This window comes from Tamandua tetradactyla, chromosome 5 (genome assembly GCF_023851605.1).
Source record: "Tamandua tetradactyla isolate mTamTet1 chromosome 5, mTamTet1.pri, whole genome shotgun sequence".
In the NCBI taxonomy this organism is placed as follows: Eukaryota; Metazoa; Chordata; class Mammalia; order Pilosa; family Myrmecophagidae; genus Tamandua; species Tamandua tetradactyla.
The window spans coordinates 162454801-162598979 of record NC_135331.1 but is presented as its reverse complement, the minus strand read 5'-3'; the positions used below and the strand labels follow the sequence as shown (position 1 = coordinate 162598979).

The window sequence follows — 144179 nt, the reverse complement described above, 5'->3', positions numbered from 1 at the left end:
TTAGCTTATCTCTTTTTTGGTGTTTATGCTTCTGCCCCACTTCACAATTTCCACCAGCCAAAATTCTAGGATTTAAGGTCTGGGTTTGAAAACTTATCCTTACTAACTGGTGTTCTAAGATGAGCCTAAACTGAATAATTAGCTGTAGGAACTTGAAAAAGTCCCTTAACCTCCCGAAGCCCAGCTTGTCATATGCAAAGTGAAAGGACTTTGAGTGGCAAAGTTTCCCCGAGGACTGACATGTTAAGTTTGTACAAAAAAATTGGCAGTTGCACTGTTCAAGATGCCCTCACTTCATCTTAGAACATGGGCTGCCTGGCGGGGTTGCTCTTGTTAAATGCCTCTCAGAAACTGTGCCTGCTGCCGGCTGCATCCAGTGTGCCTAGTGAGAGAGACTAGTAAGTGAGTAAGTATAGTAAGGGCGTCAGAACAGCAGCCAAGAGCTGATCTTGAGGCTTCTCTGAGATAAGGGTTAAGGTGGGGGCATGGACAGCTCCGATGGCATCTCAGAAGAGAGGCCACATTCAAACAACAGGAGCTAGGGAAGATGATGGCAAGGAGGGGATGGGAATAACATTTAGTAGGGCAAAAAAGCGTTAGCCAGGAGGGCATTTCTGGCAGCTGAAACTGCATTTTCCGGGGTACTAAGCTATGAAAGACTAGACTCTGTTCAGGAAAGCAGTAGTAATTTTGTCCCTTTGGGGACCAGAGGTGGTGGGAGGTGAGCCTGGAGAGTCAGTAGAAACTGGTTATTGAAGGGTTTTATATGCTCTGCTGAGACATTTGGACCTGATTCTACAGATCACAGCATTTCACTGAAGGATTTTAAATGAGGTGGAGAGAGGTGAGCAGACTCTGAAATCCAGAAAGAGGCCCCTCTAAGAACTGTGGATAGATTCTAGGGGTTAGCTGAAAACTTGGGACAATTTTTCTTTTAACCTATACGAGGGTGCATATATTAGGAGCAGAGTTACTAAGATTTCTGATCTGATTGAATTGGTGGGTAATGGCAGTGCCATCGCCATGAAAGAGAATGCAGAAGAAGGAGCAAGCTCAAAGAAGGAAATGAAGCTTCTGTTTTAGACATGTTGAGTTTGAAGGGCTATTGGGGTACTTATGTTGAGATAATCCAGGCGGTTTGATATAATAATGATAATAATAACAACAGCAATGCAAACTAATCTTTATTGAATATGTACCAAATGCTGGTTGCTTTATATGCATTTTCTCATTTAATCCTTGGAACAACCCTGTGAGGTACTCATATTATCCCATTTACAGATGAAAAAATTGAAGCTTGGAAATATTAAGTACCTTGTCCAACGTTATATAGCTGGTAAGTCAGGGAACAAGCATTTGAACCCAAATCATCAGACTCTAGGTCTCCCTTTTTAGCTACAACCGTGTATTAACTTGAGCTTAGTAGAGAGGCCTAGGCTGGATATATGCATTTGGCATATCATATTGGTTGATGACATGGGTAAAGATGGAAGCATGGGAAAAACCAACATTGTGGGGTTCTGCAGAGGGAGAGGTACCTGAGAAGGAGCCCAAGAAGTAGAGGAAACAGAGGAAGGAAGTAAATCAAAGGAGACAGATTCATAGAGGGTTTAGGGACACAGGTGCCACCAGCCATTAGCAGTGTCATTATGGCAATCTATTTATCCTTTCTGAGCCTCATTGTTTTCCTCTGTAAAATGGGCATAATATTACTTCAAAACTTCTTTCAAGTATTAGTTGAGATAATATTTATCAAGCACTTAATCTACTGTGTGCTACATGGTAAGTGCTCAATAAATTTTGCTGGTTTTACTTCAAAGTAGAAGGCAAGGGAAAGCACGGGTTTTAAGAAAGAGTACAGGCACGGCTTTCAAATGCTGCAGGGAATTAGACTGGCAAGAGGGAACAGATAGCATGTGGAATAGAAACGCAAAGAGCACAGTCCAACAATTTTGACAAATATGAAAACAGCAGGAAAAAATTCCCTTTGGTTCTGCATCTGCTATTAATTTTACATTACAGAGAACAAATGTCCCTGGTATCAGTTTTCTTCAAAATCAATCACAGTGAATTCTATGAATTATGAATGCCAATACAAATGAAATGAAATGTTAATCACTTATAATTACTTGAAAATACCATTCCATGGAAAAAATTTTAAAGCAGTTTTGTCATGTAAAGCCTTAAAGCCTGCTGCACATTGATGATAGATGGAAGTTTTGGCAAATGACAAAGGGGTGTATAGTCCAAGGAGACTTTCCTTTGTTAGACAGCTCTTTCCTCTGACCCCCTCTTCTTAGTGTCCTTTCACAGAAGCAATGCAATTCAGGAAAGCAAAATTCAAAAGAGTCACTCAGATTTGAATGACCATTTGACTCTTGATGGAGATCTTGACATTGGATATATCCTTTACCTCCTCACTACAAATTTTATCAACTATGAACTCTATGCATTTTGGATTTGTAATCTCCAAGTTTTAAAAGCAACTAGTTTAAAAAATTTACTGTGGACCAAATAAATCATGTTTGTGAGTAGAACTTGGTCCCCAGACCACCAATTTACAAACTCTGGTGCACCTAAATTTTCAATATAATTCTGAGATTTTAGTTAGAAAGGACTTAGCTCTCATTCTGTGTTTAGCCTGCAGAACTGTGCCAAGCATATTGGAGATAGGGAATAGTTTCAGGCAAAGCTTTTGGCCATAAAGAAGTTATAATCCTCCTGGAAAGACAAGATTTACCAATGAGAAAATTAGAATATTGAGTTCTGAAAGAGTTGGGTTGTAAAAAGTTTAGGAGCTTAGTTAGTGTAACTATCCCTTTTTATAAATAAAAATCTGAGCCACAGAAAGACTCGAATTCCCAGGGCTAGTGAGAAGCAGAGCTGGTTCTTGCACGAGGCTTTCTAAACTTGAGGAAAGAAAGGGCTCTTTGTATCCATCGTGTTATTTTTCACAAGATGGTGTATCTTCTTGTGATAATGGTACTGTTGGAATTCAGAAGGGTTACAGAACAGTTCGGGAAGAAGCTTTCATCAAGGATGCATTATTAGAGTTGGGCTCTGGAGGATGAGAGAAGGGGTAACCAAATAAATAATTTGCTTTGAGGGGGAAATGTGAAATAAAAGCAAAAGCGAAACAAATCACGAGTTAAGGGTAAATGTATCACATTAGGGTCTATCCATCAGGGTCAAGTTAGCAGAGGGAATTTAATATATAGAATTACTCATCTGCTCTTTGCAAACTAGAAAGGCAAAAGGAGACCAAGGAGCTGTCATAGAGGTCGTAACTGCAGGAAGCAGTGATCATTCCTAGGGTTGGGGTAACGAAGGGAAGAGGTTGGGATTAGTGGGACTTAGAAGTTTGTAGACAACTTCCCACGAAAGTGGGACTCTGAGCTTGGAAGAGCACAATAAGGCTGGTTCTGGGAGTCTGCGAAAAATGCAAACCAGAACTGCTACTGTTAACTAGAACCAACCAAATGTCCCTTCCAGGGTCAAGGACGCTTCCTGATTGTCGGAGTTTCCTAGGGCTGCCATAATGGAGGGTCATAGACTGGGTGGCTTAAAACAACGGAAACTTATTGTCTCGTGGTTCTGGAGGCGGGAAGTCTGAATGCAGGTGTCTGCAGGGCCCTGCTTCCTCTGAAGTCTGAGGGTGGTGGGGATGGTCTGTTGGCAATCCATGGTGCTTTGGCTCGTGGCATGGCTCAGTCTCTGTCTCCATCACATGCCCGTCTTCTCTGTCTTCAAATTTCCTCTCCTTATGATGACACCATTGCTATTGAACTAGGGCCCACCTCAGTCCAGTTTGGCCTCCTCTTAACTGATAACATCTTTGAAGATCTTATTTCCAAATAGCACATTCAGGGGACCAGGGGTTGGGGCTTGAGCACAACTTTCCTTGAGGACACAGCTGAATCTGTCACACTGATGCTGACAGAGACAGGAACCAGTCCCTCCCCCTATTGCCCCTCTTGGTAGAGTCCAGCTGGCAAAACAGGCAGGGGATTTGTGGAGCCAGTCCCAGCACCGCAAAGCCAAGTCTAGAAGGGTGGGTGTGAAGCTGAGAGACTAAAGCCTAATAAACAGCACCGTCAGCACAGCGGGCAGGAGTGAGGCGCTTGTCTGACGTGGGTGCTCATGGCGGGGTGGGGTGTGGAGGTGTACAAGGCGGTGCAGGTTTCTGGGACACGTGATAGACAATTTTGAATGCTGGGATGAGCCCTTAGGCTTGACTTTTGTAGGGAATTTGTAGATTAGGAGGGAAGATGGAAATCTCAGTCATGACTGCATTACACTAACACAGTGGTATTATTTAAGGAGAGGGATCTTTCCAAGAAGCCAAGAGAAGGGAATAGTAACAAGTGAGTTCTTGAGGATGGGAGGAAGTCTGGCTGGCAGAGAGGCATGGCCAGAACGGATGAATTTAGAATTCAAGTCCCGCCACTCTGCACACCAACAGGTACTGTTTTCCTCACTATTGTATTGGCTTCCAAAGGCAGAAAAATAGCACAGACATCTGTATCTAAATACTAAATCCTAAATAAATATTACATAGTTTTACTTATATGATGTTCTGTAAAATATAAAATCTCTCTGGCAGAAGCCATATTGTGTATTGTTCTAGTTTGCTAGCTGCTGGAATGCAACACACCAGAGATGGATTGGCTTTTAATAAAAGGGGATTTACTTAGTTCTTCAGAGGAAAGGCAGCTAACTTTCATCTGAGGTTCTTTCTTATGTGGGAAGGCACAGGGTGACCTCTGCTGGCCTTCTCTTCAGACCTCTGGGTTCCAACATCTTTCCCAGGTGTGATTTCTTTCTGCATCTCCAAAGGCCTGGGCTGAGCTGCGAGTGCTGAGATGAGGTGTGCTGAGATGAGGTGTGCTGAGCTGCTTGGGCTGTGCTACGTTGTGCTCTCTCTCCTTTAAGCACCAGCCAATTGAGTCAAACATCATTCATTGCAGCAGGCACGCCTCCTAACTGACAGCAGATGTTATCAGCAACAGATGAGGTTCACGTACCATTGGCTCATGTCCACAGCAACAGAACTAGGTGCCTTCACCTGGCCAAGTTGACAACTGAATCTAACTACCACATGTATCTATCCAGGGAAGACTCCATTTCACCACAGCAATGTGTATTTATCATTAGTAGGATATGTGGTTTGGATACAATACCACTTAGTGCCAAAATGTGGCATTCTTCACAGATGTTTATTATATTAGTCAGGTTTTGCTAGTAATCATTCTGTGTAACAAGCAGTCCTTGAATCTCAGGGACTTGCTTAGTAAGTATTTACTTTTCACCCATGTCACATGCCAGTAGCTGTGGGTCAGTGACTGTGCCTTTGTCCCATGTGCTGCTCTACAAGTTGTCTTAATTGTGGGGTCGAAAATAAAGGAGAAGCTCCTATGGGGGACAAGTCCATTCTTGTGGCAGAGGGGAACAGTCAAAGACAGCCAGACCAAACCACCACATCACACTGAAAGATGTGTGGTATACGTTGAATTTGCCAAAGCTGATGTCACATCTGCCAAAGCAATTTATGTAATGAGATAATTGTTCAAGAACATATATTCCTCCCAGTGGGGGTAGGGCAGAAGGAATATTTGTAGACAATAATACCATCTATCAGAGGACTATTGTTCTTGTGCTATTTTTTTTTTCTGTCTGTTTCTTTGCCCAGTTTAAAGCAGAGGGAAAATATAATCAAGACTATTTCTCTGGTATTAAGAGCACTCACTCTTAGAGAGTAATATGCTTGCTATTGATGAAGTCAGGGATAGAGAAACTAGGACAGCTCTTGAACAGGCTCTCACAGTGACAGCAGAGTGAAGGGCAGGATGTCTTAAGAATGGGTCAGCAGAGGAGAGAATCTGGCAATGGCACAGATTCTGAGTTACGATTGTTAATAGAAACACTTCACAAACCTCAAAATCAAATGAGTTTGGGGGGGTGCAAGGGTAGTTTAGTGGTAGGATTCTCACCTGCCATGTGGGAGACCCAGGTTCAATTCCTGGCCCATGCACTTCCCGAAAAACAAACAAGCAATACAAACAAAAATTCAACAAATGGTGCTGCAATAACAGGATACTCACATGGAAAAATAATGGAATGGGACCCAGCCATACAGCACACACACACACACACACACACACATTAAATAGCTAAGTATGGGAATAATATTCTGATTACACCATAATGGTAGGTCTCCGTTAAACCAAATCCACATTTAGTGAAATAATTTTGGGGTCACTTCAAGAAGATGGCAGACCTTGTTCATCTCTTCTTAGAGTCTGGCACAATGCCTGTGAGTGGGATTTTTATTTATATATGCATTCACATTTATTCTTTTAATAAATTAATATTTATGTCATTGTTATGTGTAAGGCACTGTCCCAAGGCTGGAGGTAAATGGTGCCTAAAAGGCACACGGTTCCCTCCCTCACGGAGCTTACGTTCTAGTTAGGAGAGTTAGATGTGAGACGATCACACATACACAAATCAAATATTTAGTTACAAACGTGACAAGGGCTTAAAGAAGTAGCGTGTGCTCTGATGGGGTGGAAGAGGACTGCCTGATACAGCCGGGGGGAGCGATGTTTGTGTTGGGATCTGAAGAGCGCATGGGAGCGGGTGGGGCTGGAGAGCTGCGCTGGGCAGGAGGGCTGTATGGGAAGCACCTGGGACAAGGACAGGATGGGCTGGAAAGAAGGCAGGTATTCTCTGAAGCTGCAGTTTAGGGAATCCGAGTGAAGGGGTGAGGCCTGAGGCTGCGGGGGTGGGCGGGAGCTTTGCCATGCTCTGTGGGCACAGCAGGGACTGTTTGTATCATCTGGCAACTGGGAAGCCATTGCCAGGTGGGAAGCAACGATATAAAATGATTGTTGAAGGAATGAATTAATTAGTGTGTAGGGGGCCACTTGAGTCCTAGATGTGGTAATTATGCCGAACAATACAGGGAGGCTGGAATTTTGATGATCGTATGAAATAGTCTTAATTCTGGAGAACAGTTTCTTTCCTGGTAGAGTATAACATATGCATACACATACACGCAATGGAAACATGTAACATACATATGCTATATGTAGGCACATATATGATATATACATATATAATTATTTGTTGTTTTGTGTCCATTGCCTATAATCAGAGAGTCTTAAATGAATAAAAACAGACATCAAATTTATGAGTTGTAAAAAATGAAAAATAGTACCACTAATAGAAAAAATGAGAATTGTTTATTTTAAAAAACTGTTTAAAAAGTTTAGGAAAGTATGGCAAATGAAAGAATTTTTTTCAAAGCCATGATACAGACTTAATTCTTGAAAATTTGTGGTATGTGTAAGGATTCCTAAAAAAAAGTTCTCCAAGCCTGCCACTTTTATTATAAATATTGGAAACCAACATAATATCTTCACACTGTTCATAATGGATGGTTGGCTCATATGTAGTTACAGCTAATCAAAAACCATTACAGATGTGTTACTCTCTTTAAACACTTTCATATTTCATAACAAATGGCCAAATGAACATCTGTTACAGCATTATATTTCTATTCGATTTGCTATTAAGATTTCTTGATCAGCTATAGTGTAATAGTAGCTATTGTGCATTATAAACATTTCATCACCTCTCTATGGTAATCTATTTCTCATTTGCTTGCTAAAACTCATGAAGTGCTTGTTAAACATTGATAAATAATATTACAGTACATGAAATGAAATATTGTTGTCTTGCAAATCCGCTTATTGGCAAACCTTGAAGTTGGTGATGCTTTAATCTGTATGATCCAGTCTTCATAATTAATTTTGCATCAACGAAGATCGCTATGTCATTGGATTGGGGGAAAATGGATCATTTCCAGGTTAATCTTCAACTTGAACAATTTTCTTGTCACATGGAGCTAATTAGGTGTTTGCTTGTTACTCGGTGAGGGGTAGTGAGTAGGAGCAACAGTGTTCTTTTCCATCCAGAAACTTCTCAGAATCACAGGGCGTCTTTAGGCTCATTGTGCAGAGGTTACCCAATTTGCAATCTATATTTTCTTTAAATCTCTATTTTGCCAAGTTAGGTATCAACCTGTTCAATGTTTCCAAAGTTAGTGGCTTGGATCACTCTGTTAAGTGTTGAGATAGACATTTAAACTTTTGTAGCAAGCAAAAATCCTGGAAAGGAAGAATCTCTCTCTCATGTTAATAGTTAATAAAGTCACAGAGTGTTAGAGTTGAAGGAGAGTTGTAGAAATCTTTAATCTGGTGATGGCAAATTTGCGTTTCAAATACTCTCACCTTCCCATTTCACTGCAGATTTTACTAATTGAACACAAGGCTCTTTCCTGCTGAGCCTGAGTTCAATTTGAGAATTGAAACAGTTGCACCAGATTGCCACGATTAATGGGACTTCAGGTGAAATCTATTTGCAATTCCCAATCACATCTAGCATTTCACTTTACAGACAGGAAAATGAAGCGCCACAGGGGTGAAAGGACCTGGGCGAAGTCCCTCTTCTGGCTAGGACAGAGGTAAAGACCAAGCTTACATGTCCTGACTCCAAATCCAGCACTCATTCAATCTTCTCTAACACAACTTTTATTCTCCTATACTTTTTCCCTCTAAAGGTCCTTCCAAATGACAATCTTTATTTTCTCATGCAATTTCAATGATGGAAATCATTCTTAGTTTCCTGAATTATTTGAGTTGTGCTGTCATTTGCACCTGTCGTTTTTTTCCTCCCCAGTTTGGTGCTTTCCAGAGGCTATGATATGAAGCATGGATATTCAGTGATACAAATGGTAGGGATTAACGGGGCCATACATTATTCCCTGAGAAAAATTTGAAATTTGGGGGAAAAGATATTACCTTTCCTCGTGAGGATGATGATGATGAAGGAACTGCTCTGATTATGTTTAAGTGGATGCCCGATGTGGTACCAACTTTATGGGCTCTGAGAATTTTAATGGGCCTTCTATTAAAAATCACATTACCCCTCCATTGACTCTAATGGCTTCTGTCTTTTGGGGGTCAGATTTCTTTCTTTATTCCATATGGGACTTATTATCCAGAGGGAAAGTTAATAAGATCTCTTCCAGACCTGCTTTGCCATGAAGCCTCGTTAAATTCCAAGACTAATAGGAAATGAATTGAGCTAATCAAAAGATACCTTAACAGCTAAAAGATCTTGGGAAAAAATTGGAAAAGGCAATTGTCAATAACATTAAAGAGTAATCTTAAACTTTAGCTACAGAACTCATAATGATTTGGTTTTTTAAAATAATTTCTTTGTCCTGAAGGTGCATGCATACTTCCACCTTATCTTTATTAGCATCACGATTAACTATTTGGGATGGCATTGGTGGTAACTGGGAGCTAAGAAGTTGCTTGACAGGTTGCACAAAGTCCTGGTAATTAACTTCCTAAGACTCTTCTACTGTTGGGCAAAAATAGCCTCGATAAATTTATACTGTGTCACGCTGTATGACAGAAGCTCATCTATCCTTGAATTTCAAACAAGGTATTAGAAACCGGTTGAGTTTTTTTTGACAAGTATAACCCAGAATTGACATTTATATAAGACCAATTCATTTTATAACAATGATGACTCATTTTAAGCAGGATGGATAGCAACAAACTTAACAGATATTGGGAGCTGACTAAGAGTGCGAATTCTTGTAATTTGACATGGTTTCCAGGGACTGTTGGGAAAGTGAAGTCTAAGTTACAGAATGCTCAGGGACTTTCAGTTACTATTTGTGGATGCCTGGAGAGCTCAGATGAGGGAGGAATGTCATTTCTACAATTTGTAACAGGTTGGTTGGCACAAACAGCATAATAGGAATCTAAGGAAAATGAGAAAAAAAGAGTTTCCTCTCCTTTGAACTAAAAAGAAGAAAATCTGATGCTGAAATGCTTTTAAATGGAAAGTCAGAGAAAGTAAACACAGACAATTCCACTCATATCTCTTCTCAGGGTATTCTTTAAATAGCAAGTCAAGGTTAATGTTATTCTTTAAAAAGTAGACTTTAAGGGAGCGTGGGTGGTTCAGTGGTAGAATGCTCTCCTTCCATGAGGGACACCCAGGTTTGATCACCAGACCATGCACCCCCCACCCCCAAAAGGGTAGCCTTTAGCGATCCATTTCTATGGATACTAAGGCTGTCTTGAACCACTGCGTTTTCTTCTGAATTGAGATGGCAAGAGTTTTAAGTTGTTAAGTGTTCAGCACTGACATGAAGGTGTGAAGGAATATACTGCATATAGGGTAGAATGAACGTGGTTCAAACTCCAAATCTGCCACTTATTAGTTATATAAGTTGGGACATGTCACATAACCTCCCCCATCCTCAGTAGTTCTCATCTTTACATGGGGTCAATAATATCTGCCCTAGTTATTCCACTGGGTTGATGTAGCACCTAAATCAAGATCTGTAAAAGGAATTGATGATCAGTAAAGAACCAGACAATTTTAACCAGACAAAAAATTCTGGCTTAGCTTTATTTTTTATTTCAGGAAATTTGGTGAATTACTTTGTACATTTTCCTTTATCTAACCCATGTTTGTATGCCTTGCTGGGCTTCTTGAAATATTGCCTTGAAGAAGGATCCAAGAACCTAAGTGAGCCTGCTGTCTACTCCCATTTGATTTTACACATTCCTCCTTGGCTCTCTGGCATTTCTTTTTTATTTATGTCTCATTATAAACCATACTTTAGATGGACCCTCAAACATAGAAAATTAATAATTCAAATTCTCTGTCGAAGTGAAGAAGTTGATATGACATTTGTTGCAATGAAGAAGTTATGTGTTAGGTATATTCTAATTTTGAGGTCAATTACATGACAAGCTTGCCATCAGTACCAAGAACAAAAATCTGAAAGAAAAGATAGGTCCATCTCCAAAGCCCAACATTCTAAAATGGAGTCTTTGTGACACCAAAGTTATTGCTGTAGAGGAAAGGGAGCTGACAGATTCTCACCTTTCCTTCATTTACATGGTGAGTAATCACTGATGACTTTGGTGACAGCAGCAAGGAGCTCCCCGGCTTGCAAAGTGCAATGACACTAGCTGTCAAGGGCGTCCTTGGTGCCAGGCACAGTGCTAGATACTTACACCCACTGCATATTTACCCCCTTCTAGTAATCTGCCAGGCATTCTTTACTGTGTTTTACAAACAAGGAAGTGAGGCTTGGTGAGGTTAAATAACTCACCAACGTTGGCATAGTTGGCAAGTACAGATGATAAGGTATGAAGCCAGGTTGGTTTGATTCCAAACTCCAAGCAATTCAGAGCTCTACACTGCATTGCCACCGCACACAAAGCTGTGAAGACCTTTTCATTTATATTCCAAGATGCTATCTTCTTGTTAAACTCACTGGAATCTGCATCCCCTGCATCATTCCAGATTTATTTTTCCTTTCTTTTCTTTATTGGAATAGCAAAAAAAGAAAAGAAAGGAAGTGAGAAAGAAAGAAAGATAGAAAGAAAGAAAAAGAAAGAAAGAAAAGCTCACTTAGGTTAAATCAGTTTTTGAGAGTTTTAGTTATTTCTTGACAGGATGATATACTTCTGATTTAAAAAATTATCTGTTCTCCTTCTGTAACCAATTTGTTAATCATGTTGTGGTGACTGACTTTTGGGCACATTTCCCAGAAACTTTAAGGCAACCCTTAATAAACACTAATAAGTCTGCATGCAGAAGTAGACTATTATTATTCATAGGCAGTTTTACATAGAATTAAACTTTTGGAAACTGCTCCAAACACATTCAGCTAGACATGAAAGTAAGCTGAATTTCCATTTGGTTTGCTTCTTGCTGAGCCTTCAAATTATAAAGTGAAGCAAAGCCAAAAGATTAATACAATGAAAACAAAGATTGGGAAATTAAATGACACGATGCAATTTTCTGCCTCATCGGGCTGGCACCAATAATATGCAAAGGAAAGTCTGCTTAGCGTTGGTTAGCTGCTGTATAAATGCAGGACAATCAGTCTCCTTCTCGAGGGAGGCTATTTTCCTGAATCGTATAGCCATTGACTCTTCCAATTACTAGAGCCCCCCACGCAGTTCGACTTTTATCTATTTTTTTTAACTCACTTCCCTATTGTGTCATTATTCTGTCATGGTATTATTATTATTATAGTTTACATAGGTGCATGCTTTTACATTATCTCAAATATTTTAGCGATAGCTTCAGGGTAGACATATAAACCTGGGACCTGCTGCCACACTCATAATTAAATAATAATATTTTAGAAAAATAGATCTTCATAGGTGGTTGAAGACTATAATGGACTACCTCTAAATCACACCTATCAGAGGACCATTAGCTCGTGGTCAATGTCTCACTTTTGGGCTTCCTTTGGCATGCCACCCTTAATGTATCATTGCTGATCATTGCCAAGAGTCTTTCCAAAGTGATTTGGGTGATAAGAAATGGCTCTAAGATGCCCCTAATGTTATTTGAAATTACTTTGATCGCAGTTGTGTTCAAAGGCTGTCATGTCTATACAACCAAAAATTCTCCAGATGATTCAGACATTCTCCAGAGAATTAAATTGTGCATTAACTTTCAGATTACCCTTTAATTCTGCCAGACAAGATAGGCCAGTCAACAGTAATCAATCTCCTGCAAAATGCAGGGCACCATATATGATCTGAGGAAAGTAAAATAAAGAACAGACTGTTGCAGGCCTCCAGCACCTTGGAGAGAGATTGGGCTCTCGTACCTCTTCTCAGTCCTCTTGCAGAGTCCAAAGAAAGTGTTTCATGACCCACCTACTTGCCTCATGATGCAAGACCTCCAATAGGATTCTTGCTTTTTTCCCCAAGGAAAATCCTTTAAAAGGGGAATGAGTGTATGGGTGGGTGCATGCACATATGTTTTCATTTTTATTTTTTGAAGTAATGGAGAACAAAATATGCAAAGGGAATATTTACTGCAGGGGATAATCGAATCTGCTTCTTTAGCCATTTCCACTCTGGGAGTTCCTATAAATACCCATTTTAGAAATAGATTTTGGGTCATTTTTATTTTCAGATTTCTCAAGTGTCTCTGGAAATATTGGGTTCAAGTTACCCATTTAAGCAATCAAAATGCTTAAAAGATGAGTAAAGTCCTTTTAGATAATGACGAATAAAACCCAAAGGTACCAACTGGTCAAGCATCCAGAAATGAGAGAGAAAAGTTTGGGATGAATCATATTGAGTTGAGCAGAGTTAAGAGAAAGGTTCTATATTATCATCAGATTTTCTTTTCTGTTTCCTTTCAGTGTTTACTGTTTTTATATTTTTAAGGTAGACCTTTGAATTTTAAAACGATTAGCTTGGGATTCACTCAATTTCTTTTACAAAAGAACATGCCTTGCTTTTCTTTTTGGGTTTCCTTCTAATTTGTTGCTTGCCTACCTCCCAAATATGACTGGAGATAGTGGAAGCAGGCTTTGAGGGCATCTGTATATGAAACTCCCTGATAACGTGGTGGCTCTGAAACATGAAACCAAGCCTTGAAAATAACGAAGCTGAAAGATTTCCCTTCTCATCCCGGCTCTTCTCATTATTATTTTTCTTCTTTTTAATGGAAATAAACCACCTTTACCCTAGAAAGAGAATAGTCTACATTTTATACAAAATTCTGAAATGAATTTAGGACTGACATTATTTCACTTCAGAGAGATGCACTGAAATGTGTAATCTCACCTTTTGGAGACTATAGTACACAGAGGCTGAAGAATTTCATTTTTGTTTATTATTAAAACAAAAGTTTCGCGTTTTCTTCATTGCTTTTCTGGTGAGTGTACCATGGATAGATGCGCAGGGTTTGGAGGAAGACTGCTTCTATTTGAATCTGGTCTCTACCACTTAGAGCTGTTGACCTGGGATAAACTACTTCACCTCTCTGTGCCTCCGTTTCCTCAGATGAAGAATGGGGGTAATAATAGGACTTATGTCATAAAGCAGCTGTGAGGACAAGTTGAGTTAATAGATGTAAAGTACTTACAACAGCACGTGTCTCTCTTCTGAGATATTATGCCTGGGCTGAAACTTCTTAAATAATAAAGTAGTCCAAGACAAAACAAAGGTGACTGAGAACATGGTGGCAAAACCCTAATGATCAGTTTCCTGGTCTGTGAATGCTGTTTTTGATTTTCTGTATCCAATATATCTGGGACACTTGATGCTGTCAGTACCTTGGTGGAAACAAAAGAAAGACTGAAATGCAAAATCACAATGGGTAGATTTTAAAAGAGTGTCTTTCCATCCAAAGGAGCATTACAAGTGTTTCAGCCTTTAATGCAATCTATGGTTGGTAAGCTTAACAATAAATGCATTTTGGCATCACCAGTTTTTTTTTGGTCCAGATGTAGAGAAACACAATCCATCATGTATCATCAAGAAAAAAAAACTTGATGAATTCTCAAGGAACCCAAATGTTTCTACACTGGTATAAATTTGTTCTCATAAAAAATGATTGTTATCCTGAAAAGATAAAGAATAAGGAAAGAGTTTGAGAACTTAACTTCCAAGAACATATCTATGTTTTCGGACAATAGTAAGAAGGTTTTGTCTGGGCTAATAGTAGAAATTACTATGATTTCCTTGACTTTAGCTGAGTTTTTGCTAAATTATTTATCTCCAATGGTTATAAATTGATGTTGATGACCCTTTCCTCAACCTTTCATGATTCACTCTTATTGAAACATTACCCTGTAATGTATTGATTTTTCTGCTTTGATGGAAACGATGGGATTAGCAGATTTTTTAAAAATGTAAAGTTATGTACAGAACCTAAAATCTCAGAAATAATTTTTATTCAAATATATTTTGGCAATGACCTTGTAAATGACACTAGAAAAACAAGTGTCTGCTTTTTGCACGTGGAAACCTACTTTGAACTACACTTACAGGAGGCCAGTGGTGATGCAGGGAAAGAATGGCTCTTTTCATTTAATTTATACAACATTGAGTTACAGAAACAGAAGTTAACTCTGCACCACAGTAATTTTCAGGTGAGTGTCCCCAGGAACCCCCAGGTCAGATTATCTGAAGTTTGTTTAGTAATGGTTTATAAAGTTTAGACTTTTACTTCCATTAGTCCATCAGTTAATGAAGGGTTAAAGATGGGCTTGGTAAAAGGAAGAGGGGGGATTGGAGGCCATTTCCTCAAGCTTTTAGCATTCGTGGCAGGTTAAGTCACACCAGTCTTTATTAAATGATGCATAATTCAGTGATAAATTGGTTTAGCTCTGCCTGTTACAAGTCAGGCCTGGGGTTTTACAGGGGTCAGTGTAGAGGCACCGAGGCTGTTTCATGTCATTAGTTTTCATTCAGATGCAATGTGTAACCACTCTAGCACATGTCTTTCATTAGTGGGTACAATGCGTGCTTTGTGTGTGAACATCCTTAGATGGTAAAAGCCAATTTAGAGCTTTCTCACCTTCCTTTCATGCCAGTGCATTCCATCAGACCCACATGTGTGTGGAGCTAAGGGCTTTTGTGGAGGGGGTCAGGCTCATTTCCCATTGGCATTGCATCCTGCCCAGCTGATTCAGGCAGCCCTCTCTGAAGTTAATGGGTATTGAGCAACTGAATAAGATCACAGTGTCAACTTGCCAACTTCCTCCTCTCTGGAGTTCAGAAAGCTCTTCTAATCCCACTTCCTTTGTAAAGCTTTCTTTGGCTAAGTGGAAGACAGAGAATGAATTATTTTCTTCCATTAAGGCCAATATAAAACCCAGATTTCTGTATTCTTACCACACATCTATCCCTTGCCCGCCCCCTACTGGTTGAAGTGCTACTAGCAATGCAATTCGTTGCTTTTGGAAAGGTGTGTGCAAGTGGTACCTGCATGTTAATTAGTCCCTCATGGTCATTTACATCAGCAATTACTACAAAGGTAGGACTTTTAAACTTGTGTTGTAAAGTGTCTACGGTCACAGTGAACACGCGCATTTTATAAAATGGATGATGATCATGGTTGCTGAGTCTCATCAATTCTTCCACGTCTTTCCTAGAATTGTCTTACAGTTGAGGTTAGGTTTGCTTGGGAAGATAGTAGTGGAACTGCAGTAAGGGAGGCTCTGGGGAGAGTCAGCTGATTATCCTTTACGTGCTAAGTGCTGGTTCCCGAATATCTTGTACAGGGAAAGAGTGTGGCTTTAGGTTCTTAGGCCAACAGAAGTTCACCCTGGGCTCTACACCTTCTTACAGATGTGATATTCTCATGTGCTTATCTGAGTCTCTGCTTCCTCAATTGCAAAACATATATAGTAATACTTCTCTCTCGAGGTGGCTGTAAGTATTAAAAGAGATCATTTATGTGCCCAGGGAGAATTTCTGTATGCCTGGTATACTGTTGGCCTCACTCATTCAACAAGTGATTTGAGAACATATTATGTATCAGGCACTTTTTTTTTAAAACTTTTTAAATTGGAAAATATAACATATATACAAAGCAAAGAAAAAAAAGCAATAATTTTCAAAGCATATTTCAACAAGTAGTTACAGAATAGATCCCAGACTTTGTCATGGGCTACTAGTCCACCATCTCAGATTTTTCTTTCTAGCTGCTCCAAAACACTGGAGGCTAGAAGGAATATTAACATAGTGATTCAGCAGTCATACTCGTTTGTTAAATACTGTTTTCTCTGTTATAGCTCCTCCTTCTCCTTTAATCCTTCTCTCAATCTATAAGAATCTTTGGGCAATGCCCCTTCTGACGTTTTCATGTTGAGAAGGGGTGTCAACACTAAAGGTTAGGGGGATGTAATTAATTGATAATCTTGGAGAGGCTGGTCCCTTTGAGTTTCAGGATTTATCTAACCCTGGGAACGTTCCAGGAATTAAATGTTCCAGGAAGGCAAACCAGATGTATAAAACCTTTTTGAGAATCTCGGTTTGAGTTCTAGGTGTTCTTTTTTTTTTTTTTTAAATATTTTTATTGACAAATCTTCACACACATAGAGTCCATACATGGTGTACAATCAATGACACAATAATCACATAGTTGTGTATTCATCACCATGATAATTTTTAGAATATCTGCATCACTCTAGAAAGAAAAATAAAAAGAAAAAAGCAAAAACTCACATATGCTACCCCTTACCGCTCTCTCCCATTGATCACTAGTGTTTCCATCTACTCAATTTATTTTGCCCCATGCCCCCTTATTGTTTATTTATCCATTTTTTCCCTCCATCTTTGCTCTTCTACACCCCATGTGTCATATCCTTTTTTAAGTTTTTGTGCTCATCTGTCCATACCCTGGATAAAAGGTACATCAGACACAAGGTTTTCACAATCACAGTCATATCGTGTGGTAGTTAGGTTCAGGTGTCAACTTGGCCAGGTGAAGGTGCCTAGTTCTATTGCTGTGGACATGAGCCAATGGCACGTGAACCTCATCTGTTCCTGATTACATCTGCGGTCAGGTAGGAGGTAATGCCTGCTGCAATGAATGATGTTTGATTTAATTGGCTGGCACTTAAATGAGAGAGCTCAACATAGCACAGCCCAAAGAGCTCAGCATACCTCATCTCAGCACTTGCAGCTCAGCCCAGGCCTTTGGAGATGCAGAAAGGAATAACCCCGGGGAAAGTTGTTGGAACCCAGAGGCCTGGAGAGAAGGCCAGCAGAGATCGCCCTGTGCCTTCCCCTGTAAGAAAGAACCTCAGTTGAAAGTTAGCTGCCTTTCCTCTGAGGAACTATATGTTAACTAAATAAATCCCCCTTTATTGAAAGCCAATCCATCTCTGGTGTGTTGCATTCTGGCAGCTAACAAACTAGAACACATTGTAAAAGTTATATCTTTATACAATCATCTTCAAGAATCAAGGCTACTGGAACACAGCTCAATAGTCTCATGTACTTCCCTCCAGCCACTTCAATACACCATAAAATAAAAAGGAATATCTATATAATGCATAAGAATAACCTCCAGGATAACCTATCGACTCAGCTTGAAGTCTCTCAGAAGGTTTTTTTCAATCCCTTGATGCTGGGTCCTGGCTCATCCCAAGAACTCTGTCCCATACTGCCAGGGAGATTTACACCCCTGGGCGTCACGTCATGTAAGGGGGAGGACTGTGAGTTCACCTGTCGAGTTGGCTTAGAGAGAGGCCACATTTGAGTAACAAAAAGAGGATCTCTGCAGGTGACTCTTAGACCTAATTTGAAGCAATTAGCCTATTTTCTGCAGAAATAAGTTTCATAGGGGCAAACCCCAAGACTGAGGGCTTGGCTACTGATTTGGTTGTCTCCACTGCTTGCAGGAGTATCAGAAAGTCTCCAAATGGGGAAGTTGAATGTTTCCTCCTTTCTCTCCAGTGCCCCCAGGGGACTTTGCAAATACTTCTTTATTTGCTGCCCAAATTACTCTGGGATATATTAGGGCATCACACTAACCTGGACAAAACCAACAAGATCTCATGCCTTATTCAAGATTCCATATATTTACGGTGTTCAACTAAACCAACCATACAAATTAAATTAGGTGATGTGCTACCCAAAAAATAAATTTTGCACCAAATTAACATTTCTCCTTTTGGTCTCACACAGAAGTTGAAGTTTTAAAATATGGATGATATCATCCTTTACCCTGTATTCTGATCTACCCCAGTGCTATCCAGATCAGCTTCATTCATATCTCTACTCAAAGTCAGATCCCTTTTTCAACTTTTTAAACATTTGTTCCCATATGACCTACTTTGACTTTCATAGCTTCAGAGTTCTAATTCTGAATCTCAGGTGTCACAAATACTCGAAGTTTCTGGGAATGACCAGGTTATAAACAAACAACTCAGTATTTCAGAATTTAGAAATAACAGTTACAATTCATGAATATATGTGACTGTTGTAAGAACTTACAATCCAGGACCCTTCACAACAGGCCCCGATTCACCCATGCCCTTGACTTCAGTTCACTGAGTTTTTATACTATAGTTAGTCCATACGAGTGAGGCATGATGACATTTGTCTTTTTGTTTCTGACATATCATTCAACATACTGTCCTTAAGATTCAGTCACCTAGTTGCATGCCTCACAACTTCATTCCTTCTTGTGGCTACTCAGTAGTCCATTGTATAAATGCACAATAGTTGTCAGGCACTGTTTTTTAAGCAGGGAGTATACAACTGTGAATGAAAGAGATGAAACAATAATTCTTAAAGTGAGAAGAGAAAGAGACTAAGCATGGTCAATTAGTGTATTATATTATATGGTAGACAGGGCACTATGGAGAAAGTGAAGTAGGACAAGAGGTACGAGGGTGCAGAGCCATTCTCGTGCCATAGGATCTTCAGGAAAGTTTTCTCTGGGAAGGTGACCTCTGAGTAAAGGTGTGAAGGAGGTGAGTGAGTGAGCTGTGCGGACATATTGGGGAAGAGCATTTGAGAAAGAAAGAACAGCCGGGGAAGGACTTGGGGCAGCAGTGTGCTTGGCACAGAGGAGCAGGAGCAGGGAACAGCGGTGAAAAGCAGCAGGTGGTGAGGTAACAAGGGCCAAATCACTTAGGATGTTTAGGCCATGATGACATGATAAGACTTTGGCTTTTATGTGAAATGGAGAGTCATTGGAAAGTTTCGTCTGGGAGATTGACGTGATCTGACTTAGGGCCATAAGTTAGGCTCTCCTGGAAACAGACTCTGAGATGGATGGTGGCCTGCAGCAGTTTATTTGGGAATATTCTCAGGAGCGACACCTCTGAGAGAGTGAGAGAGCAGGACCGGGCAAAGGAAGAAGCAGAAATGTGATGCGGTTGCAACAGAGGTCCCCACTGATGCACAGGTTTTCCTAGAGTTGGCCTGACTCTTAAGAGTTGTCCCAAATGTTGAACTTTTGCATCGCCAACTACACCAGTGATTGCTTATGCATCAGCGGATGGGCAGGACTGCAGCAGGCAGTTCCCTTTGGCTGAGGGCAATTCCCAGAGCAGGTTTAAATGCAAGCCCTTATCAGCCAGCATTCCCAGCTGCTGGGTGGTGAGTGCCTCAGTCCTGCAGGCGCGATCTCAGCGATGCCCAACTGCATTTAACAAAACCATGTTGGTCTATGTTAAGAAAAGGCTGTAGGAGAAAGGGTGGAAGGAAGGAGACCAGTTAGCAGGCTACTGCAAAAATCCAGGAGAGAAATGATGATGGCTTGGACCATGGTGACGGCATTGGAGAGGAAAAGATACAGGATTCTGGACATGTTTTGAAGAGAACGCTGCCAGGATTTGTGGATGATTTGGATGAAATTACGGAAGAAGTCAAGGCTAATTCCGAAGTTTTTGTCTTGAACAATTAGAAGGATAGAGTTGCCATTAAGGAAAGTGGGGAGGACTGAGAGAAGCAGGTTTGGGAGGGGGGTGGGAATCAGAGCTCAGTTTTGGACATGTTGAGTTAGGGACGCTTATTAGACAGCTGAGTGGATGGATCTATGAGTCTGGTCTGGAGGGGTATTTTTGGAAGTTCTTGGCATGTGTATGGTATTTGAAACCACGAAATTGGATGAGATTACCGAAGGTAATCAAAGGATCGCAACAAGAAAAGGAAATTGCAGGGAGGCGCCCTGAGGTTTAGCTTCTTTTCCCTCACTGAATGACCGCCTTTATGAGTAGTAATAAATTACCTCCTCCAAAAAAAGATGATTTTCTTCCCTTCTTTATCCCACTAAGCTGTGGTGGCTGTCCTACAAGGAGATAAGTACAGTCTGCTTTGTCCTGCAGGGGCAGAGATTTTTAAGTTTCTAAAAAAACTGGCCTTTTGAGTCTAAATTAAAAATTCCTTTTAAATTATCTGTCTACCTATCTATCCATCTATCCATCTATCTATCCATCCATCCATCCATCCATCCATCCATCTCTCATCTATCCTCTCTCTCTGTGTGTGTATATGTACTAGTTGTTACTTTAAATACAAAGAAGTTACATAACTGTTCTAAATTTTCCCTGTTCTCTAGAGTAATTCTAACACTTTGTGCATATTAAACCTAAACCATATTAGCTAAAGGGCACAAATTTCCATTTAAATAATCTCTCTATTTCACAATGAAGGATGCATGGAGCCTCAAGCTGTTGGATAAATATAATATCTACAAACTTATTTTGTGTTGCCATTAGGTGTGTTTGGTGTGCAGTTTCTTTACATTGTCTGCATTTGTATGGAGGCCTGCTCTGAAAGCTACCCAGTCAACCCCTGCTTGCCAATGCTAATGATGCCGAAAGCGGAGTCTTTAATTCACAAAGATTATTTTGCTTTGAATTTTAGTTTAAATTACTAGGATTTACTTCAGTGGATGCATTATTTGCTACTGGGTACTTTAAAAAAAAATGGAACCGTGTGCCTCCCGGTTAGGAATTTGAAGTTTTGCCTCGACTTTTTGTGTTTTTTTTTTTGTTTTAGAAAACATCTATATTGGCAATTGCAATTCCCTGCCTCCTGAAGGAATTAGAATTTCTGTATTCCATGATAGTCTGAAAACAGAAAGTTAAATGTTTGACTCAGTGGAGCAGAGTGGTTAGGAGTGTGGCTTTGAGACTAATTTTAGTTCTTGTGTTTGGCCATGTACCAGCAATATGAGTTTTGGCAAGTTACTTTGCCTCTTGAAGTCTCAATATTCTTGTCCATACTAGGATTAAGTAAGGGGATGTGTGTAAGCCCAGTGCTTGGAGCCTAGTATGTACTCAAGAAATGGCGGTGCTAAGAAGAGTTATCATGATAGCTCCATCATAGCTGAGTTAGCGATTAGAAGCCTCAACACCTATCCAAAGAATCTTCCTCATTTACACCACTTTACACTCTTTTATTTTAACGTTGTTTATCAATGTTTATCAGTATTCTGTTGCCAACACAATTTATATGCCAGTTACTCCAGGTGGCTGGACACCGCCAGCAGCATGGCATTGTCATACGTGTCACAGCAAAGGAAAGGAATAATGCATAGCCTCGAGAGCCAGCTTACTCACCGGCCCCTCTGCCGTAAAATGTGCTATGTCTGTGAAGCAACCCTTGGAAATATTTTTATTTTACAGCACCCTGCATTGACCATTTTGCAAAGTAACTTTGCTCCCCTTATCAGCCCTTCTTCTGCCAGTCAAAATTTTTTCTGAATGGGTTCTTTCAGCATTAACATACAGTGCAGATCCACGGAGCTGTATGCTGTGATAATAGTGGACCATGGCGCAGCAGACAGGATTTAAAGTGCCCAACCCTTGTCCCACCAAAATGGATGTAACCAGAATTTGCTATTTTCTGGATAGGAAAACATCCAGAACTATGTACAAATTGCTCCCAGAAGAAAACGCAATTTGAATTTATGTTAAAATCTGAATGCTGGTGTTCTTTTGGAAAGGCTGGCTAGTATACATACTTAATCCTGTGCTTTTTGCTTGTTTTATGGCTTGGAAGTGGTGTTTTATGGAAAAGGAACCTGGTACAATAATGAGGGATTTTAGTAAACTGTAATCCTTCCCTATAACCATTTTTTTTCATACAGAGAGAAGTAATTACTATTTAGAAGATTTCTTCAAGGAATAGTGTAATTTCATCTGCTGACTCTGAACCCCCCTCCAATATAAAATGAATTTTAAAGTCCTTTAGGATGACCAAACACTTAAGTAACCATCTGTATGTCCGGTGATGAATGTTTAGAGTAAGAGCAAAGCAAATATGGCTCACTTTATTAAAGAAACTATAGCACCCACTGTTCTTGGGATGGCGCAATAAAAATGATATATAGAGAATGAGAGCATTTTGTTATTGGGGCACAAGGAGTGTCCCCAAATTACTACAGAAGATAGTTTGAAAACCTCAATTGTAGATGATGAAGCCCCCTTTTTATCCACCTAAGGTTAAAAATATGAGAACCCCTTATGCCAACTTTGATGTTACGAGGCCAGGGTGGCCATTGCCATAACCGATGGTAAGCATTTGATTTCTGTTTCCATGACAGAACTTTTCAATGTTATATGTAGAAGTTTAAAATTTAAAAGTTTAAGTACCTTTCAACTTTTCAGTTATATTAATAACTTTAAAATTTATCCTTAAGTCAATTTCAATGATTAATTTTAACTTTCCACTATTACTAATTTCTTCCCCCACCTCTCTCCCAGCCCTGCCTTTCCTCCAGGCTTCCTAACATACAGACTCAGAAATACTCAATCAAACATGTTACTTGTATCTTGGTTTTCTTTAAAGAATTGATCGGTTCTTCTGTATCACTGTCTATGGTTGCCCTTTGTTCTCTTTTGGCTCTGAGATCATGTTTAATAGAGCAGTGGAATTCATGAATTATGATTGCGAGATTTAAAGAACTCTCACCATCAAAACAAAGGATAGTGACTTAGAGCATTAGCCAGTGTTTGGTCATGAGTTACACCACAACACACGTACACTTGGAGGGCTGCAGTGCAACTGCTGTGAGTAATGAAGCTGTCTTTCCCAAGGGACAATGTATCATGGCTGTATTTACCCGTTGAATGGATGGAGTTTTCTGCTGTACAAGGAGACTCGCCTTACTTCTGAAGACCCATTGCATGATTCTGATGGTGAAAACAAAAATTCTAGAAATGGGAGTCTGGGGAAATAATAATTCTTTCTTTATGCTGCAGAGACTTGGGTGTGCATTCAGAAGTCTTTGTTTAAATGATAACTTGTGAAGCAACTTTTTTTTCAGTTGTGAATATAATTATGCATTCAATTAGCAATTGAGGTATAAATAATTTACTTTTGAACATCTTGTAATTAGCTGGGGCATCAATACTGGATCAAGGGTTTTACTAAGAGAGTTGCCATTGAGTTTCATGCTTTTTTTTTATTATTGTTTTCCTCTGACTCAATTAAAACACTCTTAAATATACTTAAGCACATGTGCAAGCCCCACAAAGCTCACATGGATAGGGGTACCATATGCTATGTTCAGCCTCAAAAAAGGCTAAAAAATTAATGAACAGGGCAACTCTGTCACAAATCCTGTTTTCTGATGTGATAAACAATGACTCTTAATTAGAAGCTAAAATTTTCAATTAAGATGACTCTGCAGTAATTACCTCAGTTGTCTGCTTCGCTGGATTTTAATGAAAAAGATTGATTAGGTATAAAACTAGTAGCATAATTAAACATTCAGGGTTACACTGGCTCCTGAGGTGAAAATAATGTGATTAAACCCTAAAGTATATTCTTTAAGGAAGTATTTTAGACAGTGAAGTCTGACCTAGTGCCAGTAAACTTAATTTTTTTAGAAGTAGCTTCAAAATCAGAAGATTAGAAACAGGTTCAGCCACAGCTGGCTCACTTACACAGAAATGTTTATTGAGCACCTACTATGTGGCTTCTCTGTGCCCTGGCTTGAAGCATGGAATGCAATACACTCCCCCCCACCGCTCCCGCAGGACGCATGCACTCTTTAATAGGCACCCCCTGCACCCAGCATTCGCCGCTTGGAGGCCAGAAACGCAGGACTCAAGACCCGGGACTCAGGGGGTCCCCGGGGCTAACTTTTGGCCCCACTACACCCAGCAACCCAGAACTGACACAGCAAACCCGAGGCGGCGAATGCAGGTAGAGAAACCCGATCAGAAGTGAAGCGCACGCACCCTTTCCCCAGGTCAGCAAACCGCAAAATTACAACTTCTATGAGGACGTCGATGGAAAAGCCCTTGCGAAGGAAAACCATTACAGAAGACGAAATGAGTGCTGCTGAAATCGACATGTGGTAAATAGAGGCTTAAAATGCCAAGTAAAAATATTGCATTTTAAAAGCCTTAATAAAAAAACGGGTGAACTTCCCGGAGCCCTCGCGAGGCATGGCTGGTAGCCCTTTGTCTCCCTCACCCCCCGGGCCACACAGGCTGAAATGAGCTGACGGCAGATTTGCACTCCCCACCCCACCCTCCATCGGTTTTGGCAGTGGCACCCACAGGCGTGGCCAGGGGCAAGGACACACGCTGTCTTCCTGGGTAGTCGGCCAGGGAGGACCGCTCACATCGGGCTTAGCCTGCAACATCCCTGAGGACAAACAGCCCCACTCACCTCCCTGTACCCCTGGGGGCCCCCCTCTACCCCCTCCACCAGCCAAAAGGCCGGGCAGTCCCTAAGTCTCCGTTCCTTTAGTTTGCAGACTTGGGATATTAGGAAAGCTCTGAAAGCTCTTGGAGTGTCAGTTGCTCCAACTGTGAAATGGGATAAATGCAACTTCTTTTGTGGTGGTTATGAGCTCGTTAATGACTCCACATGTTCATCACCTACTGCTGTGCTTGGCACTGAGGAGTTGTGCTATAAACAGTTGCTATTAATACTATTGCTTTTATCTTCAAAATGCTTTGTGAATTTTTTTGCATCAGTGAGTAAATGCAGTCTTTACACTCCCACCAGTTTACAGAAAACTTGAGAGAAAGAAAAGTACCGATGGATGGTATTGGGGGTTTAGCAACATGATGATATTATTGACTTAGTTCCCAGAGTAACAAGCAGATGTCAGAAGTTCAAGAAGTGAGTATTTTCAAAATCTGGGGGAAAATTTTTTTTTCTTTTCCTGGAAATGCAGGGTAATTAGCATCTAGAATTGCTTTGCTTTCTTATTTGTTTTAGAATGCAGGGCATGATAAACTAATTTCTTGATCTGCGAGGATCTATCCACATTATCTCAAATGGTGTTGATTGACAAGGATATTTTCTTGTCAGGAGGTGGGTTAAAGTAAGAAAGTATGTGCAGGATGGTTGGATGGATTAAGCCAAGCTAGCTACACAGCTGCAGTCTAACCTCATCACCTCCTTGATTTGCACCATCAGAGACTAACAACCTACATGTGTTGACTCTAAGCATGAGCGCAGAAAAAATTGAGAATAACTCAGGCAGGCTGAAGTTAATCACCAAGTATTTCATGGAGGAAATATGGGCCATGAGGTGGTTTGATTTCTGTGCTGATGAAGTGCTAAGGCGTCCATGAATTTTGAGATCCTGAGCACTACATTTGAAGCCAGAGAGACCTGGATTTGAAATCCAGATCCTTGATTTACGTGGTGTGCGATTTTGTGAGAGTTACTCATCTTAGGAAAGATAAGTCTGTGTTCTCATTAGCATAAAAGGGACTCTTATAGCTATACATCTAATTTCAGGAGCTGAAATGAGAATCAAATGGAACTGTAGAGGTGAAAATGACAAATCATGCAAAGCCTGATTCATTCCTACATTTATTTGCTAATTTATTGGGCATTCAATATATCCATATAGTATAAGGCAGAGGAATTCAAGTGAGTAGGACACATCCATGCCACCAAGGAGCTTTCAGTCCAATGGGAAAGATGTATAGTCAACAGAAAATTACCTTTCAGTGTGATGAATGCTGGGCTAACAGTATGCCTGGAATGTTTTAGAAGCCCAGAGAAGCATCTAATCCAGACTGAAGAGTTAGGACATGCTTCCTGGAGAGAGTGACACTTACTTTGAATTATGAAGAATGAAGACATTAGCTCAGGGAATCAAGGTAGCAAGGGCATTCTGGGCAGAGGGAACTGCTTGAATGAAGACTTGGAGGTGTGTGTGAAAGAACATGGTGTGTAGGGAACTGCGTAGGTAGGAATGGAGCATAATAAGATTTCCTCAGGACAGGGAGAGTAGCAGAAGACAAAACAGACATGGTAATCATGAATGCTTGAACATTATCCTGAAGGCTTTTAGGTATCATAAAGGATTTTAGCTAGCTGCATGCTATGATCAGATTTATGTTTTAGGAAGATTATGTTGCTGGCATTGTAGGGGCTAAATTAGCAGACAGAAACTGTGGACAAGGCAGGAAAGCTTGGATATTGTTCATTCTACAAAAAAATATCTTGACCATCTAGTATGTGCCAGTCAGCTTATTGTGTGCGTGGTGCTTTTATGTGTAACCCATGTGAGAAGTGATGAAGAGTTGAATTAAGGCTGCGCCAGTGGAGGTGGATAGGGAGTGATGGATTTGAAAGACAGTGAGAGGTATAATTGGCAGGGCTTGCTCATAAGTGGATGAGTAATCATAAAACTAGTTAGTTGTATGAGACTAGACCAGAGAATGACAAAGAGGAAGCTTTTCTTCCTAGGCATCTTGGACCACCCAGCTCAGGTGTACAGTGTGAACCCCACCCGAATTTTATAATGGTTCCTCTAAACTTGAAGCTGAGGAAGTCACCTGGGTGTCTGGGGCAGGAGAGGGGCTGCTCCTTGTACCATTAAGGAAATACTTAGAAATAAAGTCTGTGTTTATTTAATCTTACCAAGAAAAAAGTACCACAACCTTAAATAAACCTGTATTAGCTAGGGTTCTCTAGAGAAACAGAATCAGCAGGAGATGTCTGTGAATATAAAATCGATAAAAGTGTCTCACACAATTGTGGGGATATCGAGTCCAAGGTCTCTAGGGCAGGTTGCAAGCTGGCAGCCCCAATGAAGGTCCTCAACGAACTCTCAGGAGAGGCTGGCTGCCTGAAGCAGGAAGAGTGATTGTCTCTTTTGAATCCTCCTTAAAAGCTTTCTGGTGATTAGATTAAGTGTTACTCGTTGCAGAAGACACAGCGATCAGCTGTGGATGCAGCCAATGTGGTCATGATTTAAGTCCATGGAATGTCCTTATAGCAGCAGACAGGCCAGTGCTTGCCCCACCAGCCAACTGGGCACTACCATCTGGCCAAATTGATACATGAACCTGACCATCACAAAGCCCCTGAAGGATTCGCTCCATTGGGAAGGAAGATTTGATTATCCTCCATGCCCTAATGTCCTGAGGTGCTGGCTGAAGTTGGGAGGAATACAGGGCAGGACATAGAAGAGGAAAGACCTAAGTTCTAGCTCCAGCCTTGTGTTTAAGTGCAGAATGAAAGCAATAGCTTCTGTGGACCTTCTGTTTCTTTTCTTTTTTTCCTGTGTGGATGTATGGAAATTAAAAAAGAAAAAATTACCACTTCCCCCCTCCTGCTCTCTCCTGATCCCTCTCTGCCTTTTCTTCATTAGTTTTCTAATAGAAATTGCTGTGGCCAGCTCATCGATATTCCTTCCCTTATATTATGTGTGATGATGGTGGATGAGGTGACCATTCATACCACAGGTTATAGAATGACAAGAAGTATGTGTGGATGATTTCATAAGAGACCCAGGAAAGTGGACATCACCCAAAGATGGAGATTTCTTGAGATTGTCAGGCAACTTCTGAAGCAAGCTGGAAAAGTTGTCTTTGGATATTTCTAACTTTGACAGGGGTTGCCATCCTGGTGGAGAACTTGCAATTGTGCATAGTTGGATTGGATTTGAGGGGAAATGCTTTTAATCTTTGATGAAAGATGAAGGCTGGTAGTGTTAGGTATATTGTATGCACAACACACAGGAAATCAAGCCAAACCTAATAAGCTAGGAGAGTCCTGAGGAGATGAGGCTATGAGGAGGGCAGACCAGTTGCCTTGAGCTCTGTTACCGGGATGGCAGAGAGCTGTGCGGCAAAGCTCTGCTCAGCCTTTCTCTTGTGTGGCAGTGGCATCTGGGCACAGGCGAGTGCTGCCTGTTGCAGTCTTCACTCTCATAATCTGATGTAGGTGTCCTTGGGGGGAGACCTTGGGACACACTTCTGTTCTACTTATGAGGATGTGAATTAATGCTGCCTGCATAGCAAGATAGCGGTAGGCAGTACTTTCACTAACTTACATGAACTTTTTTGAGTGGGTGATGATATATGATTCATTATTTAAATTTCTGCAACATGGGAGACTTAATTTAGGAGATCTGCTTGGGATGGAAAATACCGGCACCAGAAAATTCTATTTTGCCAGTTGTGTAGCCAATTAATTTTTGTTATGTTAATATGAAAAAAATGATGGTTCATAGTCTGGTCATTTTTTCCTTACCAAAATATTTTATAAACATTTCACATCATTTATCCCTCCAAATAGAATATTCTAGTTTGTGTCACGCAACGATGAATTGTCCTTCTTCTGTGCATTAGCAAGTGGGATAGCAGATGCAGAGTGAGCGACTGTTTTCCATTAGTGCCTAATTGGAATGGATATCTTTATTTATTAGTTTAAAAAGATTATTTGTTTGTAATTATAAATTGCAGAAACACTTGAGACTTTTATTAATGTGCGGGAGTAAGGATTTACCCATAAAAATGTATCTACCATTAATTTGGCTCTTGAAACAATATTACTGCAAGGCAGTGGGTGGGGATGTGTCTTTATGTTTCATTAGACTGAGTTTTTGAGGGCATAGACTCGTGTCTTTTTCACTGTGCACACAGTAGGTGCATCATCAGATTTCTTCAAAGAAATGGAATCGTATCTATAAAGAGACTTACAAAGAATTGACTCATGCAATTATGGGGACTGGCAAGTCTGGATACGCAGGGCAGTTAGAAGCTGGAAATTCTAGAGAGAGTGATGTTGAATTCCTGTGTCTGAATTTCTTTCTGAGTTTCTTGGGGAAACTCAGGAAGAAGTGGAGGGAATAGTCTTGAGGTGAATTCTTTCTGATCCCTGGAACCTTCGGTTCTTGCTGTTAGATCTCCAACTAATTGAATGAGGTCCGCTTCATTTACTTAAGGTCAACTGATTATAGATGCTAAGCCCACTTACACAATACTCCACAGTAACAAGTGTTTGACCAAACAAATGGGACATTGTGACCTCATCAAGTTGACTCATAATATTAACCATCACTCTTGGTGTCCTATAATGTTTGTAGAAATGAATTACTTTAAATTATAATGAAGTGTTTATCACCATTGTATCACACATAGGATTCTATGAATTGACATTCAAATTCTTAACATAGTTTGAGTGAATATGCTGTGACCTGGGCTGTTGAATAATATTATGAGAGATGAATTTGTTTTTTTTCATACCGAGCTCTTCTACTTTTCTCTCCTTTCAGTATTTTAACATTATTCTTTACCTAATATACTTTATTTCTGATATTCTTTAGTTCTGAATTTTGAAAGTTTCCTGAACCTTGGTTGTGTTAAACAGTATTATCTTTGTCTTCAGTGTATTTTTTTGTGATTGCACTGCATATGGACTTTAGTGACTTCCCATATACTAATGCATTAAACATTAGCTTCTCAAAGAAGTTAGTAAGTGTACTTACATTCTTTTCCTGATTGCAGTTTTCTCCTATCTTACACAGTAAGACTGCATAAGCCACTCTCGACATGCAATGGAGGAGGAACCGTTCTAAAATGGTGTAGTATCTGGGAGAAATACTGGCTGTAGTATTTGCTGTGAACTTTATATGTATAACTAAGAGAGCAGAAATATATTAAATTTAGCAAAATAATTATTCAGAGGAAAGAAATTCAAAATTTTCTCCATTGAGTAAACAAAAATAGAAATAAGGTAAAATATTTTCACAGCTATAATGGATGCTGTGATGGGTAGGTTCTGGTGTCAACTTGGCCAAGTGATGATGCCCGGTTGTCTGGTCAGGCAAGCACTGGCCTGACTGTTGCTGCAAGGATCTTTTGTGGCTAGTTGATAAACCAGAAGGCTGGTGTGTTAAATCATCAGTCAGTTGATTGCATCTGTGACTGATGACATCTGCGATCAACCAAGGCATGCCTCCCACAATGAGATAATCCAAGTAGTTGAAAACTTGTAAGGAAGAAGAGAGACTCTTCCACTGCTTCTTTAGTCAGTGAGCCTCTCTGAGACATCCTGAATGACATCAGTCAGTCTGACTGATGCAGGTGCACATAGATTTTATGGCCTATTAGTAGATAGTGTTCGTATGCTTGTTCTGAAGGATTTTAAAAAGTTTAAGTGAAGGCTATTGTCTTCATTAAAGAAGCCTACTTTGATAATTTTAAAAAACAATTTTAATAATATTGGTATAAAATTAGTTTTAATCCTGACAAAACAGAACAAAAGAAAATCAACACAAACAAATTTCCCTTGGGTGAGAAGGAAATATGGATGTTTTATTTGTCATGAGAGTAATTACCTAAGGTCTTGAAAATGAAACCATATATCTATATCTATATCCATCTATTTGTATATATATGGATGTATGCATATTAATAATTAGATTACGTTGTAAACATCAAGAGACAGTGTTCTGTGTTCTTACAAACTATCTCAATAGAATCTTCTGTAATTTATAGGGGTATAGTGAAACTATGTACTCCTAAATAGCCATTTGTGAGATGTTCTAACTGATTCTAGGATTTCCAGTAGTAATGACAGGAAGTGAGTATGTTGATAACACTTCCATCAGTATTTTGACAGTCCAGTAATGACTTGGAGCTAATTTTATTTGGTTTCTGTTCTGAAAGAAATGAAAAAGATCTTTGGATAGAATGAAGCCCCTCAGCTTTAGAAATCAAAGAAGGAGTTATAATAAATAGAAAAAAGTTTAATCTACGATATTTATGGTAATTACACCAATGGAGCAGAATGCAGAATATGAGATGTCATCCCCTTCATCCTGCCAAGTTTCACCCAGTAGATCCACTCTGAGTTATGTGCCAGTAAATCAGAAGGAAAGAAGTAATGATTGGATTGGAAGTCAAGTGCTTACTAAATCACTATTAAGACATAAGCATCTGTCACCTAGTAAAGTCATGAACTTTATAGCTTTAAAATTAACCACATGGGTCCTGAGACTCTAGTACAACGGCCATACTATCAGCCACACTATGCAGTGATGCAAACATTTCTTTCTTTGACTAAATAACAATTTAATGAGTGTTACTGTCTTCTAGGAATTTCCCTCAGTGCTGGGTTAAATGACATTGATCTAGATGTCCGGGGTCCTTGCCCTTCTGCCACATACAGTCTTTCTAGTGTGGAGTGGGGGGAACGGGTGGAGAAATCAACTGTAAATAGCAATTATAGTATTCTAAGAGGAAGAGCATGAAACTGGCACCTAGTCTGGATTTGGGAATCCCAAAAGGATCTCTGAAGGAAGTGTGCCATGTGTCAGTATCTCACATGGAAGTAACTGTCTTAAGAATAAATGGTTCTGTGTTGACTCCCTGGAAGCAATTGCAGCTCAGCCGAGTAGAAATGCAGAAATGAGCGTAGAAGGAAGAATGGAAAATGAAATTGAAACAGTACCTTCTGCTAAAAATTAGTCTGTGAACCAAAATTCCAGAACTCATGGGAAAGAAATCTGGTGCCAAGGAAGATGGCCAAAATAAATATGACTAAAAACCAACAGTCTGCACATGAATTCATCCTGGTTGAAAATTTTAGAGAAGTCTGAAAAGAAAATGACTTTTAAATAAGTATTTCTGATATATTTAAATAGATAAATGAAGGCCTGTGTGGTAGTTAGTCAGTTGTCAACTTGGCCAGGTGAAGGCACCTAGTTGTATTTCTGTGGACATGAGCCAATGGTACTTGAACCTCATCTGCTGCTCATTACATCTGCAATCAGCTAAGAGGCATGCCTGCTCTAATGAATGATATTTGATTTAGTTGGCTGGTGCTTAAATGAGAGAGTCAACATAGCACAGCCCAAGCAGCTTAGCATACCTCATCTCAGCACTCGCAGCTCAGCCCAGGCCTTTACAGATGCAGAAAGAAATCACCCTGGGGAAGTTGTTGGAACCCAGAGGCCTAGAGAGAAGGCCAGCAGAGATCACCCTGTGCCTTCCAACGTAAGAACCTCAGTTGAAAGTTAGCTGCCTTTCCTCTGAAGAACTAAGGAAACAAATCCCCTTTTATTAAAAGCCAATCCGTCTCTGGTGTGTTGCATTCCAGCAGCTAGCAAACTAGAACAGCCTGATTATTAAAATAACAGAAAAGTATCAGGCAGGAATTGAAAGATATACTGGTAAATGTAACAATGATGCATTCAAAGTCTTAGAAATAAAAAGGCAGCCAGTGTAATAAATATCAATATACTGGGCAAACTCTAGAATCAGCATGGTAGATAAGAGAATAATAAACTTGAAAATAGTACTGAAATCCTAATGTGTCATTTAGCACAAGAGATAAAGAGAAAAAAATATGGAAAAGCAGCTAAGAACCATGAAGAATAAATTGAGAGGCTCCAGTATTCAACTAATATGAATTATAAGAGAATTGAGGAGATATTAAGGAATTAATATGTGCAAGATAATTGTTATTAAAATTTACAGAATTTAAGATTATCACCCACAGATTAGAAGAATCCTCTGACTATGAAACAACATAAAAAAAAATTACATTCATACTTAGGCATATTGTAGCATAATGAGGTCATTAAAAATAAATGAAAATTTAAAAATTTACCAGAGAACAAACACAAATTATCTTCAAATTAACCACAATTATGCCAATAAGAGATTTTTACTGTCTAATAATTAATGCCAGAGAAAATGGAGTAGTAGCTTCTCAGAATTGTACATGCAACCAGTTTTTCAAGAATGAGAGCAGGGGTGGGCCACGGTGGCTCAGCAGACAGAGTTTTCACCTGCCATGCCAGAGACCTGGGTTCGATTCCTGGTGCCTGCTCATGCAAAAAAAAAAAGAGGGCAAAATACAGACAATTTGACACGCATAAAGACTATGAGAATTTATTATTTACATTCACTAAAATAATTTTTCTGTAGCCAGAAAATAAGTGAACCCAGAGGGAAGATGTGGGACATGAGAAACAACAGTGAATACAGAAATTAATTAAATATGTGGGTAATTTTAATTAACTATTGATTGTAAAAAAATGCCTTTTTTGGTCAAAAGAATTAAAAGTGAAATTTAATATAGAAATAACAATATAGGGAGCTGCTTACAGGCTCAGAGTGTAGTATACCCAACATTTTAATTATGAATTGGGTAGAAGTACTACATAACTGTGAATTTTGTTTAAATCTTAATATACTAAATTGAATCACCAAAATAATAGCAATAGAATCTATAGCTTTTAAATTGACAGAAAGAAAAATAAAGAATGGGAAAAAATCATTAGAACAGTAGGCAGGGAAGAAAAGAAAGAACTTTGAAACACTACAATAAAAAGAAAGCACAAAATCAGTTGGTGGAAGGGAGTGCAAGTGTAGTTTAGTGGTAGAATTCCTGCCCTCCATGCAGGAGACCCAGGTTCAATTCCTGGTGCATGCACTTCCCAAACTAATAAACAAACAAACAAACAAAAACCTGAACAAATAAAAATTCAACAAATGGTGCTGCAATAAGGGAATACTCACATGGAAAAAGAATGAAATGTGAGCCCCACCATACAGCATACCAAAAAAAGAATCAGATGGTGGAAATAATTCCAAATACAGCAGTATTGCAGTAATCACAACAAATGTACATTGATTCAACTCACTAAAGCTTGTTTTGCCTGACAGTGATAGAGCTACCCCTCTTCGCTTTTGGTTGCTATTTGAATGGACTATCTTTTTTCATCCTCCTGCTTTCAACTTCTATATGTTTTCTGAGATCTAAAGTGAGTTGTAGACAGCATATGGATGAAGCCTGTTGTTTTTTTTTTTTTTCTTTTTTTAGTTCAATCTGCCAATCTCTGACATTTTATACGAGAATTTAAGCTATTTGTATTTAATGTGACTACTGTTAAAGAAGGACTTACTTCTGCCATCTAGCTATTTGTTTTTGGTATGTTTTATTTTTTTTGGTTTTCAGCGTCCCCCCCCCCCCCCCATTTCTGCCTTTTTTGGCATTTAGTTTATTTTTCTTGTAGATTAACATTTTGACTCTCTTCTTTTTTTCTATATATATTTTATGAGTTATTTTCTTACTGGTCACCTTGGGGTCACAAATAACATCTTCATTTATACTTAATAACTTGTAATAATCTAATTTGGGTGACACCAACTTATTTTTCCTGGGATACCTATCATGCACTTCTATACATGTCCATTTCTCCCCCTTATATTGTTATTTTCACAAATTACTTCTTTATAAATATTACGCCCTTAAGCAAGGATTTATCATTATTGTTTAAGTATTTGCCTTTTAAATCATACAGGAAAAAGAGAAAAGTTATGTTATCTTAGCTTGGCAGGGGTGATAAAACAAATACCACAGTCTGGTTGGCTTAAGCAACAGGAATTTATTATCTCAGTTTTGGAGTTTTAAAAATGCAAACTCATGGTCTTGGCAGGTCATAATTTCTCTGAAGCCAGTAGTGTTGTATTGGTGGCTTGCTGGCAAGCATAACTCCATTCCTGCCTCTGTCACGTGGCTGTCTGTCTCCTTCTGCTGTGTCCAAACTTCCTCTTCTTAGAAGGATTCTAGCCACATTGGTTTAAAGCCCACCCCAATTCGGTTTGGCCTCAAGTTAATAGGACCTTTGAAGATCTTGATTATAAATAAGTTCACACCACAGGACTGGGGGTTAGGATATGACTTTGTGAGGGATATGATTCAGACCACAGTATTATGAATCAAATCAAAGGTGCAATAATACTGGCTTTTATAATTACTCACGGAGTTACCTTTACTAGTGTTTTTTTTTTTGTGTGTGTGTGACTTCAAGTTACCATCGACTGTCCTTTCATTTCAGCCTGAAGAATTCCCTTTAGCATTTCTTGTAAGACAATTCTACTGATAATGAATGCCCTCATCTTTTGTTTATATGGAAATGTCTTAATTTATCTTTTATTCTTGAAGGATGATTTTGCCAGAGAATTCTTGGTTGACAATGTTATTTTTTTCCTTTCAGGACTTTAAATCTACCATCCCACTATCTTCAGCCTTCATGATTTCTGAAGAAAAATCATGTGTGAATCTTACTGAACATCCCTTGTATGTGAGGAGCTGCTTCTCTCTCACTATCTTCAGAATTCTCTTTGATGGTGAGTTTCAGCAGTTTGACTATAGTGTGTATTGGTGTGGATCTCTTTGAGTTTACCCCATTTGGTATTCATTGAGGTTCTTGGATGTATTTGTTCATGTCTTTCTATCAGATCTGGCAAGTTTTGGTCATTATTTTTTCAGATCTTTTTCCGGCCCTTTATCTCTCTTTTTTTTCCTTCTAGGACTTATAATTCAAATACTAGTATGCTTGCCAATGTCCCAAAGGTAACTCGTGCTCCGTTCATTTTTATTCATTCTTTTTTTCATTCTCCTCTTCAAGAATGGCTAATCTAAATTGTCTTGTTTTCCAGTTCATTGATCCTTCTTCCTTTTTGATCAAATCTGTCAAATCTCTCCAGCAAGTTTTTTTTTTTAACTTTAGTTATTGTACTTTTCAACTCCAGAATTTCTGCTTGGTTCCTGTTTATAATGTCTGTGTTTTTATTGATATTCTCATTTTTTTTCAGACATTGTTTTACCAATTTTCCTTAGTTATTTGTCCATGATTTTCTTTATTCATTGAATATATTTAAGATTGTTGATTTAATATCTTTGGCTAATAGTTCCAATGTGTGAATTTCCACAAGGATGTTTCTATTGAATATTTTATTTTTTTCTGTGAATGGTCCATAATTTACTGTGTTTTTGTATGGTTTATAATGTTTTGTTGAGCACAGATTAAAGTTGTAGTATTAAATTGTGGTAACCCTGAAAATCTAATTCTTCTACTACTCATGATTTTTTGTGTGTGATTTTTGTGATTTTTGCTTGTTGAAGGCAAGAGCCATCTGTTTGTGGGTTTTCCAAACTACTTTTACTTCTAAATGAAAAAAGAAACCACTATAAAATCTCCCTTTAAATCTCCTCCATGGCCTGCTGCTTCAGCCTATGGGGGTGGGGAGTGAACTATGGCTATTCTCCATGATGTCTCCCCCCTCCACAATAAAAAGCAATAATCAGCAATTGAAATACACAATCCCAATTGTTGGAGGCCAACGTCCTTTTGCCCACTTTACTTCCAGAAAGCTATACTGGGAATATAGGTTGCAGTCCCCACAGCTACCTGCCGTGAGGTTGGGGGATGGAGGATGGTAGCTGCTATGCTAAAGGTGATAGTCAAAATTTATCAAACTTTACCAAGCCTCTTTATCCAGCTCTTCCCTGTATGATGTAAGTGTTCCACTAAGCTCCAGAGTTACAAAATAGTTGATTCAGACAATTCCTGCAAAAATAGCTATTTGGGTGGAGAAACTGATTCCTGGAGCTTCCTATTATGCCATCTTCTCACAATCCTTTCTCATAACATCTCTTCTAATCGTAGGTACAAAACACTAAAATTAGAAAAAATAGAGAATAAAAGTCCAGATATGTATAAAAATTGCATCATGATAAAGTAGAATTTATTGAAAAAATGCCAAGTTTTTCTTTCAACTATGGGAATTTACTGATGTTATATGTTAGAAAAAAGAAACCCGTTAGGACACAATTTCCATGGGTCTCTCATGTTTTGTATGTCTTGCAAGCAGAGACATTGATTGTCCTATATTCAGGGAAGTCTTTTAAAGCATGTCTGTATGGTTAATAGCATTGGAAAATAGCAGTAGCATTTCCCTCTGCAGGAAAGAGAAGGCATTATTACTGTTCAAAATAATAAAGATAAGTTTCAAGCTAGAGCAGAGGGCAGATATGCTTACTGCCCATTATAAATGTATTGTTCATTAAGCTTATGCTTTCTCTTGTGTAATGCAACACACTGCTTGCATAGACATCTACTTGGACCCATCTTTGTTTCCCCCATGGGAAGGGGTACAAGGGGAACTGACACATATATAATGATTATCATGTTGCTTACTATGTCATGAGTAGAAAAGCTCCTTTGTCTCTGATCCAGGAGTCTCATTGCCAGTATCCATAAAATTGTTGCATGCCAAGTTATTAACCTGTAGGGGAAAATCTCAGGCTCTTCACCATTCCTGACAAAACATGTGACTTTTATTAATAGTTGCAGAAATAACATTTGGTAAAAAATCCAAAATTCATTAATGATAATATTTAGCAAACTAGAAATCAAAAGGAATTAAACCTGCTAAGGCATACATAGCAAAGCAAATGTCTACAGGAAACATACGTAATGGTGAGATTTTGGAATTAGTTCTAGTTCATTCACTTGGACTCAAGACAAGGAATTCTGCTGACATTGCTTCTATTCATCTTATATTGGAAAGACTTGATTGTGAAGTAATACAAGACAAAATAGGAAGAAATATAAGAATTTCTTTCTGTGATTAACAAGAAAATATCCAAGAGACTCCAGGCAGACTAATAAAATAATTAAGAAAGTTCAGCAAGTGACCCAAGGCTTATGAGAAGACTTGGAAAAGAGAAAAAGATGGAAATCAGTTTTCCTCTGAGGTTACTGCTTTCCGTGACATATGATTTGGCACAAGAGCATTTAAACCTTGCACCACCTGACTTCCTTTGTTACACATAGTTCAATTTAGTAGTACAGGTGAGGGTCTTAGCATAGGTCTTTATGTCATAGAAGTGAATTATACTTATGAGGCTTATGTGATAATTTAGAACTTGGCCCTCAATTAAAAAATGGTGCCATGAAACATAGTTCATGGCAATTAGGGTCTTAACAAACCAGTTAGAAAACCTGGGAGCATGAGAAAGTGATGCCAAATTCCTCTCTACACTTTTCAAAGAACGGTGTCTATGAAGGTCTGACAAAACTTGATTTAGAGTCAAATACTGCAGGCACTAATTGAACACCTCCTGGGCCTTTGATCTGCTGGAATAAGCAGTATTTCTTGAAAACACAAAATTTCATCGTAAGATTTTTTTTAAAAAACATTTTTATGGAGAAATCTTCACAAACATACAGTCCATACATGGTATGCAATGAGTGGCTCACAGTACCATCACATAGTTGTGTATTCATCACCATGATCATTTTTAGAACACTGCATCACTCCAGAAGAAGAAATAAAAAGAAAAAACTCATACATCCCATTCCCCTCCCTCTCATTAACCACCAGTATTTCAGTCTACCTGGGTTTTGACCCTTTATGCCCCCTATTATTTATTTATTTTTATCCTTATTTTTTTACTCGTCTTCCCATAACCTGGATAAAGAAGTATCAGACAAAAGGTTTTCGCAATTACATGGTCAAGTAGAAACAATACCTTTATGTAATCATCTTCAAGAATCAAGGCTACTGAAACACAGGTCAACAGTTTCAGGTACTTCCTCCAGCCACTCCAATAAACCATAAACTAAAAAGGGATAATATCTACATAATGCGTAAGAATAACCTCCAGGATAACCTCTCGACTCTATTTGAAATCTCTCAGCCACTGAAACTTTATTTTGTTTCATTTCTCTCTTTCCCCTTTTGGTCAAGAAGGCTCTCTCAATCCCATGATGCTTTGTAGGGAGAAAAGAAAATACAAGACTGTGAAAGCTATATCCATCTGTATTTCATTTCTCATAAAGAAAGCTAAAGTTTCAAAATGAGGTATTCTTTCTAATTCTGATAAAATGTTCTGAATTTTAATTTTCAGTTGATTATGAAAATTGATGCGGAGTCCCGACTCATCCCGGGAATCCTGTGTCATGTTGCCATGGAGATTTACACTCCTAGGAGTCATGTCCCTTGTAGGAGGGAGGGCAATGAGTTCACCTGCTGCGTTGGCTTAGAGAACGAGGCCACAATAAGATAAGACTTTGAACAGCCCTTTAAAAATCAGTTATAATAAGATTCATCCTGTATTAAGAAATGGAAGGTATCAGTGATCAGTGAAATCACAGTTTTGTTTTACAATCTGCTAAATTATCCATTCTCTTAGGAGAATGTATCATTTGTGAAACAACTTCAGTAAGAAGTTACATTGGTGTGTAGATACCATGGTATCTTCCAGTGACTTTGTCTATAATATTTTGCCTGGTTAATGAATATTTTAGGCTGCATTTTAATAGGACACTAATTGAGAAATACTTTCTTTTTGATACTTTGTGAAGTGTTGATGGTAATATACAGATTGAGCTCCTGAAACCTCAATTATCATAAATTGACCTGGTAACATGTCCAAGACAATCATCAGGACAATTGCCTCATTTATCTCAAGGACTGCCTGTTCTCCTGACTGAGAGTTCTTTCTATCTTTAATATAGTTACTAATAAGTCCTAGCACTGGATAGAGACCAAGTAAAAAACATGCCTTTTTTATTATCCTTCATTATTAGTCTTTCGGTGGAGGTGGGGAGGAGAGGGATAGGGACTGTGGGCTCAGCTCATTTTTATTCCCTTCTATCTCTCTCTCATTCAATATGGATTTTTATTTGAATTTTGTAAAAGTGCCTAAAATAGTATTGAATATATCCTTTTTTTCTGTTGTAGTCGATATTTTCTGTTCTTATGAGATGAAGAAAAGTATGCAGTGGTGTTTATTTCCTTTATAAAATTGTAAATATGTTGTAATCAACTGAAAATTAAAATTCGGAACATTTTATCAGAATTAGAAAGACTACCTTATTTTGAAACTTTAGCTTTCTTTATAAGAAATGAAATACAGATGGGTATAGCTTTCACAGTCTTGTTTTTTCTTTTCTCCCTACAAAGAGCTGGCCTGTCTTGTGATTCTTCTTCTTGAGTTTTCTCTCTTGGTGAGTATCATGTACAGTTTCCCTCAGGGTCTTTAATTTTTCTCTTTCTCTTTATTTCCTTGGTTTCCCTAATCGCCTGGTTAAAAATAGACTCCCAGATCCATTATTCCATGATAATGTTTTCTGTCATATAAATGAGTTTGTCATTGATTAAGATGTTATTCTTATATAATCAGTTTTGTAGTGATGAAATAGCTATTTATGAACACAAAATTATTGTGCTTCTAATATGTGCCAAACACCATGGAACCTGTACAGGGCTCACACGTGGACCAGGCAAAAGCCCAGCCCTCAAGGAGTTTCCAGTACAGGAGGGAAAATAGTGAGCTTGGTAGCATGAATCTGGGCATCAGACCCACCCTGTGAAGGTAGGGAACGTTTTCTGGAGGTGGTGAAACCTAAATTGCACATTAAAGGAGGAAAAGAAGTTAATTGACTTGGGGGTGGGCGTTTGGAGTTGGGTTGAAGGTATTTCAGGCAGAAGGAACAGCTTGAGCAGAATGGTGGAAACACCCTGAGGGGTAGAGGGATGGAATCCAGTTGGGATCTGATGGGCAAGGCGTGAAGCTGCAGAACTGCAGTGGGGGCGGACACAGTGGTTTGTATTCTATCCTGAGGCCAGAGGTTCTCAAATTTTGCTTTACATCTTTCCTTTTAACATTAACATAATATTCACAAGAACTCAGCAAGGGATGTCATACTGAATTAGAAGAGCAGGTGTCCTTGATGGAGAACTCTCTGCAAACTGCTCTTCCCTTAGAAATTACTTTTGGAAGTATTTGTGCTTATTGGAGAAAAAGTTTAAAAATGTGCATCTATTGACCATATTTTAAACAGAAGAAAAATTGCCTATGTTTGAATCAGCTAGATTACCAGACATCTTTGTTAGGTCAAACTAAATTTATGTAGCTATTGAGTACTTGAAATGTGATGAGTCCACATCACATCACAAAACAAGAGGTACTGTATTTGTAAAATACACACTGGATTTTAAAGACTTGATGTGAAAGGAATTAAAATGCCTCATTAATAATTTTATATTGTTTAAATGTGGGGATGACATTGGATTAAATTAGATATGTTATTAACATTAATTCCATATATCTCCTTATTAAAAATGTGGTAGAAAATTTTAAATTACATACGTGGCTCACATTTGTGGACCTCCCTATAGTTCAGTGGCACAATACTGACTTGTACAATTCTTTCCCGTTCTGGGCACCTTGCAACCTGATTATCCCTTCAACTCTTAGGGCCTCGGAATGGGGACAGTTCTCCTGCTAGCTCTGGGTTCCCACACTACCCTTGATGTTTCCCCAGATCCCACCCATATACCTTTTGTAGTTAGTCTTTCTACAAATAATCCTTCCTGGAATTATTCCTACTGTTATTCCTAATTCTGTTTCCTATGGGGACCTTGATGATAGATTGACTGTCTGATACATGCTGGTCCTGGTCAAGTTACCCGTGGCCTCAACCTTTGATTGTAGATATTTTTGATGATACAACATTGTTGATCTCTCATTTGAATTAATGTAATTAAAGAAGAAATCATAATGTGAAAGTTCTTTTATAATTGTTGTTAATGAAATAACAATCATAATAATTATTATTGTATTTGTCCTCCTCTCCCAACTTTATTTTTATTTATCTTGTAACCTTAGTAAGAACACAAAGGATTAAGACTGACATTTTGCTGTGCCGAAAACTAGCTCAAAGAGTTTTAAAAAATATAAAACCTTGGGCAGGCCACGGTGGCTCAGCAGGCAAGAACACTTGCCTGCCATGCCAGAGGACCTGGGTTCGATTCCTGATACCTGCCCATGTTAAAAAAAAAAAAAAAAAAGTAAAATCTCCTTTGGTATTTTCTGCCCAATAGTACCTAAAACATTGAAAAGCCCAAGGAGATGGGTTTGGAGGCTGGTATATTAATACTTATAATGATAATAATAGCAATAATAAAAGCACTTTTGAATATATGACTCCTTTTCAACTCATTCAAACTCAGATAAGGCTATTTATGAGCTAAAGTAACAGAAATATAAGGAAAAACTAGGATAGAGGATTGACAAAAAATTAAATTATTTCTCTATTTCCCTTTCAGCAACAATCATTCCACAAATTATATCGTATGTTTTGTAGAAGTAAGGCCTGAGTCCCCAGCAGGAGATTAAAAATTGTGATTCCAGGAGCCTTCCATATTTATTCTTAAAATTCTTCCTTATTTGTTCCTTTCACAATAAAATTTGCCGGAGATATTTTGTTTCCAAGATTACTAAAAAAATTTTTTTTATGAGGAAATACTTTTTTGTTCCAAGTTGATATGGTAGGAAGAATTCTGAACATAGAAATGTCTTCGATTTGCCCAGGCTCGTTATTTTCCAGCTGGGTTCAGTGGCGCCCTGTGGTTCCACAGTGAGGGGAGGGCAGAGAGTGCGGGAAGGAAGCTTCAAAAGTCAGGTCCTGGGCCTTTCACCTCACTGTCATCCTTTCAACCACAGGAGCTTCCTTTCTATGCATTCAAGATCCATATATTTAGAAAAAGGCTTAACTATGTTTTCAAAAAATATTTAAATTCCCTGCTATGTTCTCCTCCTCTTTCTTCTTCTTGTTCCAGTAAAACATCCTTTGAAATTTGGTAGGATAGGAGCAATTTCCTCATTTATTGCTGAGGAGATAGATTCAGAAGGTTTAAGTGAAGTTGCTCAAGGTCACAGAAAAAGAAAAAGTAATTGTTGGTTGGACTTAGAGCCAGGTCTTCTAATTCCTGCCCAGAATTCTTGTCAACAACTTCTCCTCTGGAGAAATGGGGAAAACTATCAGAAAGGCGTCTAGATGAAGATGTTTCCAAATGATACCAAAACAATTTGTTAAAACCAAACCCAGGTATCAGGTTCTTAATTGTTTACGTTGTAAAGTACTGAACAGTCCCTTCAAGTTGCCTGCCATATTAGATCAGCCCTTCTGAAAGGGTCACGGATCTTCCAGGATAAAATGCTCTTCTTGGTAGAGGTATCGCATGAGCATAGCTTATTGATCATGCCGGGCATGTTCACGTTAGCCATGAGGAGTTCTCCCTCCTAGTTGGGGAGCGGATGATTTACTCGGATCCCCTTTCAGAGAGTTTGAACAGTGAGACAAACAGCCAGTGGCAGGAAAATAAAATAGTAGGAAGAAACCATGAAGTGGCAAGAAGGAGAGTATGGTAGCAAGAAGTGAATCAATTGAGCAGGATATTTGAGGAGTGTCAGAGTTTTGAGTCACTGGCAGTAATATGCTGGAGTTGACTCCTCCTGTCTCTTCAAAAGCCCAGAGCACACATCTCTTTCCAACTCTGTGTTCAGGGCCAACATGGTGGTAATTTGAAATCAGCCACGATGGGAGTATTTCCACAAAGAAATTGGCAGATGCTTCAAATCAGGCATCACCTCCCAGAGTCCCTCGCTAAGCATTTATGAGCACACCACAGTGCAGTGTCCTTCAGGAGACAGTGATGCGTGCTCTGTAGGAGCCAGTGACTGCAAAGCTTCTGTTGGGATGACGGAGCTACTATTGTGTGGTTGAAGAGATATTCTAATCTTTGTTAGCTGTGTGAAAGTGAGCCACTCACTCTGTGAACCTCGTTCCAAGCCCTCATCCTTCATTAAGGTATCCAGAATTCTCTGTTCAGACAGCCCAGAAGAACTTAACAGTCTTTATGGTGCCAAGCAACTGATTTAACTGATATTCACACCTCTCTTGGCTGCTTGGGCATCATTTTCACCCGGGGGCTCCAACCTTTTGTGTACTCAGTATGGATGTATTTGTATCCTGACCCAGTTAGGCAGTTCATTCAATTTCCTTCACCAAGTATAAAAGCCAGCAGGGCTTTGGTTTGAAATGATCAGTGTTAGCAAGGTTCTTGCTGTGTTTATTTGCAACCTGTAAAATAGCCTGCAGCATGCTAACATGCTTTCTGGGCGACTTTCACATCAACACAGGCTGAGGACTCTTCATATTGCTTTAGACAATAAACAATAGATAATAAATAAATAATAGAAATAAACAAGTTAGAAAGTATCTCTTCTCTATACATTATTGTGAATCTTCATCGATGGATCACAATACCTGATGTGAGTCCACGAATTTTCTTTTTCCTCTGTATGCTGTATGGCGGGGTCGCATTTCATTCTTTTTCCATGTGAGTATCCTGTTATTGTAGCACCATTTGTTGAATTTTTGTTTGTTTTTTCTTTCTTTCTTTGCTTGCTTGTTTGTTTTGGGAAGTGCATGGGCTAGAAATCAAACCCGGGTCTCCTGCATGGCAGGTGAGAATTCTGTCACTGAATTTTGTAATCTTTATGAATCAGAGTTTTAAATAGGTAGAGGCGCTGCAAAAAATATGCCTGGAATTCTGTATATCCTAGGAACTGTCCTTCCTGTTAAGAGGTTCTCCTCCTGCTCTTGATGGAATCTAGTGTTTGTGGCTTCCTTTTTGGGCTTAGCTTTTGAATTCTCGAATTCCTGGATTTTACAAATTCAAGGCTTTGGCTTTCAAGAATATGGTTTCTGGAGAGGGAAAGACAGAGTTAAGAAAAGAAATACTAGGATCCAAATATCTAGCTGTGGGATATTTTATATTATTAAACTACAAGTTTTAAACCAGGTTGATGTGCTAATTGAGTCTGTGCTCCTTATACCTCAAGTGGGTGCACACTTTATTCTAGTCTGTTTCTGAGCACATTGTTGGCTCCCACTCACCTCAGTTAAATTGATTCAAATGATTCATGGGTAGAAATTACCTAAGAGAAGGTCTATATTAGCCAGAGAACTGCTCAGCTTTCCTGTCACTGAGAGTCTGGACAGAGAGCAACTGTGCAGAGAGTTAGCAAGGGAAGGGGACAGTAGCATCACCTGGCGCTTAGGTCTCTGGGCACAGAAGCCAGACAATGCAGGTCTACATCCCTGGCCCACTCCTGACTTGCTGTGTAACTTTGGGCAAATCAGGAAAACTCTCTAGACCTCAGTTCCCTCAGAGTTCCCATAGGCTGTAGAAGGAGCCTTAGGATAGAGTAGTACTTTTCTCATAAGGTTGAAATGAGGGTTTATTAAGACAAAACACTTGTTAAAGCAATGCAACAGCTGTTATAAAATTATTTTACCTTGTGTTTGTAAAAGGAAGTTTTGATCAACACTTGGCATTACTTTGTAAACACAGCTCTTGAGTGCCACAATTACCTTTGCACTCCAGCACCCAGGAGTGCGTATAGCAGGCACTCAGTGGGCTTCATAAATGAATGAGTCAGTCTAGTCCTATGAGCCAGTGGTAAAGCTCTAGCAGAGAGAATGGAACTTCTTAGCAGTAAACATGGACTATACAAAATGACAAGAAAGCTCCCACTCAACTACCAATTTGCAGGAAATAAAAAGGATGGGATAAGTGTGGAAACACCACCATGAAGAAGCAATCAGCAAGATCCAGACTGTGGAGAACTCTGCTGTGTGTTTGACAAATCACTTTCAAGGGAAAAAGGATAGACTGGGAACCTGGATTAAAAGAGACATAAGAGGCATATTGTCTAATCACAGTATATGGAACTTACTGGAATCTTGCTTCAAACAAATATAAAAATTGTGAGTCACTTGGCCAATTTGAACAGTAACTGGATATTTGAGGATATTAAGTAATCACTTTGAATTTTCAATGTGACAATGATATTGGGGGTAAAAAATTAGAAATATATACTGACATTTATAGATAAAATAGTATTATACCTGAGATTTACTTCAATAACCCGAGGTTTGAGGTCTTGGGTGTGTTATATATAAAACAAGATTGGCTAGGCATTAATAATTGTGGCAGCAATTACTATTATTCTAGGTTTCCCTCTTTTGCATGCTTGAAATTTTCCATAATAAAAATGATTCCACTTTTATGACTATGGTAAAGGTAAAATCAGAGGCTTATAATACAGAATATAGGGGACCTAGAGATACATGGAAGCTAGAAATAGGTGAACAGTTACCTAATAAGGTTGAACTAAAATGTAAGGGAATAGATAGAAATGAAGGCAGATCACTAGTGGGTCTATAAGTAATATTACCATATTGAAGGTGGACATGATTGAAAGAGGTTGTGTAGACTTATATGTCCCACCAATTAACACTATAAATACAAATAAGTTCTTGCAGAAACTACTGCAAATGTATGAATCTTGTACAAAAAGTATAATTTTGGTTTATAGGCAGAAAAATGTTATTGCATGCCATAGGCTATATTTAACAGGAAATCATCAACAGAACCGTAATGATACCAAGGGTACATAATGGGGACAATATTTAGGGGAGGTTTGGATTTTTTATTTAGCAAGGGTGTGTTTATTGGCTTTCTTTCTCTTGGGACAATGAAATTATCTAAAATTGAGAGTGTTGGTGGACTGTTGACCTTGTACATCATATATGAGGCCCAGGAGATGGAGGTGGCTGAAAGATGCACTGACTGAAAAGTAGATTGGTGAATGATGGTGTAAACATGTGATAAAAAATGGTGCTGCTACAAAAAGGAACAAAGTTGTAAGCCATGCAACGATATGAATGAACCTGTGTAACATTTGGTGAGGAATAATTAGGCAGAAACAAAAGAGCAAATATTGTACGATCTCGTTTAGGAAATACTTATAAGAAAACTGGGGCCTAGATTGTAAGCTCTTATAGCAATAGCATTTAGTCCAGAGTGGTAATTGTTATTTCTGAATTTTGAAGGGCTGTTTTATATATGTATTACTGGTATTTAGAGATAAGAATGGAGCTGATCATGTTGGGATTAAGGTAATTCAGAATACAGGGATAAGGAAGACATTGCTGGTTATTTTAGAACCTCACCTACTCTTTGAGATCAAAAGAAGAAAGGTTTACTTTATCCAGAAACTAAATTTTCTGTAGCACATAATCTAACTCAACCTGTCTGAATAGATCATTTAAACAATCCAAACACAGGGAGCCCAGAATAAGAATGAGGGCATTTAATCCAGTATAGCTTAATGTAATGCCTGGATACATCCCAGAGTATATTAAGCAGATAGTCAAAGGGTGTTTGCAGAGTCCCTTGAGGGATGGGAGAGAAGATATGGAACTATTGAGCTTTACCACTAGGGAAACCCCAGACACTGTGTCAAATATTAAGGATACCCAAATCAATAGGCCAACTCCTTGATCTTGAGGCTTACTCTCATGAAGCTTATGTATGTGGCAGGGAAGCTTAGCCTACCCACAGGTATGCCTAAGAGTCACCTCCAGAGAACCTCTTTTGTTGCTCAAATGTGGCCCCACTCTATCTAAGCCCAACTCTGTAAGTGAAACCATTGCTCTCCCCCATACGTGGGACATGACATTCAGTGATGAAAGTCTCCCTGGCGGCATGGGAGATGACTCCCAGGGATGAACTTGGCCCTGGCACCATGGGATCAACAATACCATCCTGAAAAAAAAGGAGAAGAGCAGTGTAACAAATAGGGTATTAGAAGAGGAGGTCTATGTATGCTTCAATTATACATTGCTACCTATTATAAGTTGCCAAACCCCACCAAAACCATTCCTGCCAATCCTAAAGAATACCTAGGGCAATATATTGAGGTTCTATTAAGGTTCCACGCACTAGGGTAACTTTCCAAAACTTACAACCTCCAAATGGACCCTTGGTCTATATAAGTCCTGAAATGCAGAGGGGCCAGCCCTTCCAGAACATCGACTAGTTCCATCCCTCTATCCCCATAAGATCGAAAGCCCCTTCCAACACGAAAAAGTTAGTATGGCCATAGCTAAAATACCCCTAAAGAGTGGGAGAAAGATCAAAGGTAATGAAGTTATACAGAGAAGGTCGAGTTTGACAAATGAGTGTGAATGCGGAATCATTATACTGATATTTCTTTTAGCCTCCAGTACCTTAGAGTAGCTAGAAATAAAAATCTAAAATTGTGGAATTGTAACCCATACCAAACTCTGAAATCTGTTCTACAACTAATTGTTGTGATGTACTTTGAATTTTTTTCTTTATGTGTGAATGTTATTTAAAGAGAAGGAGTAGTATTGCAGAGTGATAGGATTTAACAAATGAGTATGACTGATGAATCCGTATGTTGATATTTCTGTTGGTCTCCAGTGTCATAGAGCAGCTAGAAGAAAAAAGTAAAAATCGTGGAACTGTAACCCATACCAAACTTTAAAATCTCTTCTATAACTACTTATTAAAATGTGCTTGGAAATTTTTTGCTTTTTTGTATATATGTCATATTTCACAATTAAAAAAAGTTATAAAAAAGGAAAAAATATTAAAGGCACACATAAAACAGAAAAATTAGAAAGATCTGTTCAAAACAATTCAGTAGTGTTTCCATTTAGTGGTATTCTTAGGTGCTCTCTGCTTAGAACTTTGCCTAAAATCTCATGACTACAAAATTTTTGGACAATAATAGTTTGCTTTAAATATTTTTAAAAAAGTTAACCAAAATTAACACCCTCTTTGATATTATTCCTATACTTATTATTTCAAATTCAACTAGCTTATATAACTATACATTTCTTATATTGATTTCTTAAAATGCATCAACAAAGAAAATTATTGGCACTTTTAAATTCATTTCATATTAAATATAATGTGAATACAGGAAATAAAAAAAACAGAAATACTGCTTCATGGAGGCAGAAGAGTGTAAAGCTCTGTTGGATAAGCTTTGCTCGCAGGTAGGTTTGTCTCAGCTCTGTCCATGGGAACACAGCCTCACACCCAGCACAGACACACCCTACCCTGTCCTGTTGCTGCTGATGACCAGGGTTTTGGGTTTTTGACACATGCATAGCGCTGCTTGGTTCCTCTCATGGGGCTGGATTTGGGGGACTCGGCCCTTCCCACAAGAGTGAGGGGTCACGGGCTGTCAGTAAGTCTGTCAGTCCACTATCTCCGTTTCCTCTTTGTTTCCTTTGGCTCTGCCCTTTGCTGACTTCCTCTTCCTTCCCCAGTGGGTTCTGGTTTCCTGGGGGCTCACTCTGGGGTAGGGACCGTGTGTGTGTGTGTGTGTGTGTATGTGTATGTGTGTGTGTGTGTGTGTGTGTGTGTGTGTTTGCAGCCTATCCACTGCTCTCCAGGTCCTGGGCGGCCTGGGTGGGTGGACACAGCAGGCACTGGCTCAGTTCTGCACTGCTCTGACTTCCCTCCCCTTGCTTAATAAACACAAATGCTTGTTTCCAAAAAAGAAAAAAGCATAGCTAGCCTATTTATGGTTAGTAGTATTAATAAGCTTCTGCATGGAGAAAAATGTTCAGAATCAAAACTAATAGCAAAATCCTGGTTTTTGATTAGGATCTGAATATACAGGTTTTATGATAGATTATGCTCCTATATGTTGGAAACAAGCAAGAACCAAGTAACCAAATGTCATCCAGCAAAAATAACAGAATAGTTAAATATTGGAGATACTTTTTAAATGTTTCTGTGCTGGTAGTATTCTAAGTTAAATGGGAGCAGCGGTGAAGCTCCCGGACTTTGGGCTCTTCCTTGGCCTGTGAGTGTGGATCTTGATTATTTACTGCACTGCTGGCTGCCCACTGGGGGCTCTATGGAGAGGATTCCCTGCAGAATCCTCATTTGTTTTCCTTCTTATATACCGATATGATTTCCCTGCTGAATATAATTTCCCTGGCCTTGTTCCCCAGCTCAGCCCCTGACACCATCTAAGATTTTCTCAAAATCCCAGTGGAAAGGATCTCCTGACCTTTGTTCTTCAGTGTATCTTAAAATTGGGTGTAATGATAGCTACGTCATTGGTTGCTAAGGCATAATGACATCATTGATACAAAAGCCAAAAGGGGCCGGAGACCCGGGTTTGATTCCCGGTGCCTGCCCATGCAAAAATAAATAAATGAATAAAAGCCTAAAAGGGGTGGTGTAGGGTCTCACTCCAAGATATACTGTGTGAATGCTCACTTGGGAAATGCATTTACCATGAAAAAGAAATATGAAATTTCCTATGATCTGAAGGAAAATAAGGCCACCCTTTTAGGTTAATTATCTTGCTGAGACTAAATAAATTAAAGATCCCTAAGGCACAAATAGTTTTGTTCAGATTAGGAGACTCTACCTGCTCTCCCCAAAAGATAAATTATGTTCTTAATAATTATGAATCATCATTAAGATAGAATTTTGCTAGAAGACTCTCATGGAAGGCTGGTCTTTTAGAAGTGAATTCTCCCTGAAATCTTAGTTAGCAAAGATAGCTGGAAGAGAAGTTAAAAACTCTAAATATTTAATTGAAAATATTTACTTTCTTTTGTTTTCATTAATGTTATATGAGTCTGATAAAAGTGACTAATTTTAGTTTAATCATTTGCATATCAATGAAGGCACAATTTTATCCAGTCATTATAAATTATTGGTAAATCTTTCTTACACTATCTGTGCCATCTTTCCCTTATTCCATTTTTAACTGAAAAAACTCCAAATGACATTACTTTTAAATTCTTATCTTTTTCATATATCTCAGCTATCTATATCTCTCTTTATATATAAATGTACTTCACGCAAAATTCCTTAAATAAGGTGTATATAAGGCATAAGTTTACATTTAAGTCTTTGTATATACTTCTCTTCCTTGTACTCTCGTGGATATTCCTGAAATAGTTCTCAAATTTTTCCACTGGAAGTGTACTACTCTAAGGAAGATCAACTCAGGCCTTAGGTGATGCCCTTCCCTCAGGCTTAGTTTCCTTTTGACAGAGGTCAAACCAAAGATTAAAGGTAATTGTGCCAGTTCTGACTCTGTGAGTGTCGGGTTCTCCCAGAGTCCCACATCTGACTGGGGGGGGGGGGGGGGGAAGGGTGGAGGTCCCTGGCGGCGGAGAGTAGCTGAGGCCTCCCCGTTAACTCTTCAGGTTTTAGGAAAGAGAGAAAGTGAATCTTGGGTTGAATCCAGGGGGAAAAAAGGAATGGAATGTCACCAGGGGTCACTGAAAGAGCATCACACTGCACATTCTTCACAAGAGTTTTGTTGCTGCCACAATTACACAATTGACTCCGATGTTGCAGCTGGTTAAGGTCTTCGGCATGCTGGCTGGATGTGTTATGTGTAAATAAAGTATCCATGATCAGTGCATTTGGGATGATTTTCTTATAGAATATTTCAAGGGCCTCAAGGAAGTGGTGATGCTTAGAATCAGTCTTTCGAGTGTTGTGAAGCATGTACAGTGCCACCGCAATCTAAAAAGAATATACGTATTTTTTGTGGTTGATGTACCCGCTGCTGGATCCCTGGTGCCTAAAAGAGGGGCCTGCTCAGTGATTATTTACTGATTGACTTTTATTAAGGGGTAATTATATATTTTAACAGGTTGCTAAAGGGGGAGTGAGGTAAGCATTGCCCATAATACAGATTTCAGCACAGGGCTAACTTAAACATCATCCATTTCTCTTTCATGAAATACGTTTGCAATAGGCAAGTTTAGAGCTTTGGAATTTTGTCATAGAGCTTGGGAATTCTGATGATGGGGGGAAGGACAATGCTTCAGAAAGAAGCAGTGTTTGGTATGAATAGACAACCAGCATCCAGACGCACAGGGTGGAAAGGAGGCGTCTAAGGAGGAGGACATGAATGGAGAGTAGAAGAGGTAGAGGGAAGTGAGAAAGAAGACTTAACCCGAGTAGGGGCCCTATTTGGGGAAATAGCAGAAAACCAATTCCCAGAAGTGACATAATAGATGATGACTACACAAGCAAGAAAACTTAATGTTGGTTTTGAAGTCTACAGTCAAAGGAGAGCTTTAGAGATGTAAAATCATTATGGAAGGGGATTACTTTTTAGGCAATATTTGGAACTGATTTTAAAAGTGAGGGAGGAGAGTGTGATAACCATCATAGAAGATATGTTTTATATATATATATGAAGACAACATTAACCTTTATTGCAAATAAAGGTTATTATTGCAATCCTGGTATACTACCAGAAGCTGAAAAAATTGCTTTCACAACAAATGTGAAATGTCTCTGTTGGGCAAGCCACAAATATTAAACGAAGGAAAAGGAAATGGGCTATCTTTCAATATTTGTAATGAAAAATAGAACTGTTTCTTTACTTTCTTTTCCAATCTTAATAAATCTTTGCTCTAACTTCTCTTTAAGATATATATATATTTTCACATCCACTTTCCTCTGCAAGTTTCAATTCAAGTATGAGTCCAAAAGTATTCGAGTTCAGTTTTATGGGAGATGATTTGAAAAAAAAGGAATCCGATACAACTTTCTTTTTTTCTGCACGGGCAGGCTCCCAGAATCAAACAGTCTCTAGCACAGCAGGTGAAAATCCTGCCACTGAGCCACCATTGCCTGCCCCATATCAAATTTCTTTTTATCCCAGTGATTGAGTGTAAAATGTAAGCCAAGAAAGAAGATCTTAGAGCAGGATATTGTATACACTATGAATGTGATTACTTACTATGAACCAAGACAATGGACTTTTGATTGGGTAGCGTTTTCCAATATATGGTAAGGGACTAAGAGTGGCCATTTAGTGGGTGGCTGTATGTGAGGGCTTTGTGTACATCATTTCCCAGTCCTCCCAGAGCTGTTAAGGAAGTACCCTGAAGCTCAGTCTTTGGACCTCTTCTCCCTACTCCCCTCCCTTAGGATTTGGATAAACATGGGTCATATCAACACCTCTTATACTGTAATAACTTTACAATGCACAAACCTGGTTTGCCTTTCAAATTCTAAACTGTATGCAATTAGTGTAAAATATTAATCTTATCATTTACTTAGCTATGTGTACCATGCATCATGCTAAGTACTTTGTATATATGACCTGATGAATCCTCCCTACCAACCTGTGAGAAGGAGAGATTCTCATTGTCACATTACAGAAGACGACAAGTGATTCTCTGGAGTTCCTCCTCTGGGTCCTAAAACCACACCTCTCTGATAGACTTCAGAGCCACTTTGGGCACTAGGATGGATTGCCTTCCATCATGGACATTTGTCCCATTTGATTGGCTTTATAAAGGTTCTTTCTGTCTAGAGTTTTATAATGGGCCTGGAGCCATCATGCAGTCTGAGCCCTTTATATAATGGATGAGAAAACAGAGGTTAAATGGCAGGCCAGATGTCACCAGAGACATTTGGGAATGAAACTGAGGTTTCCTCACTACCTGTCCTGGTTTCTTCTGTCTCTGCATTGTTTCTCTGTTGTCATTAAATCAACGCAATGCTTAGGATTAGAATTTTTTCTTAAACTAATGAATCAGTGTATAACTTACAAGCTACCGGCATTGTGCAAAGACTGTTAAATGGGGTCAGAGTGTCTCAAATCTGCAATTTAATCACAGAAGCATAGACCCCATATGGAACCTGAGGCCAGGCATTCACCCCCAGAGCAGGAAGTGAGGGAAGAAAGTACAGGGCAGAAAGTACAGGGAAATCGTCAGCATCAGGAGAATATGTACAATATTTTCACTGAATTTTGAAGATCTGGAGATTTCACTATGTTCTGAATATTTGAATCAAAACTGTAGTGTTCCAAATTCCTCTACTGCTCCTCATTAAGGCCTTAGAAGTTGCTTCTGAATTATCTGATACTGAATGATACTTATTGACAAGAGTGACCAACCTGCTGAAGCAGGGTTTTGTAAGGGGAATTGATGGCTTTGTAGATACAGGAATTACTGTAAGCATGCAGGCAGTCACTGTCATTACCTCAGGCTGCTTTCATGGCTTCACGCGATGTGTGCACAGAGATGCAATAGCAAAACCAAACAGAAATGTTGAACACATACTTCAGGTAATGTTTTATGTAAACCTTGGCTTACTGTCCTTTTATACTGGATGGGGCTGTTGGTAAAATGCTGTCGTTAAAGAATGCTTCGAAGGCAGAGCTAATGCAGGAGCTGCTAGAAAGATAATTGAACAAGATATTTATTAGTATCTCTAGGACGTATCACTACCACCGTATTTCTACCCATAAAGGCTTTTCATTTTCCTTTAACCCTAAATAAGAGACCCATTCTTTTATTTGCCAGGAATGTAGAAAACCCAGAACAGAGTTAAGAGGGCGTGGCACTGTAGCCTTTCTGGCCATTCTTGGGTGAACAGGTGAAAAAGCAGCATCTTACAGAATCCTCTGTTCCTTAGCAATGCTGTGGCCGAGACTTGTTTGCTCGAGGTCACTTCGGACATACACAGGAGGGAAATCAGTGCTGGCCTGGACCTGCAAAAGACAAGCACAGCTGTGACACACGGAGTAGGTTCAGCAAAGGCAACTAGAGGAGAAATTAATCCATTCCAAATTCTAGCAGGTGTTTCTTGCAGTCACGCGTCAAGAATGGTTTTCACCAATTCTTTGGCTGGGATGAACAGGAAATTGATATTAGCTGTCTACTGTAGCATGTGTGCATGTGTTTTGATTCAATGCTTAGGAAAACTAGGTGGTAAGTGAATATAATTATTCCTTACTCTAGGTTCCATCCTCCTCAGGCTTTTGACAGTTTCTATCAACTCATTAAAAATCCCCTGCAGGAAAGTTTATAGGCATATGCCTGGCCTGGATGAGGCTTACTTGATTATTCAGGTCAAGATTCTGATATCTGAAGTGGCAATCTGAGGTTTGCAATGATCTGTACACAATTTATATCTATCTGGTTGTGCTACACATTAGAAACCCGAACACTCCGTATATAAACAGTCATTTTATATTCAAACAGTTTAAATTTTAATGTGTCAAGGGAAGATGTTCAAGGACCCCTTTTGTCCTTTCATTATACCAGGGGGTATCCTTTTTCTATTATTTAATATTCCCTCATTTCCCCATCTGTCTTATTTTCATTTGCATGTCTATATTTATATCTCATTATGGCTGTTAAAGTTTTGGTCGTAATTTTATTTTGTCCTTAAATGTTTTATGTCTTTTAAAATCTATATCATGCCACCCCTTAAGTACGTTCTCTCCCCTGAGTCTCAGTGTAATCAAAGAAAAAAGAAAGCAATGTCTGGCCTACTATAGATGTAAGAATATACTATTAGAATGGGTAAAAATTGCATTATTACTTAAGTATGCTTTTGAAAACATGATGAAGGATTTAAGTATAAAACATCTGGCTACTAGGGCAGACTTCTGTGTATCCACAGATCTGGTCACTTGCGCCTCCTGAACCCACTCTGCCTGGCTAGAGATGACAATTCCCATCCTCCCTTGATACAGAGACACGAGGCTAAGTTCCTTCTTAAATGGAAGTAAAAGCACCGTGTGCAACTCCTGTCCCCTTGCTTCCGTAGAAATTGCTTGGTCCAGACTGCTCTTCTATCTTGTTCATGCAAGTTGGAATATGAATGTAGCTGCTTTTCAATTTCAACTTGCAAATGAAGGCAATGGGTAATGTTTTCAAATTTTCCACAGATATTAGTCTTTGGGATTCAGGTTGAGAAAGCAATTTCCAAGGGATCCTTGGGAATTCCTCAATTCACAAGTTATTCTGTAATTTTCTTGACACTTTATATGTTTTAAAATAATAAGAGGCCATAAAAATATTGGATCTTATTTATTTTTATTTTATTTTTTGCATGGGTAGGCACTGGGAAGTGAATCTAAGTCTTTGGCATGGAAGGCAAGAACTCTGCCTGCTGAGCCACCATGGCCTGCCCAATATTGGATCTTATTTTTGCTATGAAACATTTATACTAAAAGTTTCTAAGATTTTATGCAAAAAAAACGATGTCATGATAAATACAGGGTTTATTGTTACTATAAACCCATATACTGTGGCAAGTTTATATACTTCAATAACCTATAAAAATGATATAGACATTTGGTAACAGAAAGCATTAAAAAATATTGACATAAAAATAAATTCCAAATGAAAATGATTTTTAAAAATGAAATATTGAACTATAAATATTTAATGTTTAAAGGATACTTCTTAAAATAAAATTTCAAATCACACAAAGCACTAATTATTCTATCTGGCAATCTTGCTTTTTTTTTTTTTTCTTTTGCATGGGCAGGCACCGAGAACCGAACCTGGGTCTCTGGCATGGCAGGTGAGAATTCTGCCACTGAGGCACTGTCACACCACCCTGCTCTTTGTTTCTTGACAAGCATTCCAGAGGTAAAAAAATTTCTTTCATTTTGTATTGACATTGCTTGGGTTGTTAAAATTGTGTCCAAAAGTGTCTTTGAGATTGCTCTTAAGGGTACACCTTACTTCATACAAGCTCATTTCCTTTTTGTAGTGATAAAATATTTTACCTGCTTGCCGTGACTTCGTTTTTGCTGTTGAAAATCAAATTGCTTTTTATAATGCAGATTTTAGATCAGTTTTCGATTTCATGTTGGAGTATTCTACAACATCTGTCTCTTCTTTGTATTTCTCTTGTTGACTTATTTTCAAAGAACCTCAGCCTATAGGGACTATTTAAACACTGGAAAATGTCAGGTTTCCCAGAAAGATGAACAGCTCTGTATTAAATCACGCATGCGAAATTGCCAACCTAAGTATTTGTTTTGCTTCCAAAACTTGTTCTTTCTTGGAATACCTTTCATAAAATAAGCTATGTTATAAAGCAACTAATATTTGTTTTATTAGCAGGAATGACTCGCCATTAGTAGCAGACAGGGCTGTGAGCACACACTAAAAACTAGGCAACTATTACAAACAAGACTGATAGTGACCACTTGTCTTAAATGCTTTCCTGTGCAGCTTCCCAGAAGTGCTGATCTTAAACTCTCGACTTGGTGCATCAGCATTCCTTGCTCTCACCTGTGACTGCACATCAGTGGCATCCTTCGAATAAACGATTATGTTGACTGTTGAGTTTTAATTCTTGGAGGAGAATTATAATACTTTTTCCTTGTTTTATCAACTCATTTTTTAAAAATAATTTTAATTCAGGATTCAAGGAAACATATATAGTCCCCAAGATATGCCAGGAAGAAATTCCTCATGGAAATACCAATTTAGGGGATAGTGTAAGAACACGTAAGCATTGCTCCAGAATGGTGGGGGATCAGGGAGCAAAGCTGCCTTGTCAACCTAGAGTGACTGGACAGTTACCAGAGAGAGAAAGGAACCTGTAGTTTATTCAAGCCCTTTTAATTGGGTTCTCTTTGTTACAGCAGCCTAACCTTCCTCCTAAATAATTCAGAAATGCAATCAATGGTTTATACCCAAAACTGCAGTGGATATCTTTCCTCATAGCTTGTTCAGAAACTTAGATAGTTTTATAATAAAACTTCAACTTGAAAGAGATCTTAGAGATGATTGATCTAGTTCAATTCCCTCAATTTATAGATTAATTAACAAGCCCAAAAGATAGCAAATGACTTGCCCAAGGACACTAAAATTTTTTTTAGGTTAATACAATGTGGTTGATGTGGAAAATAATTCTCTATCTACAAGTTAATGCAAAGGGATACATAAAATATCTTCAAGCCCAAGGGACAGAAGTCTAGTTCTTTTTTAACATTTATACTGGCACAGAGGAGATGTGATAATATTCTTTTTTTCCAGTTACGTGTGTTATATCTTGATTACTTAATCTTGGCTCATTGTCTAAAAATGCCTGTGTAGAATGGTTCACTTAGTTAAAAGTGAACTAAACAGTATCTTAAGCATTTTTTTATTTTAAAAATAATTTATTATCTTTCACCTATGGCCCCTGTGAATTTTTTAAGTACACAGAGAGCAAAGAAATAAAAAATTATTTTGTGCAATCAAAGTTCAAGCTACTTCAGATGAGAAGGGAATTGGAACTATGACAAAGTATAACTGAATTTTAAATGAATATGAAGCTATTATAAAGTAATATCGATGTCTTGAATTCTAAGTTCCATATTGAGGTCATAGTAATGGCTTAGTGTTTTATGATCCCGTGTGGTATTAGTGACATCATATCTTCAATCTTAACTTCGGCTCAAGCAAAAATAAATCTTAATGTTGTAAACTGTATGGTAGCATAACTGCCTTGTTCAGTAGGGATCATTTTTCCCTAAATGTCACTAATACTTGCTGTGTGTGTGTGTGTGTGTGTTTTAAAGAAATACCCACCCCATTTTGTTGCAGTGGTAAATATTTCTACGGTTGTAGCATGACTTGTAGGGGCAGAGGCTTTTCTATTTTTGTTTGTGCATTAAATTGTTATGCATTGGTGTATAAACCAGTAAGGCTAAATGTGTAAGACTCATTCAGCACATATAGGCCACTTAATTGCTAGATTGAAAATTCATGTCTGGATATTACATTTCTGTATTTTAAAGAGGAAGTCTAGAACCAAGCAAGTGCAAGAGAGAGATCAGAAGATCAGAGAAAGGCTCAGCATTCTTGGAAGAAAGTCAAGGTTGAAGGAAAAAGAGGAGCATTTTGAGGTCACAGTCTCCTGGGAGAAATTGAGGGGCTAGTTCCTCTGAACATGTGCAAGGAAGGATTCAAACACTTATGACCATGAGAAAGAAGAAGTGACACTTCTGGTGATATAAAGAAAAACAACTTTAATAAGCAGAATTTGTTAAAGGGATAGGGTCTTGATTTGTATGTAGAATTTGTTATTTATTTGGCCTTTGCTCTAAATTGCATGACTTATAATTAGTGATGTTTTTACTTTCTTAACAAGGAATTATATCTTTGTGAAAAACTGTATGAAATTCTAAATGATATCCCTGGGTTTTTCTCTAGCATTTAGTTAATAGAGATTATATAAATACTTTTATATCTGATATCTGTCTACTATTTTTGCAATCATCGCATACATGATCATTAAATGCAAATTACAGAAATGTGTAGATAACATTAATTAGAAGAAATCTGTACATTGGGACTAAGCTACTGTGAACAGACATCATCATTCACGAAGTGACAACTACTAAAATTACAGGCACAGTGTATAGGTACAATTCTTCTTTCAATCAGATAGGAGAACTTAGACCTTTCAGTTTTGTAAAGGTCATAATTTTAAAGAAAGATCTGTCCATATTCTTTTGGCTTGGAGCCTTATTAGGACATTTTTAATTTCCTTGGATTTTAGTTAGAATATGATTTTTCAGACTTTAAGTTCTTGTTTGTAGTACATAGGGTAACACTATAGCCTACTTCCTTTAACTTTAAAATAAGGAAAATAAGACTAACGTTTTCATGTTAAATTAGTAAAATGCATGAAGATTGTGAAAGCAATTGGTTGCCTATGATAGTCAACTGAGAGGCTGAAATATTTTAATAAAGAGTTTAGAAGCACCTCTCATCCCATGTAATAACACATGTGAAATGTCAGGCCATTGAAAATGATTATAATATAGTGTCAGAAAAATAATCATCTGTATTTTCCCCTTTCTGATGGAAGACACTGTGAGCTAATGGGGTTTGGGGTGGGAAGGGAAAGCACAGATATTAGAAAAGGGAAGTTCCAAAGACCAGAAATTAGCAATGTCTGATCAACAATATCCTAAACAGGGACAGAGAACAAGAAGGGCACACAAGTTAGAGAGGTGCTCTTTTATGGGGCTGTGGTTATTCTTGAAGCTTCACAATGGCCATATGCCTTTTCTGATAAGCCACCTCTTTTTGTTGTGTCTATCAGTCAGGATCCCAGACAGAAAAGAGATGGCACATCAGGTAATGTGAGGAAGCTCTACTTATGAGACTGTCACAAAGGTGTGAATAGGATGTCGGGACACCATGAGAGATGGTGCAGGTACAGACAGACGTTAATAGTGCAATTGTCACTTCTCTAGGCTGGCGAGGTGGAGGGGAGGAGCAGATTACAAGAGTCTAGAAAGAGAGAGCCATGTGGATCAGGCTGCCTTGAGAGATGCACTGATATGTTGAGGGTTCCAGTTAGCCAGAGGCAACCTTAGGGAAAAGGAATGAGAGAATAAATACCCTGAGCACATTTATGGGCTGACTCCAACCAGAAGTCAGGGGGTCCAGGATATCTTGATTTAATCCATGAAGGTCAGCAGGGTGAAGGAACAAATGGAACATATTTAATATACTGTGGTTCTACTCACACATGTGAAATTTTGTTAACTGTTTTCTCCCCCAGTTTTGCTGATACTAGGAACAATGTTATGGATGGAGGACATGAGCCTTCTGGTCAATAGAAAGAAATGTCTCCTTTGAACACTTGGAAGTGGGTGGTACTCTTTACTTGTGAGATTGAGAAGCGTGAACCATCTGGATGAATCTTGTCAGTTCTAAAGCTCTGACAAAGCTGAGGTTAAATCACAGTAAATTTGCTGAGGCTCCTGAGCTCTCTTGGAAAGCTGGTCATCTGGTCTTCTCTTGGTAACTTTCATATCTTAATATGGATTCCTTCTAAAGTATGTTAAGATTTTTGGTACAATTTGCTTTATACTGACTCTAAAAACATCTCACTTTGAGCATAGCTCTGTGTATTAGTCAGGGTTCTCTATAGAAACAGAACCAACAGGAGATAGCTGTAAATATAAAATTTATAAAAGTATCTCATGCAACCGTGGGAACGTAAGAGCACCAAACCCATAGGGCAGGCTGTGAGGCTGGTGAATCCGATGAAGGGTCTTGATGAACTCCATAGGAGAGGCTCTCTGACCAAAGAAGCAGTGAAAATTCTCTCTTCTCCTTTAAAAGTCTTCAACTAATTTCTAAATAGAACATAATAACAGACATATGTTTTGTCTAACACTACTCAACTGTCCTGTATACAGCTAGAGGACAAGTCCTTAGATAACATTCACTCTTAAAGTTGATATCCTATAACCTAAATACTGTAACATGAGCAATATAACTTCTGTCATGATAAGTAGAGAGTAAGATATTTGTTTTACATACAAATCCAAATATTTTGTACATTTGTACTTTTGTATTTTGTATCCAAGTACAAAACAAGGATGAAATTACACATACCATCACAGTTCTTGTTTCTGTAACTGAATATATGGTTATGGTTTGTATTTATCACTATCTTCTTCCACTACCCATCTTCAGCTGACCATGGTTATTTGCCTGGTGTAGTGACCCAAACCTTCAGTCCTGAAGTTTCTGGGCCATTGGTAATCCTGCCTGGATTGAGTTGTTGCAGTTTTCCACTGACATTAATCACAGGGCATGGTAGTACTAAGAGATGCCCGTAAGGACCTCCTGTTTTGCAGGAAAACTCTTCCTTACCTCCATTGTATAGCTGCAGCTATATTTCCCTTTGATAGTCAGGATCAATCACCCCAGTCAGTACAATAATCCCCTTCCTTGCCTGTTGGTTCAAAGACATGAGAAGCCCAAAATGTCAGGTGGCAGTCTTAACTTCCAGTTCAATGGAATCATTGTTCTGTCTCCTGGAAAAGACACTCCTCCTTTTGGAACTAAGATCTGTAGATCAGCAGAGCTTAAGGTTTCGGGACAGGAGGCAAACATTTTCCTGGTGGATCACTAGGGGTGATAGTGACTGGTGCCACTCCCATTTCCACTCCCTAATTCCTGTACCCGTGAATCCTGGTTATGGGAGAAAAAGCACCATACAGTGGACACTGATTCAGAGCATACACAACCTCCAGGAGAACATTGCCCAGCCCTGCAAGGTATTGCCACCTAGTTGGTGCCATAATTGGGTCTTCAAAAGGCCATTTCACCATTCTATCAACCCAACTCCTCTGGATGCTGGGGAACATGGTAAGACCAGAGAATTCCATGAACATGTGCCTATTCTTGCACTTCACTTGCTGTGATTTGGGCTCCTTGATCAGAAGCAATGCTGTGTGGAATATCATGATGGTGGATAAGGCATTTCATAAGTCCATGGATGGTAGTTTTGGCAGAATCATTGCATGCGGGGAAGACAAACCCACATACAGAGTGTGTTTCTATTCTAGTTAGAACAAATTGCTGTCCCTTCCATAATGGAAGTGGTCCAATGGAATGAGCCAGTCACCAGGTAGCAGGCTAATGGACCTTTGGGAATGGTGCCATATTGGGGACTGAATGTGGATCTCTGCTGCTTGCAGATTGGGCACTCAATTCACTTGGTGAGTGGTGTTCCATGTTGCTAAGCCCGTGCATGACCTCCAACCCTACCACCTTGCTCACCTTGTTCATGAGCCCCTTGGACAATGGCAGGAGTGACTGGGGAAAGAGGATGACTTGTATCCACAGAATGGGTTATCTTATCCACTTGATTATTAAAACCTTTCTCTGCTGCAGGTTCTCTTTGGTAAGCATTCACATGGGACACAAATGTCTCTATATTTTTTGTCCACCCAGAAAGGTCTATTCACATATCTCTTCCCCAGATCTCTTTGTCACCAATTTTCCAATCATGCTCCTTCCAAGTTCCTGACCATCCAGCCAAACCATTAGCATCAACCCACGAGTCAATATACAAATTCACCTCCTGCTAGTTTCCCTTCCAAGAAAAATGGATAACTAGGTGCACTTCTTTAAGTTTCAAGATTTTACCTCACCACTGTCTTTCAAAGACATTCTGGAAAGTGGCTGTGTATTGAAACTATCCACTTTTGGGTGGTACCTGCATATTTTACAGAGCCATCTGTAAACCAGGCCCAAGTTTTCTCTTCTTCAGTCAACTTACTCTAAGGAACTCCCCAAGAGGCCATAGCTCTGGTCTGGGAAAGAGAAGATAATGTGGCAGGAGTGGGGGCTATGGGCATTTGGCCTACTTCTTCATGTAATATACTCTTGCCTTCCATTCATGCTCGAGCCCTATCTCTTATATACCATTTCCATTTTATGATGGAGTGCTGCTGTGCATGCCCAGCTTTCTGGCTTGGTGGGTCAGACAGCACCCAGTTCATGATAGGTAACTTGGGTCTCATGGTAACTTGGTGCCAATGTTAAGCACTCAGTTTCTACTAAGGCAGTAATAGGCCAAAACCTGTTTCTCAAAAGGAGAGTAGAACTTGTAGTGGTTGGTAAGATTTTACTCCAAAATCCTAAGGGCCTGCATTGTGATTCTCCTATAGTGGCCTGCTAAATGCTCCAGACAGCATCTCTATATGCTACTGACCCTTCCAGCACCACTGGATCTTCTGGATCATATGGTACAAGTGGCACAGCAGCTTACACAGCAGCCTGGACCTGTTGCAGATCCTCCTGTTTTTCTAGTCCCCACTCAAAACCAGCAGCTTTTCTTGTCATTTGGTAAATGGGTCAGAGTAGCACACCCAAATGAGAAATATTTTTTCTCCAAAATCCAAAGAGGCCAACTAGGTGTTGTACTTCTTTTTTGGTTATAGGAGGGGCCATATACAACAGTTTATCCTTTACCCTTAGAAAGGATATCTTGATATGTCCCACACCACTGAGCACCTAGAAATTTCACGGAGGTGGAAGGACCCTGTATTTTTGTTGGATTTATCTCCCATCCCTTAACATGCACATGTCTTACCAATAAGCCTAAAGTAGTTGTAGCTTCTTGCTACTAGGTCCAGTAAGCATGATATCATCAGTATAATTGACCAATATGATGTCTTGTGGGAGGAAGGAATGATCAAGTTCTCTGAGGACAAGATATGACGTAGGGCTGGAGAGTTGACATACAGCTGAGGTAGGATAGTGAAGGTTTACTTCTGGCCTTGCCAACTGAATGCAAACTGTTTCTGGTGGTCCTTCCTGACAGCTATTGAGAAAAAAGCATTTGCCAGATCAGTAGCTGCATATCAGGCACCAGGGGATGTGCTGATTTACTCAAGCAATGATATCACATCTGGAACAGCAGCTGCAATTGGAGCCACCACCTGGTTAGGCTTATGATAATCCAGTGTCATCCTCTGAGACCCAACTATTTTTGGCAAAAGCCAAGTAGGAGAGTTGAAGGGGGTTGTAGTGGGAATCACCATCCCTGCATCCTACAGATCCTTAAGAGTGGCACCACTATCTGCAGTCCCTTCAGTGATCCAGTGTTGCTTCTGATTTACTATTTTGCTGGGTAGGCACAGTTCTAGTGGCTTCTACTTGGCCTTTCCTACCATAATAGCCCTCACTCCACATGTCAAGGAACCAATGTGGGGATTCTGCCAGTTGCTGAGTATGTCAATTCCAATTATGCATTCCTGAATTGGGGAAATAACTACAAAATTGGTCTGGGGACCCACTGGATCTACTGTGAGATGGATCTAAGCTAAAACTCCATTGATTACTTGGCCTCCATAGGTCCCTATTTTGGTGGGCCAGAGTGACGTTTTGGGTCTTCTGGAATTAGTGTCATTTCTGAGCCGGTGTCTAAAAATCTCTGAAATATCTGGTAATTTCCCTTTCCCCAATGCACAGTCACCCTGGTAAAAGACTGTAGGTCTCTTTGGGAAGGCTGTGAGGAAGGTAAACAGTATAAATTTTGGGCAGTGTAACAGAGTCCTTCCCCAGGGGTGCCTGGCCCTCCCGTCAGTCAAGGGACTCTGAGTCTATGAACTGTCTCAACTCTCAGAATTGATTATGGGGCTGTGATTCTTTTTGTAATTCAAGTTAGACTTCTGTCCACTTGACCTAGAATGCTTCTGCTTATGCAGCTCAAAAAAGAATTTAGTAGAGCGCCCACCTATTTTACTTGCAGGTACCCCATGATCTACTAGCCAACACCACAAGTCTCTGCAAGTCAGATTAATGTGACTGCTGTTTTGAATCGCTTGTCTATTATGGTGGCCATGCCCACCTTGTCTATGGTGATTAACTCTCAGCACCTGGCTTCTGTTAACTCAGACTCTGATCATACCCATCGTGTTTAAGGATTCCAGCTCCATGACAGCAGTTCCCACAGTAGTATAGAGAAGGGTGACCACAGAGCTCTTCAGAGATGATGGAGCGAATCTCACAAATTTATTCTTCAAAGTCCTGGAAAAAGGTGTGTCCTCTGGACATTCCTGAGGTGGGTGAGCAGGTCTTTCATGTTAAATCTACTCTAAGATTTCAATCTATCTAAGCCTTTGGATCCTGTCATTTACATTATACCATGGCAGTTCTGACATTTTGGCCTCAGATAATATCAGCCACCTATTGATCCATGTTTCAGACAGACAAGCTGTTAACACCCTTTCTAACCACTTGAGCTACAACACCGAATGCAGAATCTCTGCTTAGTGGGCCCATATCAATAAATTCAGCTTCATATTCCTTCCACTATTATCCCACACCCTTAATATCCATTTCCACACATATTCCCCTGATTTCTGTCTATATATATTGGAAAACTCATGCAGTTCTTTTTGGAGTATAACGTACCTCCTTATGAGTCACACTTTGTACCTCACCTTTAGGCATCTGTTGGGACTTTAGTCTAGTTATAGGTCTTGAAGGAAAGATGGGTCATGAAAAGAATTACAAGTGTCTTTCAAGCCAATTACCTCAGGGCATTTAATTGCAGCTTCATCTGGTGAAACAGGCTTACCTGCTCCAGACAGAGGAATGAGGACTGTTTACCTAGAGGAGATGGTTACAGGTTTAGCGGGTACTGAAAGGTTAATCTCTTTAGGTGTAAATTGTTTGGATGACTTCTCAGGGTGGACTGGAGGCTGGGAAGCTGTTTCCTGAAGGCAGGCTGGAGATTGGGTGGCTATTTCCTCAGGACAGACCGTTAACAGGTCTATCTAGCAAAGACTCAGTAGAATCCAGGGTTTCCTTGTCCCCACTGCAATTATTATCAACCCAAATGTCCCCATCCCAAGTTTCAGGATCCCATTATTTTCCAATCAAAGCCCTTAATTTAATAGCAGACACCCTGCAAACTTGAGAATTTAGTTTATGTTGTAAATCTGCTATTTTCACAATAAGACTCTGGGTCTGGTTTTCAGAGATCTCAAGTCTGCGACCACAGGAATTAAGGTTTTCTTTCAGAATACACATAGAAACTTTTTACATCTTTCATATGACATTTAAGTTGCAAATTTGATGCCTTCATCTCATCCCTCTTCCTCATAACTATATCCAGCATATCTAAGAATGACCAGCCAACATCATTATACCTCTTAACTCCACAAAACTCTGTTAAGGTATCAAAAACACTCTCACCCAGAGCCTTGCCTCGTATAAGCACACAATTAGCAGAATCAAATGGTGATATTTTGTGTATTTCTATTACCACCTCTGCCATGGCTGTTAGTGCCATCTTAATTATTGGAAACAGAGTCATTAGCGCCTTTGAATCTAATCAAAGTAGAAAGTCAATTGCAAAAACCTATTTTCAAGATTCTGTTTCTCAAAATCCACTGCCAGGACCAAACTGTATTAGTCTGGGTTCTCTAGTGAAACAGAACCAACAGGATATATCTGTAAACAGAGATTTATAAAAGTGTCTCATGCAACCATGGGAATGCAAGAGTCCCAAATCTGTAGGGCAGGCTGCGAGGCTGGCAACTTGAATGAAGGGTCTCAACAGACTCCACAGGACAGGCTTGCTGGCTGAAGAAGCAGTGAAAATTTTCTCGTCTCCCTTGAAAGTCTTCAACTGATTGGATCATATCTGACTGATTGTACTATCTTGTTTGTGGGGAGAAGCACCCTTAGTTGATCATAGATGAAATTGACACAGCTGCAATGAACTGATTGATGATTTAATAGACCAGCATTCTGTTTATCAATCAGCCCTAAAATATCCTTGCAGTAATGGTTAGCACAGTGCTTGCCTGACCAGACAACTGGGTACCATCACCTGGCCAAATTGACACCAGACTCTAAAAGCAGCACAGTCTGTTTTGGAAATGTTGGTATTGTTTGACTGGTTGGTCAATAAGGCAACTCATCAAATTAAAGATAATAAATGATATATCTTTGAATTTTATCATTTAAACATGAAATTACATCATAGATTTTCCAGTGTATCTCCAAAAATTCAGAATATGAATCGACTTTTATTACCATCCTCTAAATGATAAACTGAATTAAAAAGCCCATTTCATTTTTTAAACATTTTTTTGTGAAATATAACATAAATACAAAAGAGCAATAGGTTTCGAAGTACATTGTAATAAGTCATCATAGAACAGATTTCAAAGTTTGGTATAGAATACAGTTCCATAATTTCAGGTTTTTCCTTCTAGCTGCTCCAAAACACTGGAGAATAAAAGAAATATCAATGCAATGATTCAGCAGTCACACTTGTTTGTTAAATCCTATCTTCTCTGCTATAACTCCCCCTTCTTCTTTGATCCTTCTCCCAATCTTTGGGGGCATCTGGGCTGTGCCCATTCTAACTTTTTCCTGTTGAAAAGGGGTGTTGACAATATGAGATAGGAAGATAGACCTAGTTAATATTCTTGGAGAGGTTGACCCCTCTGGGTTTCGGGACTTATCTGGCCTAGGAACCATCTGGAGTTTGTAGGTTTCTAGAAAGTAATTTTAGCGTGTGAAAATTTTGTAGAATCTCAGATAGAGCCTTAGGTGTTCTTTAGGGTTAACAGGGATGGTGTTGGTTGGGGTTTGGCAAACCATGGCAATTAGCAGTATCTAGTTGAAGCTCACATAAGAGTAGTCTCCAGAAAAGCCTCTCGACTGTATTTGAACTGTCTTAGTCACTGATACCTTATTTTGTTTCATTTCTTTTCCTTCATTTGGTCTGGAAGGTGTTGTCTGTGCCATGGTGCCAGGACCAGTCTCATTCCTGGGAATCATGTCCCATGTTGCCAGGAAGGCTTTTACCCCTGGATGCCATGTCCCATGTAGGGGGGAGGATAATGATTTTCCTTGCAGAGCTGGGCTTAGAGAGAGAGAGGTAGCATCTGAGCAACAAAAATGGTTTCTGGAATTCAGTCTTAGGTATAACTCTAGGTAGGCTTAGCTTCTTCACTACAGAAAGAAGTTTCATTAGAGTAAGCCTCAAGATAAAGGGCTTGGCCTGTAGGCTTAGGAGTTCCTAATGTTTGAGAGAGTATCAGGGTTTCCCCAGTGGGAAAGTTTAATAGTTCCATATTTTTTCTCCAGTCCTTCAAGGGACTTTGCCAATATTTTTTAATTATCTACCCAATGTACTCTGGCATATTCCTGAGAATTTCATTAAGCTATACAGAATTACAAGCCCTTTTTCACATTCTGGGTTCCATGTGTTAAGTTGTTTAAATGAGCTATCCAGACAAATTGCATTAGATTATGTGTAAAAAGCCCATTTTTTAATAAAATGCTTTCATAACCTTGAACTGTTTTAATGACATCATTATATATGAAAAAGTTCACCAGATCCTCAGTGCCCTGCAACTGAAGTATTCAACTGAGAGTTGCCAATCTCAATATTGAATTGGAGTCAAGTGAAAGATTTTCTTGGGAGCAAAATGTCTTTCCACTTTTTATAAGTGTATTTGTTGGTGGGTGTATTTTCAAATGAATTTGCTACTAGCAAATTAATATAAAATAAAAGTTACCTAAATTTGAATCTCAACTTTGAGCCACATAAATGTTGTATGTAGGAAATAGAGAAAAGAATCCATACATCCACTTAATATTTATTTATTGCTCACTCTGTCAAGACACCGGATTGGGAACTGGGAAGGCAGAAATGGAAAACCTGAATGGTTCCCTCCTAAAGCTTAGAATCTAGTGCTAAGAAAGGTTAAGAGCAAAGTGTCATTTACTGTGATTAGAAGTGTAAGGAACACGAGCCTAGGGAACTGTGGGGATACCTGACAAGGAACATCTTGTTCAACGAGTAGCTGTGAATTCAGAAATAGCAAATATGTTATAGTCAAGTTAACTCTTTCTCCCAACCCCAACATGACCTGGAATCATCATTTAACTCAAATAAATTACAATTATATAGAATTGTATGGAATGCATTAATTTCAGTAAAATTATGGAATCAGAGCACAAGGCTGTTGTCAATACGAAAACAATGTTCAGCATCAAAATAAGCAGAATGGTTTGTTTAGGTGTGGATTTTTGTCCCTTGGTAGCAGTCCAGTAATAATACAGCATGTTCAGTGATTTAGGGGTCATCCTGTTTCTCACTGAAGGGAATTTTCCATCTGTCCTCTCTGTCATATCATCCATTCAAAGACCATGTGGAGTAACTTGTCAATGATTTCTCCCCCATCCACAACCTCAAACCAGGGTTGGAGCAGCAGGTCCTTGGTAACTGCCACACTAAAACAGTAACACCCTTTCCTTGGATGCAAAAGTTGGCCCTATTGCGTTCTGTAGCTGAGCTTCTGTTTATTGTCTCTCTTATATGTCAGTATGGTTAATGGCTATTTTTCAGGTTCTTTATTTCAAATGTTTGTCTCTTGCCTCTGTAAGTCTTGGTCTTCCCCCATCAGTATTTGGGGATGTTCCCTCTCATGTTATTTTCAGACTTTAATAGGGTCCTACAAGGAACAGAGGGAGAGAAAGAGAGAGAGGTTTCCTACCTCCTCCTTGCTCTCTGACTAGCAAAACTCCAGGAAAAATAAGGCATGGAGGGAGATAGTAATGACATTTATTGACTGTTTTTTTAGTCATTCCAGTGGATTTTTCTGTTTTTGGTATGATGAGTGATTTTCTATTACATCCTGTACATTTTGGTCATTTTATTATGAGACTCTGGATCTTATTTCAATCTTGTGTTTTAGATGGCCTCCTCTGAAATCATGCCAGTGGGAGAAGGGGTCTGCCTCATTATAGCCAAATGAGGGGAAAGTGCAGTTTCCCCACTTGGTTTTCCTACACTCTCCCCTCCGGAGAGTGGGCTGTGGTGCCTCATTACACTGAGGTGGGTGTAGGAGTTCAGTCTCCACATTAGGCTACCACCATATCTTCCTGGCTGGGAGACAGTAGGTGTTATGGTTTAGGTTCATGTGTCAACTTGACCAGGTGGTGGCGCCAGTTGTTTGGTCAAGCAAGCACTTACCTAACCATTACTGCAAGGACATTTTGTGTCTGGTTAATATACCAGCAGGCTGGTTTATTAAATCATCAGCCCTTTGATTGCATGCATGGCTGTTTACATCTGTAGTTGGCCAAGGGAAGTGCCTTCTGCAGTTAGTGATGTTTAATCTAATCAGCTGAAGGCTTTAAAGGAGAAGTCAGAAGAAAGAATCTCTCTCTCCACTTCAGCTGGCCAGCCTCTCCTGGAGAATTCATTAAGACCTTCATCGGAGCTGTCAGCTTGCAGCCTGCCCTATGGAATTTGGACTTGTGTATCTCCACAGTTGCATGGGACACCTTCATAAAATCTCATATTTACAGTTACCTCCTATTGGTTCTGTTTCCCTAGAGAACCCTGACTAATACACTGGAGTACCTGATTACCTCTCTCCACTTGGACTCTACTGCCATGGCAGGGTAAAGCATCATTATAATTGCTGCTAGAATGCCTTCTGACCTCCAAAGAGTAATGGGAGGCCAGGGTCCCCACATGACCTCCAGTAACACCATGGGAGAGGAGCCTTTTTACTACCCTTTGGGTTTAAAATTATGGGCTCCCTTCTTATCACATCAGTGGTGTTGTTCGGTGCCTGATTATAGCCTGGTGGGAGTGGAAGCTTAGGATTCATCTTTGCTGTCAGGGCTGAGGTTGGGGTCATGGATTTTTCTTGGGATGGAGTAGGAAGGTTGTCGTCTAAAAGTTTTCTCTCTTAGAAGGCTGCTCCTTTCTTGGTCCTTTGGCTAGAGAAGGTAGGGTCTTTTTTTTGGGTCTGCACCCATTGATGTTCTCATATTTCTGACTTTCCCTGTTCTGGGATCTCTGAAGCAAAAAGTAAACCAGTGAACTCACGACTGTGACATTCCTCAGGTCCTGAGGTTCATAGCCAATTTACCTTTTTTGCTCTTCCTTTCGAGTCTTATGTTTGTTTCATATATAATGGCCACGTTTTTTAGCTATACTTAGTGGAAGGAGTAGGAAGAAGCGCCTGATGGTGCTGTTTTTATTTTCCTTTTAATTTATAATCTTGAAATAATTTAAGACATACAGAAAAGCTTCAAAAATAGTACAGAGACTTCCTATACATCCAGACTCCCCATTGTTAACATTTTACTTCCTATGCTTTCTTCTTCTATTGGTCTCTGTCTATTTATTGATCAATCGATTGATTGATCTATCATCATCATCTATTTTCCCTCCTGAACTGTTTGACAAAAGTTGCAGACATTCATGGCTCTTTATCTCTAAGTACTTGGGAGTATATTTCCTAAAAACTGAAACATTCTCTAACATAATCACAATAAAATTTTCAAAATCAGGACATGAACACTGATACCATGGTTTTAGCTAATCTACAGATCTGATTCAGATTATTAGAACCTCTAAACACAATCACAGTACCCTGATAACAAACCACAAACTAAGGATTGGAGTGGAGGATGAGCGCTGGGAGGTGACCCAGAAAACGCTGCCCAGGGTGAGCAGCAGCTGTGGATAGAAGGGTAATGGCCAGACTTTAACCCTTAGATTTAACTATGCCTGAAGCTACCCTTGGGTTTTTTGGTTACAAAAGCCAATCAAATTCCTCTTTCATTTGTTAAACCATTTTGAAGAAGTTTTTTTTCATTTGCTACCAAGATTCTACCAAGATTCCTTGGAACAAAGAGTCCAGAGCAAGAATATGGCATATCACTAGAGCCTTCTTGTCTTGGAATCCTGATCTTTTTGGTGTCAGTCCTTGGGTTGAACTTCCTTTGACGTGCACTTTCTTTTACAGTGTCTCTTTGAACACTGAAGGTTTTAAGAATTTAGCTACACTCTGAACTTTCTTCAAGTATAAAGATCGCTTTCATTTCTTTGTGTCATAAGCCAAGAAAACAAGGGTGGTGGAAAGTAAAAGGTATTCCCCTAACAGCTTGGATTTAGGGTCCATGTCTGCCTCTGTTGCTAATGATATGCATGACCTAGGACAAGTCATTTACCCTCTATGTGCCTCACTTTCTATTTCTGTTAACTGAAGGGGTGGATTCTAAATGGTTTGCAAGTTTGCACTAGTTTTAAAAAATCTGTGCCCATTAATGAGAATGGAAGAAAGAGGGACAAAAGATTTCACACTTGTTTTCTCTGTGATTCCGTGCAGAATGCCAGAAAATTAAGGTTGACATTGGTAATTGTGACTTACCTTCACTTAGAATGCAAGATAAGGTTATTATTGTGCTAAAACAATGGAAGTGGACATTTTCCTACAGAGTAGCAATATCATCATAGCAAAGAAAATAAACAAGGAGGTATCTTGGCCATCTATGTTCTCAAAATGCAACTCTGATGTACAAAGGCTAAGAGCTGTCAAATGCATTGCTTTTTGAGTCAAAGTTTAAGAAATTATGCCAGAGACAGTGTTCGTTTAAATAATTTAATGCGGGAGGAAAATGATCAAGACAGAATTCTGAATAGGTATTTTCCTATGCTGTAATTATTCACAACAAAAACAGTCTCAAAAATAGAGTAGCTTTTTTTCCTTTGCTTTTATGTGACCTTCTTTTGAATAATCCCTTTGCCATCAGTGTAAGTCCCAGCTTGTTTATGTGATCCTGTTTTATGTATTGAATATGCACTCAGTGTTGAAGGAAATGCTGGTGAAGTGGCTTCAGGAGTACATTGTCTTGTGAGCCTAGGGCAGTGCCACCGGGGAGTGTGAGGAGGGGAGGTGCTCACCTGCCCATAAAGCATTCCCATCTGCTAACCTGGTCACACATACTTCATTCTGCAAGTCAGTCTTCAATCCCAAGTCAGGAAATGAATTTTAGAATTTCAAGCGAATGAGTTTTATTATGTTTCTTTAATTTCACATCAAAGACAGCCTGAAAAGGAGTTATACAATCCTTGCAATTTAAGGTGAACCAAGTAGGTTTACTTTGAATTCGTGGCGAAGTGGAATAGTTATTATTGTAGTCAAATCTTCCCATCCTAGTTTACAAATTAAGTTTTTCAAAGGAAGGAATAATTTTGAGTTAAGGAAAAACAAAGCAGGAGTTCTTCCTTTCCAAAATAAGATGGAGCAGTTGTATCACACCCGGGCAGCTTTGGATTGTTTTCTCTCAGAAGCAGTTACTTGTGGTTGCTCAATCTGGCTGGCAAGATGTTCATTTCAGTTACAGAAATCTTTAAACCAAACACTCACCTGTTCCTTCCCTGCCTTGTTAACAGGCTGTCATTCAAGACTGAATGGTACATGCTGGATTTTATTTTTTTAATTTGCAGTAAAATAAAGCTGCTCATTCAAAAGATTTAACAACAACAATTTAATTATTTTACATTTTGGCCTTTAAAAATAAGATTGGCTTTTATAGCAATTACTAGATTGAAAAGACATGTAAATGGGACAGCTAATGCAGCAACAATTTATGTTTTAAGTTACTTTCTTCCTTATAATTATGGATTTGAGTGACAAGATTGCTATCATCTTAGTTGCCAATATGTTTTATAAGGAAAGGCAGAGCAAGCAGAACAGTGCTCCAAAGCGTTCTAAAAGGTATTAGGTGCCTTTTAGCTTTATTAGAATGGAATAACTGTATGATATGATTTATATTGTATTATTCTTTCTCGAGACTAGATTAGAGAATAGTGTGTGAATAGAAAGGTGTTTTGTTGAGGAAGAATACCAGATGAGTCACGACATCCACTTTTATATTGTGATTGGCTCCTTCATTCTTTAGGAATGTACTGATGGAAGCTTGCTTCTCGAATGTATGCCCATTGTCTTCTCATCGCCATTACCCTATCTGCAGTGACACACTTGCATCACCTGTCAATTGCCATTAAAATATCTTCCTTCTGTGTATAAGGGACTGAAGCAAGAGTGAAGCTGATGGAGCTAATAAAGATTTGAGATTAGTGATTTTAAAAAAGTCACAGCTTAGTCTAAAGTTAATAGTGGATGTTGGAATTGATGTTCTGAAACCTCAGCACATCTCAGCAGGGGCGTTTCATGCTCTCTTAGATTTCAGGATTGCTTGAGATGATTGGAATTTTCTTTTTTATTATTAGAATGCTAGTGTAGGAGGTACCTAGTTTGTCAAAGGTGATTGTCAGTTTACACTCAGGTGATGATAAATGATGGAAATGGTCTTTTATCAAATCTCTATATAATACGTTATGACAGAGGGATATACTGTATATAGAGAGGGACACTGGAAGGCAGAGGAGCAGAGAGACCATTTGGCAAGTCAAGTGGAGACAGAAAGGACCTTTAGACAGGAGAGTAAGGAAAAAAGTTGGTAAGGGGTATACAAGATGGCAACTTCTATGGTTAGAATTCTTTCTTCTTAATAAGCTGAGACAGGTTCTTGGGAGATATTTGCTTTAGGAGGATAGGAGACTCACCTGTTATCAGCTGTGGTGGGGCCAGTGGTTTCCTAAAAAGCACAAGTGAACCAGTCCTAAAGCAACCAGAAGTCTTTGGGGGTGGAGAGCAGGAAAAATGGTATGACTGGAAAAGGAAAGGATAGAGTTTCATCTTGGGGCCAAAGGGATCCTGTATCCCATGAACTTGCCTTGAAAGGAATAATAAAAGCCTGAGCATTTGCTGGTGAGTTGAATGGACTTTCAGGTTAAATTTTTCTTTATTCTTTGAACTCTCTTATAATCTATCCTCTTAATGCTGGGTGCATCTGTTATTAATATTTTCTGTTAAATGCAAACCTCGTGCAACTTTATATAGGAGACCTTATCCAGCATTTTAGACATGACTGGAATGCCAGATATGGTCCCCTGCCAATGTTCTAGGAATTTTTTGGAGAGGATTCAGGAAATACTGTATGGATTATGCATGTGTATATTCATTTTATTTCTAAATTAAAATCTCAATACCTTCTTTCAATAAGTCCATCCCAAACTTGTCAAGTAACTAGCTTGTCACTTGATTTTCTTTCCTTTTGGGAAAGAGTCAAATGAGTAAATTAAAAACCACGAATTTGATAATGAAGTGCTAGTGGTACACAGTTGAGCTCTAGTTATAAGATTATTCCAACCTTGCCTGTCATCTCCTGCAGGCAGTCTTCTCCCAGGCTCAGCAACATGGTGCCACCTTCTGTGCATACTTTTTTTTTTTTTTTTTTACACCCGTTATTACATTATAAGTGACCTGTTGATCTACTAGACTGGAATGCTCTAAATAGCAGGAGCGACACCTATAGATTATTTTCTTAGATTTCTCAGTTCCTAGAAGAGTTCCTGCCAATAGAAGGCAAGAAAACATGTTTGTTGAACAGAACTGAACTGAACTGAGTAGTCCAGGATCCTCTGACGGAACAAGGGTGGAGTGGGTCAGTGTGTGCAGTAGGGTGCTAGTTGAAATTCAGCTAAGACAATGTGGGTCATATTCTGGCCCACATAGGCATGCATACACACAGGTATACACACACATAGGGCTAATATTCAATGGCCAGGCAAATGGTTGTTTGGTTGGGAAAACCAACCAATCATCTTTGGACACAAACACAAAAGGCCCTCTTTGGCAGACTTGATGCTTTTCCCTCAGGTATCTTCAGGGAAGATGCATGCAAGACAGGAATGTTACCTGGTTAAGTATTTAGCTTCTTGGAAGCTGCTGCTATGTGACCTTCAATGGCATCTAGAGGCAGCAGTTCTTAGTTTGTAACACTTTTCTGGGGGCAACCTGCTGAGGACCCCTGAGGACATTACAGTGGGATTCTCCAAGGAGCTGGAGCTTGTTAATTCAGCTTGTCCTCATTCATCATCTACTCTTTGAGCAAAAGCGCTGGAGTGGCCTGGAAGATGCCACTGGGAAACTCTCAGGCATGGGGATGGCAAGTAGGTTTCCATTCCATCTCACATGCCAGTTTGAATAAAATGGTAGTAGCTCCAACAGAAGAAAGTAAACTCAAATCCCTGCCCACAGGGAATCCACAGCCTAGCTGGGGAGACAAACCAAGTAAAGAGTTATTTAAGATTTAAGTGTCATGTGTAGCAGGGTGGAAGAAAGGTCCTCTGGGCAGAAGTTTGGAGTAGCTACGCCCTGTGGTCCCTTGATAATAAGGAACTTGCTCCAGAATGCAAATCAATGCACTGCTTATGCAATCTAGAAAGTCTTGTCACAAAAAATGTTAGAGGACTTAAGCAGTATATACATAATGATGTAGTCAATTTACATTCAGGCTCAATCTCTGGAATGACAGATAGCAGTTTGCTGATTGCACTTTGAGCGTTATTGTTCTAGAATCCCTCAGAATGGAAGCAAGGGGGTAATATGCAGTTTGGTTAGAAACATAGCTTTTTCCATCAGAATTGGGTGTGTGACCTTTGCAGATCTTAAGCCTGTTCTGCAAAGAGCACTCATCCATTAATTTTTTTCCCATTAAGACTTTCATATTATAAATTCTAAGTCTCCCAGAAAGCTTTGGGCCAGCTTCACAGATTAGATACTGCCTGCCAATTCTGAATTCAATCATTACCAACTGAAATGGACCCCAAAGAGTGCAACTTTCCAGACTTTAGTTACACACCCATTTCTCCTAGACCCTCAGCTGGATTCTGTTTTCTGTGACTGAGGTAAAATAGCTTCAAACTTAGAATTCCTCAACCACAGAGACATGTCAGTCCCTTACAAAGATTTTCTGAAATTAAAATTTATCCTTAGGGCCAGTGCTAAGGAAAAATTAGCTTTATTCCTATAAAAAGGTATTTAACCTAATAAAATAATGTTAGTTCTATTTGCATGTGCAATAATTTTCTTCAACAAAATAGTGTGCCTCATTTTTAAAGTCATTATAACCCATAATTTAATAAAATAAGTAGTGAAATAATTTTACCTATATATAATGTGTCTGATGTGAGACTATTATAAGAAACTAAAACAGGCTCAAAAGTGCTTTGCTATTAGTTGTACTTTATGTATATTAACTGAAGAAAATTTTTGTCAGGTTTGTCTACATAGAATAGAGAGGGGAGCGGGAGGAAGAAAAGGAAAAAGATAATAACATTTACTGAGAACCTACGATAATCCAGAAAATTAATATATGTTATCTTATTTCATATTCAAGACCACCTTTTGAGGTGGGTGGAGCCAACCCATTTAAAATCGAAGAAACTCATGGTCCAAGAGATTATGGAGCAGTGGTGTTACTTAGTAACATGGATACCAAAATGGAGGGGCTGTTGTTTAAACTGGGTGTGTCTGTGCTATCCTGCCTAAATAAAGGAACAAATACGCTGTTTGAATGTTACACTGATTTCATGCCAGAGACATGGACTGCCTGTTGGAAATACGGTACCAACCCAGGTGGCACCTACGCAAAATTCCGATGCCAGTTGATGACCTAGGAACTAATTACCTAGTTGATCCATTGGTATTTTATTTTTAAATTTGTTTGTAGATATAATCACTAGAAGGGCAATTATTTTGGTTATGATATAGGTGCCAGTATTGGCGCATTGGAGATACTCTTAAATTTTCAGATGTTCAAAATATTCTTGACAAGGAAATTTTCAAATTTCCTTGTCAAGAATATCTTCTGTAGTTTGCTATAGCACCGATCAAATTTCCTTTCCTCTAAGCTGGGCAGTGTCTCATTCATCTGGAGTGACTGGGTCCCGAGTACCTGGCCTGACATTTAATAGGTATTAATAAATACTCATTGAACACTTTAAGGTATTATTAGGACAAAAATTAAAAATAAAAACAAATCCAAATCAGAGTTTAATTTACAAAATTTAATTGCTTTTTCCTGCTTAGATATTAGCTGACTTACACATATTTATTATGAATGATATACATTCATCATGCAGAGATTTTAACAATTGAAAAGGCTATTTTTTCCCTGACTCTGCAGTTGACTAGATTTTGGCAAGTATATTGCATTGATTATGCAATAATCTCTCTCCCCCCCCCTTTTTTTTTTCCCACATGGGCAGGCACCGGGAATTGAACCCAGGTCTCTGGCATGGCAGGTGAGAACTCTGCTACTGAGCCACCGTTGCCCTGTTTTTAAATTTAACTTGATTACATCATCATTTTCACCTTTGTTTTTAGGAGGTAATCAAAGATTTCTAGACTTCAAAGTTAACAAGAACACTGAGTATTTTTAACACTCAACCCCTTGAATCACGTGTTTAAATAAAGCTGCAGAGTCGCTTTATTCATGTACCGAATTATATTATACCTAGGTTTTAGATGCAATACTCTGTTATTTTTATGATGAAGCACATTACATGTAAATAAAGTGAGTATACTGTTATTTAAATGATCCCCACTTAACTCAGTTCGATCTTGCTTTTTTTTTGAGAGGAAAACATTAGATTTCTATCACAAGTCCTCCTGGAGTCTCTGCCTTTTCTTACGTCTTATTTTGGAACACCAGTATATAATTATGTAGCTGTGGTTTATAGGTTGGTCTTTTTAATATGCTTGAGACCTAAACCCTCATTTCTTTCTAAAATTGGTGTTTGTGTACTCACTCCTGCTTTTGTTGTTGTTGTTGTTAGCCAATATTTATTGAATCATTATTATATGCTAAGGGCTGAGGCAGGTATGTGAATTAGCTCGTCAGGCCAGCGTGCGCCCAGAGAAGTAGGGACTATTGTTATCCCCTACGCACTGATGAAGAACTGAGGTTAGAGAGAGTACATGGTTTGCCCAATTCCCAGAGCTAGGGAGATGCAGGGCCAGATACCTGTCGCTTAGAATCCAAAGCTTGCAGTTTTAATCTTCCTATTGTACTGTGAATGAATCTTGGCTTTTACTTACTATGAAAGTAGCCTGAGAGAATTCCAGTGCTTTGTCATAAAAGACTATTAGAATTATTATATTGCCACAAAGAGTAGGGTAGGAGATTGTTCTGACTGTTCAGTTCAATATGTACTTTGATTTATTTTTTACACTTGCATAGGTTCTTTTTCTTTGGAGAATAGAGTCTGGAAGATATTAAGAAGAGAGCTTTGGCTATTACATCAGATGAGATGCTTTCAGTTACAAATAATCAATTTGTTAGAATAAATGGTTAAAAGAATAAATTTAGTTATTATCTCACATAAATGTAAGTCAAGTTGAAGTGATTCTACTGTCACTGAGAATCTGGAAATTTCCACCTCTCTGCGCTGTCATTCTCAGTGTGTGGGCGCTTGTGCTCAGACCTGGTCCCACCTGTTTTCAGATGGCTCCAGCAGCTCCCGATATCACTACAGACCACAAAGACAGAAAGGACAGCTTTCTCTGGTACATCTTGTTTTAAGAGTGAGGAGAGGGGGCCACGGTGGCTCAGCAGACAGAGTTCTCACCTGCCATGCCAGAGACCTGGGCTCAATCCCCGGGGCCTGCCCATGCAAAAAACAAAAACAAAAAGTGGGGGGACTCTTGCCCAGCAGCCCACAGCAAATTCTCTTACTGTCACTTTTGTTAGACTTGTGTCATATATCTATTTTCAAATCAATCACTCGCAAGAATAAAATTCATGATTGGTTTAGATTAGTTAAGCTTTACTCCCCTATACACCATCATTTCCCAGAGCTGGAATAGGGTCTAGCTTCTCCTAAGGCACTTAGCTACCAGAAAGTGAACAGACTCTTAACAAAATAGAACTGTGTGTGCGTGTGTGTGTGCGTGTGTGTGCGTCTGTGTGTGGTGTAAGTGTTGGAGATGGGGTTGCATGTGGGTATGCCTCTTGGTCAACAACAAGTAAGACCTAAAATCATTTCCTCTCAGCTGGATGAAATCAAGTGTAGATTTTATTCCATGGGAAGAGTGACACATATAGTGAAGCCCATGAACTATTACCCAGTGAGGACCAACCGTTTTTAATATGGTTTCAGAGCTTTTAATAGCTATTAGTGGCAGTTTGGTTACAATGAGAGCTGGAATAGGGTGATCAAAGACTCCATTATCAGCAGTTGATAGTACCTGACACATTTTAAATGAAGTACTTTGTTTCACTTCCATTCCAGGCAAGTGGATTGTCATGAGCTACCTGCTGGTCATGGGGAAAATGATGAGGGGGGTCTTTATAATTCATCTCCCCATCCATGAAATCAGTAAATATGGAGTTAGTGATGGTTCACCTATTTAATTTACTACTTGGTTTTTTGGGGATCTTGCACAAGTTTTACCTTCTGTTCATACCCAATATTAAGAGGTTGATGTAATAGATGGAAAAAAGGCAAGAGAAATCTTTGAGCAGTGCGGATGTGTGCTCAGTAAGATATTTTTCATCCCATGGATATATTCCATTAAACTCTGAAGATAATACTATTTGTTGCTCATAGAAAGGAATAGTGAATAAGATAAAAAGTAGCCTTTGCTTCAAGGAACTTACTATTGTCAGCAAGAATCAACTAATCTTGTAAATAGATTTATGCGATTAATGCAGGATGATGTACTTTGTTTTCTTTTGCCCCAGTTGCCATGGGATACTCTGATGGAATTTTAAATAAACTTATAATTTAAAGTATGTAATAATTGGTTCAGGCACCAAGTTGAAAAGACCTGGCAGTAATGATAAGGCCAGGTATGCAGTCTGATTAATGAAAGGAGTTGAGAATTTGCTAAACGAGCTAAAGTGCTTTGTCTAGTAGTACTAATTATCGCAATTTATTATGGGAAATTTCTTCCATGGCCTTGACTCACAGCTGCTATTCCTTCTGTACCAAATATATTGATGCACTTGTTTAAAAATTTCCCTATGAAAAATGGTTTATTTTGAAATTGAAAAAAAGAAACTATTATTCTCCTGCTATTATGAAAATAGAACTACAGGATGGGAAAAATACGATGGGTTGCACCATGATATGGGTATACATATTTAAAAACTTGGTTCCAGTTGGAATAAGAGAAGCTGCATTGGGTAACCATTGCATATAATATTAAAATTTTGTAAAAGATTCCATTTTACTTGTAACTTTACTTATTATTGTGAATGAGATTGTGAAGATAATGAAGAAACACAAGGATATTTCAAAGGAACGCAAAAGAAGGCAGAACTGGAAAGAAAAGATGTACATTAGGGTCGGTACTGATCTGTTTGCATAGATAGATAAAGTTTGTAATGTAAGTACTTTAAATATATCTCCCTCACCCCCTAAAAATTGCTTGTTAGAGTCTCTCATTATCAATCTTATTTAGAGATGCACTTCACCAGTTTCTATAACATAAAATTTTTATAGCTGTGTTTATAGCTAAAATTTTCCAATTTATTTCACATTTTGGAGCAAGTGATGGAACTGGTCAAGAGAGAGTGGTTTGTCTGGTTGCACCTTTGTGGTTATCTTAGGAAGCGTGTCGGAGTCTCCTGCATACTTGCTCTGTAGGCTGTCTCTCTTCTTCAGTTTGTTTTACATTGTTTTCTTTGGGCTGTTACTACGTTCACTGGTCTTGAATATTCCTTCTCTGACACCCAGTAGGATTCAATTTCCTGTGCTCTGCCTCCACTGGAGAATCACTTTCAGCTGGCACAGTCCAGTTGTACTTAGTTGTCAGCCTCCACCGTTCATTTACAGTGAGGTCTAAAGAATCATTTTCTAGGTAGTTACAAGAATTCTTAATAAGTAGGGAAATGTCTTGATTTGAGTGAAAGATGAGAGCCTGAAGGCATGAATTAGAAGTCACGGAAGAGAGAGAGAGAGTTCTAAGATACTTTAAGCTAGAAACAATCAGAAATGTGGCAGTGGTTCTGGGGCAGGTATGGGGATGGGCAGGTAAAAGAGAGACAGGCAGAATAAAGGGAAGTAATAGCCAAGCAACCTGTAATAATGACAAAATTATTTTGATAACTGGTGTGTAATATCTTACTGGAAAAAAAATTTTTTTTTGCATTGCTGTGATATAACACCCTTACTACTTCACTAGTAATATCTGTCATTGGTGCAATGAAAATGCTATATATAAGTTCATATGAGATTGCTTATGCGCATTTGTGCTTATATGTGTTTCAAAACAAAGGGTATTTTAATTTAAAAAAATGGACTGAATTCCCTGCATTGTTAGAACAAAGTGGCAAGGTGGTACATGAAATGAACCCATTGAAAATAGGCTGGAACTTTGAACAAATGTAGACCATAAAAAAGTAAATTCTCTGAGAATTCATAGAATCTGGAGAAAGGGCCTTACATGGGATAGGGGTTTGAGCAATCTTATTTAGAGCCGAAGGTCAAGAATATCCAAATTGGCGTCTGGGTGACATATTTCTTAAATGTGTATTTGTGAGGTCAGTAGGATCCTGATGAACGTAACCTGGGGTGCATGTGCAGCCTAGAAGAAGTACTCCTCCTACCCTGGACTGGGGTGAGGAGTGGGTGCTCGTGTAGACTTACTGGAACACCTGAATGGATGCTTGAAAACGCAATATGAATCAAACAACCAGAGAAGAAGGGGAAGAACTGGAGGAGAGAGAAAGGCTTGCAGGGGTATCGGAAAGCAGGAGGGGTGTACTAATCATTCGTGGTCTGACTGTGATGGATTTGGCATTCCTTGCCAAAGCTTTTTGAACTTTAAGTAAGAAGGGTCTATTTTAAGGTGAGTGAAATACTACTACTAATAATGGTAACAGCAGCATCAAGTAATGATGACTTGAATACGTTAGAAAAATTGTGCTTTGTCAAATCCTTCCAATGTGGTAAACGCTGTCCTGAGTGTTTTATAGTATTGATTTAGTTTTGTGAATCTTCTAACAACTTTTGAGTAGAAAGTTGATCCTCATTTTACAGATGATGGAACTGAGCTAAAGAAGGGTTAAGATCTTTGCCCAAGGACAAGGTTTGAATTTAAGAAAGATTAAAGGTGCTTTTAATTCATTTATTCAATACACATTATCTCAAGTTTTGGAATGATGCTGGATTTATAGATAGTTCCTCGGGGAACTTCAGGTGAAACTCTGGAACTAAGGATAGTAGAGAAGCAAACAAATATATGCACGCACATATAACTTGTTATGAGTACAAAAATAAAGAAAATTGGTTTGAAAGAAGGGAGTTAGGTGACTATCACAGCAAGTTCTGCAGGGGACAGACACATGAACAGGCTTTAGATGAGAGCATGAGCTTGCAGAGGGCATGGACAGATGGGGAAGGTTTAATAAAGACTCTAGAAATACAATTTGCTAATATCCTCAGGCTCCTCATTTGGGCTTTCTTCTGGAATCCTGAGGTAAAAAGAATAGAATCCTATCTGGTTCGTAGTTTTATTCAACTATGATATCAGCTGTGGCAAGGGAACAAGGTTTTGCCTCCAGCCTAACTCAGATAGATTATATTCTGATCAAGGTTTAGCCAGGGCTCCTATTTTAGTATTAGAAATAACATCTAAGTTTTAAACATCTTTCTCTTCCCATCATTAGGATAACCTACATCTGTAATAAATAGTCGAGTCTTGATGAGACAAGAAGGTGGAAGAGAGCTGTGCCCTCAATTCATTCTTAGATGGCTCAGCTTCTCTTGTGAGCGCTCAATAGCTTATGTTACGTCATTTTCCAGATATGTCCAGGCTTTATTCAATATCTCGACAGCAATGGTCTTGTTTGGGTCCTCACCCGTGCCAGTAGATTAATCATTCAGTTGGTGAGAATGAAAAAGAAAAATGTTCCAAGACAAAAGGAAGCTCTGTTCATTTATATGTTTAACAAATAAAGGCAAAAAGCTATAACAGGGCATCATCTTGGAGAACAAAAGTAAAGAAATATATTAGGTCCTTGATTCTAAATAGCATATTTCCTGCCTCTCAATTTAATGTTACAGAAATGGACATGGGTCTTACAATTGATGATCACAGAATTAAGAAAGACATTAGCCCCCAGAGCTTTGACTCCAGACTCTCACTACTTACATGATGAATCGAGACTATTTCCCCTATTTAGAAATAAATCCCCCTCATCAGAATGAGTGATACAGTAACTAAGTAAATGTGTGTGTGCGGGTGTGCATGAGAGAGAGAGAAACACACACACATGCACACATGGAGAAAGAGGGAAAGACAGAGAAATGAATAGAGAGACATGGAGAGAAAGAAAGAGAGAGAAACACAGAGAGAGAGAGAGAGATAGAAAGGGACACAGAGAGACAGAGCTGGAAACAGAGAGAGAGAGGACAGAGAATGATGTCAAGGATGGCATATTTTGGACCATGACCGTGCAGCTGACTCCAAAGAGATGAGCTGTATTGGAGGTGGATTAGGTTTGTGGGGCAGTGGTAAGTTCAGTTTTAACCGTGGAGGGTGAGCTGCCCGTGGAATAACAGGAGGCAGTTGGGTGTGTAGGTCTGAAGCTCAGGAGAGGGACATTTGAGTGCTGTCAGTGTGTCGGCCAAGGTGGCCGAGGACCTGTAAAGCAGTGTGAGGAGTGCTGGGGGCCATACGCTACCAAAGAGTCATTGCTGGTGTTCCTCCTTTGAGCCATGGAAACGGAGAGACTGTCTTTGTGGGAGGTGAAGAAGTGGGCACGGAGTGGTGCAAAGTCATAGCAATTTAGGGTTGAATTTGTAGTTTGGAATGCCTATGTTTTTTACCCTAAGTATTGATTGCATTTGTGAGAGAAAGAGTGATCCCTACTTTGCACAGCTGAATCCCTGCAGCACCCAACCCAGTCAGTGGCAGGTGCCTAAACCATAGTTGCTGGATAAATGTTAAAGGAGATGCCACGCCAGAAAAATTCAATGGTCCAATTTTTAGTTTTTGATGATTAAAAAAAATAATTTTTTTATTTTAAAATAAAAACTTTAGTTTGATGACTTACAAAAATAGGTAAATAATTACAAAAAAATACAATTCCTTTTGGCTTTGGTCAATTAGCCGATACTAAATGTGGGTTCTGTTCTTTAATCCAACTCATGTTGTATATAAATGACAGGACATATGTGAAAAAATGTGTAATTAGAATTTCACATTTAAAACGTGCAATAAGTCTTAAATCAGTTGAAGTGTGATTTAGAAACATTTTTTTGGTGGCTTTTCTTTGCTTTACGATTTGAAAAGCTCGAATGAGGTATACTCTGATATTTGGCATCGGTTAATTTTTCATGTGGATGCCTTTTAAGACTCGGTGTCCTCTGATATATTACAAGGCTTCGAAAACGAATGCAGAGTTTCCAGAGCGCTCTCTCTGTATCAGGTCCACCATCTTAGCTTCAAATTGAATTCTGAGCCTGCGTCCCACTCAAATGGCTTTTTTGCAGGGATACTGGCAATCAGAAGGGGCCCTCTTTTGGCCTCTACTTTCCGCTGGCAATACTTCCTCTGGGGAAGAGAAATAACTTATAGCATAATCTACTAAGGCCCACAATTTCTTGAGTATTTCAGGTTGTCCTTTCCAAAGTATAAGGTCAGGAAATAAATCTCCACTACAGAATGTCATGAGCGACATCAGCCAGAGCCTTTGTGAAAACCTTAGCATCACACTGATATACAAAGGCAGACATAAAACCTAGGCACAGCCACATAAAATACAGTCATTTCAGGAAGGACAACTTAAAATGCTCATGAAATAAAAGCATTTGCTCTGTTGTGACCTCAATATTAACCTCTTTTTTTTCCCCCCCCACTGGTGGATATTGCCAGCATAAATTAGAATCTCCCTGTTAAAATAGCATATTTAAAATTTTCAAAGAAGGCCGTGATTTGGAGATTTTGGGATTATATATGGTTGTTTATTATCTTAATTTCTTGCCCTGAGAGTTTTGGGGGTTCGCCCATTTTCAGTTTTAGTGAAATTTTCTCAGTCTACAAGTTCTGATCAAATTCCCTTATTGGGAATTTGCATGCATTGTGTTTTAAAAGCCCTCCCTGCATGCGTTGTGTTTTAAAAGCCCTCCCCTTTACCAGTTGAGCCTGAATCCTGACCTTGGCTTAGTTTGCTGAAGAACTCCGGCTTCACATAGCTCTTCTAACTTTTTGATAAGTGAAAACAAATGAGAAAAGCTTGCAATACAACTTTCTTTGAATGACCATATTTTTTGAAACTTGCTAAGGCTGGTATAAAGAAGACAGAAAGCTAAATCAGCCCAGCTCAGTGTGACACTTATGAAGAAAGACTACTTGTTCCAGAAATAAAGCTCAATTTACTTATGCCAGAAAAGCCTACTTGGGAGCAGAGTCATAAGGGCAAAACTATTTCAGAACAGGGATGGACTATTTCCAGTATCAAAGTAACTCTCTGATGTTCTTCCTTTAAAACTTAGTTCCTCTTGTAATCTTACCCAGAGTAAGATTTCAGTTTAGGGGGAGGAAAATGGTTATTTGAACTGCATCATATTTTTAGCTAAACTCTTCCTTGAATTTAACTGTATTGTGTGTGTTTTAATAAAATGAGAATAATTCTGAACTACTGAGTAGGTTAGGTTTGTTTTTATTTTATAATGGCTAGTTTTATATATTATGGATTTATCTGACCAATGGTTTTCAAGTTCACTTTGATTTTGGTTAACACATATGCCCTGAAATATTGGGTACCGAAATGGCAAGAATTGGTTCATTCATAAAGAGAAGAGCAGCTTTTATATAAGATGAATTTATTATGGATGAAAATAGGACTTGTTGATATTCTGCTATCTCTAGGTAATAGCAAAACAAGCTCCTCTTTCCTTTTAATTACGTAGCTTTTGGATGGAGCTCTGGAATATAAAATATTTGGAGCTTAAGAGAATACACAGAGGATTCAGTCAATATTGTCCAATGAATGTATAAATGAATAGCACTAAAATCAAATAATGAAAAGTTTTCCCCTCATTTAATTCTAATATGCTGTAACACGAGTGTGTTATGGGGAGTCTTTCCACATGTAATTAAACTACCAAGAGACAAAAAACCATTGAAAGCCAAGGAAGGGCAGATATCAGAATACAAAATGCCCCTGAGTATTTTATCAACTTGCCTCTACTCTCTCTGTAGTCTGATAATAAGGTGAAAAAATCTAGTATTTAACTATCTGGTGTAAGGCTGCAATAGCTGAAGAGATATATTATTAATTATGAAAGCAGCATTTTTATTTTCAAAATGTAGTTCATGCTTTTTAAAAAGGCGCCAATAATTTCTAACACTTGGCAGACAGCCACCTGCAATTTAGCTGGTGGTTTTACCTGACCTACGTGGTTAAGTGAAACCATTCTTACTAACACGGCTGACATCCCACCACTTTGCTTTTTCTCTTTGCTGAATAGTTGCCTGCAGTTATTTAAAGACATATCTGTACCACCCCCGAAATGCCAAACTGTTTCATGAATGGCAATCCTCTGCCATTAGGATGCATGTCTTATTTAATGTAGTAATAGATAGAAAGATGCTTTGCAATGTCAGTCTTTGTGCTTTCTTGTCTGTAGCCCTTCCCTTAGCCTGTTGTAGATATTCCCATTGCTTTGAGGAGAAATAGGGTTATAGCAGTGATGCAAAGAGGAGTGCCAAGTCATTTGATTTGCTACATATTTTGTTGAGAAAAGAAAACCATCTTGAAAATAAAAAAAAATCTGAAATGTAATCGACCGTCTCTTGAGAACTGTCCCAAGATTTGCACTGCCTTTATGGACAGCCTGGGTCCTCAGGAGAGTGCTGACCCAGACAGTGAGTTCCCTCGTGCCCAGACGGATACCCATGATCATGGAACAAAATGTCTAGCATTCATTTCTGGGAAGAACCGGGAAGTGGAGAAAACTCATTCCCTTGATATATGAATCAATCCTAGCCTCCTTCTAAGTGTATGGCAAAAAAATAAATACAAGAATGACCCTCACTTCCAATGATGGGGAGGACGTCTTAGAATAATGATAGTAAAAATCCCTTTGGGAGCTAAGCCTATAATTGTAACTGAATTTCCCATCCTAGATCATGAAGCACATCATTGGTGACCAGAGAGAAGACCTAACAGAAACTTAGACACGCAAAGGACTTTAGAGGTCATTTGCTTCCAGGCTCTACCAAATACCACAGATGCCATTTGTCCTCTCTCTCCTTCGAAGGCTTAACTGATGGAGAACCGCTTACTCGTGCCCCAGTCTTTTTCACTGTTGATGCCCCTGGTTGTTAAGATGTCTGCCCTATTGAACATGCCCTACCAACTGGTTTTACACCCTGTGTATTTTCGGTCTGGAACAAAATATGAGTCACTGAGTCGAAGGCCCTGTCTGTTCACCAGCCGGAGAAGGAAAATATTCTTAGGGATTTCTCGGAACATTTAGGTGGAATCCATTGCATTTCCAAACATACTGCCTCTTTATGCCTAAAGATCTATCTGTGAAAAGAAAACACAGATGATTATCGTCTTTTCCATTGATGTAGAAAACTGATGCGGAAAGAAGTTTCTCAGTATTGTACAATCAATGACGGAGTTAAAAGAAAATAGAAGTGAGCATTTCAGTGAAAGCGGGGGTTAAGGAGTGAGATTATGACAAAGAAATATGTCTTTTATAATCTAGTTAAATGCGTTACAGTGTGGCTACATTTTGGTAATATGGAATAGGTTTACTTGAAACATTAGAAAAAGCATCTAATGTAGAAGACTCTTTGAATGAATAAACTTGCATCACAGGTCAATTGAAGTGACTAAAAAGTACAAGGTGCCATGTAATTGAAATTCCTTTGAATGGCAGGTGTCTTGTTTTCATGGCCCAGAGAGGTTTCTGAGAGTATGATTAGCAAGGTCAACCCACAGTGAAAAGACAGATTTATGGTTAGACAGAGCCACTGAGCAGAGCAAATAGGACAGATTGGGCTTTGGGTGCAGGGAGAGGAGGTGAGGATTTTGGCCCTCTCTAGGATCTAGCATCTTCTGCAGGACAGAGCGGAGCAGCTGTCTCATTGCCGTCTCCCCTAGCAGTACAGGAAAGGGAAGAGCAGTTGGTCAGCCTCTGGATGCTCAGGAAAAAGGGGAAACCCGCTCTGGCCTCCTGTGGACAGCACTGAGATCTATACGTCAACAGGCTCTTATCAGACTTCCTGTCCTGGGGTAAGGATCTGGGCCCTGGACTTCTGGAGTCTCAGGGCTGGGGTCTCAGGGGATAGTGCTGTGTACTGAACCAGGAACCCTGGATCCTGATTGTGTGACTTCAGGGGAAGGAAAGAAGGGTCTGAAACTCAGGTGAGAAAGTATTGATCTAGAGCTTGCCTGTGGTATATTAGCTAGAGGCAAAGGATGGCTTGAGTTGTGCACTCAGAGTATTGAGGGCAGGCCAAGGGAACAGAGGAGATGTCTAAGCAGTCAATTCACAAGAGAGCATAATGGGGAGATGCCCTGAAAAACAGGCAGGTTCTTTCAGTGGATCTTGGGGCCCCGAAAAGTGTTTTTAAAGCAGTGGTTTTCAATGGGGGTGATTTTGTCCCCAGGGGACATTTGGCAATGTTGGGAGACAGTTTTGGTGATCACAACTTGGGGGGTGGGTGGGGGTGGCATCTAGTGAGAAGCTGCTAAACATCCTTGCCATGCACAGGACAGCCCACACATGAAAGGATTTCCTCCCCAACGTGTCTGTAATCCCGAGGTTGAGAAAACCTGTCTTAAGGAATCAGCGTGCAGCGTGAGACTACATTAAAGCTGTCATAGTTTCCACTTCTTATACACAGTTTTCTTTGACGTCTTTTGTTGGTCCTTCCTTTTGGGATTGAACTTTCTGAGTGTATCTCTGCATTGCACGCAGACCTGTGTCTGCTTCGCCTGGACAGACATTTGCTCTAATATCCTGGCGCTGGTGTCAGACCAGACAGGGATGATTGGCTCTCATTCCTGCTCCGAGTGATGTTGGGAGTACCTCAGTTTACCCTCTGGACCACCTGTTTGTGTTTGGTTCCCTCGAGCCCTCGTCAGCTGGCTGTGGACTCTTTTCCACCTTAGTTAACTGGGTTATTAGCTGATTCCAGGTGCCCCACCCACCTGGCAGCATCAGAGCTGGTGGCTGTCTGGTTCCACCCCTTCCACGGATGTGGAAACTGAGGTCCCTCTGAAATGTAATTTCCAAGGTGATACCATCGCTCCTGGAATACAGTCTCAGTTATTTCAGAAGCACACTGAGGCCCAGGGCTCTTGGGTTTCATGTTTCCTCAGTATCTGCTCTCTCCTCCACATACAAAAACTGCTAAGTAAGGTTTGGAGCTAATTTCTCCTTGCTGTAAACTCTCAGACTTTTATTTGTCTAACTTCTGGTGAAATGTTTGCATGTGGGCCATGCTGTGAAAATAGGTATATATGTTAAAGCCTGATTGAAAATCACTGTGTACGCTCAAATTTCCTGTAGAGAGAGACACTTCCACTCCCATGAGGAAGGGAATAGCGAGGGTCTGTGGTTACTGACGTGCAGACATGGGCATAGGCGTGCCGGGTGGCTCCCCTCACCTGGCTGGGGAAGTACCTGTCAGTCAGGGCAGCTGCCTGGGCACAGAGTCAGGATATCTCTGGGTTCTCTGGTCTGTTTTTTTTCCTTGGAAAGAAGGGAGAGTCTAAAGCTGAGATAGGCTGGCAGTGCTCTAGAGTGAAAAGGGGATTTAGGGGAGGGTTAAGGTGGAAACAAAAGATCCTAGTTTTGCCGTCCAAACAACCCCATGGCCAGATTTAAGATAAGAAATCTATTTTTGTGCTTCAGACATTTTCCCAACTTAGATTGTGCGTGTATGTGTGTATATATGTGTGTGTGTGAGAGAGAGTTAACTCTGAAAAAATTCTACTGTTGCCAAGTATATGAGGAAAAAATTTTTTTGTTTCTTTTTATACTTGGGTAAAAAAACTAGGATACCAGAGTAGGTCAAAGGTGGGACACTGGTGGGGTGGGGGTGTGAGGCCGTCCTTAGCTTCCTGGCAGGAGAAGGGGACTTGGGAACTTCTAGCCTTTTGCATAGGGCCTTCCCACATTTCATTCACTCTTGCAAGGTAAAGCAATCCAGACTGCGTTTTAGTAAATTTTCTTTCTTTTGAATATTTGACAGCGTTGAGGAAAGTCAGTTTTTATAGGCTTTATTCTGTATCTCCACATATACCTGAATAAGCTGTGTTCCAGAAGTTTATTTTAGAGCAGAATTCCTTAACCTCCGTGTCACGTGAATGGGCTATGCAGGGTCACCCAAGCCCTGGAGAGGGTGAGCAAAATTTTCTGGCAAGAAAATCCACAGCTTACTTGGGATTCCGAAAGGAGGCTTTGCCAGCCTGATGTTAGAAACACCATTTAGAAATTAGTTATTTGGGACTTTTAATGAATGGATCAGAAATGGATTGCTTCAATAAGCTTAAAGCCTAGCAAAGGAGATAAGCCATGTACATGACTGTGAAGGTTGATGAAATATTCTGGACATTCTGAGAAAAGAGATGGGCTTTCGGTGGTGGAATGCAAAACAACTTAATGTTTTTCAGAGTGAATAAGTGGTGAACAGAGGAGGCAATGAAGGGAGGGACTTAATGGTAGGTAAGAAAAAGGGCTCATTTATATACTGGGCATTTGTAAGTTATGTGTTTGTAAACCTTCGCCCTGATGTTAAGATAGCCAAATTACGTTTATGGATATAAATCCATTTTCTTTACCAAATATGGGAAAACTATAAAAAAACCCCCCACAAAATTAGAGCTATACTGATTTCACCCATCTCTCCATTAGATTACATTCATTTCATTTTATAAAAACGGGGGAGAAGCAGACGATGGACTTCACTTCTTAGCATTGTGACTGGGTGTGCTCTCCTGAAGTCATGTCCAGACAATGAGAAGTACAGGTTTTTGCCAGGGTCCGTCCTGAAATTGGGAGCCAAAGCAGATTGCCTCCCGCTTCCCCTCACCCCCACCACCCCCGATCCCCCACCCCCCGTCGCCAATCTCTATTCCTTGGCAGGGTCTGGTCCGAAGTGACATTCTCTGACCACTAGATGGCGCTCCCGCACAGGAGAGCCAAACTTGCGCTACTTGGGGCGGGGCTGGGCGAAACTGATGAACAGTCTCGAAGGTGAAGCTGCGGCAGGAAATGAGCCGACAACGGAGGCAGAAAGTCAGAGTTGTGTACAACAGACTTTCAAGAAATCAGTTTCATGATATTTGAGGTGACAAAGAGAAGGAGCTGCCTGTCGTTTTTTCACATTTGCATTTTTAAGGATTTGAGATGCCTCGGGCATGACTTGCTGGGTCACCGCACAGTACTGAATTCTTATCCATCCCCCCCCCCCCCCCCCCCCCCCCCCGTCCCCAGCTGGCCCCTCCCCACCTTTCTCTTTCCCTTAGTGCCAACTCGGGTTTTCCAGGTTCCCGGGTCAAATGCTTTGTGATTAGATCTTTGATTCTTCTGTGTTCTTTCTCCTTTTGGGCTCTGTTCCTTCTTTGTTCAAAGTATCTTCTGGGTTCTCCTTTGCCCCCTCCTCCCCACTGCCATCACCCCCGTGTTATTTAGATGGTAATCACAGGAGTAAAGATGAATTCAATCACCTTTTAGTTGGTCTGTCTGAGTCTATTCTTTTCCCTTCCAATAAAGCCACTTATTACTGTCAGAGCTTGTAAAATATAGTTTATTCACAGTCACTTATTTGTGATTCATTTTATTCACTCCTTTGACAAATATTTGCTGATTTTCTGCTCAGATACTGTTCTAGGGACATGTTAGACTGGGAAGGATCCCTCAGTGATGCGGGGAAGCGGATTCCTGTCCTTGGAGCTCCTTTGCCCCCCGTGTGCAAGCCTGTGAGATCTCTGGGGGATGGTGGGGGGTGGAGGTTTAGCAGGTGACTTGCCATGTGGCAAACTGTCTTAAATTGATTGCATTTTGATCATTGTTAGTTAAATTGGTCTTTCTGTATTTGCTGTCTAGTGAATTGAAAATTGATTTTCTGCAACTTGGTCTGCTTCTCGTACATATCACTTTGAAGATAAATATTTGTTGAATAAATAGAATTAATAAAAATACGTGATTCTAATTAAATTCCTCCATGATTTCACCAGCATCATCTTAAATAGTCCAGTAGTATAGATACCTTGCAAAGCCATAGTCTTTAAGTATTTGTTAAAATTTCCTTGGAGAACTGTGATTCTCTCCAAACAGAAAATGATTGAGAATAATACAATAAACACCCAGGTGCCCAGCTTTTTTGAATTGTAACATTTTACCATATTTGCTTCAGATCTATTTAAACAACTTAGTTTATATTTTTATCAAATTCTGCATGCACATAAAAAAAGTGACATTGATAAAAAAATACATGGCTTAGATACATTCAACTCTTCCTAACCCCACTTTCCTCATCATTTTTCAGTCTCCAGAGGCAAACGCTTGGAATTATTTTGATATTTACCTCTTATGCTTTAAGTGCTATTTACCGATTTTTCAATCTTGACCCTCCCAAGGAAGACGAGGATATTTTGTTTTTCACCCCCTACCCCTATCCATACATTATTGTGGCATGCACAAAACATTTTTAGATATTTATCAGAAATTCAGATTTGACTGTGAATTCCATCTTTTTATTTGCTAAATCTGGCAACTCTAACTCCTAAACACACACAGGAATACTTTCTGCCCCAAGCTTTAAATTAAGGTACATCTCTGTTTTGGCTCTACCACTGTTTAATACATATATTCTGAGGACCTATGTAAAGGTTAATCATAGTTGAATCAGGTATTCTACTAACAATAATTCATCTTCCTTCCCAGTTTTGGTTTGTTTCCTTGGATTGAAAATGGCTTGGCTTTCAGTACTGATGGTCAAATGGAATGTTATGCCTGCCTTTCTGTGCTTTTTTTGAATAAGGTTGACTTCATTTTCTTCATATATATATATCAGTGATTTATCCCCACCTTTCCCAGTCATTTAATTTTCATCTTGATTTGTTCAATTAATTTCACTTTCTTGAAAAAAATTTCTCCTAGAGGCTTCTATTCTGCTTTAATCTCAGGGAGTTTGGGTTTCCTTGTCTCCATAATCCAGGAATCCCTGCTATTGCTTTCCTGTGCTAGATCTTTGGGGGGGGGGGGCTCCATGCCTTCCACTGTCTTTGCTCCCTCATTTTGGTGGAGAACTCCATGAGCCAGTTTGCCTGAAAGGTAGATGGATTGAGAGCTTGCGCTTGTGGAAAACAAGCTTTTCTACTCTTTTGGCCCAGATTAGAAGTATGTGTTGGAAATTATTTTCCTTCAGAATTTTGAAAGTAATGTTTATATTCCATTCTAGCCATTTTGAAACCTGCTTCTTTTTGTCCCAGGTGATCGGACATTTTACAATGATGTATGGTCTCTTTTGGGTCTCCGATCATCAGTTGTTCTGGGTTTTTGTTGGATATCTCAGCTTTTGGACAAACATTTTAGGGGGAAAAAATCAGCTGTCCTAATGTAGTCAATGAATGAATAAAAGTCATAACAAATTTCCACCAGGAATGTCATTTTTTCTGTTACTGCTAAATTATAATGATCAAATTATAGGTTTCTTATTGTTTAACACTATGCAGAAGACTGCTACTGTGAAAATATAGTATTATTTAACACATCCCTATTAAATGTCCAAAATATTTTGAAACATAAGTTCCTTCCTTCCACGGCAGAGCTCCTGCAGCTTCTGGGTTGAAATGTAAATCCAATTTTAATTTAAACCTGAAGTTCTGAAAATTAAACTAAAATTGTTGTCGCCTAATGTCAACCTTCGTGAAAAAGCACGAAAAGGCAGCCATACATTCCTTTTGGCCATCTGTACTGAAAATGCCCCATTTGACACAATTTAACTGTTTTAAAAGCTGTCAATTTGGTTAAATTTAATTTTGTGGAAGGGAAGAACTGTACAATCTTTGTCTTCAACCTGGTATGGTTTTGAATTTCTGTTCCCCCCTTTATAATCAGCACAAACTTAGAAGAGGTACTTAACCCCACTGAGTGGCACCTCCTAAAAGATTTCTTTTGGGAATAGTAAATACAATAAATGTAGTATAAATATAAAATAAGAATGCCCAAAGTGTCACTTTGTATACATGCAATAAAAGTAGTTGAGGTCAGTAAACACCAAGCGTTGATGTGATGACCGAGAAGCTTCAGGAAATGACAGTGTAGAACGTGCCCCAACGCCTGTTCTTTTTGTTCTGTGAGAAAAATTTGAAGAATTTCAGAGAAATGACATTCATCTTATAGCTGTCAAATACCTCATTACAATTTTTGTATATAATGAAAGTTTAAATATTAAAAAGAACAATTTGGGGAATCAATCATATGTTATTTTCTGGAAAATTGCCTTAGCTGAACCAAGTTGATCAAAAAGAGATGTTTTTGTAAAGATTAATGGAATTTTAGATTATTTCTGAATAACACCCCCCAAAGAAAGTGAATAAACATCTATTTTCTTAGCAATAGTGCTTTTTCATAGTGTTATAAATTAGAAATCAATAGTAGCTAATACCTTCATGAATAGTCTATGTTGCTGAAAGTATAGTAATGATCAGTTTCACATATAATATAATGCCTTATAAAAGTCTGTTTTATGATTTACAAAGAAACCGTTATAATTTTCTCATTGCTGTATAGCTGAACTTAACTGATAAATATTTGGCAACCTAAGGCTTTGACTCTGACAATATGGAAAAATTGTATTTGCTAAATCTTTCAAAGGATATTTTTACGATGCATTGTGATTTTTCTTTTTCACATAAAGGAAGATTTTTGATTTTTCTTTTTCTCCTCCCCTCACCATGATTCTTTGAAATGTCTGCTGAGACTTAACACTTGGTTAGAAAATTCTTGAGGGGTCTGTTTTAAATCTGATTATCAAGGGAAAATATAAAAAATATGAATAATATGAATAATAATAAGCAAGTGATACTTTATTTGTGAAATAAAATTGAAGAAAATTTGCAAGGCTTTTCGTAGAAAGTCATTGCTTTTCTTGGGCAGAGTTTTGTCTTCCCCTTTCCTTTTTGAAACTGGGTTTTAGTTGAAGATTTAGGTTTACTTTTTATTTTTTTAAAGGCAACCAGCATTCTGAGCAGTACTGTTGTAGTGGATCTGAGATTCCTTCACATCACTACACAGGAATATTTTCCATGCTAATAATCCTCAGGGGATGCATTTTATCTACCCTGAATGGTATATTTCTAAATATTACCATTTCAACCAAAGTTATTTGATAAATCACTATTATTTATTGATACTGCCAGCATAATCTTAATAAGTCATTACAAGTCCACTGGGTAAGCTATTTTTCCATTTCTTAAGCTTTAGTGCCTGTGTTGTATAGATTTGGCATTTAATAAATCACTGGAGGGCCAGCAAACACATTATATTCCTGTAGCCGAGGCTGTCTAGACAAAAGTACATGGAGAGAGCTTTCCACTCTAAGTAGCGGGAGAGCATTTGTTTGCCACAAATTGCTTCTGAATCAATTGCTCAGAAAACTTGGCACACCCAGGCTTTCTTGGATGCAGGAGGAGGGCAAGACTAAGTGCCGCATGGGGTGCTTTTCTGCCTTCTAGTCTAATTGAACGACCAGGAAGTAGTGCCTAACAAACAACTGTCCGGAGGGAAAACGGCCTAGAATTGTACCTTTTCCAGATTTGAGAATCATGGTGCCAGTTTTTCTGATGTATGAACTTCGTCTACAAAATATATGAAAGGTTTCTTAGAACAGCTGAGCAAGTGATGCTGTTAAGGGTGCTGGGCAAGAAACAATAATGTCTGTTCTGATTGCCGTAGTAGATGTGTGCGCGTCCCCTCTATCCTGTTGAAGACGGAAGGATGTTTCATTAGTGAGCCTTTGGAAGCACTTTCTCTTTCCCTGTATTCAAGGGGAAATGTTTTAGAAATGATCTGGGATTGTTAGGGCTTGATTTTGCCCTTTCTTTTGAACAATTGCTGTTTGTAGGGGATAAGTTAGGAAACAGTCAATTTCCAAGTGAGATGCGGTTCAGCCACTGATCAGCTTATTCCGCTGCTGTTGTTTGTCCTGAACAAGCTCGTCTTGTCTTCCTGCTCTTTTTCTGCTGGTTGTGTGGCACCTGCCGTTCCTGCCTTAAGAATCCTCTCTGGTGGAGTTCCTTACACTCTTGTAATTTAAGGTGTTACTGGCAAAGGAAGTAATTATGAAAATAACTCTCCATTCATTCAGGTCTTATGACACCAATAGCGTGGGATTTATATTCAGAAGAATTCAGAGTACATATCGGAGCAATAGAGGACCATAATATTTGGCCGCATAAGTGGATTTGAAACCATTTGATTCCTCCTGCACGTAAAAAAAGAACACTTACTATGATATCCATTATTTGAGAAGTGCCTACTTTCCATGCCACCTATAAAAGTGCATTGTTTGGCCGAATAAAAGTTCATTTGATTGTTTTATATATAAACATATTTTTTTTCAGCCTAAAATACCCATTTGTAATGAATACTGCTCAGACTTTGCCTTCAATTACGCTACTCATTTCAAGACGTTTGCGCGTAGAAAATTATTGGACAAGTAAATAATTTGAAGGACGGTTCGCCAGCAGGGACACTCAAGAGTGAGTCCCAGTTGCCTGAGGGCAGAATAAGTATCTCCTGTAGTGAACATTGTCAGTGGACTTTGAGATTTTGGCAAAAGGCAGAAATTATGGGTTTTACATCCTGCAGAGAATAAGGTTTTTCAGTAGTGACAGTAAAATTCCTCCTGTCTTCCTCCAAATAGGCTAAATTTCCAGTTTACCTTGAAAGGAGTATATACAGCAATGCTTGCAGTTCTGTCCTTTAGGTCTTTGACTTTAAAACAATCCAAATTCATGAACACATGCATCATCTGACAATGTAGTTATGTTCCAATTCGCGCACACGATTCAGTGGAGCTGGGACTACTGGTCAGGGCGTTTGTGTTCATGAAGTTAGTGTTACCTAGAGGTACATTAGATATTTCTAGATTCAGAGAGGTGGGAGTGGTACCCCAGAGACCTCGCCTATGTCTAAGTGACAACTGGACGCATCTTTTCTCAAAATATTCCAGAACTTCCCCTAGGAGTCATTTTAGCAGACTTACTCCATCTCTGTAATGCATGTGGTGTGGGGTCAGTAGAAAGTCTCGGGGACTTTGGAAGGGGGTGTGCAGGAGGGAGAGAGGAAACGGCATTTCAGGGGTGGAGAAAGGCAAATCAATGGAGTGAAGTTTCTTAGGGAAAATGTCTCCTACCCTGTTGAATTACTTATGGATGATTATTCTTACTTAAAACACTGTTTCCTGACTTGTCTTATTTGGTTTTTTTTCCTTTAGAATCCAAATTCTCTAAGGATTGGGGCTATTAATATTTAACTCTATAAGTCCTGGAAGGAAATACTGAGATTTTATCTTTTGTAATTAATAGTAAAAATCAACTTCTCTCACTACCAATATCAAGTGGGGTAAAAATCCCATAAATTCATTTCTTTTTCTTTTAGTGAAAAAGAGAAAGTACTTGCAAACATCTTATAACAAAAAAAATTTCCTTAGAAGTAATATTTAAGAATCCTTTAGAAAATCTTCCTATTTTCTCTTTTCCATGTGCTTTGAACATGTGGATGAATGGAATAAATTCAACCAGAGGCCATTATAAAAAGGCTGCAGAATGAAAGAATTCTTATGTCTGAGTCTCAAGAGTGCTAATTTAAAAGCATACTAATAAGTAAGGATGTTTTTGCAGGTTTGGAATAGCTATCTAAATAGTGGTTCAGCTGTCCTGAACCTGTGAACACCTTGGCTTAACCAATTGGGTGTACTTCTCTCCCTTTGTCCAGATATGTCAGTGCTGAGAACAATTGGAGCTAAGTATTTGATGAATCTGGTTTATTTACAGATCACCAATTTGAAGGAGTAGGGGCACCCCATGTTCTAATTATTAGCACACTTCCACAGAACTTTGTCAACATTTACTTTCCTCAAGGTGCTACTGTGTCATGTAGGTTCCAGCTTGGAAAGCATCCAGAGCTTTCTGCTGTGAGAATAATATAATAATTATAGCTGACACTTTTATATTATCACTTATTAGTCAAAGCACTTGACGTACATTAACTCATTTAATCCTCACGATGTGCAATGAAATTAAGTATGTTATTGTCCTTATTTTGCAGGGGAGGTAACTGAGGCAGAGGCAGAGTAGTTGGCCCAAAGTTCACGTAACTGTATAGAACTATGATTTAAACCCAGTCAGTTAGGCTCTAAAGGCTGAATGTAACCACTGTGCTGTATTGCTGTAAGCTATCCCGACAGACACTAGCTCAGATAGAAGTGGGTCAAAGAAAGTGTATGGGGATGACAGCTCTTGGAAATGAAGCATAGAGAGGTTTCAGAGTATCTGAAGCCAGAGCTGCTAACTGGACACCCTCAGAGGCAAGATGGCCATGCCATGAGTTCTCCTTCTGTCTCTCTCTTCATTTCTGCCTAGTGTGCTACATCTGCTCTACTTGCCAGCCTTCTCTGCTGTGCACCTGGCTAAAAATGGCTACCTCAGCTCACCTTTACAATTGGATATAAGAATTCACTACCGTCTGAGCTCTGCTTCTGGTCCAGTCATCTGAAGATGGGCATGACTGTTAGGGAGGACGCACTTCTTAGGGAATGGGGCTATGCTACAGAGAGGCACACTCAAGTTTTTCAGGGCAGTGATCTTTCCAAAGACACATATTGCAGACAATTGTTATTATTTTTTTTTGTGAAGTCTCCAGGTTTCCCTCTTTTAGAACTCACTCCGCAGGAGGTTTACAGATCCCTGCTCTGAGGAACTCAGTTGCAGTCATGTGACTTGCCTTGTCACATGGCATCCATGAGTTGCCCGCAGAAGTGCCTTGGGTCGTTTCTGAGCAGAGGCTCTAAGAGCCAGCCTATAGGTTCTCCACACCCCTTCCCTCTGCCAGGTTGCCTGATAAGCAAAGGCTCAGACAGAGGTTGCTTTTCCAGTCTGGCTCCTGAAGCAAAGAAGCACTAGAGCAAGAGTTGCTCATACCCATGATGGATATGTATGTTTGAGAAAGCAATAAACCTTTGCTATTTTAAGCCTCTGAAGTTTTTGAGTAATTTGTTGCCATAGTTTACCCTGACAGAAGCAAACATATCACAACCCAAATTTAAAAAATTATGCAAACAGCAGGTAGAAATAAGAAAAATAAATGTCTTACTTGATATTCCTATCTAAGCAGAACTTCGAAAAATCACATTAGGGTCTAATTACACCACATTGAAATATCTACTTGGTACCGATTTCCACGTCTTGAGGTCCAGGCTTAGGCAAAATAAGGAAGCTGGAAAAATGTTCCTTAACTTCCTGTTAGTCTCCCTGCCTCTAACCTTGTCCCTCTTGCATAGGAACTTCTACCATTGAGTGGGCACAGCCAGAATGCCCTAGCTCCCAAATTTACCTTGTCCTACTCCCAGGATGCTGTGTCAAGTTTGTGTCTCGGCCCTACCCCTCTTTTATACTATCTTTTCCGAGGTTTAGATTCTAGGAATTATAAGGCAGTAGTTCACTTATCATCTACCATAACGCTGTCCAATAGAAATATAATACTAGCTTCATTATGTAATTTTAAATTTTCTAGTAGCCACATTAAAAGTTAAAAGAAATTAATTTAAATCAATATATTTTATTTAATTCCATATATCCAAAATATCACTTCTCTTCGTAATCAATCTAAACGTTATTAACGCAATTTTGTTTTTAATTTTTTTTCATATGAAGTCTTTAAAAATCTGTGTTTTTTATACTTATGGCACATCTCAATTTGGACCAGCCACATTTTAATTTGTTAGCAGTCATATTGGACTATGGGCCACCATATTGGATAGTGCAGGCCCATTAACATTCAGTCCACTGGAAGGCAGTAACAGGTGAGGGAAAGCAGATCACTGACCCCACTCAGATGCCTTTCTTTGGACTCTTCCAGGGAATATATGATTGTAACAGTCTCCTGGAGATAACACATGTGCTCCTGCTTCGCCAAAAGTGGTGACTATTGGTGAGGATCTCCTGGCAGACAGGATTCTAGGAGGAGGGTCTCTGTTATAGCTGCATATTCAGTGAGCATTTGAGGCCTTTTGTTTTTCCGTATCTTCCTGGAATGGCACTTGCCTTACCTGGGTCTAGTCAAACACCGTGATCCAATCTCATCTTAGCAAATTAGGAACAAATTGTAGGACGTTGTTGTAGTGTCTAGCATATAGACTACTGGGCTTGTAGGCTATAATTTTATATAAAGGCACATCGATTGATGGTTCTAACTCTTCAGCCAATATCTAGGAGAACAGGCTGCCCAAGTACTAGGGGCAGGGGAGGTGATTTGATAGAGATGGAGATGTTTCCGCTCAGGTTTGCAGGAGACATAGATGAGAGGGTTCCATTTCTACCCCTTCTCTTTATTTCTTCAGTTTGGAAGGTGCATTTTGTTGCACCCTAGTAAAGTGAAAGAGGAAAGACAATTAATCGTAGTAACCTTGGGAGGAAAAAAATCCTTTACAGAAAGTGAGAAAATATCATGAAACATAAAGCAAAACAGTGTTTAAAATAATTCTCTAATGACCGCTCCAAAACAAATTTAAACCTTTATACAAAGGAGTAATTTAAATGATTCATTGTAAAAGTCGAATGAATTTATCCAATCATTAGTCAGTATGCCAAATGATAGTGTTAGAAGAATCGCACATCAAAGGGGAAAATCAAGTTATTTCATATAGCAACTGGGTTGTTATCCAAATTGAATAGCCAAAATGAGAGAATGTTAAGTTCTCCAAGACTATAAATCAATGATAGTGGGCTCTTACTGCATTTTTAATTGGCAGCATCTTTTTCTTCATACAACCAAATACAGATTCAGGAAGTATTTCTTTAGCTGCCTAGGCATTTTTTGTAATGCTTATCATTATGAAACTGTGGAATCAAGGGAGGTAAAAACGGGACCACAAGAGACAAAAGCTTTGTGAGGATTGTAAATTATATGTGTTAGCGTCATTAAGCCATTAAAAAATTCAATTTCTATGTGTTAAGGCCAATTTTTAAAGTCAACTGCCTGCCAATTAATGTGGAAATAAATGGGGCTGTTATGAGAATTAGTCTTCAGGTTTGAAGAAGGTTTGTTTCAAATGTCAAGGGTTTGTCCTAATGAATACTGGGATCAATGAATGTTTCCCAGCAGAAAAGGAAATTTCTGAATATGAAAAAATGTTCATGGTCTTTTTTTTTTTTTTAAAGGCAGTTAGTATGAGATAGAGAGAGTTAGAAGCACTTAATATTTTCAATATTTGCTTTGGAAATTGAATGGAATCCATACCACTGATAAAACAGTCTTTTTTTAGAAGCTAATTAGGTAGTGACCTGCATAAGCTGAGGTGCTTCTTTGCAGCAAACTAATGGCTAAGCCCGCTGATAATTCAGAGGCATGCATCTGGATGGTACAAAGTAAGGATTTACACTGCTGCCAGAGGCAAGAAGTTGCAGCCTGCATCCCCACCACCAAGGTGGCCAGAGGAGACCTTACATTTTGGTGAAACATGTGAAACCAAGAGGTCCCCTTACTCCCTGGACTCCCCAGTCTGAGCTAACAAACACCAACTATAATTACTGTCTTTAACTTAAGAATTCCATGTTAAGAACTGCCTTAGCGTAAAGTAAAAGTTGAAGGCTGAAATGAATGTGTAAGATATTTACAATTAGCAGAAGTCGAAATGAATTGATATTTTCCTGCAGAGTGTCCAAGTTCAAATTTTTCATGGGCAAGGCAGAGGATCCCCATTAGAGGATCAGGGTGAATATAAGACTCAAGAGGATGTGAAGGGAGCTGGGCTATCTGGACAGCATGTGTCTAAGGGGTGCCTGTGGATCAGAGTTGATCGTTGTCATGTAGGAATTTTCAAGAGATGTCAGAATTCCAGATTTTTATGTGATTGCCTAATTTTTAAGTGCTGGCAACAAATTAAAAAAATTTTTAAGAGAGCAAAAAAAAAACCACCAACAACTTTATTTATGTAAAACAAAACCAGCCTGTGAGGAAGGTGCAATTAGCTAGCCTTTGAATTGCAATCTCCATTTTATTGCTTTCAAATATCTCTATATTTTAAGAGAAAGAAAAGCACTATGATCACAATTTTATTTCTGAAAATAATTTAGGGTCTTAAGGTAGGCCTTAATTACTCATCTGTTCTTGTTTTATACATTTCCTGCGCTTTGTCTGTTTTACTTTGGATTGAGTCTTTTCTGAGCTGTGAAATACTCTCAGAATCGTTAGTCATTTAAGTTCTACCCTGAGTGAAGATTTTATCATAAAGCTGTCTTTAATTCCTGTTCCCTTAAGCCATCTCCCACGTATTTTTTAAAGCTCATCAATATAAATGTTTGTGTCTGTCTTATTTGTTTCTCATGTTTAGAAGGGGAAAAAGGAGATTGATTACAAGGGTCATAAAAGTAATGATGCATTTAATGAAAGCATGTATTTTATAGATAAAATAAACTTTAAAAAATAACTTGAAGCTAGTCCCCAAATTAATGGAATGACACGACCTTCAGAAAGTAATTTCTTTATACTCAGGTCATTTGAGCCCTTCATTTGTTTTTATTCATTTGTTGTTAATTTAAACTTTTATTTTGGTTTTGATGATTTTATCCTAGTTACTCTAGGTCCTGTATAGAACTTTAAAAATTTCTGATGAACTTTCTAAAATTCTGAGGTTTATCACAGTTATGTGGATGTTTTTAGCTGTTTGAAATCTGAATGATTTGAAGCTTAGAGACATGTTTTAACACTTCTCTCATTTTACATATAATTATTGAGCACCCAACATAGACTTGGCCGTCTTCTCGGTATCAAGCCCCTGCTTCCATACAGATTACCTCTTAGTGGGGAAACAGACGACCTTAAATAAATAGAACTGGAAAATAGGTCTAGGACTTTTGAAAACAGGGAATTTTACCTGAGGAGATTGTCCCATGGCTACTGGAAAAGCTGAGAAGCTAATCCGAGCATGACAAGGCTACCCAAAGACAAACAGTAGCAAAAGGTCACTACCTCTCCTAGGGCAGGAGAGACATCATGAGGAAGTAGAGTTTCCACATCTGGAAGCAGATGTCCTCCAGTGACAGCTGGGACCCTGCCCTCCAGTTTTCTACTAGTGCCTGCATTGGCCAGTCCTACCCAGAAGCGAAAAGTCAAAGACCCTGAGAAATGTGGGAGGCTATGAAAGTACCAGGATGAACAATCGTGGCTCTGACCAGATATTTAGGATATGGTTGGGAATAGAACACTCCGGCCTTACCAATTGACTAGGTGTGAGTATGAGGGAAAGAGCAGGAGTCAAAGATAGCTCCCTAGGTTTGGGGCCTGCACATTTGGGTGGATGGAGTTGCCAGTTACTTAAATATAAAAGCCTGTGGAGGGAACAGCTGTAGGGCAGAAAATCAAGAGTTCTCTTTCAGATATGTTAAATTTGAGTTGCTCATTAGATTTTAAAGGGAACATCTTGAACAGGCAGTTGAATATATGAGTTTGGAACTCATGGAAGAGGTCAAAGCCATCAACATATAGAGATTTATCAGACATGAAACTGAGATTTGTCACTTAGGGAGAAAAAAAAGGAGAAGAAGGCAGAGGAGAGAACCCTGGTTACTTCAACTATTAGAAATCAGAGGGGAAAGGACTGGGAAAGGAGATTGAGAAGGAGGTCAGGTGAGGCAGGAGGTAAATACGAAGATAATGTTTCTATAGAAGCCTAGGGGAGAAAGTGTTCTGAGAAGTTTAAAGTGTTCAGCAATACCAAATGTCACTAAAAGATCAATTAGGATAGGACAGGGAATTGGTTATTGGATTTGGCCAGGGGGACTAGTCAACCATATGAGACTTGATTTAGTGGTATGTTGGGAATGGAAGCCCAGTTGAATAGGGTTGTGAAGAAATAGAGGCTGAGGAAATAGAGTGGTTCTGAACAACTTTTGCGTGAAATTTTGAAGTGAAAAGGAGTATTCTGGGTTACAGTTGCATATGGCATCTTAACAGTTCTGTGGCAGCTCGATGACAGTGGGGAAATGCCTCCAAAATTACAAGGGAAAATTATTTCCAATCCTGAATTCTATATGCAAGCAAATTATCAAGGATGTGTGAGGTGAAAATACGGACATATTAGGATGCCAAAATGTATCTCCAAGACACCCTAGAGAGAAGACGTGAGATCCAGAAAACAATGGAAAGAGCATAGAAATTTGCAAAGGGAAATCTTAGAACAGTCCCACAACATACTGGGGCAGGAAGATGAAGGAATCTAGGAAGGAGATTGTCATGGTCAGTTTCATGCGTCAACTTGGCCAGGTGGTGGTACCTGTTTAGTTGGAAAAGTGCTGGCTTGCCTGTTGCTATAAGGATATTTCATAGAATTAAATCATGATCATGTAGGCTGCATTCACGGCTGATTCCATTTGTAATCAGCCAAGGGGCATGTCTTCTGCAATAAGTGACGTTTAATCTAATCAATAGAAGGCATTTAAGGAGGATTCAGAAGAGACAGCTCTCTTCTCTTCCTGCTTCGGCCAGTGGGCCCACCTCTCCTGTGGCATTTGTCCAGACCCTCCGTTGGAGTTGTCGGCTTCACAGCCTGCCCTATGGATTTTGGACTCTACATTCCCATGGTTACGTGAGTCCCACGGTTGTATGAGATACTTTTATAAATTTTATATTTACGGATATTTCCTGTTGATTCTGTTTCTCTAGAGAACCCTAGCTAATACAGAGATATTTGGAGGTAAGAACGGAATTGATAAGTAATCTAAGATCCAATGAACTACATGAAGAACCAGGTAGAAAAACGAACCGACAGGCATTTTAACAGTTAAATTAGAACACTTGGAAAGAATTAAAGATAGATATATTGAAAACTAAATAAATAAAAAATGAGACAATTTTGTAGTTCTGCAAGAAAATAAATTTTGCTCCACAATGAACACAAATGACTGACTTAAAAAATAATGAAGAACTATAATGGGAAAGTGTGGAAAGAAAAAAATATGGTGCTGGGGTGATAAGTACCTCAATACTCACTTAAGAGGAAGAGAATATATAGCCTACAGTTGGTAAACCAGGGCATAGTTTAACATTGCTATTTAGAAACAGGAAGGTAAGTATTATAATTTAGGCCAAAGAATTGAAAGTTGCAGCCACTAGGCTTGAAACAAAGCTAGCCAGGACTATCTTTTGTTTTAAGCCTTTACCATTTGCACGTGTATCTTTTAAAATGTAAACAAAAATCTCTGCCACTCCTTCAGTGTCTTTTTAAAATGTCATGATGTCTACTAAAGAGATGTGATTGATACAATATTAAGTTGACACTTCCCTCATTTTTGCTTCATTTAACTGTTTCTTCTTTATTTGTTTTATTTTCTCTCCTAGATCAGATATTCTCAAACTTTTGTTTTCCTACATTGTCACTTGAAACAGTGAACACAGCTCTTGTGCATTTTTAGGTTCTTTAAAATAGAGACTGTTGGTTGTTTTACCTTGTGGGCACTAAATTTTTTTGTTGTTGTTGTTGAATTTAATCAAATAATGAATTATTTTCATTAGGTTTAGGATCTGGAGTAAAAAAAATCCCTTTTAATTAGATCTCCTAATTTTCACTAAACAAGGAGATGGACAATATGTTTTAGACTCTTTGGCCCTTTCTTTCTTAGGCTTGTCTAAAACTGAGGCAATTTGAACAAACTATTTCATTTCACAAGGAAATTGATTTAGTGGTCCAGGGTACATTTGGTGGCTAAACTTCCAGGATGCCCGTGAAAGTTCAGGATGCTGATTGTTTTACAGTAGAGGTAGATGATTGATAATACCTGTCCTCAAATTCCCCAGAAAAGGTAATATTTTTTCATGCTCTGTATCATCAGACTCTGGGGCTTTAATGACAAATTTATTTGTGTGCCTGAACAGACCTAAGGACCCTTCCTGAAGGCAGTTTAGTGCTGCTGGTTGGTACATTCATAACTCTCCAATAGGACAAGGAAATATCAGGCTAAATAATATTCATAAAAAAACCTAGGCAAGTCTGTGGACCAATCCATGTAAAGAATTGCACCCCTGTGTATTTCATTTTTCTTTATTTATTATGTAAACATTTATTGTGTGTCTTCTACATGCTTAACACTGTGCCAGGCACTAAGCTGATAGAGTAGGGAGCTCATGATGCACATGTCTATTAAAGAAAGACAAACTGTGTGTAAGAGGTACTGTAGGAAAAATGTCACCAAGGATGGTTGAAGAACATGACTTCTATCCTAAAGGAACAAATCTCTGATGGAGTTTTGGATGCTTTGTAACAAGGTAGATGCTTTGTGACTAGTTAGTTACTTTGTAACTAGATATTTTTGGTAAGGAGGCCTTTGAATCACACCTCCATTCCTTGTATAATGGTGGTCTTGCCTATTACAGCAAATTGATATTTCAATCAACAATCCAAAAGTAATTGAACCTTAAAAATATACCAATCTTGATAACTCAATGGCTTCATACCAAACATCTATTTCTCCAGATTAGACTTTCTCAGCTCTTGCTCTGTGTTGAGTCAGAGCTTTAGAAACCTCCATGCCTGCTCTATAATACTCTCTGCTCTGCCTCCAGAGAATTAAAATTTAACCTTACCTTGACTTTTATCAAATATGGGAATGAGAGAGTTATAAGCCATTGGGTATTTTGTAAATCCATATTTGAAGTCTAGTCATTACGATATTCTTTGTTCTTGCATAAAAATGCAAGTGACAAATGTATTCAGACTTAGTAGGACAGTATATGCCCCATAGTAGGTACCAAATAAGTATTTGTTGAATGAGTGAATGAATGAACTAATATTTATTGAGCCTACTATGTGCCAGATTCTGTGCTAGGTGATCGCACACATTATCTTATTAATTCCTCTGATGGCAAACTTCCATATTGTAGAAGCAATTAATAAAACAAAAGCTCTTCTCTAAAGTTTTCAGGCTTTCTTTTTTATGTTTCTTGCAAGAAATATAGTTGTTTCCTTATGCTCAGTTCACAAGCACCACCACATACCCTTTTCTAACAGCTCCCTCTTTTCCTTCCCCCACCACACAGAGCTTTTTTTTTTTCTTTCAGTTGGCTTTATTTACTTTTTGGAAATAGATGTAGTATAAATAATACATAAAGGACTAGAAGAATTCAGGTGGTACCTTGCTGCCACGTATCTGTAATTCTGCTCTGTTCATTGTGATAAGAGATTGGTTTTAGAAACAGCTTTTCAGTCTTTTAAAGTATAGCATGGAAACATATAAGTAGTTCTGAGACCAGTTCTAATGTGCTCTTTTTTTATGTGAAAGAAATGCTATTATTGGCCAAGAATGGTGTGTATGTTATCTACTCTTGTTCCAACAATAACACTGGCCTCATCTGTGGCCAGTTGTTTACTCTGCCAGTTCATAAATAGAAACGATTAGAATGATTATGAAATCTGTAGACATATTAAGTATAGCAATTTGTAATGGAATTCTAAATTAAGCTCACACAGTTCAATCTTCTTTTACTCTTCACAGTCAAGTCTACAGAGTATAGAAACTTTCTATTTTCTTCCTTCCTGTCTGATCTCCTCTCTCTTGAGTAGATTTATTTTAGTTTTGCCTATCCAAGGTTAGTTGCCTCAGTTCTAGACTTCTTAAAGAATCTAAATTTGAGCAGAGAGCTTCTTAAATTCAAGACTAGTAAATTGCACTTTACATACAAAACAACAAATCTGCCGTAAGTTGGTAATGATGGCAAAGTTCCGATTGGAAATATTTTAGATCCCGTGGTGTTTTCTGAAGCAACTTGGTTTTCCATTATGAAGAGCCTTTCATCTTCTGAAAGTAAATGATGCTCTCAACACACCTTAATAAACCTCCAGTGAATTTATGAGGGATGGTTTACAACGCAAAGCTGAAAAATAAAAATACACAAGATATTTTATACATTTTTTTCTCTGCAATCTGTGAGACAGATAGTTTTAGAGAACCACAAATTCGTATTAGTAGTCCTTTCAGCATTTTGGGATTTGGGGTTTGGAGGCAGCCTCATTTGTTCTTTGTCTTCAATCACATTATGTGACAGGTATTAAAAATGCAAGTATTATTTTTTACTGTGAAAAATACTGCAACATATGTTGGGAGGGTGAGAGGACAGGAGGGAATTTCAGAAAAAAAAATAGTCCATTTCTCTTGGGGATTAATTTTGATATTTGAAGTGCTCAAATAAAAGCTCACTCCTCAAAAACTACATATGGTTTCAAAATATTGCAATTTTAGGGTTAAATGGGTCAATAAAGAAGATTGTTAAGAAGTTTATGTTTGTCCAGTCTATGCCCAGGGAAAATCATGGTAACTACATTTCCTTTACTTTATTAGGATCGAACAACCATGTGAAAAGCTATATAATCATTGAGAAAATATTAGCCATGCAATTATAGGGTAAATATTATGCTATGACAAAATATGTAGCAGATAGTCATTTCTGCCTCCTGAACTACTATCTTCTTGTCATGTCGTAACATTGAAAATTAAATTGTGTTTATACTTATATGCCTTTGTTCTAGTTTGCTAGCTGCCAGAATGCAATATACCAGAAACAGAATGGATTTTAAAAAGGGGAATTTAATAAGTTGCTAGTTTACAGCTCTAAGGCTGAGGAAATGTCCCAATTAAAATATGTCTATAGAAACGTCCACTTTAAGGCATCCAGGGAAAGATACCTTGGTTCAAGAAGGCTGATGAGGTTCAGCGTTTCTCTCTCAGCTGGAAGGGCACATGGCGAACATGGTGGCGTCTGCTGGCTTTCTTGTGGCTCTACAAAAAAGGACTCTCACCAAAGTGTTTCCTCTTTTAAAGGATTCCAGTAAGCAACTCCACCTTCAGTGGGTGCAGACACACCTCCATGGAAATCATCTAATCAGAAGTTACCACCCACAGTTGGGTGGGTCACGTCTCCATGGGAACAATCAAAATGCTCCCACCCAGCAATATTGAATGAGGACTAAGGAACATGGCTTTTCTGGGATCCACCATAGATTCAAACTGGCAGAGCCTTTAAATATACTTTCCAAGTATTCTACCTATTAGTGGAATTATAGGGAAGATAGTGTTTTAAAATTATTACTTTATGGTTCAACCTGATTTGGTGTTCTATGTAGTTTCTTACATGGATTACCAAAATAATAGTCTTGATAATGTTTTATAGTTTCGAATGGACTTTTCTAGACATCTCCTATCAGGTAGGCAATAAATAGATTACTCTTAGAGATTAAAAAAAACCAACAATACTAAAATCCAGAAATATTAAACCAGAGTTGTTTAAATTCATGTAGTTGAACCTGCTAGGCAGGAACTGATGCACAATTTCGCATTTTTTTGGGAAAATGTCAGTGCTATCTATTTTCACTTATTCATGTTCCATAGATTTCTCTATCCTGTGTCAGGCATTGGGCTTAGGGGCTGAGGAGCTAAGGACAGGTACAGAATTTGTGGGCTGAAGGAGAGAGCAATGTAACTGGAAGATTAGTCGCAAGCTAGGATTCTGAAAGCTCCGGTCTAGGGCATAAGAACCTGGAAGAGAATGGAAGGAATGCATATGAGAGATATTTCATAATATGGTTTGTGGCTTGCCCCTGTTTCAGGTAGGATTATCAACTATATGTAAGCGCAACCTAGCCAACAGGGGCTTATTTATCTTGAGCATGGAGAAGACTGGATTATGAAGTACAGGGTAATATGATACCTCAACCATGCAATCAAAGAAATAGGGTCCTTCTCTGTTCTGGTTTTACTATTTTTTGAGATGCCTGAGAAAGCCATGAAGCCACAGACTCTTACTGCTAAGGCCTTCCCCTTCCTAGGTATCACCACAATGCCTGGTCAGTGTGCAGCAGACGAGGCTTTTTCCAACATGCAGGACTCTACACTGTGGGATTCCTAGTCAGCAAGATTGCCATCTTCAGGTAGGTAGCACTTCCTTTAGCAAGGTGGTATTTCCTTGTACATCTGCTTGCAGACTGATAGCTATATTCTGGTTTATACTTTTCTTTTAGGATTTAGCTAAAAGTCCAAATGTTTGTTGTATGGAGAATTTTCCTCAGATTCTTCTCATACTATTGCTTTGGTTGGTGCACCTTTACTCCACCTTCAGTAGGTGAGTAGAGAGGCCAAAGTCTCCTGAGTGCATTTTAAAGGTCAGCAGCTTCCCAGCCTTCTGTGTGCTAATTCCGTCATTTCCATTTGCAGTTTCCAGATTCTTTGCCATTCATAATTGAGATGGCTATGAATGACATAAATGTGACCAATGCCCTACAAAGAATTGGCCTCACATTCAGACAAGAAGAAGAAGAAAACAGAAGAGATATTACTGCATCTATTTTGTTGGCCAGAACTGGGTTGCTACAAGGTTTACTGAGAAGGTGAATTTTAGAGGACAGAGGAGGTTGGAATGGGGCTGAACACCTCGTTCCTGCCTCAGATACCCAGCATCTGAACCTCAAAGCCTCTGTTTCCAATGTTCCTTGAGACTAAGACATGGGCACATGACCAGAGTTCCCCCACTCAGATCCACCATCCCATGACATTGAAATTGAGTATTAGTGACGTGAAGAAGTTGAAGTGATTCAGGGTCCATTCTGGTAAGGACAGCACTTACAGTAATAGCAACAGCACAGTGATCTGTACCAGTATCCCAGTGCCAATAGACAGAAGCTTCCATTCTCATGGCAGTATCCAGGAATCAGCATCCTTGGTGTCTGTGGTGGGGCTGATGTGACTGTGCCCTGTGGTGGTGACAACCGCATCCTCCTGGGATGTGGGGTTCAGACGAGCAGTTTGGAGCATTGTTCCTGGTTTTCTGTCCCTGCTGGGCATTCTGTGAGTTACCCAACATCTATTGAATGAGCTGGTTAGTTCTGTTGCTTGCAATTTAGCACTCAGTGATTCAGAAGAATTAGCATAACAAGGGGACTACTAGAATGCAAGGGGGCCAAGGAAACTGTCCTTGGAAGAATAAAACTTGGCTCTTGTTCTAAGGCCAGGTGAACAGGAAAATATCATTAAATTAAGTTCTGTAGAGATTTACATGGGGCAGAGGTTGGTAAATCGAGTGTTGATGTTGTTGAAACACAGTGCAAAATCTAGCAAATTGGTGGTCAGGAGATTGGGAGAAACGGTAGGGTGAAATATATAAGGGGCCTGAGCTAGACCAGACTCAAAATTTTGGACTGAGTTTGAAGGTTGGTGATAATGATACATTGGACTTAGCTTAAGGTATTTTTACTTTAGTTTTTTTATTGAAGTAGCAAAGAAACAGCCCAAAGATATATGAGACAAGGCTAAAGGTAAACAAGTGGACTCAGTTCCTGGATGCCTCTTCATTTCCTTTTGGGGGTGAGTCTCCAATTCAGTGATCAATGGAGACCTCATGGAATGAAGAATCTTTCAGATCAGAGAAGGCAAGATCAGCGCTTTTATGCCAGGCAGGTGGAGACCCCATATCCGCATGGGTCTACCTACACCCACTGTCATATAAGGCAATCCTGGCTTTGCCATTGTGATAATACTTTGTGTCCATTTCCCAATGCTTCACTGGACCACAGCAGGCCAGGCCATGGTCCATCAGAGGACTTAAAGCATTTTGTTTAGCCAAAGTAAACAGATCTCTTGACACTAGAAGATAAGCCTGCAGTATTCTGGTTAGGACCTTGTTTGGGCATTAATCACCAATTAATTGCAAAGAGCACCAGAGTCAGAGCAAAGAGCATCTCTATTAAGCTGGCAGGGTCTGTAAATGTTGGTCAGTAGGAAAGAGATAGTTACAGTGACCTTTGGGCTTAATTGTAGAAGCTCATAGTTTTTTCACTTTGATTCACTAGTGGCAGATCTACGGGTGTTTCTATAGTTTTCTAAAAGAGATGCATTCTACAGTTAAATATAATACCAGATGTAAAATATGAACAGGGCAGCTAAGAACATATTATGAATTGTTCAACTGGGAGACAGGGTGATCGTATACACAGCCATCTCTTTGGGGGATATGTCTAGAGTTGGAAGAGTACAGCTCCATTCTTGTGTATTCTAATCATATTAGTATACTTTCCAGAGTATGCTTTCTAGAGTTGTTTCTTGAGTTAACTCCTTGGAAAATTATTTGCATCTTTCAGATCAGCAGTTTGGATTTGGATTAGGTTTCACATTTTGACAACGGGTTTGGAAGAGCTTGGCTAATGTTTTACAGTCTGTGTTCACAGCTGTATTTCCCCAACTCCCTTACAGTTAGGTGTGGCCATGTGTAGACATGATGTGGGCCATTTCCAGTTGTCTGCATCTCTGTTCTCGTGGAAGGAGCCTGGTTCCTGTCACTTCAGGGAGAAAAGCTGCTTGCTGTCCAAGAACACCTATATTGGACTGGTTCATGGATGAGAAACAAAATTCTCCTGAGTTAAGCCACTGAGTTGTTTGGTATCAGAGAACAGGGAGGTTATGGAAAGGAGGGCTCATTCAAGCTCAGCTTTGACAAACAAGAATTCATCAGATTAAGGCTTTGGAAGAGAATATTCTAGGTATAAGAATCCACATGGGAAAAAGACAGGCAATATGAGAGTGTCTTGATATAATATGAAATGGATGACAATCTAGTATGGGAAAACTTAAGGACTTTGAAGATAGGAGAGAAATGCACCTGGAGATTTGTTGCAAAGATACACTTAGACTTGGTTATATGCCCTTGAAAGCCTTGATGAGGGTGACTGAATGTTACCCTGTAGGCCAGTGCTTCCACATGTCAAATGTTTCTAGCTGATAGTCTGTGTGATGCTATAAACACATGTTCATTTTAATTATCCTGCATTTATTATAAAATGCACTTGAAAAGATGGAAATAGTACATCAAATCCAGAATTTTACAAATGTCAAAACAATCTGTTTAAGGTTGATTCAAAGAAAAATATTTTTTTTGGTTGTTAAAGTTGTCAGAATATAATATCCCATAAATGGAATGGTTTTTAAAAGGGGAATATATTAAGTTGCAAGTTTATAGTTCTGAGGCCATAAATATGTCCAAACTAAGGCATCCAGGGAAATATAACTTGACTCAAGAAAGGCTGATTCTGTCTGAAACATCTCCATCAGCTGGGAAGACACGTGGCTGGCTCCTGCTGGACCCTTGCTCCTGAGCGCCATTGCTTTCGGCCTCTGTTTCCTATGGAGGTTCCTCACTTGGCTTCTTTAGGGCTGGGTTTCATCTCTTGGCTTCTCTTGGCTCTCCCCAGGTTCTGACTTGCTTAGCATCTCAAGGGAAGACACATGGCCATGTCTGCTGGGCTCTGCCCATGTCTAGGCATTTATGTTTCTATTGGCTCAGAAACAACTGTTCTCCAAGCATCTGCATCTGAGGTTTTCCCAAAATGTTTCCCTTTTTATTTAAAGGACTCAGATGAATGAAGACCCACCTTGAATGGGTGGAGTCACATCTCCATCTAACCAAAAGGCCATACCCACAACTGGGTGCGCCACTTTTCCATGAAGCAAATCCAATCAAAGCTTCCCACCCTAAACAATAGGTCTGGCCCCACAAGATTAGATCAGGATTAAAATATGGCTTTTCTGGAGTATATAATTGTTTCAAACTGGCATAAATATTAAGCAATACTATGGGTGATCCTTGGATATAGTAAAAGTCACAAAGAGGGTACAATATGAGTGAAGTTTAGGTTTCATTGCTGTGGGCTTTGGAGGGTCATTGAAAAGTGTAATCAGGGAGTAGGATCTTATGATATGCATTTTTAAGGAATATGGCCAAAGAATTAGAACTGGAAGTACTAGAACAGAGAGAAAGGATGTGTTGGTAAGGATTGCAATAGTGCAATGGAGAGAGAATGAGAGTCTACAGTGGTATTGGGGATGGAGATGAGTGGAGAAATGGGATCGGTATTTTATAGGTGGAATCAAAGTAATTGGTTATTAATAGGATATGCAAACTAAGAGAGGAGGGAGTCAAGTGTTATTCTGAGAGTTTGAGCTTTGGCAGCTGGATGGATGGTGATGAATAGAGATAGTATGTGAAAGAAGCTAGTTTGGGTGGCAATGTAATGAATTTGGTGGGGACATGCTAATTTCAAAGTATCTGCATGACACTCAACCTGTATATTATCAGTAACATGTTAAGAACTCTGTCTATAGCTAGAGAAGCTGACTGAAGATCATCAGTAATGGTTGAAGTCATTGGAGCAGATGAGATTACACTAGGAAATGGTGTTAGAGTAAGGAGAAAAGAGGGCTAACAATGGTACCCACAGAATACCAATATTTAAGGAATTGGCAGGAAAAGAATTGCCTGGAAAGAAAGTAGAGAAGGGATATCCAGAGAGGTAGGAGAAGAGGAGTTTGAAATATTGTAGAAATTAAAGAATAGAGTTTTCAGAAAAGAAAAATTAGATTCTACATAAAGGTTGAATAAGACATCCAAAAACATGTCACTGAATTTGACAACTGCTATGTTGACAGCAGTTTTTGAGAAGTGCTGGGGCAACAAAGAAACTGATTTCAGAAATTTGAGGACTAAACTGGAGATGAGAAAATGGGCTTGGGTTAAAAAATGTTTTTTTAGAAGTTGAGTAAAAATTCTATTCCAGAAAAAGTAAGAAAAGAAATATGATATTGGCTTGAGGAGGGGCAAAGCTAGGTGAATGAGAATTGATCAGAAGAGAGAGGAGAAGAAGAGAGTAAGGGCATCAACCCCCTTATATGGTGAGTAGTAGGGAGAGGAGGAGAATTACCAGGGCAGAGTTAGCCTTGGGAAGTTAAGTTGAGAGTAACTTTCTGAGCTGGTTTACAGATAGTCACATCCCCACCTGTTGAATTATTGGCTATTTTCTACATGGCTGTTGACTGACTGGCTTGCACCGTATCATTTTTATGGGTTCCCTGAAAGCTAAAAATGAGAAGAAATATGTGCGAGCATGTGGAAAAAGTCACCAGGTTGAACATTTGAATCTTCTTAGCCCTAAGTCCTGCTTCAGTCTCATCTGTTTTCTTCACAATGTGAATTTCTAACTCATTATTGGGGAATTGGGAAAGCAGTTATTTTCAAAATTAGAATTATTTACCACTTTCATAGTTTAATATAGAAACAAATATTTTTTTGATAGGGATATATTTGGAAAATTGGTCTTTGTGATAAGACATACTGTTTTGGTTACAGAGAACATTGTATACTTACTCTGCATGACTAATTTTTTTGGCACTTTTCACTCTGGATAATTTATTTTCATCTCCTAGAAGACCAGCAGAAGTAGTTCTTCTTATTTAAGATCTCTGAACAGTAACTGATACTCAGTTCAGTCTAAGATATTATCTAAAACTTTAGAAGACATTTAAAAAAATCAGTGTATGAGTACCAGCTATGAGGGTAATAGAAGAGGGTATATGTAGCTCATTGTTTTTCCCACTTGCCTGATCTTTGGCATGTCTGTCGACAGCATCCATGGGTGAGGCCAAAGATGGAATAGGCTTGGAGCCTGCACTGCTTTTAGGATCTGGCTGAAATCACAAAATATAATTACCAACAATTAATTAATACCTCATTAAGATAGGGTAAAGGAGAACAGGACTTTAGAGAAACTGAACAATCTCTTGAGATAGAATCTATACCAATATTGGGAAGTCCTGTTAGTATGATCTTGGGAAAGCTCTCTGTTTCAGGAAGCTGTCACCCTTGGTTTTGCCTCAAGTGTACAGATCTCATTTTACTGTCACTATTCCTCAGAGAATCAAAATATTGCTTTACTTTTTCTTAGGCCCCATAGGATTTTGGTTTGGGGTAGACAGAATGAGTCTGTTCTCCAACAACCGTTCTTGTTTCTCCATATTTCTAAACCCATTTGATTAATAACCACAAAAAAAGACAGTAGTTCACTAAATTGGCTCTGAAGGAAAACAGTGACCAGACCGAAAGTCTTCCTTAGTACCAAAATGATCCGTAATGACTGCACTTTCTATTTCCCCCAAGAAGGAGTAATATAATTGGTCCCTGTAATAACAGTAGCTAGTTGATTCATTCTTTGTTTAGTAGGAGTGGTTTAATTGGGAGATGTGTCTCACAGAATAAACTGGCTTCAGGATAAAGCCTGGAAATAGATTTGTTTCTAAATAAATCCCAATAAATACATGGGTAAAGTGAACATGGTAGGAGGAATGAACAATGCAATTAGGAATATCTTAAATAAACACATTTACATATCATAATTTACAAGTGATAATTACATTGGGACAGGTCTTGGACTGATTTTCTCAAAGGTCATTTGTGTGAAAAGTGAGCCTTTCTGAATTAGAATTCTGCCATGGAGTAGAAATAAGAGGTAAGCACATGTTTTTGAATATGCAGGAAAAAAAGATCACCCATTCCTCTAAAGACCCAGCTGACATTCATCTTAGTACATGAAGGAGAAAATACACCGAGGACTGGAAATGTTGGAGCAGGAGCTATAACAACAGCTGGGGAGGTGACTGATTTTGAAGGATTGCTTCTCTGTGACATCGTTACGGTACTGAATTTTGTGGGAAAGTAATGCACAGAATTAAGATGGAAGCATTAGTGTGGCATTCTCTTATTAGAAAATGTCAGTAGCTCATTCAATGCAAGAAAATTTTAGGGGTTTTATTTTGCAAGGAGCCAGCATAGTGGCTGCAAAAGTGTTCTAACCAAAATGGAATGCTTTAGGGAATGCAAGCAGCGCAGTTTGGCACATTAGTTTGAATTAGTCAGCCAGTCCTGAAAAGGGTAATATTCCTTTGAATGACAGGCAAAGGAACTCAAAAGGATAGCAGTCATCGTTTTTGTTGTTGTTAATGTTGTAGTTACTTGTTTTTTTCATTTTTTATTGGTTGTATTAAGCTAAGGCAGCTTTGTGAACCTTAGTTTGAATTATCATTTTGTACAGATGTAAGTCTGCACTCTTTCATTCATGAATTTTGAGTGATGTATTCTGGATGTTGGGCAGCCTGCTCAGAGCAGAGAAAAGCAACTTGTACTTGAACTAGTAAGCCCTTTGCAAAGCACCCTCTTACATTAAGATAGCAAAAACATATAAACAGCGCTTGATGGAAATCCAAGAACTTGTATTTAAATTTAATTTTCTCTGCCACTGCAGTTAGCATTATTTTTTTTCCCACTGTTCTCTGACATACTATTTTTGAGAGAGAAGGAAATGTTTTTGCTGCCATGGCAACAGTATCCTTCTCTTCCTTTCCATCACAAACCTTAGTTTCTGAGCATAACTAGGAAAATTGAACTGTGGGTAGCTCAAAATGATAGGGCCAAGCGTGGTAAGCATTCATCTAAATGATATTTGTGGCATTGTTCTTGCACTCACGGTAAGACTGGAACTCTCAAGGTCAACGTATTTGTTTGTAGTTTTCACAGTGACCCTCATAAAAGACTATGGACACTTACTGGCAACTACTCTTTTCACTAAAAGCCTTATTAGTATGATTTTCCAAAGATGATAGGAAATTAAAACCACTCTGTAGTACAGATTATGCTATGGCTTGAAGAAATGTAACACACAGCAAGGGCACATATTCTAGTGAGTTTTAGAAAGAAAATCATCTGCTACTTAACCTGGAATGTGTGCTGGAGGAGGGAGCAGAGCAAAGAAACTGATTGAGCTCATTCTATTTTCTGTTTCAGGGGTAACTCTGAAATGGCTTTTCTCTTTGTGATGCCCTGGCAATAACAATATTCTTTTTATTCTCCTTGATCTTTCACAGCTTGTGGATGTTTTGGCTTGCAAGGAAAAATATGTTCTTCATCCATGATAAGGCTAGCTTTTAAAATCCTTGCTGGGTCTACTGTGACATGGGATGAACACACACAAACACGTACGTGCGTAAGCACATATGTGTGCAGCCTGTGTGGCCCTTTGACGCTCCTTCTTCTTCCTCTCTCTTCAACTTTACCTTCATTGCTGTCTGCGTTGACCCTGGATCTTAAATCTCTTTGCCTAACCATGTTTGGAATTCAAACTGGTCACCCAGCCTGGACTTTGCACTTAGAAGGTGCCTAAGTGGTTGCCTTTGATGCCACCTATGACACCTACTAGTGGCAATCCCAGAAACACTGTGAACTGTGACCGCCCTGCTGAGGTTGGCTCTGTTGTCTGGGTCCAGCTTGTCCCTGGAGGAGTGCAGAGAAATGCCCTTGTGGACCAAGACTGAGCTGGACCTCACAGCAGATTCGCTTCCTTAGGCAGATGGCTGCACAACTTACCCTATGTGAGGAATTCAAGGCTGCTTCATAGACGGAACTGATGTAGCAGGAGGAAACCGGAGTTTACTTTCTCATCCTTCACTATACTCAAGGTTGGAAATAATTGTTCCGCTCCACCTTAGTATGATGACATGTCCAGAGAAAAGTTATCTATCATTCCAAACTATTGAGTTGATTCTCTTATTTCAAATATAAAAGAGTGCAGAACACTGGTTTGGGCTTTTGCATCAGGTGGTAGCAGGACTTTTCTCTGCACGTGGAATGTTTTAATGGTCCTAATTAGATCCACAGGAAGGACTTTGTTAAAATGCCCTCTGCTTTGGGTCACATTCACCTAGCTTTAATCACCACCTCTGTCACATACTAGATGTATCTTTTGATAAATTATTAAGCTCTTTTAAAATGGAGATTTAATGCTTACATCAGAGCTAATCTGAGATGTAAATGGCATAACTATAGAAAGTGTCTAGGGCAGTGTCAAGCCCAGGGGACATAATACATTTTCATATCCTTGTCTCTAATAAGAATGAAAGCAGTTGAATGGAATTGGAGAGAGCAATTGTGTGTTGATATGCTTCCCTTCCTATCAGAATATCCTACATTTAACAAACTACAGTATCTAAGACGGTGCGTTGCCTGTAGAAGATGGTCAAATATTATTAGGTTGACTTTTTTAAAAAAACTGAAACAATTTGACTCTTAATTTTCATGTCAGTGTTACTTAGGCAGTTTGGAACCTTAAACATTAAATGTGATATTAGAACTTGAAAAAACGAACAGAGAAGTGAGCTTGACCTCCTCTTCCTACTGGCCAAATAACTCTTGAGGCCGTCGCGGGCATGACTGAGGATGTGAAATATCTTTGTCTCTGGCATCACCAATCCATTTCTTTCAGCCTTCTAAGAATTGATGTGAGTTGAGGCCAGATCAATTTGGCTGTGGCGATTGGTATCGATTGTGTAGACAGGCAAAAAGAATGGATTTGCCTTGTCATGGAATAGTTCATTTGCCTCTTGTAGATACTGTAGTGATCTAGGAAAAATCCCAGTGGGAAGAGTCAGGAGACTAGGCCTCTTACCCTGGTCCTTTCTCACCTTCATCTTGCCCTATGGGATCGCCGTTAGATGGCTTCATGTAGATGTTCCAATTTTGATTTCCCAAACGCAGAAGTCAAAAAATGTACAGTTTCCATTTGAACATGCTCCCAAACTCAGCTTTTGCTCTCTAAATTCACTTCCTAATTATCCTTAGGGGCATGTATCATGTAAGAATGAATTTCAACATCTCTGTTAACCAGCTTCTCTCTTTTGTCTTCCTCCTATTCCTCATCCCTATTGTAATTACGCACTAAGTTGATTGCTTAGGAATGTATCTCAAATTCTTACCAGGGTTTTCTATATCCTCTATCAGTCTCTCGTCTGGTCTAGAAAACATTTATTCTACCTGACGTCCTGTTCATTTTTCTCTCTTTTAAAAAATGCTGCTTTGATTATTTCATTCTCCTGAGGCAGGCTCTTCCTTAGTTCTCTATAGTCCAGCCTGTAATAGCACCTTTAAGGAACATGCCTGTTTTATCGACTTTGTGCAAGATGAACTTTTCACTTTCTGTTCCTTCTTGGCAGGCCTGGCCTGGAAGAGATGGATAGCAGTCCACCATAATTCATATTCCTCCTTCAGAGCCTAGAGTTATCACTGAGAAGTCTCTAGCTAGCCAGAGGCTACATTTTCCAGTTTCTGCTTAAATCCAGGTGTGGCCATTGCTTACACCAATGGAGTGTGAGCAGAAGTGATGTGTGATTGTTGTAGACCAAGGCATTGGAGAAGTGGGTGTATCTTTCTCTGACTCTACATCTCCTTCTTTTGGCTGGAAAGAGCCTTAAGGCTTTGGGAGACAGTGGTACTTCAAAGTGGAAAGACCATAGCTATCTGACTCACCATGAGAAAGAAAGACATCAACTGGGAATACCTACATTGAATTATGATATGAGGAGGAAATAAATGTGATGGTTCTACATCATTGAAATTTTGGCGGGCCCCCTCCATTCATGTCTTTACCTGTATCTTTCCATCTTTCTAGAAAACCCTGTACATCCCTTTATACTTATTTCAGTCTTGCCATATTCATCGATTAAGTTCAAGCTTTACCGATAGTATCTTTTCTTAATTATTCCAAACCAATTTGTTGTCTCCAGTCTCTAAATTTCGTTATTGCTTATTTTCCATTTTGTTATTTGGTTCTTCTATGGTACTAATCTTTGTTCATTCTTCCAACAAATGTGGAAATCAAAAGTCTACTATGTTTCCAATTACTAGCAGAATCAGTTGAAAATCGAATGTGTCTTGTTTTGCCATCTACTTCACTTATTTTTAAAAATTCCTTGTTTGCAGAATATTTTTATTTGATTTTTAAAAATTTTATTTCTTAGAATGGTATTCTTTTCTTTTGAATAGATGTGCTAACTTATGAAGTATTTTTTAAGTACCTTTGTAAGAAATTCTTCAGTGACTCTGTATTAGTTTGTTAAAGCTGCTGGAATGCAATATACCAGAAATGGAATAGCTTTTAAAAAGAGAGTTTATTATTAAGTTGCAGGTTTACAGTTCTGAGGCTATAGAAATGTCCAAACTAAGGCAGGCAGATAAAGATACCTTGGTTCAAGAAAGGCCTATGAGTCTGGAGCGCCTCTGTTAGCTGGGAAAGCACATGACATCTGCTAGCTTTTCCTCTAAGCCTCTCATTTCAAAAGGCTTCCCCTGGGGCTGTTTTCTTTCTTCATCACCAAAGGTCTCTGGCTGTGTAGGCTCTGTTGCTCTGTTGGCTCTAAAGCTTTTTTTTTCAAAATGATTCCCTCTTAAAGTACTCTAGTAAGCAACATCACCTTGAATGGATGGAGATGCATCTCCATGGAAACCGCCTAACCAAAAGGTCCCACCCATAGTTGGATGGGTCACCTCTCCATGAAAACAACTTCATCAAAAATATTCTACCTAGCAATATTGAATCAGGATTAAAGACCATGGCTTTTCTGGGGTCCACAACAGTTTCAAAGGGGCACAAACACTACTCCAAGGTTGTAGGGTTCAAAGTCAGTGGAGATATTGCCTCTAGAATTGAAAAGCCCATTCAAACTATCTCTGTGGAGCAGACTTGGTAAATTCCTGATTATTCCAACTCCTAAGGAGATTTCTAAGTGGATTTTACATGGATCATACATGGATAGTAAACCATGATGATATGGCACTCCCCATCCTCACCAAATGATTCAATTTTTCAGTAGCAGAAGATCTATGTTTTCCCTTAGGCAGACAAAGGTACTAAACCATGAATAGAAAAGTTGCATTCTTCTGAACTAGGCTTTAAAAATATCAGATTGTTTTCCAACTATTATTAAAAATAAAGTAGATGGTTAGGAACTTGAGAACGTTGAAGACAAATGCTTGCTGTGCTTCCGATGATTATATCTGGATACCAATGCCCTCACTTCAAATACTAGATAGTGCCTTACAATTACTCTTTATATAATAATATCTCTACTTCTTTCTTTTTCCTTTGCATAGACATTTGTAATTTTATGTTTGTTGTTGGCTGACACTGAGGAATAATTTCTTTTTCTTAAAAAGAACAATCTGAATTTTTGCAGCATAAATGCTAAGCATGTTAGGGAAAAATGCTGTGATTTAATAATTTGGAGACAATCTAAAATTAAACAATGGTTGATCTAGCCTGAATTTGGATAAAACTATGTCTCTAGGTATAGCATAAAGAATGATAAAAATGTCAGATAGACATATTTACAATAAAATTGACTAATAAAGAAAGTGAAATATAAAATAAACTCAGTGTCAGCACAGCCCTATTGATATAAAATTCTAATAAAACTACTAAATCAGAAAAGAGAGGTTCTAAATTGATTGTCAGTACTTTGAGTCAAAAGTGAACTTTAATTCTTTATATTTTCTTTTTAATCAAGATAACAGCAGTATTTTGGGTTAGACGAAAGTCATATTTTAGTTGTATGACCGAAAGCATTTTTGGGATAGTATAAAAATCTAATAAGGATTAAGATGGAAAGATCTTTGAAAAGATAGCTAACTGCCTTCCTATATATTAGATGTAGTCTAAAATGAATTTTGTTTATCATGAAAAATGGTAGTGTTCCAAACATAGAAGAGAAAATTAAATTTTGGGAGGAGGAAGCTTTTCTTTTCTCTCTGAAATATGCCTTATGCAATCTAGTTTATGGTATGATATAATCCAAATATTAAAATTCTCAAAGTATTGTTTTACACAGAATTTATGTTCACTGGAGCAATATTGAATAAAATTCTTTTTCCATTTAACGTGTGTAAAATTAAAAATTAGAAAATTTAATTCTTGAAGATGAATTATGAAACAGTTGATGAACAATTGCTGCTCAGTTTAAGAAAGAAAATACCAGAAATATCACAGCCAAAGTATAAATTCCTGGAAAGAAGGTGAGGTATAGGACTTCGTATCTTATGCTGCTGATAGCTATTGCCTTTTGGTAGAAATCAAGCCGATGTCCCTAAATGAAAATGCCCCTAAAAAGGAATGAATCTAGTAGTCAAAAGAGTGTGGTACTGACATAAGGATGCACAGATACACCAGTGTAATAGAATTACATTTCCAGAAACCATTTCACGTGTACTATGGCCAACTGATTTTTGACAAGGGTGTCATATTTGGAAAACTGGATATGCACATACAAAAGAATGAAGTTTGGACCCCTACCTCATGCCACATAAAAAATTCATTCAAACTGATCAAGGACCTAAATAAAAGAGGCAAAACTTAAAACTTTTTAGAAGATAACATAGAGGCAAACCTTAATGACCTGGGATTCAGCTTTGGATTCTTAGGTATGGCACCAGAAGCATAAGCAGCAGAGGAAACAATAGATAAAGGTGACTTCATCAAAATTAAAAACTTTTGTGCATCAAAGGACATCATAAAGAAAGTGAAAAAACAATCTACAGAATGGGAGAGAATAGTTGCAAAACAAACATTGAATAAAGCCTTAATATTCAGAAGATATAAAAAACTTTTACAATGCAACAACAAAAAGACAAAAGATCAATTAAAAAATAGGGAAAGGACTTGAACAGATATTTTCAAAAGAGGATATAAAAATGGCCAGTAAGCATTTGAAAGCAATGACATCAATAACCATGAGGGAAATGCATATAAAAAAGTGAGATAAAACTTCCTATCCACAAGGATGGCTATTATTAAAAATGGAAAATCAATGTTGGAAAGGATGCAGAAAATTATAGCTCTGGTGCACTGATATGGGAATGTAAAATGGTGCAACCACCATGGAAAACAGTTCAGCAGGTCCTCAAAAAGTTAAATTTAGAATTACTATATGACTTGACGATTCTATTCCTTGGCGTAAGTGAAAAAATGGTCTCAAACTTGTACATTATTGTTCAGCATTATTCACAATAGCCCAAATGTGGAAACAACCCAATTGTCCATCAACAAATGAATGGATAAACTAACTGTGGCACATATGCACAGTGAGATACTATTCGGCCATAGATAGAATGAAGTTCTGAGACCTGCTGCAGCATGGAATGGATGAAACTTGAAAACATTATGCTGAGTGAAATAAGCAAAGCACATAAGGATAAATTTTGTGATGTCATTTGTATGAGATATCTAGAAATAATGAATTTGCTGAGACAAAAAGTAGACAAAAAGTAGATTAGAGGTTATCAGGGTAGAGGACAAAGGGAGAAATGGGGCTTTTTGCTTGGTGGGCATAGATTATCTGTCAATAAATTTTTTAAAAAAGAGAGGGAATAGGGAAGCTGCAGAGGGGCTTCCTGGCTCTACCTGGAAGTATTTGTTGTTGAATTGTTGCCTCCGGCTCTACCTGGGTCTTTGGGCTTGGAGGGTTCTGCTTGTAGAGATGGATTTGCATGTAGGGAAGAGAATCTGCAAGGAGGTTTGTAAGAGAGGTTGGGGGCAATGGTCAATTGTAAAAAATGGTTTCAAATTCTTCTCCTTGTGGCATCCATACCCTTGCATTGTGATGTTGCAGATTGTACCATCCATAGATGGAGTCCGTTTCCCCACCTTTTGAGCATGAGTTGTCCCCATGGCTTACTTTGGATGATGGGACATCAGCAAAACCAGAGGCCTTGGAGGTGTTCACCCACTGGGGCTCATACTCTTGCTTCTCTTGGTAATTCAACCACTGCAACTGCGTAAAAATGCCTTTCCTAGCTTCCTGGATGGCGAGATGCCTGGTTGATGCCTGCTAATGGACAGATATACAAACAAGGCCAGTCTCGATTATCCAGTCTTCAGCCAAAAACCTGACAAATGACAGCAGACCCATGAATGAGTCCAGCAGAGACCAGCCAAGCTGACCCTCAGCACCCTGAGCTGCATACATTGTTGTTTTGAACCCTTACACTGGGGTGTTTTGTTACACAATGACCAAAAACCAACAAAGGGCAGGCAGGAGGAGGGCCTGGGACTATAGCTCCCAGAGAGGAGGCTCAGGGCAAATGTTGCAGGGCCTGTTTCCATAAGAACCTCTGGAAGATCTAGGATCACAGCAGCACCACTGTGGGGCCCTGGGGAGAAAGCATGACTTTCATCTCACCTTCATCTGGACCACAGCATGGCCTCAGTTCAGGGAAGGATGCAGGGACTTTGATTCTGTTCTGACACCATGTGGTTCTGCTGCTTTGGGGAAGTGGGATCATAGCCCCCCTCCCTCCCACCCCCAAATATCTGTGTTGTGCATGGGGCTTGGGCAACGTTGGTGGCAGAGACATGGTGTCCCTAGCAGGGCTTCCAGGGCAGCAGAGTGGGCACGAGATATGGGAGGACGTTGTGAGCAGATAGAAGGATCCCTCTGGGAATCCCAAGGGAAAAGAAGAATTCAACAGCAAATACTTGAAACTGGAACTTAGAAGTATGGTCTGGAATCTCAGAAGGACATTCCCATTGCCTCTGACCTCTGATCTTAGTGATGAGTATGTTCTGCAGAAGCTGGAGCCCTTCATCAAGGAACCAAGCCCACACACCTGACCCAGGGGTCAAAGAAGTTGAAGGGGGATCCAGGAAAGGTAGACCATTTGCAGGCCCAGATGCTTCTTCACACTACAGAGTGAGTCAGCAGATCAGCAGCAACTTGTGTCAGCTACTAATTGGCTGCATCATTTCTTCCCTTCCTTCATGCATTCAAGTAACCCCGTGGGAATAGAAGCAGATCATTCCGTAAGGAGCTGAGAGAACAGAATGAGAAAATTGGTCCTAGACGAGACAAGGAAGAATGTGAGGTTATTAATATAAAGGAATGTGACAAGGCACAGTTTACAGTCTTACAACATTTATTTACTTATCAAGATGGTCGAGTTAGAATTTGGTACAGTTCTTTTCTACAGCTCATGTGGCACATTCTTCTCATTTAGAAAACACACTTTTGCTCATTATTGTCATACCTGTTGTCCTTTGATTCTCGCCCTCTACATTTCATCGGTGGCTAAAATGTGGTTTCTAGCACATACCTCTGTCTTTGATGAGTGGAGTGTGAAATATCTGACAGAAATTGCAAGTCAGTAGTGGAAATGGATTCATCACTAATAAAAAGGTTTTCACAGTTGCCTTTTGTAATGTGGCTTAAATGTAGAGGCTGATATTCAGATTAAAAAGAGGCAAATGGAATTATGAAAAGTGGATGTAATAGGCTTTTTTTTTAAAGCTTAAGGAACTGCGAGGAAAGATACAGCCATACTGATGTAAATGCAACTCCCAATAAATATGATTTCTCTTAGCTGTAATTATGAAAATCCTCTTGAGCATTTCAGTCTGTTGTGAGCTGTTATGCTGCTTTTCACAACAGAGACAATTCCAGTTATCTTAGAAATCTGGAGCTGCCTTCAGCTGATGCCCCAGAAGACTGGCTGGTAGTGTGCTCAGGGTCAATTGTTGCTTAAACTACTTTTAGAGTCTATTCAACATGACAAGCAGATCAATCTTTTCAATTCAGAGCCGATGAAATTCTACATTTTAGAAAGCATTGCCTGGAGAGTATGAATTCAATAGATTTTTTTGGGGGGGGGACCATTTGGTGTTTCTTTCGGCTGTTTTACTAAGGCTTCTCTAAATGCAGAATACTGAATGTAATTGAAACTTTAAAACAAGCTTAGTTCTCTCAACGTGTGCATATTGTTCTAGAGTATAAGAACTTAGTTTTAAGACATCATCTCGTAGTATCTCGAGTATTGACACTGCTTTTAAGTAGTTTGCGTAGAATAAGGAAATAAAAATTGCTGTTGTATTTACACCTTATTTTTTAAACTTATATATCATATGCTGAGGTATGCAAAAGTGAAACTGCTTGTGTAAAAATGTACTATTTTTACAACATGACAAGTGGACAGAAACTCACCTTGTTTACCATTTAGACTTCTGTTACAATCAAAATGCTTTCATAGTTGAGTCACGGTAATTAGAGCCAACAACCATATTGCTATAAGATTAAGTGTATCTTTGTTCTAGTTTGCTAGCTGACGGAATGCAATATACCAGAAATGGAATGGCTTTTAACAAGGGGAATTTAATAAGTTACAGTTCTAAGGCCAAGAAAATGTCCCAATTAAAGCAAGTCTATAGAAATGCCCAATCTAAGGCATCCAGGGAAAGATACCTTAGTTCAAGAAGGCTGATGAAGTTCAAGGTTTCTCTCTCAAGTGAGAAAGCCCATGGTGAACACATTCAGGGTTTCTCTCTCAGCTGGAAGGGCACATGGCAAACACGGCACCATCTGCTAGCTTCTTCTCCTGGCTTCCTGTTTCATGAAGCTCCCCGGGAAACATTTTCCTTCTTTATCCCCAAAGGTGGCTGGCTGGTGGACTCTCTGCTTCGTGGTGCTGCTCTCTCTGAATCTCCCATTCTCCAAAACATTTCCTCTTTTATAGGACTCCATTAAACCATTCAAGACCCACCCAAATGGGTGGAGACATGTTGCCACCTAATCCAGTTTAACAACCACTCTTGACTAAATCACATCGTCCAGGGAGATGATCTGATTACAGTTTCAAACATACAGTATTAAATAGGGATTATTCTACCTTTATGAAATGGGATTTTGATTAAAACATGGCTTTTCTAGGGGACATACATCCTTTCAAACCAGCACAATCTTACACAGGGAATAGACAACAATAAGCAACAGCAGGTTAAGTGGCATCTATTATATAATCAATTATGAAAACAAATTCATTTTTTTTTCTTTATGTGGTGAAAATCCATCCCACTTACTGAAAGGATTTTTGAAAAAGTTTGAATTAAAAAATTTGAATTAGGATAGTCTCAAGTGACTTTTTGATAGATTAGCACAGACTTATTTGCCTGTTTTTAGCTAGGAAATTGGGCTATTACAGTGTAAAAAACATGCCTCCGAATCAGTGCAATTTTGGTAGACTTTGGTAGAAAGCCAAGGGCAGTGGCAGTTGGTCCTTAATGGAAGAATGGTCTTGAAACTTCTCTTTTCTGTATCTAAAGATAATAGGGTAACATTAGGAGCTATAATATTTTCCAGTTAGCATTCCTTAGTAGTGTTAGTCATGCCTTTCAGTTGCAGATGCTAAGGGAAAGCTGAGTCTCTACACCACTCTTCTCTTTGTCCAAAGGAGAGGTCGTGTCCAGATGCTTACATTTCTAGGTAAGCAATAACTTAATAAAACAAACATGTGAGATCAATGAAAACAGACAGAAAACGCCTTTGGCTGGAACACAATTTGTAAGGCACAGTAGTGAATTTATTGATATACAATTTCTAAAGGTACTTGTTTTAAAAAATTTGCTTTTGATATCATAGGTTTTGATTTATGAAACTCATTAAACATTTTAATGTTTTCAGTAGATGTGCTATTGTTGTTTGCTCTGCATTGTATTTAAAGTGTCAGTAGGAAAGGTTTAAATATGTGCCTTACATAACGCTTCTGCCTGCGGAGAGATCAGAGATGTGATCCCAGCCTGGCTTCTAGCAGAAGAGAATTCTCGGAACCATTTTTATATGCTGCTTTTCTATTGGTGGACCGCTTGGCTTCTATACAAGCTGCTGAAGCTGCAAAAGAAGTGAGGAGAACCACCGGCCACTTAATTTTGAAATACCAAGGAGGTCAGAGAAGCCGCAATTATTATCATCTCTCAGCAAGCACATAAAGCATTAAACTTTCTTGGTCTCATTTTTGCAGCAGAGATTTTGACAAGAACATAAAATAAAACCCCACAAATTCATGCGGGTGACAATGATTATAACATGACCGAGTAATGGTACAAATGTCAACATTTCTTAAATCAATTCGAAGATGACAATCTTGCAGACCTCCACAGACGCTGCAAATGATTAGCGTAGAATTTCCCTACTTAGGGTTATATTATTAGGAGAGGTGAAAGGATTTCAATATAATAAAGAATTTTAAGCTCACCACTAAATTCTGAGGAGGCATAGATTTTTCACAGCTCTGTGAGGCTCATTACTGAATCTGCCTGTGAAGTTCATAAAACCAGCCCAGTGATTTTCAAAGATCCTCATATAGTAATATTTTGGTTCAAATTAACCTCATGTGTTGGATGATTTACAAAAAAATCCTTACTAAATCTCTCTGTGGCAGTTTATGTAAATTATTTTAATTTTACATTTTGTCTCTCTTTCCCACTGACTTTTTTCTCCTGAGTCATTTTTGGTTATAGAGTAATGTCTTTGTGCAAATTATCCCCCCTTCTTTGGTCACTGTGACAGACTTTTTAACCGTGTGATAGAATCACCAGATTAATAGAAGTCAGTGTTTGGGTGAAACTTGTACCAAATGGAAATTAAACAATACTTATACTGGCATGAAAAAGCAGAGAACATATATTATTCTAAGTATCTGCGCCTTATTTAAAATTTCTCAAAAAGAAGCTATGTTTTTTTTTTTTCCAACCTGCGCCACCATAACCTAGAGTGTTTGTAGAAGGCACAAAGGAACCACTAGGTGTCACTCTAAGACAGCTTCCCATAGACAAACCAGCAAACTGCTTCATGATCTTGAGATTTCTATAGGTCTTTATATTTCCCTTAAAAATGCTAAGATTAAATCTGAGACTTAGAATATTAGCTTTAATAGTATCATGATCATCTGTTAAAATAAGTAGTGCATATACCATCCCCTTCAGCCCTCCACATACATACACATCTGAAACTCCTTATACAAGAAAATCAAATATAAAACCTATGTAATATCAATTGTTGTATCCATTTAATGCCCAAATAACCAGTTTAAATGGACAATTATCCTTTCTGTATGTTGAAGCAGTCCTGGACAGTTGATTTGGTTAATTACTGACATTCTTGACTTGAGGAATTGTTCCAGCATCAGGGGTGTGTAATCTTTGTTTCAGCTGAGGTTTTTTACCTTATAATAGCTTCCTCAAAAGGATGTTTGGATCTTTGGATCTGGCCGTTGTGAAAAACCATTCTCTCTTTCTCTCTTTCTTTCAGCTAATAATCCAGTAACTCACCCAGTATTCTGTGACACTGGGCACACACATAAAATGAATTTTCTTGGTTCATTGATGTTTCTCCGAGTTGGAAACTATTCTGTGCTGTACTGGGCAAATTTAGAGTGATTATTACAAAAGCCAGGACTAGAATATTAGAAATGATATAATATAAAATGGGATGTACTAGAAGAGCTTTGTGGGAGACACTGAATTATACCTGGTTTCTGTGACTCACCATTTCACAGGGTCAACAGTCTCAGGATGGAGAAAATGACAAAAATGCTATTCTGATAAATAGAAGATGATATAGCAGAAAAATGACCAGTAGCAGTCTTTTTGAACCCAAATTACTCATTGTTTCTTATTTTTTAATTAATATGAATAAATAAGAAATATTAAGCTACAATGAATTATAATTTTCCTTCTATTTTTTTTTTTTTTACAAAAGTCAGGCTGTGTTAGTTTCTAAAAGAGATAGTAGAGATCTTCTCTACACCATTTATGGTTCTGTATCTTTGGCTAAGATCAGCTATTGAATCAGTGCTTTCAGGATTTTACCTTGTTCTTGACAAGGAAACAGGCCCATTAGATCTAATACCTCTTTTATATCACCAATGATTATGATATATCACCTATTAATTTCATTACCCTGGAGAATGATAAAATAGAGTATCTGTGACTTAAAAAATATCAGAGCTCTAAAACATGGCATGCATTTTATTTTTGTCATCCTGCATATACAACTACCCCTGATTAAAATATGTAGACTGAAGTTGTTTATACCAATCTTATTAGCATGTTTGGGGTAAAAAACATTAACAGAAAAATGTATAAGTTCTTTTACCATGGAGCTTATTATACTAATATAGTCACTAAGGCAGGAGTTTCTAGAATTAGAAAACTTGGGTTCAAGTCTTGGCATTGTTTTTTCAAGCGAATTAACCTCTTTAAAGCTTCAGTTGTGCAGCTGTTAAATTGGGAAAACAATAGCACTTGTCTCATGGTGATGTTGTAAGAATTGCATGAAATAAAATATTTTAAGGACCTGGTTCAGTGCCTTTATGATGGAAAATGTCCAACAAACATTACTTTGAACTCCTTCTATTTTGATCTCCTGGTGATTTCACTGTGTTGCCTAGAAGTTACTATTGCAAATAACTGAAATTTACCTCCTTTTAAGCACCAAATACCTTTTCTTAATAAGGAAATCTTTTAAAATATAGTACACGTTTCCAAGTTTGCTAATCTGAATATGCTCAGCATTGTTTAACCATTTCTAAATAGCTTGGGGCCAACACTATGGAGGCGTCATAATATTTTTTCTCTAATAAGATTATCTTTTAGGCATTACTGCACAGTGAGGGATCACTGCCTTTTCACTAGGTTTTTGGACCTTCTAGTTCCCTGTTTTTGCTTTGCGTTTTTCTACCTTTTCTCCTGTGTTGATTATAAATGGAAGATGATATAACCAGAGGGAGAAATGAGACAACGTATATAGCAGATAATGCAGCCTTTGGGGAACCATTCCTCTCTTTGAGGGGGCAGGAACTCGGGTTTGGTGAAGAGGTTGACAGATGCCGGTCTGAATGATATCCCATGTTGGGTTCTGCTGTGCTTTGGTGACATCTCATCAGGGACAAGGCCAGGGCTTCTTACTCTTGTGGACAGGAGCAGGGGAGAGAGAAATAGACTGGGACATCAAGGAGTCTTTACCCAGAGCTCAATGTTTTGATGACAGGTTACCAAAGCTTCTCACACCTGAAGGATCCCTTTAGTGAGCACCTTCTGGAATTGGGTTGTGTTCTGGGTGACAGAGGCTTAGCAGCTGAGACCTTTGAATAAATGAGGAGTTACATCTTTTCTGCTGGACCAAGAACAAGAGATTTGACATGTCCTGAACTAATGAGAAAACACTGCCACTGCTTAGAGATGCTCCACCTTTATCTTTAACTCCAATCTGCCAGTCTTTGAACATAACCTCCCACTGTTCAGCGACCTCACGTCTCACTTCCTCCTCCCTACCTGTTCCCAAACCTCATTGCACTCCCAGGACACTAACCTTGCACTTCTTATTCCTTGTCAGCCTCTTTTATATTTATTTCCTTTCCTAGCCAGACCAGACCACTGCTATGATACACTGCTATGATCACATTATTTTAAAAACTTTACTTTCTTTCTTATCCCCTCCATATTTCTATTTTTTACATCTGAACTATTTCAACTGTGTATCATTGCAACTGCTTATACAACTTGGCCATATGGTGGTGGGAGTCAAAGACCCAGGAAACAGATTTGGACAACCCTATATATTGGGGATAGTAAGGACAATAAAACCTCTGCAAGGACCAGCAATTTCTTATGTATTGTTAGTTATCTACATCTCCATTCCCTATTACACGTATGCCACATTCTCTTTTGGTGTCATGTCTTAATACATCCTCTTTACTCCAACCAAACCAGAGAATGTGGAGCTATCACAAACTTCTCAACTTCTTGATTGCTGTCCCTTTCCCATCTGTTTCCTTTTTTTGTCTTTTTCCTGCTGGTTCAGTAGATGAGTTAACCCTTCTCTTGCCTGAAATGGCCTTTTCACTTGAGCTCTGCAGACCATTTCTGTTTGCTCTCTGAAGCACCTCTGTGCATCATTGTGTGTGTGTTTTTTCCCCCACGTCTCTTGTTGGTCTCTTCCTCTCTACTGGACCTCTTAAAAACTGTATTCTCTTGGCTTTCACTTGCCAAATCTGGGTCAATTTGAAGTTAAAGAATGAGAATAATCTTTAGAATAAAATAAGAATTCATGAGTCTAAACTGACCTATGTAAATGTATGAACAAATAAATAAATGTAGGAGGGAGAATTGAATTAGTAAATCACAACTTGGCAGCCTCTGGATTAAATGTTTCAGGTAAGGATCATCTATGGATGCAAACACTAGTGGAATGTTCTTAGAACTAACAGGATATTTACATCATATCTTAGTTTCCCATAGCTTCCATAACAAAATACCACAAATTAGGTGGCTTAAAACAGCTGACATTTATTGTCCCACAGTTCTGGAGACCAGAAGTCTGAAATCAAGGTGTTGGCAGAGCCTTGCTTCTTACAAGGTCTATAGGAAAGAATCTGTTTTATGCCGCTTCTAGATTTTTGCAGTGACTTGCTAGCAATCTGTGAAGTTCTCTGCTCAGTCATCATATGTTGCTCTCTCCTCTGTCTCACTGTCTGTATCTAAATTTCCTCTTATAAGAAACCACCCATTTTGGGTTAAGGATCTACCCTCTGCAGAATGACCTCATTTCAGTGGTATTATTTCCAAATAAGGTCACAGTATGAAGTACCAGGGATTAGATTTCAATGTACCTTTTTTGGGGGGCACACAGTCCAGTCTATAACAAATAGTCTCAAAGACTTTTCCCACAAGATACTACTAATTATAAAGGGGAAAAAGTAACTTGATGAGGGAGAAAACTGGTGTGTACCAACTTAATGAAAGTTAACAGCACCAGCAATGGGACAAATAGATGTCTGTACATCCTAACGTGATGCATTGGGAGGAACACACTCTCACTTTTGTGGTATTCCTCTCAAAAATGCGTATCCTGAATCTAATCATGATACAAATGAATTCAAATTAAGGGACATACAGAAAAATAAAAGAGTGAGAATATGGAACTTTCATAGTAAAGGAGAATAAAGGGACATGATGACTAACTAAAAATGTTACGTAATACTGGATTGGATCTATGACCAGGATTTTTTTTTTTTTTACGTTTGCTAAAAGGTAGGACAGTTAGGCAAAGTTTATATAGGCATGCACATTAGATAATATTGTGTCAATGTTAATTTTACACTTGATAATTATACTGTTATCTAATAAAATGTTCCCATTTTTTAAGTAAACACACACTGCAATACTCAGAACATTTATATTAAAGGGGTATTGTGTCTGTACCTTATTTTCAAGTGATTCAGGAAATAAACCATGATAACCATATGATAAGATGTCAACATTTGGAAAATCTGCGAGAAAGGTATATGAAATATTTTGTACTATTTCTATAGCTGTTTTTGAAGTCTAAATTACTTTAAAATAAAAAGTTAATAAATCATCATTATCTTAATTCTACATTTCTCTGAAGCTTGACTTTTTGCTGTAAGTATGTGTGGCGGCTCAGAGCGCTGGACCCCAGAAAAACCCTTTGTTGAACGTAATCCATTCCTGTGAGTGTAACCCTTTGTAAACAAGACCTTTAGATGAGGTTACTTCAGATAAGGTGTGTCTCAGGATGGGTCTTAATCTTATTACTGAGGGCCTTATAGGGAAGGTCAGAGAGAGAGAGAAAAAAAGACACAGAGGGAACAGTCAGATTCTGAAAGTCAGTGGAACCTGGAAGGGAAGGAAGAAGCAAAAAGAGGAGGCCATATGCATTGCCATGAGACAGAGGACCCAAGAACTATAGATTACCGGCAGCCAGCCCCAGAATGCCAGTCTTCTGGAAGAAAATTTTGCCTAGATGAAGCCCTGATTTGGATTTCTCCTAGCCTCAAAACTTTGTGCTAACAAGTTCCCATCATTTAAGCCAAACCATTGCAGGGGATTTGCTTTAGTGGTGAGGAAACTAAGAGAATATTCTTTTTCTTTATCTCCAAAATTGTTGAGAAATTAGTCTGCCCTCATGGTATTCACCTCCTTATATTTTGCTGATCTGGATTACACTCTAAATTAATGAAATTACTCTCTTCAAGATCACCAGGAATCTTCTAGGTGAGAAAGCCAATTAAGTCTTCTTTATCTGGAGCTTACTTTACTCATGGACAGCATTTTGCATAGTTACTATATCCTCCTTAAAACATTGATTCTGAGTCCAGATTCCTCTATCTAACTCCACTTGTATGTACTATAAACCACAGGCATCCCATGCTCACATGGTTCCAAACTGAATGTGTCACTTGATCTCTTCCTCCTTCCTCTCCACTCTCCACCTGCCTAAATATGCTCTTCCCTTCTCTCTATTTGAGGGAATGACATTGCAGTCCATATATTTACCTGGGTCAGAAACCACTTTTCCTCCCCTCCACCTCAAATCAATCATGATTTCTACAATTCTATAGAATTGTAGAATTATAGAATTCTATAGAATTTCTTGAGTCTGTCCCTTTATTTCCATTTCTATGTTCATTGCTTTAGTTTAGGGCAGCCCTTCTTGTCTTGGTTGTTTAACCATACTGCACACTTGGGACTCAGAAAGTCCTGACTTAGATTTGTGGCTATGTAAAATCCACTGGGTCTTCACATTTCTGAGGCTCAGTTTCCTTCTGTGCAGATAGGCGCAGTAACGTGGACTAAAGATTTTTGTGAGCATCAGATGAGGTGAGAGATCAGACAGTGTTTGTTAGTTATGATGGATGATACCATTGCAAGTTTGTTTATCCCTATACTGGTCTTCTTATCTAGAAAAGGTGCTTATTATACTGACTCATTGCTTCTACAAAGTGCGTGCTGCCTTGTGGTCAGAGGAGTGAATGCTATACACATGTAAGGGACTGAGACTCGTCTACTGGGCCAGATAAAATGCCTTTCTTTGAGTACAGAGATCTATAAATGCTCATTTCCACTTCTTGGAATTAAGCAGTCAATACTCTGTTAACTATAGTTTAATTTACAATGATATGTAGCATAAAAGAGGACCTCCACTGCTCTTTTCTTGTAATTTCAAAAGTAGCTCCTCTCTATTTTTTTCTTTTAATTTACTGAGGAACAAATGTGCCTTGGTAAAGATTCAATAAAGTCAATTAATTAGGCAACCCTTTTTAAGCAACAGTGGAAACAGGAGTTGGAGCTCTGTTGATGCCTTGTCTTAGGCAAGGACAGTGCTAACATTTGCTCATGCTCTAAAAGCACAGACTCACAGGTTAGTCTTCTGCATGCTGAAAGAGTGTATGGCTGTCTTACTGAATGGACATCACAGGTCTTGCATAGGATTTTGTATAGCTAACTTAATTGTTTACAGTGACAACAGTAGTAAGTTCCTGGCATTTATGCTGCCGAAGCAAAGTCTGTGCCAGCATTTCCATTAGAGATCTCTAAGTTTAAAAGAATGCTGATTGAGTAAAGTAACAAACAGAAAGACAGAAACTTAAGCAATTTTGAAGATAATGTACATAGGATCAAAAATGATCAAAATAAAGACTGTACAGTAATTTATTCTTTAAACAAGTACTTACCAAACACCTTCCGTATCCTGGTCTGTGCAGGATATAACAGAGTCATATTCCTAGGTCTCCATGGAGCTTATAGTCTATAGTGGAAGAGATATGATAAGCAAGTAACAAACAAGTATATAAACAATTAAATTACTAATGTAATTAAGTACCATGAAGGAAATAAATAGGTGTTATATATGATTTTAACTTAACGGGTAGTTGGGGAAGTGTACAGATAGGACAGGGAAATCTTCTCTGAGATGGTGATGCTCAAAATGAAGCTTGAAAGTTAGAAAGGAGTTGGAATGGCAGGTGAGATCCAGGCAGAGAGACCTACATTTTCAAAGTTCCTGAGAAGGGAATGAAGTTTGGAGTGTCCAGGAATACAGAGGTGGTTTGCTTGGCAGGGCTGATTGTTCATTTGATTTTGGACATCATGAATTTGTAGTGAAACGAACATGCCCAGCTTTTTGGTTTTCTCTAGTAACATTCAGCTGCACGTGTATGGCATTACAGTTGGGTTTATCCAGAATTGTGTTTTTTTCTTTCTTTCTTTTTTAGGGTGTGATGGTGAAGAGAAAGGTGGGGAGTTAAGGGAAGTGCAAAAACGCATGAGGAAGAAATTTTAAGAATCAGTTGTAGGACCTTAAAATAAAGAAGGATGGGAATGCAGTAGGGATTCCGTGGATGGAGAGCATGAAGTAGAGGTAAGTGAATGGAAGGTCTACAGCTGGAGAGTTAATACTGATGCTCAAAGGTGACTGTGCACGTGGGTATCTGCCGCAGAGGGGAAGAAATGTTTTCAGTAATGAAAAGTAACGAATATGGGAATGTGTTTAAAATAAAGACCTTCCACTTAGAGGATTTAGTGGCTGTAGTGTCCCCAGAAATCTGCCTTTAATAGTGGTTTTCCTTCCTTTAGATTGTCTGAATCACTCCATGTGCCTTTATATTTTATTTTTGTAGCTATTTGTCACCCCTCACTTGGTAATACACAGCTCCATCTGAGATTATTTTTCCAAACCCTAAGTCCTTTTGAAAGATCCATTGTCATTAAAACTTGTTTCTTTGCCTCATTCCCTTTGTCCTTGTCAACTGATATGCTAATTACCAAAAGAAACAAATTTGGTGAAGTATTAATTTGGCATGATAGCTTAATTTGTTATCCCAGATAATGTGCATTTGTATTTTTGCAGAGATTTTGAATGACAAATCCAAAAGAATATCTAATGTAGAAATTTAAGGCAGAGAAAAATATTCTGGTATAGAATATTGTTGGCCTTTATGTCAAATTTTGGTATAGCCAATTGATTTACTAATATGTGAATTTAATCCTGCATATGACCAGATGCAAAAGTCACTATTTTCAAAGCTGTAATAGAATTGGAGATATGCTATTTGCTGTAGCCGGAAATGAATTTAGAAACCTAGTCCCATTTTCTACTTTTGGTGGTAAGGAAACTAAACCCAGAAGAACAAAATAAGTTGCCTCCGTTAGTTAATGACTCAGCTGGATAGTTTCTACTTACTTAATACCAGTCCATACCATGTAGTATATACTGTATCTCCTCTTATCTACCGGAGGCATATAAATTAGACCACGTCAAATACGTGAAAGAATGTCCTATTTTAAAAGACGACCAGAAAAGGAGATTCTATAACCTTCTAAAATATTTTTAATCTTCTAATATTTAGTAATCTTTAATGCCAGGAAATTACTCAGTAAAATTCAATACAGGTTAGTGGAAAGAACACTGGGTTTGAGATGAGACATGAATTGTGATTGAAGCTGTGGGAGGAGCCTCTGATGGCTTTTAATGATCCCCACCTCCTTATATTGGTGCTTTTGTGCAATCCCTTTCTCTGGAGTGTGGGCTGGACTTAGTGACTTGCTTCTAAAGAAAAGAAATGGCAAAAGGGAAGGGGTTGCATTTATTAAAAAGGGATTGCATTTATTCCCATATTCATAACTGATAACATTTATTTATCAGTCTTGGGAGCTCAGTCTTGGGAGCTCCCTCAGAACCTTACCTCTGGCGGAAGCCAGCTGCCATTTTTTAAGGCAGTCTTGTGCAGAGGCCCCAGTGGTAAGGAACCAAGACCTGCCAACAACACCATGTGAGTGGATTTGGAAGTAGATTGCTCCTCTAGAGACTGAGTACACATTTAAGGTGTGATCCTATTTCTGATCCATGAAAAATGTGAGATAAATGTTTCTTGTTTTGAGTTTTTTTTTTTTTTTTTTTTGCAAGGGGAGGCACTGGGAATCGAACCCATGTCTCCGGCATGGCAGGCGAGAACTCTGCCTGCTGAGCCACCATGGCTCACCCGAGATATTTTAATAGCATGCTTTTGTGTTAGTCCTGACCTTTCAGGACCTCAGTTTCTTTGCCTCCACCTGTCAACAATTGAGCCAGATGATCTTTGAAGTCATTATATATACAGATTGCTATTATTTACCTTAATTTCTCATGTATCAGTATAAGCCAATTCTAATTCTATCTTCTATAGTGATGAAGAATAGTCAGCCCCAATACTTCTAAAAATAACCCTTCAAATATTAAAATACTGTAAAACTCTAAACATGCCTCTCCAATCTAAAGTATGAAAAACTTATGAAATCCTTGATGTTTAAGGATTTGGTTTCATCTTATTATTTTCTAATGTTACATTTACTTTATTTCATTAAATGAAGCCCTACGCTATCAAACACTGAATCACCTAAATCTTATTCTTTATAAAATTCTACAAGGCAAGAGGCATCAATGTATTTTTTTATTCATATAATGTGATAGTAAGCATTATAAAGTTTAACTTCAAAGAAGTGGTTATCAAGATTGGTTCTTATTTGACAAAACAATCGCAATGATGAAGACCATTTACCCTAGGTAAATTGACAAGCCTGAAGATTTATTTCAGAAGTTGTTTTTGCTACCTGTTTGGATAAGGCAGTTAGGACTTGAGGAGGTCTATGCACCCAGAAAACACTTCCCCTAACACGCAGCAAAGGTCTTTCTGCCAGGTGCCCATTAAATGGCCAATATGTTCTTATTGCTTCACTGATGTAGGTCCCAGCATATGTTTTCCAAACAGAACAGAAACTCCTCTGTTGGCCTGCTGGACGAATGATGCCAATTAGTTTCAGAGAATGCTGGACTCCATTCAGTTGTGGTGGTTCTATGCAGCAACTCATTAAAAATAATACAAGTGCTATGTAAAACCTTCTCTGGGGGTTGATTTCTGCTTCTCAATATGTTATATTTGAAACAGAGCCCTTATTTTCTCCACATTGTGTCTATTACTTTTCCTGTGAAGCATAGAAATATGTTTGGTTCGCTTTGGGAGGGGTGTGTGTGTGTGTGTGTGTGTGTGTGTTTGTATGGCATGGCGGCTAATTTCCAAGGGAATGATTGTGGTGTCTTATACTTAGCATTGCCACTTTAGCTCTATTAAGCTAGAGAATTTAGGGAGGGAGAGCACATTTGCATAGGTTTATAATCATTAATACGAAATGTTATAAAACAAGACCAAAACCAAAAGCCGACAGCCTAAATATTTAGGAGCCAAAAGTACAAGTTCAAAGGAGGGTACACACTGTCCTTTATTTTGTCTTGTAAGTTCCTTTTATTTTCCATTTTTTTCTGAAACTTGTTAGACCTGCTGGACCTTAGCCACAAAGGTCCCAGATCACTTCAGTTATCCAAGAATGTGACTCAGACTGCTCAGGGGTGGGGCGGGCCGGGTGTGCTGGGCAGCGCCTCGCCCGCGAAACAGCGCCGCGCCGCGCCTATTGTCCTTGCCAGAGGCGTGTAAGGAGAACGCTAACTGCCGGCTGTGATGGCTCAGCCGGTGACGAGGCGACCCGAGGCCCAGGGCTCAGGGAGGGCCACGGACTGCTTTCAGCTGGGTCGGTGACCAGCTGTCAGCTGCAGAGAGTCTCCTGTCAGTGCAGCTTGGGGGAGATTCAAAGTGCTGACCTGGAGGTGAAAGGGTAAATCTTCTCCAGAACTCGGCCAATTTGCATTGTAGAGGCAGAGAGTGAGGTGACCTTGAGAGGCAGCCCCTGTCACCAGACCTCCCACAAATGCATTTAAGGGCGTGGGAGCACGGGGGCAAGGCAGAATTCTCCTCCTTTGTTGATTCACTGCCCAATTTTAATGTCACTTTGAATGCAGAGATTTCTTTAGACACGGTGCCTTGTATTAGGGTTGATTTTTTTCATTTTTTTGGGGGGTGCGCTCATGAATCCTTCAGCCTGATGTTAGATAATTTGAAAATTAGAAAATAAATAACTTAGGTTTCTTTGCAGAGATAGAAAGCGGCTTTTAATCCTATAATGTTTTCTGCTGTCATCGCCAAGAACTGCCTTAAAAACAGAAAGCTTCGCAATGATCCGGCAGTGTGTGCTGGAGAGAGAGTGCCTGAGAGCATCATAAAAACAGGGGAGAGGCGCTCCATAAACATGCGGGCAGTTATTTATTACAAAATAAATTATGCATTGACATGAGGAATTACACCATAATTTTCTGTTTGAGATGGTACCAAAGTAAATTGGTTTCTATCTAAAAGGTCACATGGAATGTTGGCTTTGTGTTTCTGTCATGACATTTGCCTTATTGGCATTCAGGTGCATTCCCTCTGTTTCATGCAATCACTGTCTCCTTTCACTGTGTTTACAGATAATCCAGCAACTTTGCAGACCAAATGGCTTTCTGAATATGAGCCCACAAAGCATTGCCTCAGACAGCCTCCTGCTTAGAGAGTTTTCAGCACAGTTCAGCCATAAGGCAAACATCAATAATTGCTTTCGAAGGGAAAGTGACAGGAAATTGTTCATAATTTGCCATCACAATAATTAAGAGTGGCGAGGACTATTGTAACCACTATTTAATTTCTCCTTCTTTAAAATTAACTCTGTTATTGTCACCAACTGCTCTGTGGTGAGACAGATTAACACTGTTTGTAGGAGGGCTTCTACTCCTAGGAACGAATCATTTGCTCACCTCCGTATGGAACCAACCGTGCTTTTTGAACTGAGCTGTTTAACATCGACGATGGATGTGTGTGTGAGCTTTAAGAGAGTAGCCCAGATACTCAGCTGCTGTGGAGCTCTGCTCCATAGGCCTCTGCTGAAACATACTGTACTTACACCTTAGAATAAATAACCAAGTGCTGTCGAGTCAGGAAAGGAGAGAAACTAAGAAGTGTTTTAACCATTGTTCGGTGGTTTTCATGCCTGATTTGGTAGGTAAAGGTTATCAGAAAAGTCAGTTCAAGTGTGCTTAGAAAGGCTAATGACATCTCTCAACTCCCTTGGCAGGTATCTCGTGATGGGGAGCTGCTTATTAGAGGCCAAAATTAGAAAGCCCATCTTTGGTAAATGAACTGATTAGTGTCATCCTGTGTCTTCAGTGCCGACGGCTAGAATGGCCAGGGTTTCTGTGCCGGTGTCATACTTAACGTACCTTCTGAGGACTCCAAAGTCATCCTGTTCCCTGCTCTCTTCCCGTGGTTCAGCACATCCTGTCCCCAAGTGCACTAATTTGTGTGCTGACCTCCTCAGCTTTATCAGGGTTCAAGCCCTTTGAGGTTAGGATTTTGAATGCTCACAGCACCCAGCATGTAGTATGAAAGAGATGCCAGATAAATATTTGTTGACTGGATGAATGGGTGGATGGATGATTGACAGTGCTCACTCTGAAGTCCAGAAAAGTAAGTCCCTCTTCTGTAAGTCCAACGGGCTATTATTAACTGTCCCAACTGTTAACATAAGCACACTGGATATGGAATGGCAAATTAGATTCCATTAAAAGAAGAAAGAAGCTAGCTAATGTTAGGTGAAAACTTTGCTAAATTCCTCATTCCTTAGTTTGACTGTTTGTTGAGTGCCTTGCATGTATGCCAGACACTGTTTTAGGCACTCGAATTTTCAATAGGCTAAACAGTGCAGGCAATCCCAGGGCTTCTATTCTAGTGCAGAGAGACAGTCAAATGATTGATAATAAGCATAGTAAGCAAATCATGCAGTACACTAGAATGTGACGTGAAATGAAGATGATGGAATGGGGTATATGGAACTGGAGGTGGGGGGTGGGTGAGGATGAATCTTAGTTCTAAATAGGGCCTGTAGGGTCAGCCTCGGGGAGATGTTTGGGAAAAGACTTTGAAGTCAGTGAAGGGTTGCTACATGGCTAGTGGGGGAAGAGCTTTTAAGGGATAGCGACTGCCGGAGTGAAGGCCATAAGGTGGGAGCATGTGTGTGGTATTCTAGGAACACGGAGGGGACACTGAGGCAGGATTGGAAGAAATGAGAAGGGAGTATTTGGTGATGAGGTCAGAGAGGTAACTGAATGCCTGATCAAGGACTTGGTAAGCCAGTGGAAGGCCTTTGGCTCTTACTCTGAGGGACAGAGCTAATTTAATTCACTCCCTCCTTTGTACCATGGGCTCCCATAGCACATTTGTACTTGTATCTATTTCAGCAAATAACACATTATGTTAAACTGTTGGAGTCTTTTTCTCCTGTGAGATGCTCCTCAGGTTCTAAATGTTGTCTTTCTATCTCATTTCTTTCCTATATCCAGCTCAGAAGAATGAATACACATTATAAACATTTGATTATTGTTTGGTGAATTCAACTATGAAATAAACACATCAGAGGAGTGAGACTTTTACAATTTTGTAAAAGTTTTTATGCCAACTTTTATGGCGTAAAAATTTTTGGTCTACTCCTCAGCTACAGATTAGTGTTTTTATGCTAAAAGTCCACTCTTCCTTCCTTTTTTTTTTTTTGTTAATTTTACATGGGCAGGCACCGGGACTCAAACCTGGGTCCTCTGGCATGGCAGGCAAGCATTCTTGCCTGCTGAGCCACTGTGGCCCACCCTCTTCATTCCTTTTGATGCAGTTTCCTCATCACACACTCTCAGCTATTTCCACAAAGTCAGCTGCAATGATACGTTGATGATACTCTTCTCTCTAGGTAACCTCAGGTGGTTAAGCTACTAGTCTCATGAATTAGAAAGCTTTCAAGAGTAGCTTTTGAAAGCTCCACAGTTGGTGCTAATGTCAATCCAGGGTA

General features: G+C 39.0%; 1 long non-coding RNA gene across 2 annotated transcripts; it reads left to right on the top strand.

Annotated features, from left to right (window-relative positions):
* Nucleotides 1–23246: 23246 nt before the first annotated feature.
* Nucleotides 23247–137758, top strand: LOC143682848 (uncharacterized). Of its 2 annotated transcripts, none has more exons than XR_013175319.1 (3): nt 23247–23524; nt 35605–35737; nt 137660–137758. It is a non-coding gene; the product is annotated as an uncharacterized LOC143682848 (long non-coding RNA). The 2 variants fall into 2 exon arrangements; XR_013175318.1 differs by lacking the exon at nt 137660–137758 and adding an exon at nt 56420–56485.
* Nucleotides 137759–144179: the final 6421 nt, after the last annotated feature.